We start from the raw sequence: 114,525 nt of genomic DNA, 5'->3' as shown, positions 1-114,525 counted from the left end.
ATGTTGCGGTGTCCAATAAACCTGCTTAAAGCTATCACAGTGAGTGCCTGAGATTTTTTTCTTTTATACTAGGGGACACAGACACTACGGGCACAGAGACACTACGGGCACAGAGACACTATGGGCACAGAGACACTACGGGCACAGAGACACTACGGGCACATAGAGACATGGGGCACTGAGACACTGACATAGGGGACACTGATACATAGGGGACATTGGAGACTTGATAAAGACCTGGGTACAGGTCGAAACGTTGCGGTGTCCAATAAACCTGCCTAAATCTATCACAGTGAGTGCCTGAGATTTTTTCTTTTATACTAGGGGACACTGAGACACTAGGAGACATGGGGACACAGAGACATTGGGAGACTAGGGGACTTTGGGAGTCTAGGGAACACTGAGACACTAGGGACACTGGCACACTACAGACACTGAGAGACACCAGGGACACATGGGGATACTGAGATACTAGGGACACTGGCTGGGAGACATGGGGACACTGCCATGTCTCCTATGTCTCAAAGTCGCCCAGTGTCCCCATGTCTCCCTGTGTCTCCATGCCTTTCAGTGTCCCCATGTCGCCCAGTGTCCCCTAGTGTTTGTATCCCCATGTCTCCCAGTGTCCCTTAGAGTCTGTGTCCTCATGTCTCCCAGTGTCCTGATGTCACTAGGACACTAGGGGACACTTAGAGACATGGGGACACTGGGAGACATGGGGCCACTGAGCCACTAGGGACAGTGGCTGGGAGACATGGGGACACAGACTAGGGGCCACTGGGAGACATGGGGCCACTGTGTCCCTAGTGTCTCAGGGTCATGGGCGTCCGAATGGGGGGGTAAAGGGGGGTACTTGCCCCCCCCCCCGGATTTTTCAGCTTGTGCTGCTATTTTTCATTTTAGTGTGAGAATACAGTGCAATACCAGCGCTGGCCAGTAGGTGGCGCTGTGAATTGAGAAAGGCAGAAAGCTACAGCTAATCCCTGCCTCTCTCTCATGACTGAAACCGCAGGGGAGCAGCACAAAGGCAGCCTACAGAGCAGGTAAGTGAGGGATGGGGGGGTGGGGGAGACCGCATAGAGGAAGGTAAAGTAGAAGGAGCAGAAAGGTTCTGCAAGGGGCAGGAGGGGTCAGCAAGGAATAGAAAGGGCAGCAAGAAGCAATAAGGGGTCGAAAGGTTTTCATGGAGCAGGAGGGTAAAGTAGAAGGAGCAGCAAGGAGCAGGAGGGGTCAGCAAGGAGCAGGAGGGGTCAGCAAGGAGTAGAAAGGGTCTGCAAGAGGCAGGAGGGGTCAGCAAGGAATAGGAAGGGTATGCAGGAAGGGGTAGGGACAGTCTGCAAGGAGCAGGAGGGGTCACCAAGGAGTAGGAAGAGGCAGCAAGGAGTAGGAAGAGGCAGCAAGGAGTAGGAAGAGGCAGCAAGGAGTAGGAAGAGGCAGCATGGAGCAGGAAGGGGCAGCAAGGAGTAGGAAGGGGCAGCAAGGAGTAGGAAGAGGCAGCAAGGAGTAGGAAGAGGCAGCATGGAGCAGGTAGGGGCAGCAAGGAGTAGGAAGGGGCAGCAAGGAGTAGGAAGAGGCAGCAAGGAGTAGGAAGAGGGAACAGGAAACAGGAAACAATATCAGTGTTAATGTGTTCACTTTTATTTACTGAGTGTCAGGAAACACAGAGGGCCGCTGGGCAGGGGTGCCGCTGATTGGCTAAAACATTGTTGGCTAAAACATTTTTATGAATCGGGAACTAGCGATTGGCTTAGAGTGTCAGCTGACCACTCTAGCCAATCAGCGGCACCCATGCCCAACGTCAATCTGCACTTCCTGACACTCTGTTTCAGAAGTCGAATACCACTGAGCGACCTGGAGATCTGGAGCTGAAGGAAGCCTTTGGGGGTAAACCATTTGAGAGCAGTTTCACCCCTTCAAAGAAAGAGCACGCAGGGGCCTCTTTGCATCACAGAATTTTCATTTAGATAAAGTTGTTATGGTGACCAGAATGTTCCTGTAATTTGATGAAAGGAACACTATAGTGTCAGGAATACAAACATATATTCCTGACACCATAGTTGTGAAAACGCTATTCATCCTTGCTTTATGTGAAAATGACTATGCTCCTTCCCTTTCATGACATGTCAAAAAGGGGCCAAGCATGGATGTCATTACAATTATGCCCCCCCCCCCCCACGGAAAAATTCCTGCGGACGTCCATGCTCAGGGTCCCCATGTTCCCCAGTGTCCCAATGTATCAGCGTCCCCATGTCTCGGAGCTGCTGTCTGGACACTCTGTGCAGAGCTGCTCCCCCGCGGATCAGTGAGTAGAGAGAGGCAGGGAGGGAGATGCCGTAACTTCTTATCACTGCCTCTCTCCACACAAACAGCGACCCCTACTGGCCGGCGCTGGTATTGCAGAATAATCTATGTTTATACTGAGACAGACATTTGTGTTGCCGGTATTACTGCAATACCGGCACCAGCTAGGCAGCCTCAAATACCTGAGAAATACTTCTGAGAAATACCTGGAAACCCTAAGAAATACATGAGAAATATCTGGCAACCCTAAGAGTAGTGTGTAAAAAAAAAAAAAAAAATGTAACAAAAAAATTTTTTTTTTTTTTAACCCCTTAAGGACCAAACTTCTGGAATAAAAGGGGATCATGACGTGTCACACATGTCATGTGTCCTTAAGGGGTTAAACCAATGGGCCTATTCCATGGGCCTGGGCCTGGAGCTGCAGCTCCATTAGCCCCTATGTTAATCCGGCCCTGCCCATTACACGTGATTTTACACTGCAGTAGATACAGTACAATGTAAAGTAAGGGAACATGTAACTGGCAGAAAATAGATTATTTGGAAGAACAGTTTTGCATATATGTAATCTATTTAGAACGAGAGAAGCTTTGATTAAAAAAGACAAGATTCTAAGTCAGAGCTCAATTTAGTAGATCCTAGTAAAGGTATTACAATTTTTTAGCATTGAGGCAAACGTTAGACCAAAATGCTGTTTACTAATACCATCATGATATAAAAAGGCAGCCAGAGCAAAAGTGTTTCTTGGGAAACTATAAAACAGTTGTACATTTTTAAAAACTGTTTTAACTGTTTTCAGCAAGGCATTGTTTTTTTTTTTTTTTTTTTTGTAGATATACCACTATCAACTACAAATAAGAGGAAAGAACTGTGAGAAATATGACCTCTTGTTCAGTATTCCATTGGGTTTTGTATTTTGTCAAATCTCTTGAAAACAATTTGAAGATCCAAATAATCTGCAGCTGTTATGGTGCTTGAAGAGATCCTGTAAATTGTAAAATTTCAGAGTGTGGAATTAATTGATGTCAACTAACAAATCTGAATCTCACCCCTGTCACACTCATCACTCTAATCCTGTGAAACTCGCTATGCCTCACCCTTCAACACTCACCTACCCCCAACTATCATACACCCCCTAAAGCTGTCACACTTAGCACCCGACTCACCCTTTTGCACCAACCTCCCAAACTTTCACATTCACCTTCCTCATCCTGCACCCTTACCCTGCCAAACGTACCCCCACCATCACCCCCTTACTCACCGTACCAGTCACCCTCTGAAGATAGTCATCGACTTTTATAGACTTTGAACTTGAAACCACAGGTTCGAATCCCGGTCCGACCACTGCACCAGTAAGTGTCCCCCTGCAAGACACCTAATGATATATACCCTGCTCACCTCAATAATATGAGAGCAACATGAGCCAAGAGAATAATTTGGAATGATGACGTCACCCAGATTAAAAAGGTCTGCATCAGATGCTAGGGAACCATGGCAACCTGAATCCATACCCCAAGATGGTACAACAGATATAAGGGAAATTATCCTAGAAAAACTAGGACAAGACTACTGAAGATCACTGGAAAGCAACCACCAGACACCATACTAGCTGCAGTTACTGAAGCATTGTCCACAATCCCATCCTACACCATCACAGAAACGAACAGACTCATATATGCCACAGCATATATCCAGCTACTTGGCTACAAGATCAGGCTCAAAGAGAAGCAATGGCCACCATGGAGACTACGACTGGAAGCCAAGACAGGAAGGAAGTTAGTAAGCTGGATCAACTTAAAGGGAATCTCCAGTGCCAGGAAAACAATCCGTTTTCCTGGCACTGGAGGGTCCATCTCCCTCCCACCCACCAATCCCCGGTTACTGAAGGGGTGAAAACCCCTTCAGTCACTTACCTGAGGCAGCGGCGATGTCCCTCGTCGCTGTCTCCTCCTCCGCGCCGCTCCTCCTCTGCATTGCGTCGGCCGGTGGGCGAGACTGATCCCGCCCACCGGCCGAGGAGACCTAATTCGCATGCGCGGCAATGCCGCGCATGCGCATTAGTGCTCCCCATAGGAAAGCATTGAAAAATAATTTTCTATGAGAAAAAAATGCTTTCCTATGGGGAAATGAGCGACGCTGGAGGTCCTCACACAGTGTGAGGATGTCCAGCGACGCTTTAGCACAGGTTTCCTGTGCTATGAAGGAGGAAGTTCCCTCTAGTGGCTGTATAGTAGACAGCCACTAGAGGTGGAGTTAACCCTGCAAGGTAATTATTGCAGTTTATAAAAAACTGCAATCATTACACTTGCAGGGTTAAGGGTAGTGGGAGTTGGCACCCAGACCACTCCAATGGGCAGAAGTGGTCTGGGTGCCTGGAGAGTCCCTTTAACAGAGGTGGAAAGATCAAAAATAGATCTTGGCTGCTGCTGCGAAAGTACAAGGATATGCCCATACTGGTGGCGCTGGAAACAACTAAGCAAAGACTGGCTCTCTTTACCAAAGAACCATTCCAAGGTACATGTACTGGGTAACCACCAAGACCCACCCAGAGCTGAGACTGAACAACAACTGGAAGAATATCTGGGAGCAAGCAGCATAGAAACGTAGAATGTGACGGCAGATAAGAACCATTTGGCCCATCTAGTCTGCCCAATTTTCTAAATACTTTTATTAGGCCTGAAGAGCTGACATGATCCACAACTACTGGATACTGGATAAAGAAGTTAACAGTGCTACATTAACGCCTAGCAGCACAAATGAACCAGCTACTAGCAACAGGCTCCCACCCTGAGTGGCTAACACAAGGCAAAACAATACCCTCACAAGGGAACAGTACCGACCAATAACCTGCCTCCCTACAACATGGAAACTCCTGTCAGGCATCATAGCCTCCAAGATCATGGCATATGAGTCAATATATGAGCAATACTCAGAAGGGGATTGGAAACAAAACCAGAGGATCAAAACACCAACTATTGGTAGACCAAGCAGTCACAAGATTCTAAGAACAATCTGTGTACGGCCTGGATTGACTAAAGGAAAGCCTATGACATAGGGGTTTCCACACTGGATCCCTCTCTCACTGAGCACTCACCCGGCACTATGCACGAGGGATTCCGTTTTTGATTCATCACCTATTCTTTTATTATTTTTTCCTCTTTTCGTTGCTTAGATTGACGTTCATGTACCTGTTCAAATATGCAGCACTAGTGCAGTTACGGCTGTGCTTATGGGACAGAGCTTAGCAACAGAATAAGGATAGAACACCCACGAAGGTGTTGGGGGGAGTGTATAGGAAAGATTAGAAACAGTGTTTATTTGTGGGGATTTTTACCCCTTACCCTACTATTAATCTAACCTTTCACCTATCATCAGTATCCTGCTGACCCTCCATATATATATATATACACATTATATATATATTTTCTATATACTCTATCCTATTTTTTCCTGATAAGCTTAGAGCCTATCCTTCAGACATTTATTTATGGACACTTTTATGTCCCTTTCTATACTGTGCAAAGTCTGTCTCTGTCCCACCTGCTGAACCTCTTTAAGATTTAAAGGTATCACCCCCGACTTTTTTGTTTTTTCTCTGTGGATTGTCCAAAAGGCACACTTGGTGTTTCCAGTGTTCAATATGCCTTATGGTTTAGCTGGACATTAAGATATATCCACAGGAAATTCTGTCAGTAACTAAGCATCTCCTGGGAATTGAGATTTTGTATCCTTTGTTCAGTTGATTTAATAAAGTTACAGTGTTTTCACTGTGTTTGCCAGGATACATTTCTCACTATTTTCCTCATACGAGTATGCTTTATTTTTGATACCTTTATTCTTATTTGGACACATCTATAGGTATAGCACCATAACTGTCCTTTTTTACTCTATACCAGGTTGACTGGGAGCTTTTCCCCCCCTTTTTTTAGTTTCTAAGGGGGAAACGCTACCCAATCTATTCATTTCTCTATAAAATATGACATAGCTACTAGCCTCACACAGGCTACACAGCTACTAGCCTCACATGGGCCTCAACCCCCTTAGCCAGATCATTAAGAAGAGTGGATACGGATACAGGTTCAAGAGTGGAGCTACCATGAGCCACCTACGCTACATGGACGACATCAAGCTGTATGCCAAGAATGAGCGCAGAATGAACTAGGCACTGATCTACCTAACTATAATATACAGCAAGGAGAAGTGCGGGTGGATGATAGCAAAAAGAGGGAAGATGATCATGACAGAAGAAGTTGAAGTTCCAGAAGGCCAAATAGAAGATGAAGAGAACAGCTACAAGTACCACAAATGCATTGCAACTATGAGGAAGAGGCAAGAACAAGACCTACCGGTCATCAGGTACCCAGCTGAAATAATAACCTGGCCAACAGAAGAACTGGTGACCATGGATGTCAAGACCAGGCAACTACTCACTATGAATGGAGGATTCCACCCGAAAACCAGAGACTGTACACCTGCTGGAAGGAAGGAGGTTGGGGTCTGATGAGTGTCAAGGTCACAGTCCTGGATGAAACATAGAGCATTCACAAGTACATCACGAAGATGGCTCCCAAAGATTAACTGCTAAGGCAATGCCTGAGACTTCCACAGATCAAGGATGCAGAAAAAGAGGAGGTTCCTTGGCAAGACAAACCTCTCCATGGCATGTACCGGCAGATAGTGGATGTGGCTCACATTACAAAATCCTACCAGTGGTTGGAAAAGGCAGGACTGAAAGACAGCACTGAGGCACTAATCCTAGCAGCACAATAGCAGGCACTCAGCACCAGTTCAATAGAAGCTGGAGTCTACCACACCAGGCAAGACCCAAGGTGCAGACTGTGCAAAGAGGCCTCAGAGACAGTCCAGAACTTAGTAGCATGATGTTAGCAGTAACAGCATACACGGAGAGACACAACCAAGTTGCTGGGATTGTGTACCAAAACATCTGCACAGAATATGGATTGGACCTGCCTAAGTCCAGATGGGAGATACCACAAAGAGTAGTTGAGAAGTAGTAGTTGAGAACAGGGCTAAGATCCTGTTGGACTTCAAGATCCAGACAGACAAGCAAGTGCTGGCCAACCAACCAGACATCGTGGTGGTAGACAAGGATGTGGCAATACCCAGTGACAATAACATCAGGAAGAAGGAACATGAGAAGGTGAACAAATACCAAGGACTGAAAGAAGAACTAGAAAGGATGTGGAAAGTGAAGGCAGTAGTAGTCCCAGTTGTGATAGGAGCACTCGTGGTTGTGACTTCCAAGTTGGGGGAGTGGCTTCAACAGATTCCAGGTGGGACATCTGAGATCGCTGTCCAGAAGAGTGCAGTTCTAGGAACAGCTAAGATACTGCACAGAAACTCTCAGGAGGACCCGCGAATGAGGAATAAACATACCACCCAGGAGGGCTGAGAAAATCAATTTGTATGATATAAATATATATATATATATATTACACACAATACATGGCACAATGACTTATGGGTCTGGCATAGATTTTTAAATGCTTTGTATCCCCAGTCCGGCCCTGCTCTCAAATATCCATTACATTCCAAAATAGACCTTACTTTGCTGTTCCTTTAACAATCTGACTGCATTTTTCTACCGCAAATCTACTCACACAGTGTATGCGCCTAAAATTCTTTCTGCAGTAATTAATTTAATGAATGACCTTATGTTCTGCCATCGTTCAATTGATCATTCATTTTCTCAATCTCCTGCCAAATGCAATGTAGTATAAGTTCTGCCAGCACAGGCGGATTGAAGTGACTGTAAAAGGTACATATTTTATAAATGGCCAAAATGCCACACACATCAGGCTCAATTTATGCTTGTTAACTGGCAGGACCAGGATTAGCAGGCTAATAGTTATTAGCGTAAGGGACTAGCCCAGTGTAACGTCCAATTACAAAAATGTCTCAAATATATCATTGGCTAGCACAGTATTTACATTGATGGGGTTATGTTCATTACCTCAGATATACTCTCTTCATGCTCATGCCTCAATCCAGACATTGCTTTGTAACTCTGGTGCCTAGTGCCTGAAGCCTAGCCAACAATTTGCCTGCACGTAGGATGCTTTGGGCATTTCTGTACCTGATTTGTATCTATCCTGTTGCTGAATTTGCTCTCAGTTTATCAGACCCCTGGCTATCTATATTGACAATGAATATGCATTGCTTGCTGGCACATAGTAAAACCCCATATTTATATCTGCTACCCTATATCAGTGGTGGAAAAAATGTAGTGAAGGCCTTGGTGCAAGGATTTTTGGTGGGCTCCCTACTATCGCAAGGGTGTCAAAAAGGTAGATCCATGTCTGTTGTACAACTCCCATGTCAACTGGGGATCTATCGTTTGCCCATCTTTGCAGGGTTGTATTTGTGAGCAGTGTTTGTGCATTTCAATGTAATCATGTTTTTGTAAAGAGTATGCGTGTGCATGTAGGGGTGTATTTGTATGTACTGTTGCCATTGGAAAGCACTTGTGTGTAGTGCTTGCGTTTGAATGCAGGTGTGTGTTTGTATGTAGCATTAGCTTTTAAGTGCAGGTGTACCTTTGTGTGTAGTGTTGGTGTTTGAATGAAGGGGTGTTTGTACATAATATTTGCATTTTAATGTAGGGGAATGTTTGTTTGTAATGTTTGCATTTTTAATGCATTGGTGAGTTTTTGTATGTAGTGTTGGCTTTTAAATGTTGGTAAACATTTGTGTGTAGTACTGGTGTTTGAATGAAGGGTTGTGAAAGGGTCTTTCCAGAAGCTTTGAGGAGAAAGGGAGCAGGGATATGGGACGATAGTTAGAGGAAGAGGACGGGTCAAGAGATGTTTTTTTCAGGATAGGTACTACAGTGGCATGTATATGCGCTGGAATGTTATAATGAGAGTTCAAGTGTAAGTGCTGGCATATATGTGTGTATGGGGACATATCAGGGTTTGTTAGATGCGTCATGCCTGCATAGTCATGAGGGACCCTATCGGTGGGAGGGTTAGTGGGTAGAAACACGCTAAACTGCACCATCTACCACTGTAAATGAGAGAGTGTGTGGTCTAGTTCTATGCAGTGAGGAGAAGTACCCCTAACCTATGGGAATGGAGGGGGGGTTAAAGGTATGCGCCATTCTTCTATTAAAGTGGGTCTATCTGCACAATAGTGTTACAACATGCTAGGTTTGATGACCCAAGGTGTTAATGCTGTTATGACCAAACATTGATTGAATGTGTTATGGCTGAAAGTAGTATGGAACAAATAAAGAAAAGAAAAACTAAATTTTGATGTAAGGAAACAGAACATATTTATGACTTTCAAACTTTCAAGCCTGATGCCTGGGCGGAATGTATACTTCTAACAGTTTAGTATACATATGTATTAAGATAATACACAAAACAAGACAAAACTGTCTTTTGTCTTGTTTTGTGTATTACGTTTGTCTATAGGGCTTAGAGGAAGTCCTATCCCAAGGTTTGCTGCCTTCAACTTTCAATATTTATAGTATTGGTTTATTTTAGCGCTGTTCCCTTTGTCTTGTACATTCCCATATGTATTAAGATACACTGGCCCTTTTTACACAGTCATGGTGCAACTGCCTGAGTACTTCGAGCTCGCGGGACAAAGGGGGTGATTTAGTCGGGGTCCCAAGTCTCTGTGGTTTCTAAGTCTCTGAAGTTTAAGGTCCTCTGCCCCAGCGCTGCGAGAAAGGTAGGAGCTTTTCCATGGATGAGATGATGTGTGTGGCTCAGTGGTGTATCCTGGTTTTGTGCTGACCGTCAGGCACCTTAGTATAACGTCCCAAGCCATATTGGGTGGCAATTTGGCTTTGCCTGGTAGGTGATATATCCAATACATGGACAGCTTTTTGGCCACGGCGTGTGGCAGTATGGTTGCCAGTAAGCGTCTTATGTAGTGAGGTAATTCCTCCACTGAGATTGTCGCAGGGATTCCCCATATTTTAATATGTGTACGGTGTTGACGATCTTCCATGGCTGTCACCTGGGCCGTCAGGGCTGTTTGGTGAGTCCAGACCCGCTGTACCAAATCCTGTAAAGCAGCCAGGTGACCCTGTATGTCAGAGATGTTCTCCTCTGATGCTGTCACCTGGTCCTTGATGGCTTTGATCTCCGTTTTAATGGGAGCAAGTTCCTCTGCCAGCGTTTTTTGTATGTCCGCCAATAAGATCTTCAAGTCATGTTTGGTGGTCGGGGTCGAGTCTATAGAGGGGTCCTGATAACTGATGCAACTAATGCTGTCGGTGGGTCCGGTGGGGTCTCTGGTCCGAGCTGCTCAGGTGGGAGGGCATGCAGAGTGTTGAGTGGGGCCCTTCGCGGGAGCGGGTTTTGGCTGCATAGGCCTCTGTAGCATGGCTCCTATGTCTTTGGATTCTGCCGCCGTGGTAGGCTTTTGGGAGCGGCGACCCATAGCTGGCATGCGCGCTGGAGGGAAGGACTTTGTAGGGAAGGATGTTGTAGGAGCAGGATCCGTTCCCGCTCTCCCCTCTGCGGGTCGAGCCAGAAGTGCCTCCAGGCCTGGGTTTTTCGCCTCCATATGGCTGGTTGGGTGCTAGAAAAAATGGCATCGGGTGTTGCAGAAAATGCTTTTTAATCCTGCTGTCACCTTCTGATGGCTAGATGGGCTAAGGTTAGGGAGATATTCGATGGATTTGGTAGTTTTTTGAGGAGCTGGCCAGATTGGCGTCTGTTCAGTTCAGTGCTCAGGCTCCGCCCCCCGTCCTTCATTTTTTTTAAATGACTTTCATCAAAATTATTTTACACGTATCATATATCTGTATCTCTACCCATAACCTTGAGGGTGGGCCTGATGTCACAATTTAAGTACATAAAAGATGCAACAAAAAAGCTGGCAGTGTCTATACGTATGCATAGAAGAAACAGCAAGCTTAGATTTCAACCTGCGCAAACCAGCAAAGGGAGCTGTTTGCGGTGCCGAATGTGGAGCGTTCGGGCTGAGTGAACTGAGGAAGGGACCAATGCGGCCGTGCGAAGCATTCTGCGGCCCAGCGAAGGAAGAAGCGCAGGTGCCTGGTGCAGGTAAGTTTGTGACACCCTGCCAGTTTCACCTCTTATATTGGCATCATATTTTATAATATTGGCCTGGGGTGCAGTTGGCACACTGCCCCTAGCCCAATGGACCCAGGACTTGATTAAAATCACAAGCAGTCAGAAAAAAAATACCAGCATTTGCATTGCCAGTATTTTTGCAACTACTGGTTGTGCTGGTAAAATGCTTGCTAAGCCAGCCTAGGGTTAGTTGGCACCCTGCCACCCATCTTATTCCACTCAAAGCCATATTTATATTACACGCAGCTGTAGGCCAAGAATTCTCAAATGCTCTATCATCATTTATCTACCTTGTTTAATTGTTTTAAATATGTTTAAAATGTTTAAGTATAATAAAAAAAAGTTACACATGTATGTGTGTATGCGTATATCTGTTTGTACCACTGTGTATGTTTTGTAGTGTGTGTATACTGTGTTTGTGCATACTATATAACCGTGTGTCTACTAGGTCAGATTGTGTGTAGTACTCTGTATGTGTTGCAGTGTGTGTACACTCTTTCTGATTGTGTGCTTAGTAGTGTATGTATACCATGTCTGAGTGTGTGAGTATAGTCATATGTGTTAGTGTGTGTAGAGTGTATACTTGGAGTTATGTTATTAAGCTTGGTAACACCTCTTTCTTTTCCAGTCTCACTTTTGTAATCTTTTAGGTTAGGTTACCTGTTGTTCCCAGCTAGAATATATTTAATTTTAACATAATTTGCATTGGGACCATATCACTAATCTGTCCTAATTTGTATTTGTAAACCCATATTTATAGTAAAATTGGAAACGTAATATTAATCAATAAATGTGAACGCTTACAGGAATGGCATGTGCTTGCTGTTTTTAAATGTGATAGGAAATGTTATAGTTAAGCCTGATATACATATATCAACCAAGGAAGAAGATTATACACTAGTGTCCCTTTTAAGAAATTGGCTGATATCAATAAAGGGGAACTGTCACATCTCGGAATTTATACCATTGAATTAAATACAGAAAATCCCATGTACCTTGTGTTTTCATGACCTTCTTCATTTTCGTTTACATTTATATTAAATAATCCAGTTCAGACAAGGCAAAGTCAGGGCAAACATTGAACGGAATAGAAACAGAAATATTGTTTCTTCACCTTCTCTGTATGTTTTCTGTACTCTGACTGTGAGGTGCAACAGACATAACTTATAATAATGATTGTCAGGAAGCTAAGGACCCCATTTATAGAATAAAGGGGTATCGATTTCTACATTTAATCTATTTTTTCATACAGATATATGCATATTTGTTAACCCCTGTCATGATACCTGTCCCTTGCAGCGCAGTGCGATCACATAAGTGTTGTCTCTTCTGTGTTCCTATGAACACGACGTTCCCCACTCCTTCCAACCATTCCATTGGTCTCCTTTTTTTACTGTCAGTCTGTGTGGCGCTTTTTGATGATGTGTACACACATGTGACATCACAGCCCTCCTTAACCAATCACAACCCTGTATAGGGTATATACCTGCTGGTTGTTTAGTTTGTTTATATTGTATATTGGATTCATTGTTTTTTTAACTCAACTTTTTTGACCATTTTTATTGTTCTATCATGACCTTGGCCTGACTATCGTTTATGTTCTGTCTGCTTACAGATATTTTATTTATCTATCTTGGGCACTAGCTTGGCCACTCTAAGGACCAGTATGTTTTCTTTCCTCTGCTGTTTCCTTCAGATCTGTGTGTTAGGGTATCTCCATTTCTGACAACCTCTTAACAACGCATGACAGGATTATTACGTCATGAATGTACTTCCCTTGAGGACCCATAATGGAATAATTCTGTCATGCAGTATTTTACCAGCAGGAACCAGTTAATCTAGGAGCACTTGATGTGAGTGCTGCACTTAGCTCTTCAACTAAGGATTTCAATCCCCCAATGCTACAACTTGGTGTGAGCGGGATTACATTTTAGCTGGGGCCATATTTAGTGGCCCCAGACTAGCAGATGAGCTACATGCAGTGCTCAAAGTGTGTACGTCATTCAGCTCTTAAAATACTGCGATGCGGTGTGCTCAGAGTTAAATTCCTGCTCACACCAGGGAGAACCAGGTATGAACAAATACTTAGAGATCCCCTCTGTCAGTTGTGGACCACAATTAGTGACCCATGATCTGTATACAGCTCTCAAAGGTAGTACGGCATACATTACTGTAATTCAATGAAAATCACAGCAGCTGAGCCATCGCGCTAAGCCCTGGTGAAGCTTGGCTTACAGCTTGTCTGTGGGACACCCCCTGTCAGCGTTCCTGTGTTATATTACCAAGCTGGGGACCTCTTACATATGGATGGGGACCATCCTCAAGGTCCTCCCTCTCTCATCAGCGGTTCTGATGCTGGCTGCTGTAGCTCCTCCCCTTTTTATAAAGCGGCGCAGGCGCGCCGATGTCATGACGTCAATAACATCACGACCCACCAAAACATTCAAATTGAAGCATTTGGGGTGCATGGCTATCACCTTAAAGATCCACAATATAAAAAGGGCACATTGGGCTTGGATTATTGCCCTGTTGTGGTTCAAAGTTTCTTTGTTTCCTATAGCGCGTTATTTGTTTGCTTTCCTGGCTATTGACTATGGTTGTGTTCTAACTATTCTCCTTTCTTCCAACTCGGTTTGTGCTTTCTTGCCTTTTCTGACTTCTGGCTTCCTTGACCGCGGCTTGTCCCTGACTATTCTCGTCCTTGCTAACATTAGCCCGGCACCCTTTAAGGTCCGATAGACCAGTGTTAATTTTGGCGGCAAATTTCTATTTAGTTTTAAACATAGTCTTTTGACTAAAAAGCCATTTTAGTTTTAGTCGTATTTTAGTAATCAGAATTGTTTTAGTTTAAGTATAGTTTTAGTCAACTAATTCTACAGTAGATTTTAGTTGACACGACTCAAAATGGGTTTAAAGCCTCTATCTGTCTCTTTTACCTCTTACCCAGCCCATCTGAGTCTCTTTGTGTCTTCTCAGCCCCCATAGGTGCCTCTCTCCCAAGCCCTGGTCTGTCTCTTTTGCCCCTTCCACAGCTCCTCTGTCCAGTGTTAATTTTGGCAGCAAATTTCAATTCAGTCTTAGTCACAGTCTTTTGACTAAAAATCAAAAGTTAATACAGAGAATTTAGTTTTGAAAAACAGCACAGCAGAAAACATCTTGCTGTTAAACAGAAGGAATGCATATTTATTTGCTCATTGCAATCAATACAGGACACAGCTAGATCCAATATAATTGACTTTAATAATAACAAATCCACTTAGAAACTAGTGGTGCTAGGGTATGTACAATTCAACAATATTTTACAGTGTGACTCTGCAGTTTAAATATGTGCAGAGGGTTTTTTGCATCTTCTATTTCACTAAATAAAATCTGTAACAAGAGTTTACCTTCTACCTACTCTTTACACAGGAATACCCCAAAACAGCACAATATTGTATATATAAATTCAGAAATCCATAATATGTCTGATAAGGAATTTCTATATCTTTCATGGCCATTATCAATATTAACCATAGGTCAAGGCGGGGGTAGAATTCCCTGGATCATGCTTCCAACAAATATAATGAGTTTAGAAAGTATGTAATGTGTCATGTCACTGTTAGGACTCCTACCTGGTACACTGGTACCCAGAGGCACAACAGATATAAAGCACCATTTTATAAGGCTCCTTTTATATGACTTCATATTCAAAAATTGTCAAATTGAAAAAATAATTGTGTTTGACTTTCACTTTGAATTTCACTTTGAATAATCCTGAAGGGCTCAGAAGTAGGACCCTGTTTGGGTTTTATCCATATTTCTATTCCAGTCGTGCTTAGACCGTCTGACAGGAAAATAGATCCACAGGAAACTTCCATAAGTACAGGATTATGACTGCTATGCCCTGTCCAGTAATCTGATTGAATCATTATGGTATCAAAATATCCTAGGAGGCCCATGCAATTTTATTGGCATGACTGACACCCTAATCAATACTAATATCAGTCTTGCATCTCCAAGAAAAAGTGCTTTGGATAATGAACCACACAACCTGTGGAATATGATAAACTTAATATTTAGCCAAATTGCTCATGCCTTGGCTTCAGACTTACACTGAGACCCCCCAATTCGCCCACTATAGCACATGCCTGTATTGACCTTTTGTGGCTTTGTGGAAAAGCTAACAGTTTTAACCTCTGTTTATCTCATGGTTAAATATATAACAAACTAACTGGCTTGGACCTGAAAGTACTGAAAACATAACTAAAATATCTACAAAACATAGTAGTCAACTAAAACAGGACCCATTTTTTAAATCTGTCTTTAAGGGCTCTTTAAGGGGTGTGCATGGCATGCTTCTGTTTAAATGATTCAAAGAAAGCCATTACTCCTCTTCTTTTACTTGTTCCCATATTCTTCTGAAGACTGTGACCACTGGAGCTGAATGTGGAAATTGGAGAGTCCACACTAGCTGTCCTCTTCATTTTCAAGAGTGATTTCCCGTGGGATGTTTTTGGTTTAATTCTTGAGGACGAGGCCACCACACATTTCTGATACTGAACCTATAAGGAACGAGACAAGTTATCTAGACCTTGTTTTATAAATAAATTGTTGACCAATTCAGTATTCAGTATTAAATGTTGTATTTTTTTTTTTTTGAAAGGGTGTAGTGAGTGTAATATATTTATATATTATCAACCCCAAAATGGAGCAGTTGGGGAGGAGATGCCAGATTTGAAAAACCATTTCTCCTGGATTCTGGTGCAAACACTCATTATTTAATATATTTCAAAAAATAGCATTTTTGTTTTTGCCTTCATATAATATTTATTAAAATGTGTTTTATTTTGTTATTTTTTTCAGTGTGGTTACATTTAATTTTATATTTCCACAAGCTGAAACCTCAGGTTTAACAAAACTGCAATGATGTGCAGTGTGCCAGTAAAATGTTTGAAACTGGTATTTGGCTTCATAGACATGCACACCACACTATTGCCTTGATTTAATACACTTTCCAAATGATTAAATACTGTTAGAAAAACATTCCACATTATTTATCTAGAAGAAAATACTTTTTTTTTTATATAAATTCTTTATTTTTGGTGCATGTTGCATGACACATAACATAACCATCGTAGGTGCCACTTCCATGTGGTCAAAGAATAACAGTTAAACATCTGATATGGCATACAGTATAATTGCACATTTTTGAGGTGGTGGTCTGTGTGGTTATAACGCGGTGACCTAAGTGTTCGAATTTTACCTCCAAGTCAGTGTAGATCTATTGTGAACTCGGGGTGGAACTTTTCTGTGGTCATTCGTTGTATTTGTTCGAGTTATGTCATGGAGGAGCTGCTCCATTACGTTGTCTTATGTTACAGCTGTGCGAGCTGTCTGTCCTGGGAGCAAGTAATGAGTCGTATGTCGTTGGCTAAGGTAGTGTGGGGTTGTCAGGTGCCACGTGGGTTATGTCGAATGTTACGGGCGTCTAGAGGTCATGTGGTATCCTGTTTGTGCCCCTTTGGTTTCTACCCCTTTACCCTGGAGCGTAAGGGGGGGGGGGATGCGGTGATGAGTGTGGAATCAGAGGGCGCATTCTGTGCCCAACCTGTACGTCGGAATTTTAGGGCGTTTAAGGTTATGTCCCCTCTCTTGTGCGTTTGTGTGAGTAGGTCGTACCAGTAAATGTGTTATTTCACCGTACGTGTGACAGATTAATACATAAATGAGAAAAGAAAAGAAATATAAAAAATAACCTGAAAGGGAAAGGAAAAGGTAGTGAAATCATGCGTATCAATAGTAATAAAAGGCGGCCTTGTAAGGCCCATTAGTCCCAGCAATAGCTGTAGGTTTCTCTCCCTCTTTTCTCCCATCTTTCGTTTCGCTTGGGGGGGACATACGGTCGTTAATGTCCCTTCAAGTAGTGGGGTCCCTGTTATTCCTTGGTTCAGGTGTGGCTGCCTTGGGTTGGGAGCGAGGTGTTCCCAGCGCGTGGCTTCCGTCTGTGGGTAGGCCCAGTGTTGTTAGCAGTGCTGGTGTATCCGTCGGGGCTGTGGCTTTATAGGATTGTCCGTCCTTCATGACCCACAGGGTGTTTGGGGTTGCCCATCTGTACATTAGGTTTTCCGCTTGCAGTGCCCTTGTGAGAGGTTGCATGCTCTTCCGCCACAGCAGGGTGGCTCTGCTTAAGTCCTGGAAAAAGGATATATGGCTATTTTCAAAGTTGTACGGAGTTTTCCCCTTTAGCGCTGCTGTTAATCCTAGTTTGTCGGCCACTGTTTGGCATCTGAGGATTATGTCTCTCGGTACTGCGGCAGGGGCCCTGGGGGATTTGGCTATTCTGTATACCCCGTCAAACGTAAAGTACTTAGCTTGTTTCGCCGGCAGAAGGGATGCCACCAGCCGTCTCACGTAGTGTGGTAGTTCCTCTAGAGGGATGGTTTCTGGAACTCCCCTGATCTTTATATTTTTTCTTCTGCCTCTGTCATCTAGGGTGCTCACTTGTCTGTTGGTGTCAAGTTGGGCTTTTTGTAGTTGAAGCACTTTGTCGCTTAGTGTCTGGAATTCCTGTTTCAGGGTTAGTACCTCCGTTTCTGTGGCGTTTGTGCGTACAGTGACAGCCTGCACCTCAGTGGATAATGTTGCCAGATCAGCTTCCCACATTTTCTTGAGGTTAGACTGGAGGCTTATAAGCATCTCCTGTATGTCCTGTTTTGTGGCAGGGGTCATAAGTCCTGATGTGCTGGCTGTGTCGTGGGTGGCCCGGTGTGAGCTCTGGGGTAAGTACTCACTGTCAGACTGTTGAGGTATCAGGTCTCTCGTGGGAGAGGGCTCCCTTGAATCTCGTGATGGCGTTGAGGCCGTCCACATCTGGCCTATGTCGCGCTGCGTTTTAGCAGCGGTCGCTGGAGGTTTTTGGGATCTTCTCCCTATGTCTCTGCTCGTCTGGCGGGGTGGCAGCGGGTCTATCAGGTCCGGGTCCCCCCAGAGAAAGTGCTCCACTGCGGTCGCGTGCGTCCTGCCGGCCGCGCGGTAGGCCCCAAAGCCCCGATTGCGGTATTTTTTGCCCGGTGTTGAAAAGAAAGGCATCGGCCGTTCCCGGTCGGTGCCCTGAGTGCAGCTCTGGTGCCAGGTAAGTCGTGGCTAGTAGGATTCCGGCGATATTTAGCCCTAATGAGTGGTGCACACAGGAGCTGTACGAAATGGCGACCGCTCCTGTGCGCTGCTTGGCTCCGCCCCCAGAAGAAAATACTTTTGATGCTCCTTCTGTAGATAAATCATTTGGGAAGTTTTTCCAAGAGTGCTGAATCATTTGGAAAGCTTATAAATCAAGACTAACATTAGGGTGCACACACACATGTAAAAACAAACTCTCATTTATGTTCCCATCGGGACATCATAACCCCTAGTCATACCACTCACACCCCTAAAATTAAAGTGCATCCATCTCTTTGTCCATTTAAAATATTGGGAGGTTTTGGAACATTAGCCTGAATCAGCTATGCCCAGGCACCCATGAGTTTTAATGTCAACCTTCTTCTCTACATTTCAGCATCTCATTCATCTACATAGCTTAATACATTTATGATTTTTTTTACAAAGCCTGATAGCATTAATGAGTATCTGCTATTTGAACAATGCTGTAGGCAGTTGTAGTCGTCACACATCAGATTGTCAGACCATGGGGCAAACAGGGCTATGCTGGGCGCAAATTGCTAAATATTGAGAGACATTCTATTGCTTTCTATGACAATTGCTCTTTGATGCAGGAGAGTACATGATAAATCTCCGCCACGAGTGTCAATTGAATATTTCTGAATAAGCATTTCAAATGATTTAATATTTTTGCAAAAACTATTATCAAAATATTAAAATATAAAAAAGCATATCTATATATTTGACTCATTATAGGGCAATACCAGTATACTCCTGTTAATACCTGTTGATATTTACATGATAATGTACATTATTTCTGTACCCACCTATACCAAGCCTTTATCCTTTCAGATATGATGGATATACCAGAAACATTGTATTTCTTGTTGGCTTAACGTATTTCTCCTTCCCTCATTTTTATTTCTGTACATTCCTCACTTTGTTGCACATATAATATTTGTGGAACATGTCAGCATCTCAAATTGTGCTGCTAAGATGTGTCAACTTGGTTTATCTTTGTAAAACTCAGTAAAAATTTATCTATATTTTAAAGAATATTAAAATATTTTTCAAAATCTGAAATCATTCTAAACATTTATCCAAAAACATTAACTCGTTTGAAAAGCTTAGCCAAAATATTAAACCAAGGCCATAATGAGGGCCAATTTGAACAAAATATGACCTCTTGGATTCCTGTACATTTCAACAACAACTTCATAAAAACATATCCAACAAGACTAAAATCTGTCTGGAGACTAGCTCTGCCTTGGACGTATTACAGACATTCCAATAGGAATAAGAGTAATAGGGGCCAGACAAAGAATAATGATGAAAATAACTTTGCTGTGATGGATAATGTATATTTTAACCTCTGCAGCCAATGACATAATGCTCACTGCATTCTCAATATTAGGTAAGGGAAGAGAATTTAATGTTTCAAAATTAACTCACCATACAGGCGGCCTGGACAGCTTCAGAGACATTCCCAGCATCTGGTTTACACCAGAACACCGTGCATTGAAAACACTGTTTCCCCACGTCCACAATCAAGGCAAAAGTATGCGGGTCTTTCCCGATCCCAATGAATGTCACGAAGCGAACCTCGCATTGCCAGACGAGATTTTCTTCACAACCCTCCAAAAAACATATTACTTATTAAAATGAATTAATCTGAGTGTCTATTCAAATGCAACAATAAAACATTAGCAGGGTTATTCACTAAACTGAGAATTTAAAACATTTAAAATTCAAGACCAAACTAACCAAATTGGAAGCAAAGCAGACTTCGACCAGAAATCCACTTCAGCTATTTTGGCCTTAAATTCACTTTGAATTCCTACCAATGCTCACTTTAGTAAATTATACTATAGGTTAATACACGGGCGAGGACTCAATCTGTATATATTTTTTTATCTTTATCTAAGATCAGACAGATAGATATACAGAGCAAGTAGTCACTTATCATAGTGGAAGGGACCTCTGGTCTGGAACTCTGACCAGAGGTCACACATGTTAAGAAATACATAAGTAAACTATAATTCTATAATTCTATAATACAAAAATAAATGTTTTTCAAAAGAAAACCTTTTTGTTAACAGAAAACATGTGGTGAGTGAAAAAGTCCTGGACAGATGAGAAAAAAAGTGATGTACATATTGATGGTATACAATTCAGAATGCAACAACAGTAATACAAAACATGGGACAAAAACCTACACAGTGAATGATACCAATCATTCCAATACAGTAAATAAATGTAATACACACAGTAGAACTATACATACTGTGCCCACTTTGGTACTTAAAACAAGAATATTGTCTCTTTTTTTCTCTTTCTCCTTCACAAATAATATTCTTTTCGTGCACTTATGCATACAACTTGTTGCTTAATATAAAAGCTGATCTATGGTGCTACAACCTGCAATATGAAGTGCTGCAGACAGAGGCGGAGCTAGAAACCACAGGGCCCTGGTGCGAAAATTGCCCTGCCCCCCCCCATATATCTACCCCCCAACACGTCTACCCCTCACCCCACCCCCATACATCTACCCCCCTCCCATACATCCCCCGCACTCATGCAGACAAACAGATACACATGCAGACACACATGACACACACAGGCACACATACATACAGACATACATAGATACACACACATACATACACACATACAAACACACACACACACACACATACATACAAACACACATACAGACACACATGCTCACACATATACAGAGAAACATAGATACAGGCACATATACACAAACACACACATACATACAAACACACACATACAGAGACACATACACTAACACACACATGCAAAATGTTTTAGTCACCCTCCTGTTTCCTACCTTTTAGGTGCAGGAGGGTGACTTTCCCTAAGGTCCAGTGGCTCAAGCTAATGGGAGTCAGAGATCCCACTCTGACTTCCTTCTCTCCTTCCTCCCACGGTGACTGCTGGGAGGAAGTGACTGGGGCAGTCACAACCTCCCAGCTCTGACATCATCATCTGGAAATTCCTTGCCATCGGGCGGCCCTAACAGCATGAGCCACCCAATGGGCCTCTAAACGTGCGGCCCCGGAGCTTAATGAAGCACTGATCTTTATTTTTGTAATAGTCAGCTGCTTTGAAATTCATTATAAAAAACCCAACAATCTGTGGTTTAGCTTTGACCCATACCTAAGAACATTTCAAATGGACAAGAGGGAGGGAGGGAGAACTTTTTTTTTAATATTGATGTATTTTTTTAATTTATGGATATTTTCTTTTTATATTGTAGCTTAGTTCAGACAAAGAACTTCTGCTTTTCATTAGGCTGTAGTGGAGTTGGGGAACAGCACCTATTGGATCAAATGGAAGAAGTCAAACTATTCTAAAATTATTAGACTACTTACACTGGGGCAGCGCCAAGGCAATCCTGACTCCATGACCACTACAGAGCGTTGTATTGTTTATAGTGCTTGGAGTCTTTCATTAAAGTCCATAAACTCCATACTTCACTGCAGTTATCAGTGAAGGATTTTTTTTTATTTCTAGATGTCTATTGACACTGTACCTAAATCCATACTAACCCTGAACTCCTGCTAACACTGACTCTGGATTCCAATTAACCCTAACCCTCTATCCTCACTAGCCATAGCCCTGGCTTTCTGCCAACCCTAAACCTGAATCTCTGTTAACCCTAACCCTGTACACGTGGCTAACCCTAACCATGGATTCCTGCTAAGCCTGTATCCTCACTAACCCTAAATAGATTGATATGATGGGGTGTGAGGAGTAATACTTGCCATCTACTCCCCCATCTCCTGGGATATGGAACCAGGGCAAATAATTAAATTGGGGTTATGTATAAAAAATGTTGTGCTCTGAAAAGTGCTCTAGAGTACTGAAAGTAGAAAGGTCACCATGGAAACAAGCAGGCACATTGCGTTGGTGACGCTTTCTTTTTTCGATGTTTGACCACTTTTCAGAACAGACACTTTTCATACATAACCCCATCGTGCCTATCTCATTCTAATCCTAAGGAATGGGAAGTAATGTTTAAATAAATTCCACTCTACTACGAACTCAGCAGCAGAGGCTGTGTGCTGTTTATGGTTATGAGGTGTTTAGGGTTTAGAGGTGGCCATTGTAATGTTAGGGGCTACTAGGTGGTGTTAAGGGATTAGGAGTTTCCTGCCTTCAAGGTGTGTACTGCACGTCCTATTACTCTCATGGTGTGCAATGCTGAAAGGTATTACGGGGACATCACTGAAGTCAGAAGAAAGGGACACTCTAATAGATCATTATAACAGGCTGACTTTCATAATTTACCTCTTTGAGACGCACAGTGAGGACAGTATCAGTAACTTCAATGACAGATGGTTTCCACTGTTCTCTAAGTGTAGTCCTGGTTATATTTTCAATTGTGTCATTCAACACATCCATACCTATATGGATATACATAAGGAAACTGTGTTAATGTACTAATCCAGCTAGATGGAGGATATACTGTATATGGCTTTTTTGGGCATAGCATGTACAAGTTTGTGGCATGTTTAAAACCAAAGACAGGAATTTCAGTACTGTAATGATGTTTGTAACAGATCACCACAAGGTTTGTTGGATGAATTTTGGTTTCTACAGAAATTAAGCAGGGACTGTTTTTTCCCTCTTTTGTTTATCAAAATCTAGTAAAGAAAGGAATACTATATGGTGAAATGGTTGAGGGAATGAAGGGGCTAATGTAGATCATTCTTGCCTACTCAGTTTGCGGTGTGTTTTATATTCAATGCTAATGATACCAGGCAATTACATCATACTCCCTGTCTGTTATGGCAAAACACATGATACAGAGCAGGGGAACAGGTCTGAGCCATCATGGACACAGATCTTTAGCTCATCTTTATTATTATTATTATTATTATTATTATTGTGGTATTTATATAGCACCATCAAATTCCGCAGCGCTTTACAATGGGTGGACGAACAGACATGTAGTTGTAACCAGACAAGTTGGACACACAGGAACCGAGGGGTTGAGGGCCCTGCTCAATGAGCTTATATGCTAGAGGGAGTGGGGTAAAATGACACAAAAAGGTAAGCATAGTATTAGACTAGTGACAGTTGCAGAAGAGGAATCAGTCAGGAGCTATTAACAGTTTAATTGATACGCTTTTATGAAGAAGTGGGTTTTTAACGATTTTTTGAAGGAGTGGAGACTGGGTGAGCATCTAACGGAGGAGGGAAGCGAGTTCCACAGGAACGGTGCAGCCCTCGAGAAATCTTGAAGGCGAGCATCAGAGGTGGGAGTACGGACAGAAAATAGATGTAAGTCTTCAGAAGATCGTAAGGGCCTAGACGGGACATACTTGTGCATAAGGGAGGATAGATAGGTGGGAACAGCATTATGTAGCGATTTGAAAGCAAGAACCAGAATTTTAAATTGAGCTCTATATTTTATAGGAAGCCAATGTAGGGACTGACATAAGGGTGAGGCATGGGAGGTGCGGGCGGACAGGAAGATGAACCTCGCTGCTGCATTCATTATGGACTGTAACGGCGCAAGTTGGGAGCACGTAAGACCACTGAGAAGTGGATTACAGTAGTCAAGGCGAGAAAGGACAGTGGAATGGACCAACACCTTAGTCGCATCTGGCATTAAGTAGGGGCGGATGCGTGCAATGTTTTTGAGATGGAAATGACAGGATTTGGCGATAGATTGAACATGAGGCTTGAAGGAGAGGTTGGAGTCAAAGAGAACACCTAGGCAGCAAGCCTGCGTGGTGGAGCTGATGGTAGCACCGTTGACTTGGAGGAAGACAGACACAGGAGTAACAACACTTGAGGGAGGAAAGACCAGAATTTCAGTTTTGGTCAAGTTTAGTTTAAGGAAGTAGGCAGCCATCCAGTTAGAAATAGCAGAGAGGTAGTCAGAGACACTAGTCAAGAGGGACGGGGAGAGATCAGGAGAGGACAGGTAGATTTGCGTGTCATCTGCTTAGAAATGATATTGGAAGCCAAAGGAGCTAATGAGTTTACCAAGGGAGGCAGTATAGATGGAGAACAGTAGGGGACAAAGGACTGAACCTTGGGGGACACCAACAGAGAGGAGTTGGGGAGAAGAAGCAGAGCCAGAGAAACAAACACTGAAAGAGAGCTGGGAGAGGTAGGAGGAGCACCAGGAGAGAGCAATATCTTGTAGACTGATATTGCGGTGGATGAGAAGAAGCTGTTGATGATTGACAGTGTCAAAAGCCGCAGAAAGGTCAAGGAGAATTAGGATAGAATAGTGACCACGAGATTTTGCAGCGAGTAGATCATTGGATACTTTGGTCAGTGCCATTTCCACAGAGTGCTTAGCGCGGAAACCAGACTGAAGCGGGTCTAGCAGAGAGTTAGACTCGAGGAAGTCTGTCAATCTCGCATACACAATTCTTGCAAGGATCTTGGATGCAAAAGGCAGTAGCGAGATAGTATGATAGTTTGATGGGGAGTTTGGGTCAAGGTTGGGCTTCTTTAGAATTGGGGTTACAGTTGCATGTTTGAAGGGTGATGGAAATATACCAGAGGAGAGATAGAGATTGAGAATTTTAGTGAGAAGTGGAGAAAGATAAGAAGACAGAGTACGGATGAGATGCAAGGGAATTGGATCTAGGGAGCAGGTGGTGGGGCGGGAGGACTGGAGCAGAGCAGAAACCTCTTCCAATGTAGCAGGTGCAAATGAACATAGAACAGCAGAGGGAGTGAAGTTAGGGGAAGTATTGTAAGGGGAAGAAGAAAGATGAGAGATCTCTTCTCTGATTGTAGAGATCTTGTCAGTGAAGTGAGTTGTAAAGTCTGAGGCGGTCAAGTTAGTAGGTGGAGGAGGAACAGCAGGGCGAAGAAGAGAGTTAAATGTCTGAAATAGTCGTTGGGTTCTTGCGAAACTGCCAAGTACAGCAGCCCCCTAGCCCGCATTATGAAAGCTGAATTGGGCTAAATTATATTGTTATCATCTGATAATGATTCTTTGTTTATTAAATTATATTTTAAGAGCTAAACAGTAACACAATTCTGGAAATATTGGAAAATACCTGTAGTAATAAATGTAGGGCTTGAATTGTAGTAATCTCATGCTTAATACGTGTTCATAATTTTCTAGGTTTATTACATCATCTAGCTGCTAGCCATTACTTCCTAACTGTAGAATTTATAGAAAAAAATCGAAATGTATGTATTCAGTACTACAACTCACCCATTGGTTTTGACACAGGCAGGCTGCCAAGGTATAGGATATCATATTTCTGGATGGATTGCCGAACAGTGTCAAGAATTCCAACTAGAAAGAAAGCATACACGAACGAGTTCTTAGGTGACAAAATAACATCAAATGATTAACACAGACAGACTAAAAACATATAAACAAATTCTATGTCTGCACTGATGTAAATAATGACCCACATAGTCAAATAGCAGCTAGAACTGCCAGTGGTCAAATAATTCAGATTTTTTTTAAATCAGGCCTGGATTGGAAGCATCCGGACCTGGATTTCAGCCATCCGGCAGTGTTGGCTAAAATTTGGACCTAATTCAGCCCGTTTAGTGACAGAATTACAAAATCCAGACATTGTTAAATAGCGTGAACAATGTCCTGATTTTGAAGATCAGGTTAGTGAATAAACCTGTAAGATTTCAGTGGGTAGACAGTATTAGTGACAAAATAACTCAGTGGTAAGTTGAGCCTGATAAGTTTTTGAGGTTTACATCATGATAGTGTAGACTATGCTATTTATTCTTCCAAGTTTAATAAGTTACAGAGACACTACAGGCATCCAGACCACTTCATCTTATTGAAGTGTCTGGGTGCAGCGCCACTGCACTGTATAATTCTGCAATGTAAAACATTTTAGTTTCTGAGAAACCTCTGTCTGCCAGACAGCCACTGGAGACGCTTTTAGCTCTCTAACAGGGTTTTACTGCACAACATTGGACGTCCTCATTCTGATGTCTAGAGTTTGAAATTCCCAATTTCCCATAGAAAAGCATTGATTAAATGCTTTTCTATGGAAAAGCTTTAACCCCTTAAGGACCAAACTTCTGGAATAAAAGGAAATCATGACATGTCAGACATATCACGTGTCCTTAAGGGGTTAAAACATGTGCGGCAAGTGCAGCGCATGCATATTAGGTCACACAATCCCTGTGACATCACAAGAGGAGAAGACCTAGCTAGCAAAAGGTAAGTGAAAAAAGGGTTTTAACCCTTTTGCACTGAAGCCGGGAGGGACGGAACTGTTAGATTAGGGATAGGGGCACTATAGGTATACAAAATTTATAGTGTTACTTTAATAGAAAGCTCTAATAACACTATGGCAATTGGTTAAAATACATGAATATCCATTCGTAAGACAGCTCTCTCTAAAAAAAATAAAAAAAATTGCATGTTATTATTATAATTTATTTTCTCCTAATTTAATTTTTGAGGGTCGGTGATGCATAAAAACTGGTGCTGACATGCATTAGCCTGAATTTAATATACAGTATGTTCATCTGCTGGATAATGTGTCAGAGAGCTCTGACATGCACAGGAACCCCCTGAATATATCAGAATTGTGTTTTTATTATTTGTCAGTGATTTCCACTGATGTCCCCTGGTAACTGGAGCACTAGAGATATACATTTGTACTCTTGGATACTGGTCAGGAAAACGTAACTTACCAATTAGCAATATAATAAACTTGGTAAACGTGTAAACATATTACCGGTAATAAGCTCACTGACATACTTAGGGTCATCAGTGAGCAAATTAAGCAAATATTACTTCAAAGATGCAGGCAATAGTGGGTAAATTTTATAACAGGACAGGAGGCTTCATATTTTGCATAATCTTTCTTTACTAAAACTCCAGCAGCACAGGTTTAACAATAAAGTTTAGTGAAAAAAACATTGTCATAGGGTATAAAAGGCCCTTCCTCTTGCATCATTTCCTCTTTCTTTGCTGCTCCAGTCAGACAGGTCAGAGTATTTTATTCTCTGCTATTGAATTTACATTTACTCTGTCAGTGTCCTTTCTCTGCTCATACTTACTGTTGAATTTACATTTACACTGTCAGAGCTTCTTTTCTCTGCTCATTCTTACTACTGAATTTACATTTACACTGTCAGAGTTTCTATTCTCTGCTCATTCTTACTACTGAATTTACATTTACTCTCAGAGTTTCTTTTCTCTGCTCATTCTTACTACTGAATCTACATTTACACTGTCAGAGCTTCCTTTCTCTGCTCATTCTTACTATGGAATTTACATTTACACTGTCAGAGCTTCTTTTCTCTGCTTATTCTTACTATGGCATTTACATTTACTCTGTCAGAATCTTGTATTCTCTGCCCATTCTTACTATGGTTTTACATTCACACTGGGTTTGATGGATTGTCTCTATATTTGATTATCACTATTTATTTTCTTAAATTTTTCCCTTTCTCCCCTATATCCCCACCTGTACTACCTTTGCTTCCCTCTCACTATCTCCCTGTCATTTCATTTCGCGATCGCGGCAAGTTACCAAGATCGCGCTTATCAAACCAGGGACTGGGGCATTGGTTAGGGTCAGCGGGAGGGGGAGTGTGGGAATCCGCGTTACCGGCATTAAGATTTGCACGCGAACGGCGGCCATTTTGTGTATCGCAGACCGCGAGATCCAGGGCGGCCAGCCACCTTCCCAGACCGTGATTCACACGGTCTGGAATGCTCTCATTTCTCCTACAGGGTTTTTCAATGCCTGTCAGGAGCTGTGATATACATAGCACCATGTGTGTGTATATATATATATATATATATATATATATATATATATATATGTATGTATGTATTTATGTATGCTCAATGTATGTATTTATGTAAGCTCAATGGGCTAATACACTAGCAGTACACTGTCCATATCTTATGGTTCACAGACTCTATTCCCACTGAAGTAGATAAAATAGGAATCACCTATTTGGGTAACCAGAGAATGGGTTCCCGATTTTATATCTTGTGATCTATTAATTTCTGTGTATTTTTCGTATCCACGCTGGCGGGCCGCAACTGCTAGCCGCGCTGTCGTTTTGGCGCGAATGGCGGCCATCTTAGATCTCGCACCTGCGAGACCCACGACCATTTGCGCCCCTAGCGGTTATGACTCACACGTTGGATATGTATAGTTAAGTATTTCCATTAAACAATAATTTACTGTGGAACATTGCTGATAACAAACTGCACTGTACATTAACCATTACACTGCTGCAGAGTGTCTATACAGAGGTGACCCTTCTCAGTTGGGGGTGAACCCCACTCACGCTCCTGCCAATACCATAACAGGAGTGACCCCCTATGCTGGGTGGACCCCCAAGCGGAGCCATACAGCACTTGGTGCAGGATTTATTCAGGGGTGACCCCCCTTTCAGATGGGGTGACCCCCCACAGGCTCAAAGAGACACAGTGCACGCAGGTTCAACATCCTGCCATACACTAACAAGATGACTCTATGCAGTGAATATCGGACACCCACACTACGACTGGGGTGATCCACGCACCTCCTTACCAAGGAGTGAGGAAATTGCAAATGTACAGGCTCCACAATTCATATATTGTTGGGTGAACCCCAAACAAACAGGCCCTCCACCCTTGACGGGTGCGGCCCACTTATACGACCGCTCATCCCGGTCGCACAGAGGGTGACCCCCTCTTCAGGCCACTCGACCCCTTGCGACCTGAGGGTCTCGGGTCAGATAACACTGGTCAGGCCAGTCATTAGTGGAAGCCGACTGTACTACTACTCATGTACTTCAGTACCTGACATTCTCCTGTCTTTCACAGAGAGGAATACTCCACTACTTCATGTTGAGTGACTCACCACAATCACCACCATCTGACTTCCAGTCAATGATAAAGTCGGCGGTGGCTGCCTCAGTGGAGAAGGCTATTGCCACTGGTGCAGATCCCGAAAACAGACACCGACACCGCAACGGCCACTGAAACGGAAGACACTGACTTCCTTAGAGAAGTCCCCAGAATAAAACTATCCAAACATTATTTTCTGTGCACTTTATTATTGGGGCGACCCCCCTTACTACTGGGGTGACCCCCACACTCAAAGATGTGCATTCACCAATGGATTACTGTGCACTTTTTTATTGGGGTGACCCCTTTATAGGAGGCGACCCCCACAGGCTCAAGTGTCAAAGTGCAAGCAGGCTCATCCCCTGCTATACAATTAAGAGTCACAGTACAAGCAGGCTCATCCCCTGCTATATCATTAAGAGTCACAGTGCAAGCAGGCTTATCTCCTGCTACATCATTAAGAGTCACAGTGCAAGCAGGCTCATCCCCTGCTATACAATTAAGAGTCACAGTGCAAGCAGGCTCATCCCCTGCTATACAATTAAGAGTCACAGTACAAGCAGGCTCATCCCCTGCTATATCATTAAGAGTCACAGTGCAAGCAGGCTCATCCCCTGCTATATCATTAAGAGTCACAGTACAAGCAGGCTCATCCCCTGCTATATCATTAAGAGTCACAGTGCAAGCAGGCTCATCCCCTGCTATATCATTAAGAGTTGCAGTGCACGCAGGCTCACCCCCTGCTATATCATTATATGTATATATGACTCTATGCATGGTACCAACAATACGACTGGGGTGATCTACATACTCCTCACTGAGGAAGGGGAAAAATTTTGCAGTAATCAGGCTCCAACACTCGTCTGCGGACTTCTGTGCTCTTTATTATTGGGATGAACCCCTTTACTACTGGGGTTATTCCCCCACTCGCAGATGCGCATCCCACATGGAACTATGGCCGGAGGTGCTCTAGGTGTCCTAACACATTTACACATGTACCTAGTCCATATATATAGATATATATACTCAACAGTCGGAAAGGTCAACAGACGACCTCTCACTCAAGACTTTCAGCCTAGGTTAATTGCAGTGGCAACCTCAATGCAGACAACAATCCCCAATAGGCTGGGTCAGGGTCTTGCAGAGACTGTGAACCATGGTACCCCACCTGCCTATGAATTCATGAGCTACTAGGCCCGGGGCCAAGCACCCATATACAAAGGACAAGTGCAAGTATTCCATCACGGACCCTCCAAATAATTACATCAAGCCTGGGAACAGAACCTCGATGTGCCGGAAAGTTATCCAAACAACATATTAAGGAAATCTCCGGAGACTCCACGGATTTGACCGCTGCACGGTCAGTCAACACACAGAGATCGACGAAATGGGGGTTGCCAGGCCTTCATCCACGATCCATACAATTGTAGCCACAAGGAGACTGTGTGTTCGACTCCGGGTCGCACGCCCTCACTCACTTCACCCCAACAACAGAATATTACTGAGAAACAGCTATACTCTTACATTTCTCCGGTTTCAACGCTCTCATGGTGTAACCATGGGCAGCGGTCTACCTTGTAATGAAATAAGGAAGCTACCTCTACTCGAGTAGGTAGGTTAGATTACTCCGGATGGCCAAAGGATAGGACATAGGATTCCTCTATACTCCTGGGCTGAACGTCCCAGTAGGGTAACTTAGCTCCATGAACTAATGCTTAATCTGGATACCTGGTCGACCATTGGGGGTCGAAGTCCACATCTTCCAATACCACCCCTCTACGGGTACTGGAGGACCACAAATCTCACATATGAGGAAACTTACTTATTTCCAAGAAGCGCTGGGCATTCGCTCCAGACGTCACTGATTAACTCGGGGATAATTTTATGCTCACAGTAGTCGGGAGACTACCATTCTGGCACCATCCTACAGCTTCCCCACACCTAGGTGGGTTCAATAATTAGGATTGGACGGACACATACCCGTCCAGGATAGTCACACCAGGGACCCATTTGTCCATTTTGTTTTTTCATCGACGGGACCAAACAAATCAATTCACATGTCTATCATTAAGGTACGACCCATGGTACCCAAGAAACTTTTATAACCGGTCATGGCGCCCTTTGCCATAAGGGAATCCACTACCTCACCTATCTAGACTACAAGACGTTACTTACTACACACGTAATCGACAATCAGTCTCTAGGGCTGGAAGGCTCGCTGCACATACCCCTACCAGAGAACCATGATCTGGAGAAGAGACGGCCGGCGTCGAGATTACCGACAAACTACAGCTAGCCTGGGACAGATCCGATAGTTGTATTCTCCTATATTTGGACAATATCTCGGCAACCGACTACACAAAACACCTGGACGGAGTCTGGTATCGGACTCTAATAATATCGGAGGACATTTACCATTTCTAAATTACACGCAAGGTTACCCTACGACTAGGGTTCCCTCAGAAGATATATATCATGAACTGGGTTTCGTGACAACGGGACTCCTTGGTCACCATCGCATCACGGAGATCTGGGTGACACGCACCTCGCCACTACAGCAGAATCGAAGGGGCTCCCGATCCTATTGACTCCATTCTGGGCTATCCACTGCCCTTCCGCTGTCTCCCATTTTACGGACAACCCACAAGATACCATCGGAGACTTTGGCGGCTCATACTCCACGACAGGACTTTTCGTATGCTGCGAGGCGTCATACGCTCCAGAACCAGTATCGGAATACACTCGGTTATGGGTCTTAGTTGTGGTTCTCTCTATTCCTACGGGTTTGTCCTATGGATTTGGATACTCACTCCAACTAACCCTCGAGGACTCTCACAATCGAGACAGCCTCTCTCTCTCCCTTTGTATACTATACCTTTCACACCAGTTATGGCCACCACCTTACCGAGTGGGCACGTTGACCATTGCTCATATGGTTGCGGTGATCGATTGGTTATCAGTCATTCGAGTCATGGATGCTTCTTAGACATCCACGACGCATCTTCCTTCGCCGATGTTCATTGGCCGGGTCACGAGAAGAGAATTTCAGGGTGTTCTACTTCCTCAGACTCTTCACACATCCTGTGTTGTTCCATAGCGTTAAAAATGCAAAATATGAAGCCTCCTGTCCTGTTATAAAATTGTAGATTATGCTAGCGCAGTGTACCTATAATCTTAATTTTATTAAGGACAGGAGGCGAGTATTTTCCCACCCTGCTTTTTCCCTCCCTAATTATCATTCCTTGGGTTGTACTTCAATAAAAGATTTGAATTCAGGGTGTGTGGTTATCTCTTTATTATGTGGTTTATTTCATATCACATCTTGAAATTACGACTGCTATCTGTTATGATTTCCTAATACATACAATTTGACTATATTAATGTCTCTCATAGCTACCTATTTCGGTTAAAATATTCTTGTCTCATCTGATAAATTCCTTTTACGTAAAGTACTACGGAATAAACTGGCGTTTTATAAACAGTAATATTGATTATGCTAATAATAATAATAATGAGGACAAACAGTTCATTTCCAAATCCCTTTCACGTCTTTTGTTTCTTTTCAGTTTGATTCTTCTTCATGGATCAATACATGGGATCGTCTTTGAACTCTACGACAATCTTCCAGTCGGGATTTGGATCATTTACAGTCTGATTCTTCGTCGTTATCATTATTTATTGTAATAGCAGGATATGTTTATGATTATCTCGCACCAAAGAAAGAGGAAATGATGCAAGAGGAAGGGCCTTTTATACCCTATGACAATGTTTTTTTCACTAAACTTTATTGTTAAACCTGTGCTGCTGGAGTTTTAGTAAAGAAAGATTATGCAAAATACTCGCCTCCTGTCCTTAATAAAATTAAGATTATAGGTACACTGCGCTAGCATAATCTACAATTGTAAGTTGTGATACACGTTTCAGGTTGTTCCATAACCTGCACTTTATAAATCATTGATGGAGCAATAGAGATTATTGAAAACAAATATCTACTTTGTAGATTGTTACATAAGTGTTTCTTTTTATAAGGCGTACAAATCTTTTTGAATTTTTTCCCCAATATTCTTAAAAGGACACCGTAAGCACCTAAACCACTACAACTTAATGTAGTGGTTTTGGTGTGGAGAGACTGTCTATGCAGTCAGACATTGCCTATGCTGTTCACTAAGGACACTTCTAGCAGCTGTCACATTCTATTCCTTCTTACTATGGCAATGCAATCATTGCAGGATTTACATTCGGCGTCTGCAAGAAGACACTGAGCGCTCTCCATAGATATACATCAGTATAATATATCTCTATGATGAGATGCTGACTGGCACAGTGTGGTGATTGACGTATATGCACAATAGGACCTCCAATGCTTCTCTATAGAAGCATTGGAGGTAATGATGATCTCAACCAGGGGAGGAGTTGGTCTATGGTATTGAAGGTGAAGAAGAACTTCTTTATTTCAGGCTTACAGGGGGAACCTCAGCATCTAAACATGCAGGAGAATATGGTAATGTTAGAAATCCTTTTTATTTATTTGTAACATCTTGAGATGTTTCTTCTTGTATGTATCAGGAGTGCTCGATAAACCATTTTAAATAAAGAAATCATGTTAATAAACTATCTATACCTTGGATTGGTAGATCCTCTGGTGAGATTGTCTCCAGGGTAACAGATCGAGTGATGGTATTATTGGCCACTGCTTTTTCGGCCATAATCTGAAAGCAGAAAAGCATTAGTTTTTTTTTTTTTTATATTTATATTTTATTAGAAATATTTCCACATTATACAACTGGTTCATAGTATGATAACTGGTATGTTGTCAACAGACATCTTACATTACATCTATTATAGCATGGCAAATACAATATTGGTAAGATTTGTACTTATCGGTCTCTGTGAGGGGACTGCGGTCATTGCTTGCTATCGGGGGTTTGTAGTCACATGGTGGCCTAAATGTGTCAGTTAGATTGTCGTCTTGTGTGTCACTAGTGTGTCTGTGTGTCCTATTCTTGCATATTAGTGCTGTTAGGGATTAGGTGCTCGGCGCGGTGTTGCCGTCGCCTATGATCATGTGGGTAGGCAGCTATCTAACCTGTGTAAGTGAGGACTCTCTTTAGCGTCAGGGAGACCAAGTGTGCACAGGGCCTATCTGTCCAGGTCGTCTCTGTCACGGATGTGGAGTAGCTCGTGTCCCTGTGTCCTTTGGCATACGGGTAGGTCCTGACTCTTTTGAGTTGGCAGCTCCGAGGTTCAGCTTCTGCAGGAAGACTCTTGGATCATCTGCTGGGGTTAGTATGAAAGTCTCGGGTCCCCGCGATACTACCAGTGATCCGTCGTCTCCCCAACGGTACCGGATCATGGCGTCTCTCAGTTGCCTTGCAGTGGGGGCTAGGTGTCTTTTTGCTGCCAACACTCCAAATGGTAAGTCTCCGTATATGGACACTGCTCCGCCTTCATAGGTGACCGTTCCAAGGATTCTAGACCTAGACATGATGGCGGTTCTCACCGTGATGTCCCTGGTGGTGGCTATAACATCTCTTGGTGCTTGGGAGGGGGCAGTCGCGGCTTTTCGGATCCTGAAGGCCGTTGTTATCAGGTCTTTGGTGTCGTTTCTGGCGAGGAGTGAAGCTACTACCCCACGTATATATGGGAGCAGGGCCTCCTCCCCAACACCTTCTGGCACCCCTCTTACCCGTATATTCCTCCTTCTGTGTCTCGTCTCTAGGGTGGTCACTGATCGTGAGAGGTCTCTGACTTGCTGTGCCAGGTCTTCCACTTGTCTCTGAGTGGTTGTTATTTGCTTTTCACGGGTGCAGTCTTTCTGTTGTACTTCCACGATTTTGTGCCTGAGTTCCCCTATTTCAGTTTGAGCCTCTTTGAGGTCTGCCTTCCAGACCCTGCGTATCTCTTGGATTAGGTCCTTCATGTCTCCCTTAGTGACTGGAGCAGAATCATCCTCAGACTCCACTTCTGAAATGCGGTCTTCCGACTCTGGGGATGTGAGCTGCTCCCTATCTTCTTGGGATGCCTCCGAGTCCTCTTCCGCACAGTTTGCTGCGGGCGCCATCTTGGTTGGGGCCGCAGCCGCTGGCCTCTCAAATGATAGCCTGATATCAGGCTGTTTTTGAGCCTCTGGAGGGCGAAAACGTTTGCCTTTGCGCCCCATATTTGTCTCTGGTGTGTGCTGTTTGGGCTCCGTACAGGGAATTATTTGAGGTTTCTGTCTGTTTGGGTCCGGAGCTCCTAAGACACGCGTCCGCTCTCTCGCGTTGCCGGCCACGCCCCCCGCAGAAAAGCATTAATATGACTTGAAATATAGCCAAGACTTTCATATAACGATGGCAAAACTTTGTCAGTCCAGATGCGTGCCAAAGGAATCAATTTGAGATTATTCTGGAATATTTTAATTTGAAGAATTTGAGAATTCATGCCATTATTTTGTTTGAATAGGTTACCGTCATACTATATGTAGTATGTGTCCACTTGTGTATGCAAGTTTTTAACATTCATTTCAATGACTAGATGCTTTTATGTGATTGGCTTCTAGTCTGTAGTAAACCTTTCAAGACCATGGTTCAGCAAAAACCATCTTACTGAATGAAGGTATGCAATGGGGGGTGCAGTGTGAGTGTGTGTATGTGTGGTGCAGTGTGTGTGTGTGTGTGTGTGGTGCAGTGTATGTGTGTGGGGGGTGCAGTGTGTGTGTGTGTGTGTGTATGTAAATAGCATTGCTGTACGAGCTAAAACAGGCAAGTGTGCTCTAGTATTTAATAATATATTATAATTCTAATGCCTTGCTCTTTTTTACTTTTTTTATTACCTTGATGTTGTGAGAAAACCTGATAAAGTCACTACACAATGTCAAACCTTTAGCTTCATATAAAGTGATTTAATGAGGTTTTAGTGTTGAATGGTGTATATAGAACAATAACTGAGTAAGCAATTTCAGGATTTAGACGTCATATTGATCTGAGAAAGAAGTAATTAATCATATTCATACCTTGGAGCACATGTCATGTAAAGCACTAGCAATAGCTTTTGCTGGGACATCACAACGAAAAACATGGCACTTCAGCATGCAGGTATCTTTGTCATTAGCTACGAAAGCAAAATCTCTACAACACAGAAAAAGCAGGTTATCATAATCTGTTATTGATGGAAAAGGACATTTGTTTTATGCTTGAAGTTGTGTTATTAGTTGTGTACACAAGAACTGTGGAACATTTTGCTTGACAAATTATAGTCCCAGTGCCTTATGCATATACTTTATTTTCCTTTTAATAGTGAAACAATATGCCCAATCTTTCCATATTTATTTTTTAAACACACTACAGTCCTGCCGCACAGCTAGCAAATCACAGAATGTTTGCAAAGAACTGTATCTCTGTATATGTATATTTTTAATTCATTTATTTGATCTAACAGCATTTATTGGTACATGAGAAAAAAAAAAAAAAAAACAAAAAAAAAACAAATATATTCTATTCATATATCTATAGATTGTCCTGAAAAATATTATTTACCTGTCCCTTTAAACATCATGGATGGAAAGCACAAAAAAAGGAAATAAAAGAAAATAACTTTAGTTTACGAAAGACTGGTTTTAGAAAATGTACATTGATAATAATATTGTGTCATGTATTTAAATGCTAGATATTCTACATTATAATTCTATTAACTCTGTCTGAAACTACTTTCCTTTATGGTGAGAATGTGTCCTTTTAAGTAGCATTGTCAGTCATCTCTCATATCTGACATACTGCTAAATGGCAAATAACTTAACATTAATAACTTTTGTAGCTCCAAATATTTAGAATTGGGATTTAGTTACTTTAAAAGGTCAGATCCTTTTTATACAGGTTTTTGCTATTTAGTCCACCCCTGTAAACACTATAAAAAATATGCACTAACCATGTTTCTCCCATGGGAAAAATGTTATTCCACATGAAACATGTTGCAGAGTGCTCTGGAATGTCAAGTAATTGTGATTAAACATAACTGTCATTCTATGCATTCCTCGATAGCTTTAAACACATGAAGAAAAACCTACATTACATTCTAGCTATTTCCTTCTAGCAGATATGCTGTATAAGTGCATTGATAGATGAAAATGCTGTATAGTAAGTCCGCACAGCAGAATATGATGTACCATTAGAAGTCAAAATAATACAATAAATAATACAAACAGCTTTATCCATGGTCAATTTGATTGTGTGCAAAACAGCCATCTAGCAGTGAAATCTCCAAGTCAGCAATTCACTAAAAGCAAGCCATTTATAAAGTTGTCTATTGCAACAGACTCAAACAGTCCAGGTTAGTTATAGCTAGATACGGCTATAAAACAAAATGCTGACTTCCTCTAAAAATAAAGCAAAATGCCTTTTTTTTTTTTTTTTACAAAGCACTGACTTATACTCAACTCAGAACTAATCTGGGTCTTTTGTTGGAACTGGATATATTCCAAGCAGAGTGCTCCTAATGTACCAACTTTGATTTGCAAAAAACGTGCAATAAAAATAACTAAATACAAATAATAGACCAGGAGGCAAATGCATGACTAGCACATTATATATATATATATATATATATATATATATATATATATATATATATATATATATATATAGTTGGAGGGAGGCCATATTTGCATGTTTGTGGAACCGATTGATTAGGGTGTGTATGTTTGAATGGGGCTCTTTGTGGTGTCACTGACTGTGTGTACTACAAATAAAATATTATTTACTGACATATTAACATCACTGTGGTAACATGGAGACAATGCTCTGATACATTCAGGGCCGGTGCAAGGATTTTTGGCTACACAGGCGAATATGCATTTTTCCCTCCCCTTCTCCCCCTCACCCCCTAAAAAAAAAATGTATCTTCACCTGTGTGCCTCGTAACTCCTTTTTTTTAAATTTTCTTACTCCCTTTAGTATCCCCTCTTGAATGTGTTATCCCTGTGTGTGTTACACCCCCTTTAGTGTCTTACACCCACCCTGTGTCTCTAACAAAGTGTGTACAGCTGACAACATACAAAGAATACAGTATTCTATATACTGTATATATCCTACATTCACATGCATACACTGAATGACATTGCAAAGTGTGTACAGCAGCCAACATACACATACATACTATACAGTGGTTAATATATACTGCATGCCATAACAAAGTGTGCACTGCAGTCTCCATACACATCATGCAAAGCAGACTATACACTATTCCACATAGTGCATGTCATAAAGTATGTACAGCTACCCTATGAGAGTCTTTGATCTCTTGTACAGGCAATCTTTTGTGTGTTGAATGTAAAGAATATTTATGTTATAGTAATTATATACATTTGGTTAAGGAGACCACTAGGTAACAAATGCAGTAAGATGCCCTACACAGCTGGCAATGAACGAAATACTGTTTATAATTAGGAAACTTTATTCAGTTTCTGTCATAAAGACATTTAGTAAAAAAAAAAAAAAGTATGTGTTTCATTGTTCACACAATATTTATATTTGTGTTAAATTTCTTGCACTGCAGTTAAATCGTTAAGTACCTTATATTGCAGTTGCTTAAATCTATACATTAAAAAAATTATACTTAAATAGCCATTATTACAAGTAAACTTTTATTTTCTGTTAATAGCAAAAAAAAGGTAACCGTTTTTCTTTCATTCCCAATCCATTTAGCATTAAACTAAACCGATGTTTATCAAAATCAGTGTCACTCTGCTTCTTTTATGACACACTATCAACACCACTACAAGAAACAGAACATGTGCATTTCCTGGGCTGATGTAAATCCAAGCATTAGTACTCAACACTGCATACATAACATAGGTGTCATATCCATTGCTATATAAAATATTTATAGAGTATAATGTGCCAAGACAGTACTCCATTGTTACAAAGTAACCATTATTTATCCTGCTGCACTCTTACTACTCTACGAACTACGAACAAAAAACTCAGTCTCTCACATTCACCAAATTCCTTCCATCCAGTATCAGTAGAAGTCCCCTTTCATTTGCAAGAATGGATGGATCAACAGTGGCTGTTAAGTGAAACATCTCCATACAGAAAACAACAAACGATCATCATGAGAGGGATTGGGGGACACACAGAAATAAAGTAACTAAATTCCTAAATAAACACAGACACAATCCCTACCTTCTGGGGTCCACTGGGCTGCTGCACTGCTCCGAGGAGGGAGCTCCGTTCCAGATCTGCATTTCCTGTAGAGGTCCTGGGAGCTGGAATATGACGTCACATTTCAGCTCCCAGGACCTCTACAGGGCGCGCGAGGGAGCTATACATACAGGAGATGCGGAACTTGATCAGTTCCCTCGCGCGCCCTCTCCTTCTGCGTCGCACCGGACTGTGGAGACAGTGGAGGTACTGGCGCTCAGCCACGCTACAGGAAATGACAGGCAGGAGAGGAGTGCTGTGCACTTCTCTCCTGCCTGTCAACTGGATATTTGCACCCCCCCCCCGGCCGGTGCGCCCTAAGGCGGCCGGCTGTGCCGCCTTATGGTAGCGCCGGCCCTGGATACATTCAGAGGTGCCAGAGCTCACGGGAGCAATACACATTGTGTGCACCCATTAGATGTGCTAGACACATGCTCTCTGGGCACTGGGCACTTGGCATGCCAGGAAGATCTTTGACCGCCTCATTCTCCACAACTCTATAGGGTAGTGTCTACCCCTCCCCCTCTGAACCTATAGGAAAACATTGTGATTGGCTGAGATCATCACTTCTGATGATGTCAGCCATGAAGGTGGATTGGGAGTAGAGCCAGCACCAGCAGACCTGCATGGCACTGGAAATAAGGCAAGATTTTAGTATATTTAAGTTGGAAAGAGGAGACAAGGGGGGCAACACGTTTGTATTCCTGACCTTATAGTGCTCCTTTAAATACCTTTATTTCTAAAAAAAAAATATTTTACATTTATGATGTCTTTTCCACACAATGCATTATTTTAAATGGGAATAACTCGTGCTCAGAGTGTCATTTAATGTTATCTAATTGGATAACACGTTATCTCATCTTACCTGCCATTATTGCAGCCAACACCCCACACTCGAATGTTGATGATGGGTTGAGAGTGTATCAAACTGTGATCAAGTGGGTCCACTAAGCTCATAGTATCTTTCTTTAAAATCATCACCATGTTCTGTCCCTAATAAACAATATTATCCGAAATAAATATATTTATGAGACATTAACAGGGTTATTTACTTTAATGAGAATTCAAAGTGAATTCAAATTTAACTATCAGGGTTACTCACTAAAGTGAGAATTCTAAGTGACTACCAAAGTAGCCGAAACAAGAAGCATAGCTAAATTGGAGAATTTTTCCAGTTTGGAAATGTTGGCCTTAAATTTAAAGCTCACTTTTAATTCTCACTCTAGTGAACAACTGTGAAAGAGTTAAGGTGGGTTGATAACTGCCTTGAAAAATGTATACCAAATTAGCATAACTATAGAAAATATTTCATAATCAGCTGTGTTGGATTGTCTTTTTTTCCCCAAATATAGCTATTTAGGATGAAAATTATGACTATTCTCTAAACTGTGCATTGTTCAGAATTGAGCAGAAAACGCAAATTTTACAGTGCTCTCTGAATGGTGAAAAAAATGGCATGTACCATGCGTGGAACGTGCATGCTGACTGATGTTACCTAATGCATATTACGCTACAAACTGAGAGAGGCCATTATTATTGATAACTGATACAAGCGATCCAAATTAGGCTCCCTATGCCATTTACCTGTGACAACCAGCATTTCTCACGGCAATAGGAGAGAAAATGTTCTGCTAATAGACCAAACACCTCCAGTCTCTGCTAATTGGCTAGAAGTGTACTAAAACTGCGTGCATCTTAGGATACAGATGCCATGATTACATCATTTGGACTTCATACTAACATATTTTCCTTATATTAAAGAAGTTAAAGTTATTTGTAAATTTTAAAATCATTTTAACATGACTTAAATTCAATTTAAATATTCAGATAACCAGATAACTGGACTTAATTCATATTCATTGTTCAAGACATCGCAAAATTACAAAAAACATATCACTTTTCGCATTTCTATGAGTAGATCAAATCTTAGATACCACATCCACTAACCACTTACTTTTGAGGCTTCTTCAATATGAATTAAATCATCATTCATTGCATAGATTCACTGATTTTACCAAAAAGTATAGCAGGTAATATTTACTCTACCATACTAGCTTGTCACGTTAACCTATTCAACACACACCATGCCAACATATTGCCTTCTGTACTCTAGTGTACAAGTACTTGGTAACATCTTTGCAATGAGGGATGCAAATATATCAAAACCCATGACTGATTAAAGGTTTGACTTGTAATTCATTTGTAGGTCTCTCATATTCTATAATGTCTAAACAGTGACATTTACACATAGTATCATTAAAGACTTAATTTCTGTCTACTGGGCTAAATATGTCTATTCTGTCTGTTCTGAATAAACAAAATTTGCTTTGATCTATTATCACTATTCTTTATGATACTGCTCATTGTTTATAGTATTTTTTACCATAGCATTTAGGAGTGCTGGGATATAAATTCCCAACTAATGATCTCACTAAAATCAATTAATCTTTTTGAATAATCTGATATAGTATGATCAAGGTCCTTAAGTAGAGTTTACTCACTTCATTTCCTGAGCCTATTATATCTGGCCCATCACATGTAGTATGAGCAAGTTGCTGGATGCAGTTATTAACCGTAATACTGCTTTTCCCTGGAGCAAGGTCTTCTTCTGGAATTTCAACCCACCCAAGACAATGAACAGCAAAACTCTAATGAAACACAGAATATACTGTTAATTCTTTGCAATAAAATAAATCAATTAAAACAAACAATGCAAAAACTCCACTAAATGAATTAGAAATCACATTTTGAATTATTTACTCGGAGAGATGAGTTGGGGAATTTGTACATTTCAGCTATTTTGGTTCAGCACCTCAAGAGTGTGGAAAGTATAAGAGAGTTTGTCTTCTGCTTTCCCTATTGTTGTGTGCCCTTTGCCACTTTCTATTATTACAATAACATTTACGGTAATCAAAATGGAAAGTATCGGAAGCCCCCAGAAAGCTTTTTTCAGAATCCCCAGTTGCCTTCTCGTGAATTAAACCATGGGGTAAATTATAATCTAGCAGCTATGTTTGATCAATAACATTAATGTCTGCTCTTTATTAATTATAAGATTGCTTCTCCAAAATCCTGAGTTTAGCAGCAAACAAAATGGATGCATAGATCCAAACCATAGGATTAACGAGGTTGTGACTATATTAACGGCGTGGACGCTGTGAAAAAGTGCATACAATTAAAAAGGTAGATTTTATTCACCCGAGAAAACATAATACAGACAAATGATTTTATTAGTTTGGAGATAGCAGAACTAGAACCCAAATATATTATATATTTCAAACATGTAATCACTCCTGACAGGTTTGGATGATATTTCTACTTCAATGTTCCAATGTGTATGAAATATTTAACCAGTGATGGGTCATAGTTGACTATCTTAATGACGTCTAACAGTGTGCTTTAGCTCATTTAGTAGATGAAAGCACACCGCTTATGAGACAAGATGAGTAGTTTAGAAAGACTTGTGCACTAATATTAATTTGGTAATGAGACACCAGCTACTGAATGATCTCATCCACTCCCTGTTTCTCCCACCAGTTTATGCACCACACTCCAGCATGTAGAACGAAGCAGTCACCAAATTTTTATTTAAAAAATAAAAGTAGGTAGACCGCTACTCTGTCTATTCAGAAATCTAAGTCCAATGGATGCCATGTAACGCTATTAAGGTTATTGCTAGGGCAAACAAATGAGGGGGCTCCACTCAAGAGTAAATGTCATGTCTCCTCTCAACCCCCAACCGCCTCCAAATATAACTGGTACCTGTTCAATTACCCAGTAACTTGCAGTATTCCACCAGCATCCACTGAATTCAAATCTGTATCCATAATTATACCCCCTAACTAGACTACCCCCCAAAATCAGCATCCTGTATAGTGATGGATGGGTATAAAAGGGATAGATCAGTGATATGAATTGCATCCCTGTGACCACTCAAAGGGGATGCAGCCAACCAGAATGGAGATGGGTCCGTTTGAAGAATTGGCAGGTGAGCTTGGAGTAAATGCATTGCCAGGTTGCCCGCTAATTAAGCAGTCTAGCCCACCAGGGTTTCAGTGCTCTCTGCACGTGCTAGTTCCTTGAGTGTAGCACAAGCATGTATACTGATGAGGGCTGGACTGGCCTACCGGGATACGGGGAGAATTCCCAGTAGGCAGTCTGCCCTGGGGCCACTTTGTGCTGCAGCTGCAATCAGCCGCAAGATAGGAAAGACTGCCTTTCCTATCTGTGCGGCCGATCTCGTGCTCCTGCGACTGCCAGCGTCCCCAGGATCTTAAAGTATTGGTTCTTGCTGGCCACCGGATAGGAGCATGCAGCGTATGTATTTGGGGGAGGGGGCGCAACTTATTCAATTGGGGAAAGGGGTTGTGTATTACATTGGGGAGGGGGGAGAGCAATGTATCAAATTGGGGGTAGTGATGGGGAGGGAACTGTGTATTAAATTAGAGGGAGGGGGGAGAGCAATATATTAAATTGGGGGTAGTGATGGGGAGGGTAGTGTATTAAATTAGGGGGAGGTCAGTGTATTTAATTGGGGAAATAAGGGGGAAGGCAGTGTATTACATTGGAGGAGGGCAGTGTATTTAATTGGGGAATGGGGGAGAGCAGTATATTAATTTGGGGGAGGAAGGGGGAGGGCAGTGTAATAAATTGGGGGGAAGGCAGTGTTTAAAATTGGGGGAGTGGGGGCAGTGTATTAAATTGGTAGGGTGGCTGTGTATAAAATTTAAATGTGTGGGGGCAGTGTATTGGTGGGAGGGGGGCTGTGTATTAAATTAGGGAGAGGGAGCGGAGGCAGTATTTTAGATTGGGGGAGAGGGCAGAGTATTAAATTGGGGGAAGGTAGTAGTGGCAGTGTATTGAATTGGGGGGGGAGGGAAGGACGGAGGGGAGCAGTGTATTAGAGTGGAGGGATGGGGGAGAGGGGGCAGGAGGGCCGGTGCAAGGATTTTTGCTGCCCTAGACAAAAGAAAGATTTGTTGCCCCCCCCATGTGACATCACAATGCCCCACCCATATTATCTGCCATATGAACTAATGCCAGTGCTGCACACAGTGTGTGTTTACATTTACAAGCCAGCAGGGAAAGGCTATAGACACGGGAACCATTAAATTAAGCTGCAGTGGTTCTGGGGACTATAGTGTCCCTTTAATGTTTAGGTAAATTAGAGATTAGTGCCACGAATAATATACTAGATTGCCTACTTACAACCAGATGAGGATGGTGCTGGGCTCTGGCTGCAGTCTGGCTCCACTGGTCTGGTGGTCACAAAATTCAATGTTCTGGGAGAACGGGAAGCAGCTCCATTTTTTGGGGCCCCTTACACAGCTCAAGGTCTGGGCCCCAGGGTATGCCCATAAGGTCCACCCATAAGTCCACCTACAAGTTCCGCCCATGAGTTCGCTCACAGGGAGTGGAGTGTGTAGGGGATGTGCTACGTGTTAGTGTAGAGGATCTAAAGTGTATGCTTATGGAATGTAGTGTATTGTCATACCACTATATAAGATTATTAGTTATATTACCTTACAGCCTGGCTCATCAATATTGTAGAATAAGTCCTCATCATGCCAAGGAATGGAATGCCTTTAAAACAAAGTAAAGTCAACAAATTATCAGAAGCGACTATTGCAGAATTTTGCTCATAAACTGTCCAGAGGGTAAATTTTGAATGACAGGTTCACATAGGTATTAAATATTCATAAACTTCCCACAACAACAAACACACCTCCAAATAAAAAATGAAAAAAAAGGTGATGACCTGAATACTTGCCAGCTTGCATTCACAAGCATCCAATGTCCTAGGGAAGTATCTAGAACTCCTTAAATGAATTAGTGGTATTGCTGTAGGGGTTCCAGTTGGAGATTGTCAGAGTTATTTGCTACATTGAGAATTCAAAGTGAATTTTAAATTTAAAGGAACACTATAGTCACCCAAATTTCTTTAGCTAAATAAAGCAGTTTTAGTGTATAGATCATTCCCCTGCAATTTCACTGCTCAATTATTTGTCATTTAGGAGTTAAATCACTTTGTTTCTGTTTATGCTGCCCTAGCCACACCTCCCCTGGCTATGATTGACAGAGCCTGCATGAAAAAAAAAACTGGTTTCACTTTCAAACAGATGTAATTTACCTTAAATAATTGTATCTCAACCTCTTAATTAAACATTAATCACATACAGGAGGCTCTTGCAGGGTCTAGCAAGCTATTAACATAGCAGGGGATAAGAAAATCTTAATTAAACAGAACTTGCAATAAAGAAAGCCTAAATAGGGCTCTCTTTCCAGGAAGTGTTTATGGAAGGCTGTGCAAGTCACACGCAGGGAGGTGTGACTAGGGTTCGTAAACAAAGGGATTTAACTCCTAAATGGCAGAGGATTGAGCAGTGAGGCTGCAGGGGCATGTTCTATACACCAAAACTGCTTCATTAAGCTAAAGTTGTTCAGGTGACTATAGTGTCCCTTTAATCCAAATAGGCAATCTGGAAAAAGTCTCTAAGTCAGCTATGATTTCAGTTTGGCTACCATGGCCTAAAGGACCACCACAGCTTAATGTAGTGGTTCTGGTTCTGGGGCATAGAGCCTATCAGCAGTGTAAAAGCACTGATTTTTATGAAAGAGGGTACTGTTTTCACTGCTGCCTAACACCACCTCGACAGGCACTAGAGGGGCTTCCTGGGTTCAGTGTCTAGACACTCCGCATGAAAACACTGAACGCTCCCTGTAGGGATGCATTGATTCAATACATTCCTATGAGGAGATACTGATTGGCACAGCATGGCGATTTGCTGTGCATGCGCATTAGACTCCCAATGATTCCCTATGAAGAAGCACTGGATTGGCTGAGATTGTCAGGATTGGTGATCTAAGCCAGGGAGACAGGCACACGGGAGGAGTAAAGGTGAGTTAATCAATTTATTTTAGGGAGGGCCTGGTAATCTAAATAGTTACTAGAACACTGTAGCCTTAGGAGTACATATTTGTATTCCTATTGCTATAGTGTTCCTTAAAATTTTTAATTTACTTAGAGTTCGCACTTTAGTAAAAAAAAACAAAAAAAAACCCTGACATATTGTGAGTTACTGTATGTATAATATAGTACCTGACTACATGGGAAATACATTATTATCAACATTTGTAGAATAGTGCAAGAATAGCATCACCTGTATGCATTGAATAAACCCCAAGATGAAAAGAAGAATAAAATAAATCCTACTAATGTGCCTACATAAACATTCATGTTAGGCCATTCAGTAATGGAAATTCGTATTGTTTGTAATTAACTTTTGAATCTTGGGAATAGCAATTTTGTATAAGGTGTTTGCTTTTTAAATTGCATTTTTCATTTTACTCCAAAGGGGAAATCGAAACACCAGCAGGGAGGCTGATGGAGCCCACATTGACCTTGATTACACCAAACATGCATAAGTCAGCAGGGAGGTATACTATCAGCATGTATGGGAATTAAGGGAGATAGAACAGGCATTTTACTCCCGCCTCAGGTTATAGCAGTTTGCAGTAAACGCCAACATATTCTCATCCCCCTCCTGGAGCCTTGGTAGATTTTTATTATTTTTTTTTTAAAAAAAATTTATATCAGATATATTGAAAGTTATCCTATGCAAAACTGAAAACTTTATTTAGAAAATTATTTTCTAGAGAAATTCTAGCAGTTTGCCATATTTGCTTATAGCAAATGTAAATGGTTTTTTTTTTCAAAACATCATGTTTTGATACCTTTAACAGGACAAAAATTCCTATCAAGAAATAACTATAAGCACCGTGACCATCTATAATGTGGCTATATAGAAGGATTATGGATTTGTGTAATAGCATAGATAATTAGAAGACTCTGGCCGTTATGGTTATACACTAGATCTGCTCGTATGACACCGGGCTAACAAAACCTGGCTATTTTGGTGTGCAGGTTCCTTGTTATGTTTATCATCATACCATGCATCTGAGCTGCCTCCATTGGTACAGTCCTGATTTTGGACCTGTACTCTGCTATCCTGGATTATTGATTAAGTGTCCCAGAACTTAGACAAGGGATAACGGGGATCCACTGAACCCCCTCATTAATAATTATGCCAGACATGATTGAGGAAATGGGGATGCTATTATGTAGGCAACCTTTGCATATAGGGAGCCATCAGACTGGGGGCACAGAGCAAATAATACAATTTTAGAGGGTCTTTATTATGTAACACAAATTCAAGAAGTGGATGGGCAGTCTTAGTTTCACCCACCCAAGAATATGAAACACTCCCTCTCTGCATATGGATTAGTGGGGACATCAACAGAGAACATACCTGCTCGTTTCATTAATTTGCACACCACCAATAGAATTGCCATGGCCAAATCACAAACTAATTAGTTACTTTACAGGGAGTGCAGAATTATTAGGCAAATTAGTATTTTGACCACATCATCCTCTTTATGCCTGTTGTCTTACTCCAAGCTGTATAGGCTCGAAAGCCTACTACCAATTAAGCATATTAGGTGATGTGCATCTCTGTAATGAGAAGGGGTGTGGTCTAATGACATCAACACCCTATATCAGGTGTGCATAATTATTAGGCAACTTCCTTTCCTTTGGCAAAATGGGTCAAAAGAAGGACTTGACAGGCTCAGAAAAGTCAAAAATAGTGAGATATCTTGCAGAGGGATGCAGCACTCTTAAAATTGCAAAGCTTCTGAAGCGTGATCATCGAACAATCAAGCGTTTCATTCAAAATAGTCAACAGGGTCGCAAGAAGCGTGTGGAGAAACCAAGGCGCAAAATAACTGCCCATGAACTGAGAAAAGTCAAGCGTGCAGCTGCCAAGATGCCACTTGCCACCAGTTTGGCCATATTTCAGAGCTGCAACATCACTGGAGTGCCCGAAAGCACAAGGTGTGCAATACTCAGAGACATGGCCAAGGTAAGAAAGGCTGAAAGACGACCACCACTGAACAAGACACACAAGCTGAAACGTCAAGACTGGGCCAAGAAATATCTCAAGACTGATTTTTCTAAGGTTTTATGGACTGATGAAATGAGAGTGAGTCTTGATGGGCCAGATGGATGGGCCCCGTGGCTGGATTGGTAAAGGGCAGAGAGCTCCAGTCCGACTCAGACGCCAGCAAGGTGGAGGTGGAGTACTGGTTTGGGCTGGTATCATCAAAGATGAGCTTGTGGGGCCTTTTCGGGTTGAGGATGGAGTCAAGCTCAACTCCCAGTCCTACTGCTAGTTTCTGGAAGACACCTTTTTCAAGCAGTGGTACAGGAATAAGTCTGCATCCTTCAAGAAAAACATGATTTTCATGCAGGACAATGCTCCATCACACGCGTCCAAGTACTCCACAGCGTGGCTGGCAAGAAAGGGTATAAAAGAAGAAAATCTAATGACATGGCCTCCTTGTTCACCTTATCTGAACCCCATTGAGAACCTGTGGTCCATCATCAAATGTGAGATTTACAAGGAGGGAAAACAGTACACCTCTCTGAACAGTGTCTGGGAGGCTGTGGTTGCTTCTGCACGCAATGTTGATGGTGAACAGATCAAAACACTGACAGAATCCATGGATGGCAGGCTTTTGGGTGTCCTTGCAAAAAAGGTGGCTATATTGGTCACTGATTTGTTTTTGTTTTGTTTTTGAATGTCAGAAATGTATATTTGGAATGTTGAGATGTTATATTGGTTTCACTGGTGAAAATTAAATAATTGAAATGGGTATATATTTGTTTTTTGTTAAGTTGCCTAATAATTATGCACAGTAATAGTCACCTGCACACACAGATATCCCCCTAAAATAGCTAAAACTAAAAACAAACTAAAAACTACTTCCAAAAATATTCAGCTTTGATATTAATGAGTTTTTTGGGTTCATTGAGAACATGGTTGTTGTTCAATAATAAAATTAATCCTCAAAAATACAACTTGCCTAATAATTCTGCACTCCCTGTAGTTATTTAATTATATGAAATGATTTAAGAACTTCACAATTCACTTTACACATTTCTTGCGAATTCAGTCATGATTAATAATATACACAGTTGGCTGCATGTCTGCATTTTGAGGGGACTTCAAACTCATTGTAGATGGATTTGGTAGACCTCCTTCTCATCCCTATCAATTTCTTCTGAATTTAATTAAATAAACGTGAATTTGTTCTCCTAAACTAGCATGTATCTTCAAGCTATGTACTATACAGTGATCTGATCGATAAAATGCTTTATAAAAGTATAAGAGCTGAGTGAATAACTTAGGATAATTATTATGTTTTAAAATTGCTTCAGAGAATCGCACGTGAGCATTAAGTTAAATATTAGCCTTTATTTTCCTGTCATTCTTTGTGGTCCACAAACCCCAATGTTGTTAGTGATTTATTTATATATTGGGAACAGATGTCTGGACCTACTTTGAAATGCTAGACCTGCACTCCCTGTGACTTATCATTGTTTAACTGTTAAAGACTCGAGCTCTGTGAAGACTATCACAAAAGGAAAGAATTTGACTAAACCTTTCCCTCAAGAGGTTAAAGAACATCTCCCTTTACTATCTTACACTGAGCTGGGAATGACCTGCTGGAACCTCCTTGTGTGATGACTCATATGATGACCTCAAGCAACATGTCAAAACCAATCACAATCTACAATACCCCAGGCAATATCTGATCTGACTCATTCACTTGTTTATCTGAAAATATATGCGTACACATGTTCACATTTAGAGTTATATCATCACACATCATGTGTTAGTGACATTACAGAATTTATCTTTATTTAATGCATTCAAGCAGCCTTTTGAAGGCAGAACTGGATTAAAACTAAAATTTCACTCTTATTTACTAAATCATCATTTGCCATTCGGTCCGACACCACGCACAATCAATTATATTGAAAGCTCACATTTTAAATTAATTAACCAGCCGCCTTATTCATGCTTTTGTCATTCACTTGGAATGACTGAAAAATATGACTTGACTGCAGTTTTTCTTCTAAGCATACTTTTAAACAGCCCAGAAAATTAAAGGAACACTATAGTATAAAGGAATGCAAACATCTATTCCTAACAATATAGTCCTGAAGTGGCTATTTAGGTCTCCGCCCCCCCTCTGATCTCAGTAAAAAGGGAATTTTAATCACCTTTTTTCCCATTTCCATAGGAAAGCAGTGTAAGGTTATTGCGCATGCAGAGCAAAACATTGAATCAATGTATCTCTATGAGGCACGTTCAGCACTTGCATGTAGAGCATGGAGACACTGGCCCAGGAAGCAACCCTACTACACAAGGTATGTTTTATTTCTTATATAAAAAAATGTAACTTAAAGGTAGGTGATTTACACCACCACCTACGAGTGCAGCGCTTTGAAAATTGACACACTTATTTCTTATAGATACAGGGGGTTAGATTTCATAAACATGAAATGGAACAAGATAAAACACAATATAGTGAAATATTGTTAATATATAAATAGTTGGTAGGTATTATATGTGTATACAACTCACATCTTATAGAGCCTTTTATAGGTATAGGCTCTAAACAGTGTGGCTTTCGTGCCTTAAATAGGTGGCCGCATTAACTTTTTCTTTCAACCAAGTTTGTGAGGATTGTTTTCACAGTAAATATATAAAATATAAAAAAGACAGAAGAGAAATCTGGGTGAAATCAGTATTTTCAGGTGAAAAATCACAAAGTGATGAAAACTTGCTCACCTGGTTAAGAGCCTGTTATATAAAAGGCTCAAAACTTCAAGCGTGGTGTCATATTTGAGGGTGACACTCCCGCAGGCTTTTTAATGTAAACACTGCCTTTTCAGAGGAAAGGCAGTGTTTACATTGCTGTCTATGAACACCCCTTGTGGCCGTCATCAGTGATACACATTGTGCAGCACTTACATTCAGCATCTCCACACTCTGCATAGAGGGGCTGAACATTCCTCATAGAGATGCATTGATTCAAATTAAATTTTACTTTTTTAATGGGGGCAAGGTGGGGCCGGCCACCTAAAAAAATTATTTTTTTAAATACTCTATTGTAATACTGTACTGGGTCAGGATTTCACTTTTATATTCCTAACACTATAGTGTTCCTTTAAGGTCAAGTTATATTTACCCTGTTTTCCCCAAAATAAAACATACCCCCAAAAATAAGCCATAGCTTATTTTCGGGGGTTGCTCGTAATAATAAGCCCTAACCCGAAAATAAGTTACCTTGTCTAGTTCGGGAATTTTTCCTAAACACAGATTTGCAGGATTCCATTCGCGAGTAAGCTAATCTATGTACGGGGAAGTTTCTCCGAACATTGAATTCCGTTCCCTTGTGAACTAGTCAATGTTTGGAAGAATTCCCTCGAATGTAGACCTGCTTTCTAGCACATGCTTGCTACCGTTTTTCCATGAAATAAGACATCCCCCGAAAATAAACCATAGCGTTGTTTATGCCGCTCTGCTGCTCTAGTCACACCACTCATGTCTCCCAACTGTCCTGCTTTTGGTGTCACTGTTCTGATTTTGGGGGGATCCTTCTGTCCCGCTCATTAGATGCACTCGCACTGTGCAGTGGGCAGTAGGACCATGCAGGCAGCGCTTCAGCAGTGCTCTGTGCATGGCCTGGTAGATGGGAGCCAACCATGCTTCCTGTCAAGTTGCAGGCCCTGACCTTTTTTGTGATGACCCATTCATTTTGAACAAGATTACCCCTTCTCTTGGTGGGCCCTCCCATTGTGGGCGTCAATAGTGGCACGGCTCGCATCACTGGCAATGCCCCCTCAGGACTCTGCTTACACATCCATACTTCCAGCAGAAACATATTAAGAGGTGAGACACAACCCATGTATGGTAAAAAGCAATCTGATGTTTACACTTTCTTTATTCACATTATGCTAAATTTAGAATGGCATATCTCCCGCTCTGCTATTAGCCTGCTAGAGCCTGCTGGGGCCTTCTATCTGTGTGATTAAAGTTCAATTAATAGGAGATAAAATTAAATAATTTATTCATGTTGTAGAGAAAAAGACAAAGAACACTGTGTATTGAAGGTGCTTGAAGATTAAGAGATATTGAAACAATAAATAGTATAGATGCTACAACACTCTTGTGGGGGTCCCTCACACCCACCTCAAATTGTAGAAACCAAAAAAAAGGCAGAAGAGCCAGAGGCAGTTCACCTATATGAGTGGAGCATGCAGTGATATTGTTGGACACCTACCCTATGAAAAGGGTCGTCTAGTCCTGGTATTACAGCGGTATTACTTTAAATTCAGCATATACATAAATGAAAAGAAAAACATATGCAAGAGGGTGATAGTGTAAATCTGTATGGTAATTAGTCGTTGTGCAGTAATCAAACGAAATGCCAACTCACATGGTATAGAGCCTAGGATGGGATAGGCTCAAATCACTTGCGCTTTAGTACCGTCTGGTGGTACTTGACCCCTTTAAAAATGTTGGTGGAATCCCTCAGAGATAGGAGATACAAGGATGATACAATGGAAGATAATATAGTGTAGTAACTTATAACATGAAGGTGAGTATACTGTAACTTTAAATAAGTGCTCACCTTATTCAGAGCCCAGGTACTCGGCTCTGAGTTTGTTAGCGTGGGTGTCAATAAGGGAGACACCTTCCCTCCTTGGAGCAGGTTTGATGAGGATCAGAAGGGACTTAGATAAAAATAATAAAATGTATTTCACCAGCAGGCAATAAAATACAAACAAATAATGGAAAGGAAACAAAATAGAGTAAAAAAATGTCCCACAAATGTCCTTTAGTTCCGAGACGCGTTTCACCCTACTTGAGGGCTTTCTCAATCGGTATTCACTGCTCCTCTGTTCTATCTTGTTTAAATATGGTAGTCTGGTTCCCCATTGGTGGATTCTGTTGTTAATTAGCCAATCCAGTCCCTCGTTTAAGGGGAGTGTGCTGTGGCTTATTGTATTCAGTTTTACTGATTACGTCCGTGACCGGAAGTGGCGTCAGGCACGTTGCCGTGTCACTTCCGGTAATGCGATAGCCATTTTACTTATGGGAAACAGATAGGGAGAATGGCAGAGCACCATATATTCGTGCCTGTCACTCCCATTATGCCCATCAACATATATTCATTGGACAATATGTTTTGGCCAATATACAAAATGTACACAGATATCTCATATCTTGTGTGTTAGAAGGCATCCTCATTTGCATAGAATGGACAGGAAAAGTGTTGGAGACAAAAACGAAACTACATATGTCAATACACAGTAAAATTTTGATGATTTAAATGATCAAATTGGAGAGCAATTACAGTCGTCAGTCCGTCAATTTTGTGGACCTCCAAATATACATAGATGAAGGAATGATTAAAACTAAGACACGGGCGGGGCCTGGACGCAGAGCCGAGCGGGCGCAGGTCAGAGCTGCTCCCGCTCCAAATGCCAAATCTGCTGGTTAAAAAGCCTCAAAACGACTCCAAATCTCATCAAATGGGCCACCAACGAAGAGCTGCTGACAAGGGCTACGCGTTGGTGCCAAATACCAGGCACCGACTGCAGAACACCCAGCAACGCAACCCGAGGCCTACAAGCATGGCCGGCGTGGAGGAGGCGGCCGCTCCCCCGCCGCCAGCGACGGCTTACAGAAAGAGACTGGGCCCACGTTCCCCCCCCTATGGACCGGCGGGGGTTATCCCGGTCCCAGCTGCCCATTACCTGCTGCCAAGCGACGACGGGGTAACCCGAAAACGACTGACACTCTGTGCAGCCGTGGACAAGATGGCGGACTCTGCACGGACCCCCACCACACCGGACCTACTGGAGCCGCTAGAGGTCCGCCTTGACAAGCTATTCACAGCCTTCTGGAAGAGGCTCGAGAGCAGACCACGAACCGCGAAACCGCCACCTGACCCACCTTGCCCTCCCCACTACGCACCAAGCTTGATCAGCCGGCAGGCTCATGAGACACACTCCGACGAGAGGCGGAGGAGACGGGTGAAGCCCAGGGCACGTGGGCCATGCAAGCAGAGGAACAGGGGCTGCCACCAAGCACCCACCCGCAGACCTGGGGGCACTACCTGCCTTCCCCTAAAAGGAATCCGCTGGGCTACAACGGGACCACCGAAGCGAGACACCGTGAAACAGGCACCGGAACAGAATGCTGGCAGGAGGAACGCCTTACCGCCGCATGGCAACTGGGTTCCTGCACGCAACACCGGCCTCTATGCAACACTGGCTGCTCTATCCACCGACTGCCTCGTCTGCCCTCACTCCCAGCGCACATGTCCAGCCTCCAGGGAAGGGGTTGGGTGACCGAGACGGACTCTAGTCTCCAGCTGGCTAAGGACAGTGTCCCCCCCTCTGCGGGCATAGGCTGAGTAAACTGTCGACCACTCTATAACAAAGCATATCTGTATTTTGTTCTTTTTTGTTTCTTCACAAAGTTAGACATAAGCCTGCTATCCTAATACTGCGGTTATTGTATATGCTATACTGTATCCTAATTACCATCTTATACCCTATACTCTATGTTACAGTATACTACTTTCTATTATAATGAGTACTCCCTCGCAAGTTAGACATATTTTTGCCATTATGAAACCGCAGTTGTCACATTAACATGACCCAGTGGCACTTTTATTTGATTTTATTTTATTACTCTACCTATGTGTAACTGCCCATTAAGGGAAGCCTGGACCGTAATTACTTACTAAGCAAGTCTGTCTACAGCCTCACTTAGGTAATGTACAACTAGACCTAATCAACAGGGCTTTCTTGAACTCCACGCTTAGTTCCACGAAGGTTTGGCAGACCTATCAGTAGAGGCAATATCGGTTAGACAAGCCACACTATTACATGTTTAAGTATCCTGGGTAATATAGCGGTAATTGCTTGCGATTAAATGGCTACCACCCTACACGCAACCTAACTGAATGTTCCTATTATAAACTTGTTAATATATAAAAATGTGCTCATTATACTACTGCTCCTAATGTAATGCTTGAAAAATGCTTGAGGATTGCTGTTGGGGCACCACAAGCTTGTATGTCTTAATCACTATGCACACCAAAAATAAAGAATTAAAAAAAAAAAAAAAAAAAAAACTAAGACACATTTCAAAAAAGTAAATGTCAATAGTTATATTGAGGAGACTAGTTGCCACTTTTCACCTTGTCTCACTAACGCACCCAAAGCACAACTGATGAGGATCAGGCGAAATTGCACTGATAATGAAGTTTTCAACATCCAATCCTGCTAAATTCTTAATGATTTTAAACAAAAAGGCTATAATGCCCAATTATTGGACAAAGCTCAAAACGTGAAGTTGCTTTAAAAGATAGAGAGTTACTCCTACAATATAAAACACCGCCCATTGAGACAGAGAAACGTAACTTAGCATTCATTTGCGATTTCAGCTACCAAAGTTATAAATTAAAAAGAATTTTCCAAAAATACTGGCCAATTCTAAAGAATGATACGTTCTTGAACAAGGTCTTGCCAAACAAACCCGTCTTCACCTATAGAGGAGTCCCTAGTTTAAAGACGAATTTGGTACGCAACTATATAAAAGAACACACAACAATTAGAAATGTTTTTAACCAAAAAAATGGCTTCTATGGCTGTGGCACATTTGGTGCCTGCAGAAATAGCGGCCAAAAAAAGAGACATATAACTTAATTTCCTTCCCATGATTCTAAACTTCAAAGCAAACAGCATAATAATTATAAAATAAATCAACTTATAACCTGGTACTCCAAGCGAGTTATCTATCTTATCACATGTCATTGTGGTTTAAGTTATGTAGGTAGGACCACCAGAGCCCTCCATATAAGAGTACAGGAGCATATCCGTGATATTAGGAAGGGATTCGATAAACACAGTCTTTCAGCACATTTTAAACAAAGTCACAACTGTGATCCAACTCAGCTGTCATTTATGGGTATTCAAATTGTAAATATCAATTGGAGGGGCGAAGATACAGTAAGGAAGATGGGACAACATGAGATGAGATGGATTTTCAATCTCAATACCATGATTCCCACCGGCCTCAATGGTGACTTCGAAATGTGCCATTTTTTATAATAATTGGATACTTTTCCAATAAGCATGTATTAATTTTCCATTTTTATTATTCATTTGGATTAGAATAATTTATCTTTTCCCACAATATCTCTATTATATCTATCTATATTTAGTATAGGATTTTAAGTGATATTTTAATCACAGGTGATTCCTAAACAGAATCAGTATTTATAAACAATTAAGGTTAGATATTAATTGAATCCTACTCTATTATCCACTTTACATACATAGCCACTCTTCTGAACAGATTCAAGTTTCTTCAATATAATACAAACTACAATAATGGAGTTATATACATGCTATGGATATGTCATTTTTCACTTTGTTTAAAATCATCAACTTTTTACTGTGTATTGACATATGTATTTTCGTTTTTGTCTCCAACACTTTTCCTGTCCATTCTATGCAAATGAGGATGCCTTCTAACACACAAGATATGAGATATGTGTGTATATTTTGTATATTGGCCAAAACATATTGTCCAGTGAATATATGTTGATGGGCATAATGGGAGTGACAGGCACGAATATATGGTGCTCTGCCATTCTCCCTATCTGTTTCCCATAAGTAAAATGGCTATCGCATTACCGGAAGTGACGCAGCAACGTGCCTGACGTCACTTCGGGTCACGGACGTAATCAGTAAAACTGAATTCAATAAGCCACAGCGCACTCCCCCTAAACGAGGAACTGGATTGGCTAATTAACAACAGAATCCACCAATGGGGAACCAGACTACCATATTTAAACAAGATAGAACAGAGGAGCAGTGAATACCGATTGAGAAAGCCCTCAAGTAGGGTGAAACGCGTCTCGGAACTAAAGGACTGTTGTGGGACATTTTTTTACTCTATTTTGTTTCCTTTCCATTATTTGTTTGTATTTTATTGCCTGCTGGCGAAATACATTTTATTATTTTTATCTAAGTCCCTTCTGATCCTCATCAAACCTGCTCCAAGGAGGGAAGGTGTCCTCCTTATTGACACCCGCGCTAACAAACTCAGAGCCGAGTACCTGGGCTCTGAATAAGGTGAGCACTTATTTAAAGTTACAGTATACTCACCTTCATGTTATAAGTTACTACACTATATTATCTTCCATTGTATCATCCTTGTATCTCCTATCTCTGAGGGATTCCACCAACATATTTAAAGGGGACAAGTACCACCAGACGGTACTAAAGTGCAACTGATTTGAGCCTATTCATTATATATATTTTTTTTTTGTAATTCTTTATTTTTGGTGCAATGGTAACAATACAGACATTGGTAAGAATGCCACAACAGCATTTGCATAGGATAAGGTAACATTATGTACTGTCAGTGTGCTGGGCTGAGGTGAGCTCTGCACTTTTTAGTATAATGGGCTAGGTGGTTGTATCGAGAGTGTGAGCTGTGCCCTTGGTGTGGGTATTGTGAGAGGTTGACGCTACCCCTTAGGGTCTTTGGGCTATGGTTTAACCCCGGCACAAGGTGTGTGCTTGTGAGTTCCCATGCCCCATGCGTGGTGTTAGGTTATGTTTGCATTTTGTGGTAGCGTGAGGGCTGGGTTCTGTGTTTCGACTATGTGCAGGTTTATCTGGTTTGGGAGCTTGGCTATCTGAGCCTGACGGCTGTCGATAGGGGTATCTCTGCGCCCGTGTACCCGTCTAGTGGTGCCTGATGGAGCTCCATGATTTTACTATGCCCTGTAACCCCAGGGCATGAATGGGGGGGGGAGGGGTAGGAGTCCGTTATCTGTGTGCGGCTTCACTACATGGCCCCCTGGCCTCGTCTGGTTCATTAAATTTGGTTTTAGTTGGGAGTGTTATGTGTAATCTGGTGCAACAGTGCAAAAGAATCTCGAACAAACAAAATATAAAATATAAACGTGATTTGTGGCTTGTGGTCACTGCAGGCTTCAGGTCGTGGGTCCTGGATGCTCGGCGGGTGGGGCCGTGTCGTTGTCGGATATTCCCAGTGTGGCCAGGAGAGCTGTGCCTTCTCCTGGGTCAGTGAGCTTATAGTGAAGTTCATCTTTAGTCACCCACAACGTTTTTGGGGTTGCCCATCTGTATGGGATGCCCGCCGTTTGCAGCGTGGATGTGATGTGGTGCATGCTCTTGCGCCAGAGTAGAGTGTCTCTGCTCAGATCCTGGAAGAAGGTAAGTCGGTGTTTTTCAAATTCGTGTGGTGAGTTCCCTTTTATGGCCGACATTAGGGCTATTTTGTCCGTTAGCGACTGACATCTCAGTATAATGTCGCGTGGGGCCGTCTGTGGTGCCTGCCTTGGTTTCGCTATGCGGTATACGCCGTCGAAAGTGAATTGTTTCGCCTGCCTATTGGAAAGGAGTGAGGCCGCCAGACGCCGCACAAAATGGGGCAATTCCTCCAGTGGTACCGCTTCTGATACTCCTCTTATTTTGATATTTTTCCTCCTGCCCCTGTCGTCTAGGACATTGATTTGTCTATTAGTGTTAGCTTGCGCGGTTTGTATCTGGGTAACTGTCTCTTTTAGGGAGGTGAGGTCTTGGCGCAGGTCTCTCACCTCTTGTTCCGCGGCTTGGGTGCGGGCCGAGACCGTCTGCACCTCTGCTGCCAGCCCCTTCAGATCCGCCTGCCACATTTGCTGCAAGTTTCTTTGGAGTCCAGTCAGCATTGTTTGAATGTCCCCTTTGGTTGCTGGAATTGATTCCTCAGTCGTTTGTGTGCATGTGCTATTAATAGCTGCTGTGGCCGTGCTGTGTGTGGAGTCTGCATCCTCAGACCGCTCGGGTGAGACAGCCGTGGCATTTCGGCTCTTTATCAGTGAGGGGGTTTGTAGCATGCTGCCTATATCCCTGTGCGGTATGGATGTACCTGGGGCTGGTTTGTGGGATCTCCGTCCCATTTCTTCTGGGGTGTAGAAGTCCGCCTCAGTGCTGTATGGGCTTGCTCCGAGCCACGATGTCAGCTCCCTGGGAAAAGCCTGGTCGCGTGTGCGGTAGGCCCCTGTTCCTTTGGTGCGGCGTTTCGTGCCCGATTTCTGCACGAAAGGCATCTGCGTGGTCCGCCGGGTGTCGGGGGTAAGTGCCCGTTGCTTTTGACGACGGATGGGCTTTGACTTTTATTATTTTCGGCTTTTTTTGGCTCCGTTTTACCGGAGCTGCTGTAAATGGCGCCCTTCTCCTTGCGCTGCTAGCTCCGCCCCCCCATTATATTTTATTAATTGCTAAAACATCAGCAATTTCCTACCTTCTGTCTGCAATTGCTGTTGTTCCAGGAATTGGTCGAGCTGGAGAAACATTACTGGATGAGGCTTGGGTGGCTCTCTAAACAGAAAATAAAATTAGGTAAAAAATAAATACATTTTAAAAGTATTATTATTTTTTTTAATTATTTTTATTCTTACACTATAATGCAGTGTTGCATTTAATTAATTCCATTTAATTAATCAGCAAATATGCAAAAGCTATGTCATGTTAGCAGCATTTTAAAATGTTATGAGTGAGTCTCACAGTCGGTCTAGCAGTTATGCACAATCTGAGAATATGAGGATCTGTGATTTGATTACATTGGGAAAAAGTGCAATCTATTATAGTGAGAGGCTGAAAATAAAACATCGATATAAATACTATTTCTACCAACTGTCCTGGATCAGCAGAACTGATCCTATCCGAATGTAAAGACCTCCATTTCTCCGGGACAGTGAAGTAAATCAATGATAATGCATCAAACATGCATGTGCAAAAGCAGAATATAACACGCCACATGCATAGGAGCCTTCCAGTATGTTCCATTAATGTGTTTTACAATGCCCTGAGCATGTGCACAGGGGACAGACTTGAAACTTGTGTTTAGTGCAATCAGCTGACACAACCACTAATTATCCGGATTACATGTTTTTATTGTTAAGTAGGATATAGGCATGACTTTTTTATATTCTATCCTTTTGCTGCAGGTGAACCTGAATGTCACGCCGTCCGCCGGGTCCGCTCCTGCCAGAGTGCGGTATGGCACGTATCGTTGTGGCGGCATTCCCACATTGCAAGGGGAATGCCGCCGAATACTCACCTTATGTCAAGGAGCACACCGGGTCCACTCCTGCCCGAAAGTGGACTGGGACCCGGCGGGCGCATCGTGTTGCGGCGGCATTCCCACGTAGCAATGGGAATGCCGCCGATTACGCACCTCCTTCTGCGACACCCCCCGACCTCACTGACAGATACTCCTCACGGCCGGGTCTAAACATTATAGACGCCGGCTGCTGCAAGTGCGAACCTTTTGAGGTTCATAATTAACCCCTCTAGTGCCTAACCATTTGGAACGTGTGTGTGACGTCACACACACGTTCACTGTCACATGCTTCTCTGCAGCCAATCAAGGAGCACCTTAGGCTATTTATACCTTTTTTGGCCATTTCTCTGTGCCCTGTCGTGGTTTCCATTCTGGTTATCCGAGAGCGCATTTCTGGTATTGTTCTTGTGTATTTTGACCTTGGCTTTCCTGCTGACTATTCTGATCTCTGTATCCCTTGACTTTTGGCTTGCATACCATTTACGCTATATCTGTATTCTTGACCTCAGCCCGTCTTGTATTTTTCCTTTTATATGTTAAATCCGGCCATTCTAAGGCCCAGTAATACATCTTAGGGTTTCCTTTATTTATTACTTAAGTTCTGCGTGTTGGGCACATTAGTGTATCCTGACACTGAAACACTGACTCTTAAACGCTTACTTCATCTAAAAAATAAATATGAGGTAGGATGTGTTGAAACTTTGGGAAGTTGTATCCGTTTCTGAAGATCTGAAATTCCTAAGAGCTCAAAAACCCACTTGGAACAATTTTGTATTGTTAAAAGTGGTTTATTATACATCTAATGTTTAAGTTCTTGTAATCATTAAATGAGAGTATGAGTACTCATTAAAATACATACCCCTCAAACACCAGTGTTCCATAGAGCAGAACACCGGTGAGCATGGTAAAATGGTGTGGGCTAGTGATGCTAATTGCACACCATGCAGACTGGCAACCAAGCATGGGGGCCCACAAAGTGCAAACCATATAAAAAGCAATGTCTAATGATGCAATCAAGCTAAACTTTCTGGGAACAGTTCCCTGGTGCCTTCCCCCAGAAAGTGGGACACAAGAGAAAAAAGTTGAGATGGTATGAAAGGACCCTGAAATAAGGACTGTCCCACCAAAATTCGAAGAGTTAGGAGACCTGCAAATGTGATTTGGTAAATTCTAAATAAAATAAAAAAAATAAACAGTTTGGGTGGGTGTGGGGGGGACTAAATATGATATTGGCACCTAATATCTTCCCAAGTCATCCAATCGAGTTGTAAGGTGGTTAGGTGGTATTATATACATTTTTGTTTTTTGGGCAAGGAAAGCCCTGCGCTTGACTCTCACTTTGATATATTCAAAGAATACACCAGGCAGGGTAAGAATGATTGTATTTATTATTGTGAGTTATTGTTGTATTTATTTAATTACTTTTATATTTTATTCTTTATTATTTTACAGTACAGATTTTATGACTGTTGGCATTAATGGTGAAATCAGATTACAATATTCTAGGAAAGGGCTATTCTCTACACATTTTCTGTTATAATATTAATATTATTATAATATTATATGATTGTCTTTTTCCCCTCTTGCAATGTGTTTTTTTTACATGCATTTACAAGAACATATGCATTTCTAGATCATAGTATAATTAATTCAGAATGAATCATAATCTGCTACCATATGTTGTCCTGACCACAATTTATACAACTGCACTTAATTAAGGCCATTGTATTAAATACAAGGTCACAAACAGATGTTATATGCATGTAGCTGTACATTTTTACCTTTTCGTGAATAGTGCTCAAGCTGTGAGTTGAAGTGGAGTTATATGACGGATGCTGCCATTGAGTGGTTCCCGTTGGTACATGCCAGTAGTAGGTCCCAGATGTGTCACGGATAGTTCTCCATCCTGGAGGAAGATCGGTATCAGCTTCCAATGTCTGGTCACTCCAAAGGTTGTCTTTTTAAGAAAAGATGTAGTGTGTTTTGAATATAGTAACCAAATGGGATTATAAAAACTAATTTACAAAATATGTAAAATAAGCTATCACAGACATAATTTTAAAAATAGCATACAACTTAGAGGAACACTACAGTGTTAGGAATACAAAACTGTATACCTAACACAAAATTGCCCTTCTGCCAATAACTTAATGGTCTCCCCGCCTCCTTCCCCCCACCCCTCCCATTACTTTCCAGTTCCAAGATCCCCTGTCACGGTGATGGTGAAACCCAAATGCACATTGATTCAAAGTTTTTCTATGGTGATTTTAAAGATGCTAAACTACCTCATGCAACGCATGAGGACATCCAGTGTTGTTTCACAGACTTAAACTCAGTGAGAAGCCAGGAAGTATCTCTAGTGTTGTCTTAATCCTGCCATGTAGACATTGCGGTTTCTCTGAAAATGCAATGTTTTACATTCCACGGTTAAGGGGACAGGGGCACTGCACCCAGACCACTGTAAATGAGATGTACTGATCTGGATGCATATAGGTTTCCTTTAATACAAATGTTCCTGTTTTAACTTTGGTCTCAATTAAAAAATTTTGAATAAGCTTCTCAAATTAAATAATTATTAATATTTTTGGATAAACTTCCAATCTTTGCAAAAATAACGAGGATGCCAGTGAGTTTCACAATCTCATGTTTTCTTCAAGGACATCACAAATATTACGAAGAGACTTACAGGCATTTAGAAAGTCGCATTGAAATGCTAAGCACACTTTGAAAAATCCTTCTCAGGAGTGAGTTAGTTGTATCTATTATACCGTACTTTATTTCCCAATTAGCGATATGATAGCTATTGGCAGGGATTGTATCATTCAGGCAGTCTATACAGAGAACATGTGTAGCTTTTTTTTTTTTGTACTAGTTTGACATTTTTCTATACATTTTCCATGAAATACTACATCATTTTCTTTGTCTTTGTTTTTTTTTTGTGTCAATCATATTTATTGAAGAAATTTTAGTGAATTCCGTAAGCATACGGCCAATAAAACAGTATATGGTACAATACATTTATGGACAGCTTTACAAAGTCAGGTCTTTTCCGCCCTCAAGATCTAATGATTGCTTAGGTGCTGATATAGCCCTTCTCATGTGTGTCTTGTGGAAAGTTGGCTCTTTTCTAGCCGTCCTAGACAGTGAGCGTTGTCTATCGTCGTACCCAGTGTCAGTGTGTGTCCTTGTCAGTTTTTATGGGCAGGATATTGGTGCCGGCAGGCCTCTGTCATATTGAGGGCAGCCGTACATCCGATGGTGTCACCTAGGAGGGTGACCTCTTTAGTTGTGTAAGTGTGGTCTGTCCGCGTCAGACGTGTCGGCTGTGTGCTGCTAGGTAGAGCTGCAGTCTATAAGTGGTCCGGTCGGAGCCGGTCTATTGTCGAGTCGTCGTACTACGTATAAGTACAGAAGAAAAAGGAAACGTGGGGGAAGAGATAGTAGAAGAGAAAGAGGGGAGAAAAAAAAAAGGGGGGGGGTTAATGGGGGGCGCATTGAGCGTCTGGGCTCTGCGTATTGGGTCTCGACCACTGCAGCCCCGTCGTTCCGGTTAGTTCCAGGGCTCTGGTGATTTATGCTACTCCCCCTGAGACATATCGCCTCCAGGGGTACCATGTCAGGGCGCACTTATGTGAGCGCTCTCGCAAGGAGGCCGTCAGAATCTCCATATTGTAAATGGTCTCTACTTTGTCTATCCATTGTCTAAGAGTGGGGACTGACGGACTCTTCCAGTGCAGGGGGATAAGAGCTTTTGCTGCGTTTAGTAGGTGGATTGTCAGCAAATTTTTGTATGCTTGCGTGGGGCTGGTGGTATGGTGCAGGAGCATCGTCAGGGGTTGCATGGGGATATCATCCCCCGTGATCTCTTTGATCTTTGCCCTGATCATCTGCCAGTATGGTGTGATATGTGGGCATGACCACCAGATGTGTAGGTTCGTGCCTCTCTCCAAGCCACATCTCCAACAATCGCCTGATTCCGTTGCATGTATGTGTCTAAGTGTGTCTGGTGTTCTGTACCACCGTGTTAATAATTTGTAGCCTGTTTCCTGGAACTTAGAGCTTATTGAACATTTATGGGTAAGGATGAATATTTTGTCCCATTCGTGAGCTGTCAGCTGTGTGCCCGTCTCCCCCTCCCATCTGCTCGTGTAGCCTAATGGGCAGCTGTCTCCTGTCCTCTGGAGCATAGCATATAGACAGGAGACCCCATGGTCTATATGTCGTCTTTCTGTGCATAATCGTTCGAATTCTGTAAGTGTACGGTGGAGGTGGGGTTTCCCTGGGAGTTTGGCGTAGTAGGACCTAATTTGGTGGTAATGGAATTTGTCAAGCAGGGTAGGTTGTCTGTCTGTTATTAAGTTGTCCAGCGGTTGTAGCGTTCCCCCCGGACTCCACTGGCGTATAAAGAACCAATCTGTCCTCTGGAAATTGCTTAGGGCGGCCGGGTGGAGGCCTCCTGCCACCCCCGGATTGTGTGTGATGGGCGTAAGCGGGCTTGGGGAGGTGGTAAGTTGGTGGGCATACCGTTGTCCACACCATACCCTGAGGGTGGCGTCAATCATCGGGTTCTTCGTGTGTAGGTCAGTGAAAGTGTACCCCCCGAGCCAGAGCTGTGATGGAACAATTCCCCGTGTCTGTTGTAGTTCCATGGATACCCAGCGTTTAGTGCTGGGGCTTGCATGCCAGTCTACTATTCTGTGGAGATGCGTCGCTCTATAGTATGCTATCACTGACGGTAGTCCCATACCTCCTGCTGTCTTTGGTCTCTCTAGGATCGATCTGCGGATGCGCGTCTGCCTGTGATTCCATACAAACCTACGAATAGCTGTTGTCACCGAGTTGAAAAACATCTGGGGGATCCTGGTGGGGAGTGTCGCAAAGAGGTACAGCAACCTGGGGAGTATATTCATTTTGACCGCACTAATGCGGCCAAACCACGATATGTACTTCTGCGTCCACCGCTGGAGGTCTTGTTGTATAGCTGAGAGGATGGGAAGGAAGTTCAGCCTGTATACCTGCGTCAAGTCCGCTGGTAGCCATGTGCCCAGGTACCGTAGTTTTGTTGCGCACCATGAGAAGGCGAACTGTGAGCTGAGCTGGCGGACCTGCTCCTCTCCCTGCATTATCGGCATTGCTTCAGATTTTTCTATGTTGAGTTTCAAATTGGACACCTGATGGTAGGTGCGAAACGCCTGTAGCAGGTTGGGCATAGAAATCCTGGGCTGCTCCAGGAAGAAGAGCATGTCGTCCGCATAGGCTGCCACTCTGTGCTCCTCCGCGCCCACCCTCACCCCCGTTATGCCCCCGTCCTGTCTGACCGCCTCCAGAATCGGCTCAAGAGAGAGGGCAAACAGGAGAGGGGACAGCCCTGGCGGGTCCCGTTACATATTGGGAAGGACTGCGTTAATGCTCCGTTGATACGGATCCTGGCCGTCGGGGAGGAGTACAGCGCCGACACCCATGATCGCATTATTGGTCCGAACCCCATATGTCGTAGGGTTTCGTCCAGATAGACCCAGTCCACCCTGTCGAACGCCTTTTCGGCGTCCGTGGAGAGTAGGACTGTGTCCCTGCCCGAGGTCCGCGCGCAGTGTATGACATTCAGGGCTCGTATCGTATCGTCCCTAGCTTCTCGACCCGGGATGAAGCCCACCTGATCTGGGTGTATAAGATCCGGCAGGATCCGTGAGACCCTCAGGGAGATGGCTTTGGTGAACAACTTCAGGTCGGCATTTAATAGTGATATCGGTCTATAGCTCGAGCAGTTTGACGGGTCTTTTCCCTCTTTAGGGATGACCGTGACTGTCGCTGCCAGGGAGTCCGTGGGAAACCGCCCCCCTCTTGTATGGAGTTCAGGCCCGCTAGAAGGCGAGGAAGTAGGGTGTCTTGGAATGTTCTTATGTATGTTAGGGGGAAGCCATCTGGGCCCGGGGCCCTGTGCGGTTTGGAGCCTTTCAAGGCCGCGGCCAGTTCCTCTAGGGTCAGGGGCGCATCTATTTCCTCCGTTAATTCCGGAGTGAGTTTGCGCGTCACATGTAGTGTCAAGTAGTCTGTGACTTTCTTGCGGTGTTCTTGGGCTACTGTCCCTTGCGTGGGCCTTGCTTGGTTGTAGAGGTCCATGTAATAGGCCCGAAATGCTTCCATAATGCCTTCAGGCATTCTGGTGGTCTGACCGTGTCTGTTGTGTATCTGGTGGATATGTTGGGCTTTACGCTTCTCCCTGAGCATTTGTGCTAGTAGTCTACCGCTCTTATTTGAATGTTCATAGAAGTGCCTAGCTGACTTCCGTATTGTGTGTAGTAGACCCTGAGAAAGGTGGTCTCTGAGTGTCCTGCGTGCCTCTGTGAGTCGCAGGTACGTGTCGTCATCTAAGGTCTGCTTGTGGGTATCCTCCAGGTCTGCTATCTGTGTCGTTAGGTCTAATATTTGGCGAGCTCTATCTTTCTTACATTGTGTGCTGATGGATATAAAGAGGCCCCTAACAACACATTTATGGGCTTCCCAGAGCGTCAGTGGGGGCATATCGGGAGTGTCGTTAATTTCAAAGTATTGTGTGAGCGTCTGTGATGCCTTGGTGCGTGTCTCTAGCTCTGTTAACAAGGTTTCGTTTAGTTTCCATTGGCGTTCGGCCGGTTTAAATAGTGGCGAGTTCATCACTACCATAATTGGGGCATGGTCGGACTGGTTGATGATCCCTATGGTTGCTTCTCGGAGGAGCGCTAGGCTCTCCTGGGGTAGGAATATATAGTCAATCCGACTATATTGCTTGTATACTGACGAGTAGTAGGAGAAGTCTTTATCGTCTGGATGGGCTACCCGCCAGCAGTCCACCAGCCCCATCCCGGTAAGCGTGCGCCTCATCATGCGCAGGCTGTGTTCCGGGACAGTGCTGGCCCCCCTGGTGGTGTCCATCCGTGGGTCTAAGGGAACGTTGAGGTCACCCGCAACTATCAGCAGACCGGCCTTGAATTTTTCTAGTTTGGCTAGGGTTTTGGTCAGGAAGATGTGTTGCCTGCGGTTGGGGCTATAGATGCTTGCAAATGTGTAGGTGTGATGGGCGATGGTGCCCTTCAGAAAGATAAATCTCCCGTCAGGGTCCGCCATCGTGTCTATGTGTTGAAACGGGACTGTTCGGGAGATCAGAATCGCCACCCCTGTCTTCTTAGACTCCGGGTGGTTGGCATAATACCCCTGTGGATAGCGGCTGTTCTCCACTTTCATGGAGTCCTGGCCCTTAAAGTGCGTTTCTTGCAGGAGCGCAATAGAGACCTTTTCCGCCCAGAGCTGGCGCAAGAGTTGGGAGCGTTTCTCCGGGAGGTTTAGGCCTCTCACATTATTAGACCACACCTTGATGTGTGCGGGGGCGAGGTTCGCCCCGTCCCTGCGGATTGGGCTTCTCCCGCCTGGTCGCAGTGCTGAAGGCATAGCCCAGACGTCCATACGTAGGGGATTCAGGGGAGGGTGAGGTGAGGGAGAGGAGAAGAAAGAGGGAGAGAAGAGAAAAAAAAAAAAAAAGAAGAAAAAAAAAAGAAAAAAGAAGGGAAGGGGGGAAAGTTGCTGGGTAGCAACTATGAACCTCGGTCGGTTGGAGACGTTTGGAAGCTGCTCGTCCGCAGTCCTACCAAACACCGACTAGTATGTACACTGTGGGTCAGTTGCGTGGGGTGCGAGAGAGGTCGCCAACGGTGCCTGTCACACTATTGTATGTGTCGTGATCGTGGCTGTCTCCAGGTGCTCCCAACCCGCCCATCACATCGTAAAAAGTCGTCCCCGTCTCGTGGCGTGTCCGAGGATGGAGGACCAGTTTTCCCGGGTTGTGTCCTCGTCCCCTCTTCTCCCTGTGTATATCCTTTTTAAGCCGTGTGTGCCCTCTGTCCCGTCTTTCCAGTCTATCGTCCCTAGTCTGCTCCTTGTTCCCCCCGTTCATGGAGTGTGAATGAACCGTTCCCTCGGCCAGTTACCCCTGGTCGCCCAATCTCCTCTTTCGGTCCCGTCCAGCCCTGTCCGGTTGTCAACCTCCATTCCCCTTGCAGACTTTTGGCTCGCTCAGTCCCCTCGCAGCTTAAAGATAACAATATTCAACTAACAATAAACATTTTAACAGTAACTGTGCCCCTGCATGCTTGCTTCGGTCGTACACCCCCCTTTCCAGCGCACTCCCTAGCGGGGGTCTGGTTGAAGATGGGTGGCCGTCAGGCCATGTGGGGGGATGCCGAGCGTGCTGCCAGTTTCTCTCCCACCCTTCTGGCTTCCAAATGGGATCAGGCACCTGAGTCCACCTTTCTCGTGCACTACCTGTAGCCCGGCCGAGTACGCTCGTTGGAGCCCCCTTTATCCCCCACCCGTCTGTGACCCCTCCGGGGCCAGGCCATCCCCGCTCTTCCACCTCCCCACCTGTAGGCCGGTCAAACACCTTCCCGCTTCTCTCGCCCCCGTGGGGAGGCCTCCCCTTCCTCTCATCCTTCCCCGGGTTTCCCAGACACTTTCTCCCGGGCTCCTCCTCCCCCCTCTCCAAATGAGGCTTTCCGCCCCCCGGGCATGACCGGCCGCATGAGCCAGGGTGTATGATCTCGGTAGTAGAAGTGGGCACAGTCAAATCCCCTGTGGTCCTGATAGCGTGTTCGTTTGCCCAGACCCCCCACCCAAACCTGTTCAGTTCTCTCCAGAGCTATGCGGGGTATTGGCAGTTGGTCCACCCAGTCCTCTCCCGCCCCCCCTGTACCCCACCCAAGCGCTGTTTCCCTGGGGAGATGGGATTTACAGGGTACCCCGGGGGAACATGGACCTAAGGGAAAGCAAAGTACATACCCCACGAGTTCAGTTTCAGCGTCTCTACACTCCCGTGTCTGCTGCAGGATATGCTGGTATTCAATCTGGAGTGGTAATCGTGGGGGTCTTGGTGTATCTAGCCTGTCTCCGGGGTTATTCCCGCACTCTATTCCTCCGAGGTGTTGGGTCCGCCTCGCTGCATCCAGGGGCTCGGCGGGGGGCCGGCCACCAAGTTCTCTGCCGGGCCTGTTGGGCCTGTGGGTCTGCTTGGTGGGTGGTCCAGGATCCAATTGGGGACTGGTATCTCCGGAAGGCCTGCAGCTCGCAGGAATCTGGGCACATCGTTAGGCCACCGAATCGTCAGCCAGCGGTTGTCTACTCTAGCTTGCAGGCTGAATGGAAATCCCCATTTATACGGGATCCTCTTCTGTTGCAGGAGGCCTGTGAGCGGTTTCAACGCTCTTCTGGCGTCAAGGGTGAGGGCAGACAGGTCGTGGAATAAAGATATATGGGAATCCATGTACGTGATATTGCGCAGTGCCCTAGCTGCCCTCATTACGGCCTCCTTCAGCTGGAACGATTGAAAACAGCAGACTAAATCCCTGGGGAGGCCATCCCTCCTTGGTGGTCGGAGCGCCCGGTGGGCTCGCTCCAATCCGAAGTCCAGTGGAGCCTCTTCCCCCAGTAAGTGTGTGAACAGGCCCTCCAGCAGTTCTTTGAGTGTTTCCCCTTCTGACTCCTGCATACCTCTAACGCGGATGTTATTGCGTCGGCTGCGGTTCTCCAGGTCCTCTACCTGGCGTCTGAGTTCCAGGATGATGTTGCCTTGCCGTGTAGTAGCGAGGTCTGTAGCCTGTTGATGCTGATCTGCCTGCAGCCGTCGGACCTCCAGGTCATCCACCCGGTGTTCCAGAGCAGAGAGGTCCTGTCTGACCGCAGCTATCTCCTCCCGGATTGCGGAGCGGAGTTCTGCCACCAGGTCCTTCTTGTCTTGCCTGGTGAGCATGTTTGTGGAGATTGCCGCTAGTTCTGCGGACATCTGGGAGAGGGCATCTCTCTTTGGGGAGTCCTGTGTGGAGCATGTTCTGTTGCTTGATCCCGGCGACCCGGGCGCCATTTTGTCTGGGCCTCGTGCGCCAGTCATGCAGTGCGGGGTTGAGAGGAATTCATCCATCGGCCCCGACTGCTGAGACATGTCGGTGTGTTGCGGGCCCGGGGTGGTCCCCCTCCTCGGTTTACCCATTCAATCGGGTATAACTGCGCTATTTACACGGGCTTTGGCGAGTTGGGGCCTAGGAGCTCACACTGCCAGCGTCCTACTCCATCGGCTGCCTGGCCACGCCCCCTTTGTCTTTGTTTTATGAGATTATCATTTTATGACCAAGCTACTCCCTAGATTATCTTTTACATGTGACAAATATAATCTCCAAGGATAAACGGATACAGCGGTATACCCATCTTGTTGTATCCCATTTATTTTAGCGTTTCTTTTCTTTATATGAGATCACCATAAGGGAACGTGAACTTGGGAAGCTGCATATAAAAGCTACGTTTTTACATAGCATTTCTCTATTTTGCACGTGTTTGGTGTAAATAGGGTTATATTTTGTATTTTTGACAAATATATATATTTTGACGTATGCATACTTCTATATATGCATATGCAACCCTAATGGTTAATTTCACTACATCACATACATTTTACCTACAGCAGACATAATACAGAACTAGACTAGGTCCTAGTTGCCTGAGCACTCCGTCTAGTCTATAGCGGTTATGTCAAATCTAAAGGGTACCTGTCATCACAAATAGAACTTAAAGAAAACAGATACATTTTATATACTTACCATAAAGCTAACATAAAGTGTTGGGGACTTTTAACCTGTTATGGGAAGTAAGTCTGTGCTTCCCAAACTGGGGTATGCAGGAGAGGTCTTACACAAAGTTATAGCCACTGAAACATGATTGATGGTCTCAGCAGGAGACAGGTGTAATGGAAATAAATTAAAATATGAGCTTTTTATAGCATTAAGGGAAGAAACATTTAATTGTATAACATGAATCAAGCCAGATGTTAGAAAACATCACAGGTTCACTTTCAAAGCATTCAATGAATAAGAATCCACAGGAAACCCCAGAACAGATTGGTTAGTTCAGGTGCAGATTAAAAGTCATTTGATTCGTTCATACCAACTGAAAAGCATTTGTGCACAAGTCTGCTAACAATTGATGAAATTAGTATATCTGATCATGTATACTTATAAATGTACTGAAAATGAATTAATAAAAACTTGCTTGGTGCTAGCATTGCTACATTTATTAAAGCGGCTCTGTCACCCTGTGGGGTCTTTGCATTTCTGACAGTGACAACGCAGCTCATAGTCCAGTGGCCGGGGGGGAAGGGAGAGGCAGGAAAAGTGGAGATTTACTTACCTGAATCATTCCCTTGCGAGCACCATCTTCTTCTTGTCCCTCCTTTTCAGTTCCTGGCACTTCAGCTGCCAGGAGTCGACATTAGAACTGTAGTCTCGCACATGAGCGAAAGTACATCATTAAGGTCTATGGAGGATCTCACAAGACCAAAGGATTCTCTATAGAAAATACTTAAAGGGACATTCCTATCACCATAACAACTTAATCTAAATAAAGTTGTTAATATGCCAGGAGACCCCTGAGGGCTCTTACCTTAAGGAGTTAAACTGGTCTCAATAGCTACACCCCAAAGTGTGCCTCCAGTGCCAATATGCAGGTCCCGCAGGCGGCATCTAGAATCTGAATCTCCGTTTCAGGAAGCGTAGAGTGTTGTGGGGCAGGAGCACTGCTGATTGGCTTACAGCAGTCAGCTGATGCTCTAAGCCAATTAGTAGCTCCCCATTGATAAAAAAAAAAGGTATGTGTATATTTCTGTGAGTGAATTTTCAATTATAGTGAATGTATGCCGCTGTGCAAACAAATGCAGGGTAAAAAATTATGTTATGAATGATTATGGTTAAAAGAGGGTTGTATAGGGTCATTGTCACGATGGAAAGTCCAAGAGGGTCCCATGCGCAGCCTTCATGCAAAGAATGTAAATTGTCTGCGAGTATTTTTCTGAAAACGTACTGCATTCATCTTGCCATCAATTTTCACAAGGTTCCCAATGCCTTTAGAGCTTTCACCTCCCCCTGTCCCCCCCCCAAAAAAAATATCAGTGATCCACCACCCTAGTGGGGATGGTATTCGTTCACGCCTCTCCAAACATAGCTCTATTTTGGTCTTGTCACTCCAAATTACAGTGTGCCAGAAGCTGAGGCATTTCAAGTTGTTGTCGAGCATATTGTAACCAGGCTTTTTTGTGACACTGGCATAATAAAGTCTTCTTTCTGACAAACTCGACCAGCAGCTAATTTTTGTTCAACCATACCGTCTTCTTCCAGAGTAGCCAGTATTTCTCCTGAGGTTACCTGTGAGTTTTTCTATGTATCCCGAACAATTCTTCTGACAGCTGTGGCTGAAATCTTTCTTGGTCTACCTGACCTTGGCTTGTTATCAAGAGATCCCCAAATTTTCCACTTCTTAATAAATGATTGAACAATACTGGCTGGCATTTTCAAGGCTTTGGCTATCTTTTTATATCCTTTTCCATCTTTATAAAGTTCTAATACCTTGTTACGCAGATCTGTTGACAGTTCTTTTCTGCTCCCCATGGCTCAGCATCTAGCCTGCTCAGTGCATCTATGTGAAAGCTAACAAACTCTTTGACTATTTATACACAGACACTAATTGCAATTTTGAAAAGCCATAGGTGTGGGAAATTAACCTTTAATTGCCATTTTAACCTGTGTGTCACTTTTTGTGTCTGTAACAAGGCCAAACATTCAAGGGTATGTAAACTTTTGATTAGGGCCATTTGGTCGATTTCTGTTAAAAGGAGCCAAACAACTATGTGATAATAAATGGCTTCATATAATCACTTTCCTTCTATAAAATATATATTTTTGCATGACCAGTCATATTTTAAAAATCAAATCCACAATTTCTGCCAGGGTGTGTAAACTTTTGAACACAAGTGTACATACAAATTTGGAGGTCCAATATTTTTACTAGTTTTATTTGAGATACTGCACTATATTGCTCTCGATTTCTTTCTATTTCCATATTATCGGGGGATACAGGGCTTACCTCCAGAAGAGGTTTTGCTGCTGCCAAAAGGGCACAGTCTTCAAAGCCATAACTATTTTGCACTATATTTAATATAGACAATATTGCACTATTGTGGGTTTTTTTGTGTTGCACTAAGGGTTAAGTCATAGTAGATTTTTGGTGCTGCACTCTCAAGCCAGTGTTTCGTATGTTTGGGGCACATTACCTAAACACTGAGGAAAATTTATTTTTTTTACTTATATTGCTGTTTTTCTGATAAATATAATAAATTGACATGGTGTATGTCTTAATACCTATATAAAGCTATGTGTGGGAATAATCAAATGCAATGCGTACCCCTTTTAATTGTACTGCAGAATACACAAGAATAATAAAATTACACAGTACATGCAATTATATCAAAGGGAGTAACATAGGCCCAGCACATGGTTCCTATAGAGCTTTTATAGCCACTGTGTTCAAAAATATATTGCATGTGACCTCCATATATTCAGGTATAGTTGTAAAAATATATATTTATACACACTTTATCTGCTCTTAGACATACAGACAGAAAATGACAGATTAAAATAAGCCATCGCCTGGTGATGGATAGGGGAAAGTGACATATGTAAGACAATTGCATGTACTGCATTTATACTGAAAGAGAGTGACATCTTAAATAACCAGCTGTGCAAGCTATGCCTTCATTTGCAGATACATTGAGGACGTGTTGATATAACAAAAGAAAGCATTCATCTATGCAAACAGTGACAGTACAAAACCGTACCTGACCTTACATGTATGTATGATGGCATCAAGCTGAAATGTCATAATTACTGATCAGCCACAACATTAAAACTACCAACAGCTGTAGTGTATAACATTGATTATATTGTTACAATGACACCTATCAAGGGGTGGGATATATTATGCAGCAAGTGAACAGTCAGTTCTTGAATTTCATGTGTCGGAATCAGGAAATATGGGCAAGCGAAAACATATGAATGACTTTGACAAAGGACAAGTAGTAATGGCTAGACAACTGGGTCAGAACATCTCCAAAACAGCAAGTCGTGACTCGTGTGGGGTGTTCCTGGTATGCAGTGGTTAGCACCTACCAGATATATTGTAAGCAAGAACAACCAGTGAACCGACGTCAGGGTCATGGGTGCCCAAGGCTCACTGATGCATGTGGGGTGCAGAGGCTAGCCTGCCTGGTCCAAATACACAGAAGAGCTACTGTAGCTAAAATTGCTGAAAAATGATAGAAAGGTGTCAAAACACACAGTGCATCACAGTTTGCTACGTATGGGTCTATCACCGAATGCGCCTTCAATGGGGACGTGGGCATCAGAAATGGACCATGGAGCAATGTAAGAAGGTTACTTGGTCTGATAAATCATGTTTTCTTTTAGATCAGGTGGATGGCCAGGTACGTGTGTGTCGTTTACCTGGGGAGGAGATGGAAGCAGGATGCACTACGGAAAGAAGGCAAGCCGGCAGAAGCAGTGTTATGCTATGTGCAATGTTCTGCTTGGAAACCTCCGGTCCCGGCATTCATGTGAATGTTACTTTAACACGTACCACCTACCTCAAGATTGCTGCCGACCACATAATCCCCTTCATGGCAAAGGTGTTCCCTGATGACAGTGGCCTCTTTCAGCAGTATAATGTACCCAGCCACACTTCAAAAATTGTTTAGGAATGGTTTGAGGAGTACAACAAAGAGTTCAAGGTTTTGTCTTGGTCTCCAGATTCCCCAGATCGCAATCCAATTGAGCATCTGTAGGATGCGCTGGAACAACACACCGCCTGATCCATGTAGGCCCTACTTCGCAACTTGCACGATTTAAAGGATCTGCTGCTAATGTATTGAAGCCAAATACCACAGAAAACATTCAGAGGTCTTTTGGAGTCCATTCCTCGTTTATCAGACCTGTTTTGGCAGCACGAGGGGGACCTACACGATATTAGGCAGTTGGTTTTAATATTGTGGCTGATCAGTGTATATGGCCAGTGAGAGACCTGTGAGATGATAACTGTGGACCGATATGTATGTATGGATCTATATGTATGTAAAGGACCCACTTCAACTGTGTAGCTGAGACCAGGGATTGTTATAATTAAATGGTCTGGGGGGGCGTGGCCAGCAGCTGAACTGAGCGGACGTCTCTCCACGGAGCTCCGCTCACCACAAGAGACACTAAGCCATAAACATCGGGAAAAATTAGAAAATCCACCCGAGACAAATAAAACCCCCAAGCAGAGACTATGGGGAAGAAAAACCGGAAGAATCTGAGCTCGGCATCGGTCCGGCAGCCCGACATCAGACTCTCCTTTGACCCTCCACGAAGGCCCAAGATGGCGCCTGAGGCATGTTACTCACCGGAAGCCTCGGCAGAAGAAATAGACTCCCTGCCCTCGTCCCGTTCAGAGACCAGAGACAGCTCGCCGGAGCATGAGGCAGACGAATCCCCTGCCACAAAAGGGGATATCAAAAGGCTCCTGCTCGACCTAAGGCAGATCTGGAAAAAAGACCTCCAGAAGGTCCAGACGGAAGTAGAGGACGTCAGCCGCAAGGTCCAAGACCTGGAGACAAGGGAGGTAACCAGAGACAACAAAATCTCTGCCACCGAGCACAACCTACAGGAGCTCAACCTACAGGTACGAGACCTGAGACGCTCAATGACAACTATGGAGGCAAGGCACAGACGGAAAAACCTGCGCCTTAGAGGAGTCCCAGAGCGCATAGAAGACGCTCAGCTCCTGCCCTATATACATGACATCATGATAGCCATGAACATTAAAGTTCCCACGGATAAGACACAAATCACCTCAGCTTTCAGAGTGCGGAAATCCGCAGCAGCTCCCGCAGAAGCGCCCAGAGACATCATCATGGTCACAAGGGACATCTCCATACGGGCCGCAATCATGACCCGATCAAGGGAACTAGGCACAGTGACCCACGAAGGCCATAAAGTAGCAGTATACCCTGATACGCCGTTTTCAGCGCTCACGGAAAAGAGGAAACTGGCACCTGTGGCTAAAAAACTGAGAGACGCTAACCTGAGGTACCGCTGGGGCATGGATGGCTCCCTCATCACCGACGTCGCAGGTGACAGCCATACACTCACCTCAGCAGATGACATAGACAGCTTCCTCAAACACACAGGACTGACCCCAAGGCAACGGCAAGAGACCCCCTTGACAGAAGCCACAGCAGCAAAGCAGGAACAACACCTCCACCATGAGCGCGAGCAACACCGAGCACCGAGCACCGTGGCAATAAAGAGGCTGACACCTGCAGGCATGAGAGAACCAGATCGCAGATTTGCTAAGTGACTCACAAACAGTACCGGGAATAGGTCTGTCACCCAGGACTGATGCTGCATAACGAGAGATCAACCCCCTACCTAAAACACCTATACAATATGTATATGTACACTAAGAGATCTACGTTACTATGATAAGCATACATACTAACTATACGCATAATTGATGTTTTGTTTTTTTTTTTTTTTTCTATTACTTGTCCCATATGAAACCTTGTAACACAAAAGAAAGATTACGATGTTTAAATATACATAACTTCAATAAAAATATAAATTGAAAAAAAAAAAAAAATAATAATTAAATGGTCTGAGTAGTCTGTAGTTTTATTTGAATAATATTCATGTCCACATTATCTTTAGCACCCTGATATAAATGGTTGGTGACCATATGAGACAAGTCTAAAGTCAACTGTAAAAAGTATAGACCAGTACTTAAAGTGAGAGAGCATCCTCATAAAAGTGGATGGTACTAGGCAGAGGACAACTGATAATATTCCCCTTATGAGAGCATGACATTAGCTTAGATACCATGTAAACACCTTCAGGGTTACCCACTGTAAATTCAAAATTAATTTTGATTCAAGGTTAAAACAGCCAACCTAGAAACTCTCTCAAATCTGAAATTCACTTCTTTGAATTATTTAACCAAGAAATGGCCTCTCTATGAGACAAAATAGATATAGTATTTCAAAATGTATATTACATCTTTATAGAGGGAAACATATGGTATGGCTAATTTTAAAATAATTTTATATCTTCCTACAATGGGAAATAGAATGGGCAGGCTGTAAAACCACAGGGTTCCTTTCATGAAAGATTTAGCCAAGCCCAGGAAGATATGCTGTTGGCGTGCACTGACACCATTAAGGGTGACCCACATGCAGACTATCCTGAAGATCTCTTTCTATGGGCTGAATGCCCCAAGAGCATTTGACCTTCAAAGCTATGTGCCACAGGCAGGTTACTCATCCTGTCTCTACTGATATAATTAAGGCACCTAAAATGCCCAACGATGCCTCTGGAAAGATGTCCATAGTCAACTAAATACCCCGAGGGTATTTCAGAGGTCACAGAAGAATCAGTTTCACACATGCTTACCAACATTTTAAAGAGAAAATAAAAAGGGTTAGACCACACCTCCTAGAATGCTTTAGTATTTTAAATTGATATCTTTATTTACTGCTACTGGAGCTGAATAATTTAATTTAAATTGGAATATAGGAACTGGTACAAGATATTGATAAGCCAAGCACAAAAATATGTTCCTGTAAAACATGTAGTCGTAACTGATATCGTATTGAATATATCTAAAAATATACAAAGGTCAGCCTTCCTCCCCTTGTACTCTCAATCACGGTGACATACTGCAGCTTACTTTTCAAATGCACAGATCCTTGTGTCAGCAACCCACTGCAAGTCTTTGTTCTGTAAATTACATGTAATTAGTGACAGTGAGTGTATTGCTCCTGTAATGATAAGTTGATTGTTAAAATGATGTAATTTCAGTGCAGTGAATATACAATAAATTAATGTATAAAGTGAAAACTTAATTCTGCAACTGTTAATTCCAGAGAGATAATAAGGTAAGTTTACAACATTATCTCTCAAATGGCATTGCACTCTTGTTGTTCATAATCATATGCATCTGAAAATGTTTGCATGACCAATGAGATACAGCAACCCTGGACGATCATTTCTGCTTTCTTTGGGCCTCATCAGTGAGGTGTAGCTGTTACCCCTCTAAGCACAGGGTCTACGTTTGGATTACCCCTTAACTTGGTGAGAGACAAGTTAATGCATTGCAACAAAAACAGTCTGACAAAAGCTTAGAGGAACTCAGTAGCTTGTCCTTCAGTAAAACCCTGCTCAGGTCTCCAAATAGTTTGCTCACTTGTACCATTACAGAGAGAACCTATTCCAAGGTATAGCAGACTGATCCCAAACATAAGGGCAGTCCAGAACCAATATGGCGGCAAGTTCTCTCTGCGCAAGAGATACAGCAACCTTGGGCGATTGTTTCGGCCTTCTTTGGGCTTCGTCACTGAAGGCAAGCTATTGACTTTTTGTCGATTCTCAGACTTCTCATATTCTCTGTTTTTGCTGCAATGCATTATCTTGTCTCTTCCCAAGTTAAAAGTGCAATCCAGATGTGAACCCCGTGCTCACTGTCCCTATAGGGATATCAGCTGCACCTCACTGACGAGGTCCCAAAGAAGGCCGAACCAATTGTCCGGGGTTGCTGTATCTGTGAGCAAACTGTTTCTCTAAGCTTTTGTCTGTTGTCAGAGTTCTCATATTCTGTATCTCTGAATGAAAACTAAACCTGTTAATTGGAACAGTAAGTATTTTTTCCTAATAACTTTTTAAATATCATCTTACTGTCTAATGGAAAAGCTAACAGATTGCAAACTCTCAGAGAACAGGTTGTAAGCTGTCAAACAATGTGCAATCTCTTATTTCTAAAAGCCTGTACAAACATTTGCAATCATGTACTGTTAGACCAAGACATTATTCCATCTTTATTCCGCCTGTTTTGCACGATTGTGAGTTCATTTATGCTGTAGTAATAAACTTTTCTTAAAACTCCTTTCCTATAGTCTATTTATTCACTATATATTTGTAATGTGTTTTTGTGTCTTATTCACATATTAATTAATATATAGCTTTTTATAAAGGGGCAGTATACCCATTTATCTAATTTGTAATAAAGGCCTAGTAAACATAGGGTTTGGGGTTTTGTTGTCCATACAACATAAACAAGAAATACATTTCAGAAACCTCTCACTGTGTAACAACATTTATATAACATTTTTCAAATCCAGCAGGTAAAGTCCCTCTGTGTTGGAACAAAACCATTAAGAAATAATGCAAACCATGATGTGGGTAAAAAAAAAAAAAACGTTATTTTTGCTCTTTTAAAAATGCTATAACTCCTGGGGTTTATTGACTCATTTCTGTTAGGTACTATACAAAAATCACTGTATTTAAGCAACATGAGTTGCTTGTGGGTTATTGGTTGTTTTAACAATAAGCAATCTCCCCTTGCCCATCCATAAAATATGTTAAAAAATAAATAAAAATACACCTCTCTATACCGTGATGATTTTTTCCCCCATGTTTAGAAAAGATTCCATCACAGTTCTAAGGTCACTGTAAGTCACAATTTACCAAATAGACACTATTAATAATACATTATCAGCATTGAAGTAAAAAACATACATGATCTCAATACTTATTCAATATGACTGCATTGGTAGTTGTTATTCCACTGGCTGCAACTATCCACATGTTCCAATAATCTCTAACACTTGGCTCACCCCTAAGGCTGGGCAGATGGCAAAGGATTTAAAGGGCTACGCGCAGTGCTCACTTTGACAGTCTGCACACAGGTCAAGTGTCAGTCTGGAGCCACTAATTATGACCCCAGTTGACAGAGGAGACTCTCGGTAAATCGTGTGACAGGACTGTAGAGTGGAAGGAGAGAAAGAGTTGAGTGGACTGTAAAAACATGGGTCCTGTGAGGGGGACTTTACCCAGTAAGATGGAAGGATTTCATAAAGAAGTGAATTTTTATTTATTTCTTGAAGGACTGGAGGATAGGTAAAAAAAAAAAACACAAATGGGTAGAGCACTCCACAGAAAGGGTGCAGCTCTTGAGAAGTCCTGTAGAGGACAGGAAAGGCCATTGGTCTGGTAAAATGAATAAGAAGGGGTATATTTGGGGATTGCTGTGGAAATCTACTGTGGATGGAGTGTATAAGAGCTATCTATTAGTTTTAGTGTCAGTAGCTTGAATTGGATTCGGAAAGATAAGAAAGCCAATGTAAAGACAGACAGAGGGATGAGGTGTGAGAGGACCGGTGGGTGAAATAAATAAGTCTGGCACCAGCATTCATAACAGATTGATGTATGGCTATATAGTTACGAGAAAGGCTAATAATGAACACTGCAGCTTTCAGGTATGGACTGACATTAAGAAGATACCTCACCGGATTCCTTCCATCTTTTTTAATTCATATTAACTTATAATAGTGCAAATGTTTAAATTGGACAAAAAATGGCTAGTCTGTTCAACCACTCCTCCCACTCACCCCCCTGACGTCCCCCCTTGCCACTTCTAGCTGTAAATTAATTTATATAACTGTGTATCTTTCTTCCTCAGGCCCAATTTAACTTCCATCCTTGAAACTAAGAAGCTTCATTTCTACTCCGCTCTAGTTAGAGATAGTAGAAAGAAAGTTGGTAACTTGTTTCAGGAGGTTTCGAGTAGAAAGATTAGGGGTGGAAAGGTAGATGTGAATGTAATCAGCACACAAGTGATATTGGAATCCAATGGAAGTAATAAGGTTTCCAAGAGATGTGTAAAGGCAAAAGAAACGGGAACCAAGCATTGGGGGACACCAACTAAAACAGATAGTGGGGAAGAGGTGGTGCCAGAAAATTACAAGTTAAATGAGTACTTAGAGACATAGGAAGAGACGCAGGAAAGGACAGAATGTCCAAGATTACAAAGCATTAGAAGTAGGAGCAAGTGGCACCAAAGGCAGCAGAGATGTCGAGGAGAACTAAGAGAGAATAGTGAGCTTTGGAGTTTTTGCAGTGTACAAATAATATCTCACTTTAATAAGGGCAGTTTAAGTAGAATGAAGAGAGCAGAAACCAGGTTGACGAGGGTCACAAACCACACTACAAGCTTAGAGGTGAATGGAAGAAGAAATACGGGACAGAAGTTAGAGGGAGAATTTGAATTCTTAGTGCTTCTTCAGGATAGGACAGAAAACAAAAATACTTGCAAAAAAAAAAGTTAAACATATACTTCAGCTAAATGTACCTATATCTTTAGGGGATGCATTCAGGTTCTATCTTTGCAGAAGACAGTTAATTAGCTGGATTGACGGATATTCTTCATATGGAAGAAAAAAACACCTCAATCCAAATATCGGTATGAATTGCCTTTAGCTGCATAGCAGCTCTGTGAAAGGTTTCTAAAGCATCTTGAGGACTCGATATGCACACCTCCCTCTTATCTGAAACATAGTAAATTCAATATAGCAATGGTCCGCCATCGACCTCTGATGAATTGTTATTGCTCACTGTAAATCACCTACAGCATCGGACCATACAGGTATGCAGGGGTCACCTTATTCAATTTAAGTAAATTGAAAAAAATGCCATACTTGACCCATATCATGATTAAAATGGAAATCATGGGTCTGCATATATTTCCTGTGGTTACATTAAAAAAAAAAAAAGTTTGACAACAGAGGAATTAATAATATGTAAGTAGCCCCCCAGTAAGGTCAAAATGATGAGGATGTGATCACGGTGTGAAACTGAATGAACATCCATAGATACAGTTACTATACAGGAGCATGTCTTCATGTGTGGTGGAGAACAAACAGAAGTCTGTCATTGATTATTATTGGACTCCAGGTTTTAAAGACCCATCAATGACAGCACTATATTCTATACATTACAATATAGAATTCTACCTGCACTATACAGCACAGGTTTCACCAAGCATACCCTGTTTCCGAAGGAACTAACAGATATTAGGCTGGTTGGGACAAGACTAATGAAAATATAAAGCATGCAAGATCGTGTTGTATTAGCACTATTTAGGTCTTAGCAGGATCAAAAACTATGCACCTTTGTAATCCTTAGTAACTGGAGACACCACATTATCCCAGAATATCGACACCACATTATCCCAGAATATCATTCCACCCAACCTAACAACAAAACAAGGAAAATGATTTACCAGTCTACCAATGCCAAAGAGGTAACTAGATAAGCAAGCAACTGTGATGGGTAAAGTGCAAACGGAATAATACAAATATTCATGATCTAGTCAACTTTGTATCTAAGAATGGTTTGCTGGAATCCTGATGATATCAACCAATCCATTGCTTCCCCATAGGGAAGCATTGGGAGTCTAGTGCACATGCACAGCAAACACTACATTGTGGCAATTAGTATCTCCTTATAGAGATGTATTGACTTGAAAGCATTCAGTTTCTTTCAATCTTTGCATGACCGAAACAATGACAGCACCTAGAGGTGGCGTTAGGCAGCAGTGTAAGCAGGGCCGCCATCAGGGGGTGACAACCATAACGGTTGTCACGGGCCCGGCGGCCCTGGGGGGCCCGGCCGCCCGGGCCCCACGTGTAGCGCATGCTGATAGGGCCCATCGGGTGGCCCACTCACTTAGAGCCACCCGATGGGCCCTGTATCTTCAGGGGCCCGGTCAGCGCTGCGGCCGTGCAATAGCGCGACCGGGCCCCTTTAAAAAAATCCCAGCCGCAAAGTACTGCTGGGAGGAAGTGGCCGTCACTTCCTCCCAGCTCCCTCCCCTCCCCTCAGTGCCGCGCGGGAGGGAGGAAAGAAAACCGCCGCTGGAGCCACGCCGACTCCCATCAGCATCAGCCTTCCACCTGCAAAAAAAGGTAAGAAAAATTAGCTGTATTTGTGTATGTATGTCTGTGTGTACACTGCGTGCAGAATTATTAGGCAAATGAGTATTTTGACCACATCATCCTCTTTATGCATGTTGTCTTACTCCAAGCTGTATAGGCTCGAAAGCCTACTACCAATTAAGCATATTAGGTGATGTGCATCTCTGTAATGAGAAGGGGTGTGGTCTAAAGACATCAACACCCCATATCAGGTGTGCATAATTATTAGGCAACCTCCTTTCCTTTGGCAAAATGGGTCAAAAGAAGGACTTGACAGGCTCAGAAAAGTTAAAAATAGTGAGATATCTTGCAGAGGGATGCAGCACTCTTAAAATTGCAAAGCTTCTGAAGCGTGATCATCGAACAATCAAGCGTTTCATTCAAAATAGTCAACAGGGTCGCAAGAAGCGTGTGGAGAAACCAAGGCGCAAAATAACTGCCCATGAACTGAGAAAAGTCAAGCGTGCAGCTGCCAAGATGCCACTTGCCACCAGTTTGGCCATATTTCAGAGCTGCAACATCACTGGAGTGCCCGAAAGCACAAGGTGTGCAATACTCAGAGACATGACCAAGGTAAGAAAGGCTGAAAGACGACCACCACTGAACAAGACACACAAGCTGAAACGTCAAGACTGGGCCAAGAAATATCTCAAGACTGATTTTTCTAAGGTTTTATGGACTGATGAAATGAGAGTGAGTCTTGATGGGCCAGATGGATGGATTGGTAAAGGGCAGAGAGCTCTAGTCCGACTCAGACGCCAGCAAGGTGGAGGTGTTTGGGCTGGTTTGGGCTGGTATCATCAAAGATGAGCTTGTGGGGCCTTTTCGGGTTGAGGATGGAGTCAAGCTCAACTCCCAGTTTCTGGAAGACACCTTCTTCAAGCAGTGGTACAGGAAGAATTCTGCATCCTTCAAGAAAAACATGATTTTCATGCAGGACAATGCTCCATCACACGCGTCCAAGTACTCCACAGCGTGGCTGGCAAGAAAGGGTATAAAAGAAGAAAATCTAATGACATGGCCTCCTTGTTCACCTGATCTGAACCCCATTGAGAACCTGTGGTCCATCATCAAATGTGAGATTTACAAAGAGGGAAAACAGTACACCTCTCTGAACAGTGTCTGGGAGGCTGTGGTTGCTGCTGCACGCAATGTTGATGGTGAACAGATCAAAACACTGACAGAATCCATGGATGGCAGGCTTTTGAGTGTCCTTGCAAAGAAAGGTGGCTATATTGGTCACTGATTTGTTTTTGTTATGTTTTTGAATGTCAGAAATGTATATTTGTGAATGTTGAGATGTTATATTGGTTTCACTTGTAAAAATAAATAATTGAAATGGGTATATATTTGTTTTTTGTTAAGTTGCCTAATAATTATGCACAGTAATAGTCACCTGTACACACAGATATCCCCCTAAAATAGCTATAACTAAAAACAAACTAAAAACTACTTCCAAAAATATTCAGCTTTGATATTAATGAGTTTTTTGGGTTCATTGAGAACATGGTTGTTGTTCAATGATAAAATGAATCCTCAAAAATACAACTTGCCTAATAATTCTGCACTCCCTGTATGTCAGAATGTCTGTGTGTATGTATGTCTGTGTGTATGTTAGAATGTCTGTGTGTATGTCAGTATGTCTGTGTGTATGTCAGAATGTCTGTGTGTATGTATGTCTGTGTGTATGTCAGAATGTCTGTGTGTATGTATGTCTGTGTGTATGTTATAATGTCTGTGTGTATGTCAGTATGTCTGTGTGTATGTTAGAATGTCTGTGTGTATGTCAGTATGTCTGTGTGTATGTCAGAATGTCTGTGTGTATGTATGTCTGTGTGTATGTTAGAATGTCTGTGTGTATGTATGTCTGTGTGTATGTATGTCTGTGTGTATGTTATAATGTCTGTGTGTATGTCAGTATGTCTGTGTGTATGTTAGAATGTCTGTGTGTATGTCAGAATGTCTGTGTGTGTGTCAGTATGTCTGTGTGTGTGTTAGAATGTCTGTGTGTATGTCAGAATGTCTGTGTGTATGTCAGTATGTCTGTGTGTATGTCAGTATGTCTGTATGTATGTCTGTGTGTATGTCAGAATGTCTGTGTGTATGTCTGTGTGTATGTCAGTATGTCAGTATGTCTGTGTGTATGTCAGTATGTCTGTGTGTATGTATGTATGCCTATATGCGTGTATTTCTGTTTCAGTATGTGTGTCTGTTAATATGTATTTTTGTGTGTGTGTGTGTGTCCTTATGTATCAGTGTGTGTTTTTGTGTCTGTGTGTATTCCTGTGGGCGGGATTTGGAGGCGGACCCTGTGGGCGGGATTGGAGGCGGGCCCCAGGGGGCCCAGACCCTGAGCTGAGTTAGGGGACCCAAAATTTCTGGTGGCGGCCCTGAGTGTAAGCACTGCCTATTCTCATAAAAGGCAGAGTTTACACTACTCAGCATGCAGGGACAGGCTTTATGCCCTAAAACCACTACATTCAACTGTAGTGGTTCTGGTGCTTATAGAGTACCTTTAAAACTCAGATAACAGTCATTTGCACAATGCAAGCTTTATGGAACTGGGATGTGGTGGGATCTTGGCAGGAATCTCATTGTAGAAGTAGGCAGATGTGTGTCAGCAGAGACTTCATATTAACAGCCTTCTTCTTCTACAGATTGAGCCCTTAGTTACTGCAATAATGTTGTTAATGACAGTAAAACCAATTGCTCTTGGCCATAAGGATGGAAACATTGATAGAGATTGGAGTCTGGCAGAAAAAAAAAATCATTTTAAAACTTGTATTCAAGAATATTAAACAGCTTGGAAAGTTTATCCAACAATATTAAATCGAGGCCTTGGTCAGCAGTTTGTAACAATGGCTTCGAATTTATATTGTTGAAAAAGCTTTCCAAGTGATTTAATATTTTTGGATAAACATTTTAGATTATTAAATATCATGAAAAATATTATTATTATTATTTTTTAATTTCATATATTAATATATTCTTTACATATGATTATTGTTGTTGTTGATATTTTAACATGTTGAAAAAAATAATTGAAAAAGTCTACCCATAAAGATTAAATTATTTAAAAAAATATATCCAAAAATATAACAGGTAATGCTCACAGACAAAATGATCTTGGCAGACTGTTCCTGCAATCGCATTTTATTGCCTATCGCGTACTCAGGAACAGGCAGTCCATCAACTAATATAACATGAACTGGAACACACAATGCTCATATCCAGGAAAAGGCCGGTTCAGCTGTTTGTAATATAGACAGTAATAGTCATTGCTCAGTCAGAACAGGCACGATCAACAACTGAAAGGACAGGACTGGCATAAAGCAAACAGATGCCAACTGCACCGGAGCAAGTCAACTTCTGAAGCTATCTTCCCAATGAACAGGCACAACGCTGTACACAGCTAGACAGGCTGAGAGCAAAATAAGAAGATAATTGTGGAAATTCCAGAATAAGGGACTTTTAGGCCTCAATAAGCTTTCCAAATAGTTTAATATTTTTTGCTAAACGTTTAAAAAATTATTTTTTTTAACATATTAAAGTATAAAAAAAAACGTCATATATCATAAAAAAATATATCACTATATAAAAAAATAACGCAATATTAAAAGATATTTTTCATAATATTAATTCATTTGAAAAGCTTGTCTAAAAATATTAAATCGAGGTCCTTGCGTCTTGGCATAATTATATTAATGCATTTCACTTGTAGTTTATCAAAATAGTAACATTCATAGGGGTTAGAAAAAAATAGAACCCTGCATCTGTATTATACCCTTTTCTAAAATAAGCATAAAATTGGTTTAAGTCAAATGATAGATTTTCTAATATAAAGTAACAATTTAAATGATTTTAGCATAACACTTTGAGGAGGGTATAAATCTCCCCTGTGTTGCTGACAGGCTGGCTGTGTAGAGGATTTAATCAAGAAAATGTAGGCTATTAGTTGCAGGATTATAGTCAATATACAGAGTGTTTCAGGGTTTAGTACTGCACTTGTGTGCTAGAGCGCACGTTTCCAGGGGTAAGCTGATTGGTGACTCAAAAAAAAAAAAGATACTCAGCTGCAAAGAAAGAACTGTGTTTTACTGTAAAAACTAATTTAACCCATGTACATCTTAATAATTCATTGTACCAAACTGGCTCTACCAGTATTGGCCAGTGGATAGGAGACATATTGAAAAAGGCACAAAGAGAAAACAACTGTTAAAGCAAATATAACCAATGAAATTAAAATACAGGCTTGTATAGAATATGTTGTTTTTTTTCACAATTTGACAATTAATCATAGAAAACATAACATGGTATAGAGCATGGTTCGTCAACCTGGTCCCTACCGCCCACTAGTGGGCGTTTCAGGATTCCAGGTGGGCGGTAGGGATTTCCAGGTTGATCGGGCGGGTGCGAGCCGGCGGTACCCGTGCGACTGGGTACCGCCGTGACCATTTGCGGCTCCGGCCCGCCCGGTAAACCGCCGGGGCCGCCTTCCAAAGTGTCCATCGGGTGGCCCATGCTGTCAGGGCCACCCGATGGATGCGGATTGTAAGGGGGCCCGGTCAGCGCTGGGCGCTTTAACAGCGCGACCGGGCCCCCTGTGATGACATCACAGAGCTGGGAGGAAGTGATTCCCCGGTCACTCCTCCCAGCTAAAACTGAGAGCCGCGCGGAAGGAACACCAGGGAGTCAGAGTGGGAACTCTGACTCCCATCCACCTGAGCCACCACTGGACCCCAGGGAAAGTCACCCTCCTGCACCTTAAAGGTAGGAAACAGGAGGGTGACTTAAATATAATGTGTGTGTGTGTGTCTTTGTAGGTATGTCTTGTGTGTGTCTGTCTGTATGTGTCTTTGTATGTATGTCTTGTGTGTGTATGTGTCTGTCTGTGTATATGTGTGTGTGTGTGTCTGTATGTGTCTTTGTATGTATGTCTTGTGTGTGTGTATGTGTCTGTCTGTGTATATATGTGTGTGTGTGTGTCTCTGTATGTATGTGTGTCTTGTCTGTGTATATATGTGTGTGTGTGTCTGTATGTGTCTTTGTATGTATGTCTTGTGTGTGTGTATGTGTCTGTCTGTGTATATATTTGTGTGTGTGTCTGTATGTATGTGTGTCTTGTCTTTGTATGTATGTGTCATTGTATGTGTGTCTTGTGTCTGCATGTGTGTGTGTCTATGTATGTCTGCATGTGTGTGTGCATGTCTGTGTGTCTGTTTGTATGTATGTGTCTTGTGTGTATGTGTGCCTGTCTGTGTCTTTGTGTGTGTATGTATGTGTGTCTTGTGTGTCTGTATATGTGCCTGTCTGTGTCTGTATGTATGTCTTGTGTGTGTCGTATGTGTGTCTGTATGTGTCTTGTGTGTGTGTATGTGTCTGTCTGTATGTATGTGTGTCTTGTCTTTGTATGTATGTGTCATTGTTTGTGTGTCTGCATGTGTGTGTGTCTATGTATGTCTTATGTGTGTGTGCATGTCTGTTTGTATGTGTGCCTGTTAGTTTGTATGTATATGCTGCGAGACTAAATATTTGATATCTGGTTCGATTTTCGTAAGGAACAAACGAAGGTCTCTTTCAGTGATATTCAGACGACTTCTCTGTTTGCGCATAATATGATTTCTCATTTGTGCGTCAGCTCATCTCCTCTCCCTCCTCAATTCCCCTCCCCACCTTTTTTCCCCTTTTTTCTATTTTTTAACCATCCTTATAGCAATGCCCAGTAGGAAGGCTGAGCTAGGTAGCCCACTTACTATAGTCCACTATAACATACAGACACACACATACAGACACACACACAGGACACACACACACAAGACACACACACACAAGACACACACACAAGACACACACACAAGACACACACAGGACACACACACACAGGACACACACACACAGGACACACACACACAGGACAGACATACAAAGACATAGACAGGCACACATACGTGTGTGTGTGTGTATGTGTGCCTGTCTGTGTCTTTGTATGTGTGCCTGTCTGTGTCTTTGTGTGTGTGTCCTGTGTGTGTGTCTGTATGTTATAGTGGACTATAGTAAGTGGGCTACCTAGCTCAGCCTTCCTACTGGGCATTGCTATAAGGACGGTTAAAAAATAGAAAAAAAGGGGAATAAAAGGTGGGGAGGGGAATTGAGGAGGGAGAGGAGATGAGCTGACGCACAAATGAGAAATCATATTATGCGCAAACAGAGAAGTCGTCTGAATATCACTGAAAGAGACCTTTGTTTGTTCCTTACGAAAATCGAACCAGATATCAAATATTTAGTCTTGCAGCATCAACCTCAAGGATCTCATTAATCACTAGTAAAGGTAATTTCAATTTACTTTATTGTTTTCTCATTAAACGTTATAAAGTTAAAAACCTTATAAACCTGCATTAAGTAGAAATAAAAAGATAAATGTACGTACATTTATTTTTTTTAAAAACACCCCCCTTTCTTAAAAATATTCTGCATTTGCGCGAAAACTGGTGGGCGGTAAGGAAATTTTTTCAACCAAAAAGATGCATTAGTGGGCGGTAGGTAGAAAAAGGTTGACTACCACTGGTATAGAGTAATGGATCTTTCAAGCCAGCAGCTCTATGATGGGTATATTTTGTGGCACCCCTAATGTATGCATCTCATCCCCTTTCCTTTAGATGGGAAGGTCTTCGTCATGTATTCGTCAGGCACTACAATGCCTAGTGGCCTGGCTAGAGGGAGTTTTCCCTGCTCCCCAACACTGCACTTGACGTAATGATGGAAGATACTAGATATGATATCACACCTGGTGATTTTATTTATTATTACTGCAGTGCAGAACGCAAGGTAAGAAGGTTATTTGCACTCTTTTTAAATCACAGATGAAATTAGCTGCAGAAGGTATATAGCCCCTGCGCCAAATGGATATAATTGACCTCACTGTGGCCACTGTCAGGGGTGTGTGATGTGCGCTACAGAGAGGAGGTAGGCACAGTGGCGTAGCGTGGGTTGTCAGCACCCGGGGAAAGGCAAGTAATTTGCGCCCCCTAACCCGTGGATTTTAGCACTCGAGTCTCTTCCACTAGATTAGTTAAAGAAACCCTTACCCCCCCAAGCACATGTATTGTTTGTTATGAAAATACTTATGTAATTAAAGTAAAATGCATCTAAATACAAGTTTATTTTCCAACACTTTATTGAGTGCTAACATGCATTACACATTCTCCACATTTTCAGCAGGTCTATGAATACAAATATACAAATGTAGTAACCTAGCATGGGCCATGCTATTATAAGTCGTCTGACAACCATCGTAAACGACAAAAAATATCAAGAACAAAAACTAAACATCAAAATGGAACCATACCCTGGAGATGATCCAAGACTGGGCTAGATGGAGACAACTTCCTTAATCCTGTACCTCTAATTGTAATTCTTTAAAAGAAGTGCAAGATATCAATCTGTATATAATATACAGATTAATTTAAATTCGCCTGCTTTTAATTAGCGCAAATTTTTCAACAACGGAATTGAAATCTACATTAAAGTCTCTCTCAATGGACAGTATTACTCAGTCTTTCTTGGCTCATTGTAGATCTCTGATATGTTTTAATTAGTTTAAGTTTTGAGAAACTTCTTTCACAACTCGCTGTAGAAACAGTCCTACCTTTTTTTTCACCTGCTGTCCCGGACCCGATCACAGCAGTCAGCAGGCTAGGTTTTCTCCTCCAGGTCCTCCTAGGTTTTCCTCCTGCAGCGTCTGTCACCACTGGCTCCCTCTCTCCTCTCTGGCCTGTGTCACCTGCCGCCGCTGCCAGCTTCTTCTTGCTGCTGCCTGGGCTGGTCTGGTGTGGTTCTCTCCCGCGCTCAGCGCTGCGCTGGGCGGCCGCTGCACTGTCCCTCCCCCAGATAGTCCCTCGCTCTCTCTTCGCAACCACCGCACCGCACGCCTGGCACCCCCCCCCCCCTCCACAGTGGACGGCGACCCAGCGGCTCGGATCGGATTCACACAGCCAGCACTGCAGAGAGAGTGAGTGAGCCAGGCAGGGGCAGAGAGCTGCGAGTGCGAGCGCGCCCCCCCAGATGTTACGCCCGGTGCGGCCGGCCCCCCCTGTACCCCCCACGCTACGCCTCTGGGTAGGCAACATGTGTTGTTCAGAAAACTCTGTAACAAACTCACAACCAGGATGTGACCAGGCTGGCTGCCCACAGAATTTTTTATAGTGTGTCCATTGGTGAGTTCCCCGTGGCAGCACTGTGACTTCCTTCTCAGCCTTAGAATTCTACAATGATGGCAGCAGTATAGCGATGAGAGTGTGGATTTTACTTTATGTCATGTCCCTTCCTTTTCCACTAAAAGAAAGAACAGTTCTGCCCTAGGCACTCATCGCTATGCCATGACAGACTATGCAATAGAAAATCAACCTTCAGACCATACCAAAGAGACAGCTCGCATGTTCACAGTGTGACTTGGGGGAGGATAAGCTGGCTGACAGCAGCTGTGATATGTACAATACTACTTGTGATCTTGTAAGCTTTTTTAATCAGTACAGAATATTATAAATTATAAAGTGCTACAGAATAAGTTTCTCCTACATAAATGCCAATAATAATAATAATAATAATAAATGTGATCCTGCGTATGTCAACCTTTCTCATGTTCATTCCCAATACAACAGCCGACTGAGAAGATCCCATAAGTATGAGACATGGAGTAACTGGATGAAAGCTGGCACACCTCTTGATGCATGGTGCATTGCAACGATGCGGAGCACAGCATTAATTAGCCTGTACTAGACAAAATATCTTAAAGGGACACTATAAGCACCAAAACAACTTTAGCTAAATAAAGCAGTTTTGATGTATAGATCAAGCCCCCACAGTCTCACTGCTTAGTTCTCTGCTATTTAGGAGTTAATTCACTTTGTTTATGCAGTCCTAGTCACACCTCCCTGCATAAAAACTATACAGTCTCCCTGCACATTTCCTGTAAAAAGAGATCTAATGTTCAAACTTCCTTTATTGCACTTTCTGTCTGTATAATTAAGAATTTCATATATTTTGCTCTGTTAATAGTCTTTTACAGAAGATAAAACTTCTAAAGTAAACATACTATACTGATTGAATTAAACAATTTTTTCATGTTGGCTGTGTGAACCACAGCCAGAGAAGGTGTGGCTAGGGCTGCATAAACAGAAACAAATGTGATTGCACTCCTAAGCTGGGCATGCTGCATATACGCAATGATTACATGCTCAGGGTTAAGGGTGATGGGAGTTTGCACCCAGACCACTTCAATGGGCTGAAGTGGTCTGGGTGCCTACGGTGTTGTTTTGGTGCTTAGAGTATCCCTTAAAGTAGAAGAAAGTAGAAGGAAAAGGAAGGTGCAGGTCATATGAAAATTAAAAACTGAGTTATAGATTTTAGGTTGTTACATGCAAAAATAACAGCTCATTTTATCTATCTAGGAATTGCTTGTAGTGGATTTTATAGCATTTATAATGACAATGATTGTGTGCCTGTAAGTTTTGATATTACTATTGATACATCATTGCTTTAAACATGATTACAGCATTAGAAAACATACTACATAACAAGAATTTGTGGTTTGGATTCTTTGCAACTATTTTGTATTTTTACCTAACATTTCATGTTTTCCTTGACTCCAAAAGTGTCCAAAAGATAACTTGTCCTTGGTTAGTCCCCACTCAGGTCTCATAAGTTTTAGCTCACCTACGGCTACGCCATTACCAAGAATAGCTACACAGTCATATTTTAGAATGAACTCATCCATTAGGGCAGTCCAGTTTCAAAATGCCAGCAGGTTTCCTTTTGCACAAAGATGCTGCAACCTTAGACAGTTGTTTTGGCCTTCTTTGGATTTCATCAGTGAAGTGTATCTTTGAATCGTTTAGGCAGAGTGAGCATGGGTTCTGCATTTGGAATACTATATTGTCTTAGGAAGACCCTAATAATATGCACATAAGCCAAAACAAAGTTTATAAGAACACTGAGAACAGGCATTAATGTAAGAGATTAACTTTCAATTAATCCCTGATCTTATAGTTTTTTTAGCTCACTTGTGTCATTATAGAGAGAGTCTATACCAAAAACTTGTCTGAGACCTGAGTGGTGACTAATTATTAGCATATATAGCTATCTTATACTGCATATAACAATTTTCCCTATATTCTGATGTACCAATTTTGATATTGCATACGTAGGATTCTTGTTGTTAACAATATCATTAATTTTGATCATTATTTGCCAGCATGATAGCATTACAACAGTAGCACAGTCTATCTATTTGTACCTATGCTGTATTGATAAAAAGGCAAAAATATTCAAAGTGAACACAGATTTGGCATGGAAATTTTTTCAAAATTAGATATTTTGGCCTGAATTTAGAAATCCACTGAATTCTCACTTTAGTAAATATCACTGCAAGTGGCATTACATATATATAGATCATGTATTCATAATTGTTGAGTTCCGTAGTTGATGTATTTTAAATTTAGAGACTCTCGTAAAAAGTGAAATAACAGTTTGGACAAATAATAATGTTCTTGGTTCCGTGTTAATCACTACACTTATTTTGTACACTGTTATCCCTGTTTTATCCTGCATCACATATTACTAATCTGATTCCTTTTCCTGGAGAATATGTTTGGATGTCTTATATTATAATATTTTATATGATATATTTTGTACATTCTTTCATGGTGTTAACAAGCAGCGGCATCACTAGTGTTGGTGTCACCCAGTGTGGTAGGTCATAATGTCAGCTTGTGCCAGATCATAAAGAATCCTAAACAAACACCATCATTGGCATATTCACATAATGTCACTTACACACTCTCACACCAGTTCACACAAAGTCACAATTTATTCACAAGCACACAAATGTACATACACAACATAACAAACACCACCATTATCTTTCAGCATTTCTGTACCAGCTGTGCAGAAATAGAATGGGATCAGTCTATGGAAGCAGGATACCAAGTCACCTCCCAGCAAACCGTGCCTGCAACGAGGATTGGTTCATGCTCATGCGTTGGACTTACAGCAGCTGGTTGGAAGCGCAGAGGCATAGGGACCCCAGCAGGACCAGCCAGCACACAGGCCCAAGACAGAGTGGCCGACAAGGAATTTTTCCAGTTTTCCGGCCCTGGTTTCACCCCCCTCTGATGGTGAGACTTGATAAAGGCTCAGAGAGGAGCTGAAACATTGTCTCCAGTTTCTTGTTCCAAATAAAAAGACTGCCTTTTAGAAGAAACCTCAGGTGTGCCTGGATATTTATTTTCTTCCATTTGATGTCTCCTTTTCTGGTGCACCCTGCAGGAAGTATCCCCCCTCTTTTAGTGTGTGCATTATACTCTTGTTTTTTTTTTTTTTTGCAAACCCTTTCTGACGGTGTCACCAGGTGTGGACCGCATTCCCAGCACTCCCTAGTGATGCCACTGGAACTGACACCTTTTAATTGGTAAAATATACTAAATCGTTCTAAATACCAGTCAGTACCAAGAGTGATTCTGCCATAACATAAATAACTCAAAGTTTCTACTCTGTGTGGCTTAAACAAATAACACATTACATCATTCAAAGTCATATTTCCTCTAATTACATATTACCAAAATGAATTCTGGGTTAGTAAGGGGAACAGTTGTAACTAATACCCTGAGATCATGGGGGAGAAGGAAAAGTGTGGCCCGGTTGATGTTATATCCTATCTTGTACTAAAAGTAAGCAATCTTCAACACTCCAGATGCTGTGTACTACATCTCCCTTAATGCTATTACAGCCATAATGCTGGCAAAGCACCAGGGAAGAGTTGTCCACAAAATTTGGAGTGCCAAAAGTTGCCTTCTTATGTCCTACACCATCTTTTTCTCATATAGCAAAATACCTAATAAGAGTACATAACTGATAAGTTTGTTTTTCGTGCTAGACCACCGGGGACACCACAAGGCTGCCTTCTCCTTTGAAGGTAAGTAACAGGCGGTTGGTAGCCAAGGGCAGCAAACAAAATGTATTTACAAGCCCCAACAGTAAAATGATCACCTTTGTGGGTATATTACAGAAGCAACACTTGAAAAATTATTACAGCTAGTTTTTCATTTAAACCAATTTTCACTCTGAAATAATTTACAGAATTGAAGCTCAGTAGTTGAATTTTTAATATGACTCATTCACACTCCTTCCCAAGAGTGTTAGTTTATGGAGGTGTTCAACAGGTTGCTAAGGTCTTCAGAGCTATATTATGCCTACTAAAAGTTATTATTTTACAGCGCATTAACCCTTTCAGATTTTATTTATAAATATATATATATATATATATATATATATATATATACATATAACACTACTGCTGTATACCTCAGAATTTCTCACTGCCTGTCTTACCTTAAAGGGTCTCTCTAAGAAACATAACTCATTTGCTGTAAGTGCTTCAAATAAATAAGCCTACCTCTTGGACCTGATCAGCAAAACCTTTCAAGTTTTGTTTTCCCTTTTCGGTTTTGGATCAGTCACAGTTGTGCATGTAGTGTACTAGAACAACTTGAGTGTGTGGTTGTGGGTTCAGACTAAACTCTAAAGTGGGCTGCACTGTCAGTATACAAGATATTAGCTAATAAAGCAGTTCTGCTTATCCTGTATGATGAGTGGACATGCACCTGGAAATGATCTACTTACCCCATATACTCCAGCTGGGCAGAAGTATATGGGACAAGATCAGACCCTACAGACTCGAATTAAGGACTTTTAATAGGTGGAACTTCTATCTGGTCTGCCAGCTAGAACACTGCAAATTAAAAAACAAAATTGTATCATTAATTTATTACATTAAAAATTAGGGGATACAGAGTAAATTGAATAAAAACAATAAATATGGGGGAGGGGGAATTAAGGGTCAATTCCAGGCTATTTTGTTTCATTAAGCTATAATTTAATATGCAAGCAATTTGTCCAGATAAAGGAGGCGTATCTCTTTAACTTTGAAGATGACTTAACATGAAAGAACAAACATGATGTATAATTGTTTAAAATGTCAGCAACATCGAACAAGATCTAATATTATGCGAAGAGCCCAGTGACGCACATACAAATATGTACACAAACGTTTTAAAATTCATGTGTTACAACTTTGTAAGAATATGTGATATTTAACATAAAGCATATAATGAGCTGATGTGCACTGAGACAAAATAAAATAATATTATAGGCCAAACAGAGATCAAAGCTGTACGCTTTAGGTGTTCTGAGAATATCAAAATCTATTTAGAATTGAAAACACAGTAACGTGAACAGAAACTATACAGATAACAATAATGGCTGCTTCCTGATGACTATTAAATGCCACTTTATTGGGCAAAAAAAAATAGGCATGCATCATGACTTTTAAACATATAGTGGAGAGATAACACTGTTGCGGCTTATATCAGAAGATGAGAAAAGCTTGTAAATAATGTAATAATACTTTGCTTATTTTCAGGTGTGGCTTTAATACATATGGTATATTAACCCCTTCGAGTACACATGCATCTAATGTAAAGTACATTAAATTATTAGCAGCACAGGACTGTCTAAGATGAAGACTTGGCAGCAACCCAGAATCTCATTAGTCCGTAAGGTGCCATTCTGACTGCCTATTGCCCTAGCCAAGTGCACTGAGCTGTGATGTGACCAGATGCAAAGCCCATTCAACAGGAGCCTGTACAGTCAATAGGTAATTCAGCACAATAAAACTTATTGGGAACATTGCAAAGACTACCTATAAAACAAGTGGACTTAGAGAGATAGATATTAGAGCTGCATTCAATTGCAATCTATTTCTAAATGTACCCCTATACATTTTTGCACCAGACATGAGTACCACTCTGTCACATTAAATACTTTCCTTACTTTCTGTTTCTGTATAGAACGAATTATGCAGAATCTCTAAATCAAATATTTTGTAAGATTAGTGCAAATTCATTTTTTGAAACAAAGTCACCTCACTGGGGGCCTGTGGTAAACACCAAACTGATGCTATGATCACTTGCTTTAAATAAAAGGGGAAATACATTTTACGCAGCAAGGCAAACTCTAATTCACATCCAGAACTGCTTTACAAACCCAAACACAATGATCCTGTTGTTTGGCATGGAGTTATCAGTGCTAATCTGCTCTAATGAATTATTGATTCACTCTTTAACTGTACATAAGAGTAGAGTATCAGTATACTGATGTCTGTAAATGGGTTACCTGGTTTAGACAGGCTTAAACGTGGTTGATAGTGACAACATTGTTTCTATATATTTCTATACACTGTGGGGTTCTTTTTCCATGTTACCTTGGGAATCAGGAAGCCATCATGTAATGATTTATTAATATAAAGAAACTGCTAACTTATAATGCTACCATGCCTTTAATGCCTTAAAGTAAGATGTAACTCAAACCCCCTGCAGGTCCCCAGTCCTCTAGGGGATTCAAATGGAAAAACATGTAAAGAAATCACCTCACTGCAGAATAAAATCCACTTACCGTCATAATTAACGATAATAATTGCTAGCATGTAATCCTTCCCCAACATCTTCCCAGAGGTAGCAATGTAATGACAACCAGCAAGGGGGGGATATTAGTCAGAGACCACTGGTCCTGACCTCCACGAACCATTCAAAGAATAGCAAATGGAGATGCAGGGACGGACGATGGCAGTCACGGAGATTGTTTCTGCTTTAAATTAACCAGCAAAAAGAACAGAGAAGTCAGCTCCCATTTGTGTAGATGTGTTGCAGCCATCCACAGGAATCTGGACAGTGGGAAGCAGGGATGTAAAGGGAAGGCAGCAGACAGAGCAGGAATAGGAGGCAAGATTGTATGGGCTGAGGGTGGGAGCTGGAATGTAGGAGGAGCTGTCCAATTGCTGATGAATGGTCCTTGGTCCTGCTTGTAGCTCAGTGTAACATATACAGTTATACAGAGAGTTCTATCTAACAGGGTATATGATGCAAGATAGGTGGGTTACACCAGATGGACTAAATTCATGTACGTTTCATTCTTAGAACTGTCAGATCCTTACTTTTTACATGATTCTCTTGCTGCTAAGATTCTATAGATAATACCTGAAAGGCTAATATCTCTTATCTTTATTTGTATTGTGCTTAGGGGTGGTACAAACATGATTGTTGAGCCATAACAACAGAAACAAGCCAATTTAAGCATTTCAAAATAAGCATAGTCATGACATATGAGGAATCTGCACAATTTGTTTTGTAAGAGAATTATGTTCAGGTGAAATATGTCAGTGGATGAGTAATAGTACAGTACAGTGAGTATGCAGGCTGTGCAAACTGACAGATTGGGTAGTGCCAAGGTAACACATTGAAAAAATAGGTAAATTACACCAGGTTAAACCTGTTGGGCTATCTAATTATGGAGTCAGAGATACCTACTAACATGGTTGTATAACGTGAGATATTCCCCATGGGGTGTGATCGGCGGGACTAGCCTTTATTTGGTCATGAATGTGTGGCAGCAGTGGAGGGAGAAGTAAACAAGAGATAAAATAAAAACATAAGACAGTTAAACTCCCCTTGGCATCATCACATAATCAACCTATGCCCAGTTGTGCATTGGGACTGTAACTGCATGTATCAGGAACAGCGTGAGTCCCCAGATTAGCCCACATAAATAGGCCGATTCCCAGCTTAGAAATTATGTGTACAGGCCTGGAATGGTAGTAATTTTACCAAGTGGAGTGACAAGTTATGTTAAGTGTGGATGTCCTCACAGGTACTATCGTGAGTGGGCCTGGGTATAGAGTATCCTTGGTCACTTAAGATGTAGGTTTGCCTCTAACCAAGGGAGCAGCAGGGGGGGGGGGGTGGTCACAGAGGGGAGAATCGTTACTCAACAATATGGATGCAGAGCTGCCAAACTTCATTATTTAGCTGAGGACCTATTATTTAGTGTTGCGTCCGCATGTACCCAAAAGCATTTGAGTGCGTGTTGGTTCTGGTACCAGAAACAGGCGTGCAAAAAACATGTAACGTAAAGGTAACAGTAAAAGGAAAACAAAAGTATATTTTGCTTGTGCAGTTGTTGGTGCTGATTTTTGCATAGAGTCCTCGAGGACCTTGTGAGAGTCAGCTTTTGCCATTGCTAGTCAAGCGTTTGGGCCTGCTGGCTCCATCTTTCGCAGGATGAATGGCAAAGAGTTGGCGGGGTCCCATGTCCGAGATGGGTTTCTTGTGTTGGTGGTCATATCTGGGAGTCCAAACTTAGCTAGCAATGCAGGTACTTCGGTGCCTGATGAGATCTTGTAAATTGTCCCGTTGTGGGTGATCATTAGAAATTGCGGCATTCCCCATCGATAAGGCACGCCAGCGGTGCGCAGTTGGCTTGTGAGGTAGTTCAGAGAACGGCGCCATTATTATTATTATATTATTTATATAGCGCCATCACATTCCGTAGTGCTGTACAATGGGAGCGTGGCCCTAGTTAGGTCCTGGAAGAATTGTATGTTCTCAAACGCCAAGGGTGTTTTGCCACGAATCGCTGACATGATGTGTTTTTTATCCTGAGAGGTGGCGCAGCATAGGATGACATCCCTGGTGGCTGTGTTAGGCAAGTTAGGTAAGGATGGGAGTCGATGCAACCCATCAAGGGTGAATTTTCTGGCAGTCATTGGTGGCAAGATGGTAGCAAAGAGTCTCCTCACATAGTGTGTGAGGTGAGATGTCGGAGGGTACCCCACGTATTTTGATGTTGTTGCGACGGGCATGGTCTTCATAGGCTGACATTTGACAACAAGGGAAAGCCCTTGTTGGGTGGTCTGCAGTTGCTGTACTACATCTTTCACATGTGTCATTTCAGTTTGAATTTCCATGATGTTCTCCTCTGTCACCCGCACCCGGTCGGTTACGTTTTGCAAGTCCATTTTAAGTAATCCCACATCTGTGGCCAGCATTTTCTTGATGTCTTGCACCCAATTTTGCAGGTCTTGTTTAGTAGCAAGCGCGTTGTTGTCTGGTGCAGCATGGGCTGGTAGCGGCACGCTTTCTATGTCTGGTTCCAATAGTATTTGTGTGTGGAGCACCAGTTGAAATTTTTTAAACAAATCGTGCCATTAAATATTTTGACCACAGATATTAGTTTTCAGGCTGTAGGTTTGAAATCCGTGGAAACATTATAGATAGTATAATTATAAAATTTCCCAAGCATATTTTTTAAAATCAGTATTCCTTATTACTCCATAGGAAATGTATGCAGTGCTGCAGCAGATTTTATCATTGTAAACTGGCATGCCCAAGGAAGATTAATCAACTCTTGTTCCTCTCTGTATAATGGCACCAGTTTTAGTTGCACTATGTTTGTAAATTTCTCTTTCTGCTTTTATAATTTAAGGCCAGAATAGCTGCAAAGAAATCATTTCCATTTATAAATTGAGAGGTTTCCGATTGGATGTATTTTCTTGGTTAGGAAGGAGACTGGCAGTAGCACAGGCAGACCCACTAAACAGTGGGGTGCAAATTAAAATCATGCCACAATGCAAGTAGTAGATTCACATCATTAAATAATCATACCTTAAAATGTCTAGGTAATAGAGTTTGTGAGCTGAAGTCCATATCTCTGCAGGTAAGGTAAGGTATAAAACCAGACTTAATTAGAAATGACATTAAAAAGTACTGTACAACATACTTAGGAGAAGGTGGGAAGTGGACTGGAAGCATTGCATGCTTTACAGAGTTTTATCAGCAGATCAACCGTTACAGAGAGATCAGGATTCCAGCTCATATTGTGAATTGTCTGTTACCAAATTGTACAGCTAAAGGGTACTGTAAGGGTAGTATCTTTTTTTATTCTCTTTTTTAGTTTTTAATGATAATTTAAATAATACATTAGAAAATAAGTGGGTCGTTCATACCCAGTAGTTTTGCATTCATATGTTGAATTTCATGACATTTCCTGTATTTATTGTCTGTAATCTGTACACATCTATTTTACAAACTGTAGATAAAAAAAGCAATCCTCCATAAATAATGGGAAAATATATATCCTCTTAAAGGAGACATAAAATGTGTAACTATTAATGCACTGTGGGTCTTCTACCCAATTAGATGTCATAAACTTTCCAGGAATTATTAGCCATACCGTGAGTTTATTACAATCATTAATTGAACTACAAAATCATTATATTCAGTGACACAACCTCATTGGCCAGCTTAATAAAATAAGTATTTAGTATAAGAATGCCCTTTCTCCATTCACTACATCATAATATTGAATGGATTTTTTGTATTTTGTATTGTATTGTATTTTGTATTTTGTATTTTTGTATTTTGTTTAGAACACACATTTTTGCATAAACCACAATCAACCGCTAATACACTGTTTTACCAGGCTTTATAAAAACTCAAAGTGAATTATAAGCCCATTACCTTTATAAAGCCAGCAGATAGGTTTGGGTCATTGGTTGTGATGAAGTCTGTTGATTAGGATAAAACTGTAACATGAGAGCATCTAATATCCAAGTCCATTAAAAGATTTAAGCATTACTAAAAAATAAATCACTGGATCGTTCCTCAAAACAGCATAATATGCATACATTCCTAAATATATCTGCCACCAATTTATTCTATAGTGGAGATCATACCACTTCACGCTATCACACAAGAGACGTTTAGAGGCTCTATTTCATGTGAGTGCAATTCCATTTTCTACTTGCAAATTTATACCATCCAAACATACTACACTATGTAGTCTTCATTTCTGTTTGTATTACATACTCCTGGGACTACCAATTCGGACCAAGAGATATACTGAACATCCTTCAGTGGGGGTTGTACAATTTAAGCACACAAAAGTAGAGCTAACTGGGAGCTCTAAGAGTTGTAAGTGTATGTCTTTCTCCATATTCTATTTCTCAGGAAGTGCTACACCGTATACTTCTCCATGGTCCTATTTTCTTATCGTTCCGTATGCCAGCTGAGAAACTTTCAAGGCACTACTCCCATTTTCTACTGCATAAAACATAATTGGTTTGAGCAACAAAACAATCACAGTAGCTTTGCAGATCCATCAGGAAATAAAGGGTGCATTGTTCCTTTAATATTTTAGAGTATGAAAATATTCCATTACGTAACAAATATTAGTGTGTGCATTATTTACTGTGTTTCAGTTTAGGTTTGTTAGTGATGTGTGTTATTTTCACATTACAAGGTCTTCATATGAAAGCTTTTTATTTATCCTACGTAGGAGAAATTCAATATCTATTTTTCTGCAGAGGTTATTCATCAAAACACCACCTACAGCACATGCATAGCTCCTATTTACATGAGCTGTCTTAGTCATTTAACACTTCTCATGTCAGCCAGTAATGAGTGGAGTTAGTCATGCAGCTTTGTTACATCTCTCCAAACATACTGTGCAGAGACCGCCTGCTACATACTGAATGGGTCAATATATATATATATATATATATATATATAAAAACAAATGAATCCTTGCACTCACGCTTGAATGTCCTACTGTTATACAGTGGTATGGTTTGCCGGGTGCCCGTCCATTAGGGGTTCTTCGATAAATACCAATATAGAAATGTAGACTGCACTCACGGACTTCAAATATCAAAAAAGGTGTTTATTCCATTGAACAAATAAATGGACGTTTCGGTCCGCACAGTGACTTTCCTCAGGATGAAGTGACACCAAGGTCCGCACAGGGACCTTCCTCAGGATGAAGTGTTACTTCATCCTGAGGAAGGTCCCTGTGCGGACCGAAACGTCGATTTATTTGTTCAACACCTTTTTTGATATTTGAGGTCCGCGAGTGCAGTCTACATTTCTATATTGGTATATATATATATATATATATATATATATATATAATAGAATAAATAAGGCTTGGCTGCACTCACGTGTCTTGTAAATGGGCGATTCCCTTTATTGAATATTCACAGTTCCCGGTAAGTTAAGATCGGAATTTTAGTCCCTAACAGGGACTTTCACCAGGATCACCTGAATGCAAGGACTTTACCCATTATATATATATATATATATATATACACACAAATACATGCAGATCCTTTGAAAAAACAGTGGTATTTCTGCTATTATGAAACTCTGTCCATCATGCAGTCCACACTCCAATATTATGGCAGAGTTCCCAAACTCAAGTTCACAAGAAACATTGCGTTTTTTTTTCCCAGTAGGATGTAATGCATTGCTTCCCAGAGGCTTTTCTCAGGTAGAACTGTTACCCTCGTGCAGTGGCTCCCAACCAGTCCGTATGGCCCAGCAACAGTCCAGGATTTATGTAGTATAGTAACTGTGTTATGCTTCGGTTTCCAAACGCTGTTGTGGCGAGGAAAGCTGTCTGTTATCTTTCATGCACGCAAAAATAAAGAATTAAAAAAAAAAAAAAAACCTGCACCACTCGCCCGCAAAACAGGTTGGTAGCTCCCATCCAAGTGCCAAGTTTCCTTGTCTTTTATAACTTTTACAAGGGTGGGGAGATTCTCTTATCAGTGCAGCCCAACATAGACCTGTCACGAGCGTTGGATGGGACTGGCAGCTGGCCAGGCTGTTCAGGACCACCAGTGACATCATGTCATGTCTGTTTGGTTGGCCTCTTATCTATCTTTTACCACTCTACCATCTTATGTTCTCTTTGGGCATATTCCAGGTCCTCCACCTAGCCTGACACTGTCAACTCATGCTGTGTCATCTTATGGCTTATGCCTGAATTCATCTGCGACAGATCCATGCCTGTGTTTTGTGACCTGCCTAGACATGTTGTGAGGCTAACACCAATTTCAATATCAATTAGTGTTACTAACTAACAATTAATATCAGGTTTGCACACCAATCAACAATTAGTAATATCAGGTTTGCTCAGGAGTGATCAATCAATTATCATCAATATAACTTCAACCTCTTTTTCCACACTCTAGTTCTTTGAGGACTACGCCCCTCCTCATAAAAGCCATGGTAAGGCTGCTGTATCTTACACCATAAAGTAGTGCTGTACACAGGTTTAAAGGGACACTATAGTCACCTGAACAACTTTAGCTTAATGAAGCAGTTTTGGTGTATAGAACATGCCCCTGCAGCCTCACTGCTCAATCATCTGCCATTTAGGAGTTAAATCCCTTTGTTTATGAACCCTAGTCACACCTCCCTGCATGTGACTTGCACAGCCTTCCATAAACACTTCCTGGAAAGAGAGCCCTATTTAGGCTTTCTTTATTGCAAGTTCTGTTTAATTAAGATTTTCCTATCCCCTGCTATGTTAATAGCTTGCTAGACCCTGCAAGAGCCTCCTGTATGTGATTAAAGTTCAATTTAGAGATTGAGATACAATTATTTAAGGTAAATTACATCTGTTTGAAAGTGAAACCCGTTTTTTTTCATGCAGACTCTGTCAATCATAGCCAGGGGGGGTGTGGCTAGGGCAGCATAATCAGAAACAAAGTGATTTAACACCTAAATGGCAGTGAATTGAGCAGTGAAATTGCTGGGGAATGATCTATACACTAAATCTAGTTTATTTAGCTAAAGTAATTTTGGTGACTATAGTGTTCCTTTAAGGGATAAGAAAAAAAAACCTCCAGATCAGAATGAACATCTTGCGATTAATGGAGTCATTTAGTGGTCCAGAAGTATTGTGTCAGCACTTGCCTGTACACTTTACCTGGTAGCTGAACTACTCTTACCAAACACGCTTTTTGGAAAACTTAACTGATATCTCAACAAATTTGTACAAACTGAATTTTGTACCATGCACAAGTCTAATTTGTACCTTGTTACCACTGCAAATGTACTATTTGTTTTCAGTTCACCAGAGTCGGATTAACCATAAGGCAGCATAGGTGGCAGCCTAGGGCATGGGCCCAGACAGGAACCCACCAGGCAACGGTTTGGGCCTGGAGCTGTGAGTTTATCTGTTAGGGGGCCCAGCATGAGCTGGCAGAGAGATCTGGAAAACCAATCCTCATGGCCCAGGAACAGTCTAGGTTGTTTCAATATCTCCATGGTAATAGAAAACAGTAAAGTCATGGCAATAAAACAGTGCACATTTTTTTTTTTTTAGTGAAAACAAGCTTATACGTTGTGAGGCAATATATGATCAGGATGTTGGTAAAGACATGCAGATTGCTGATTGTTTAAGCTAGGGATATGCAGAAGTTAACAGATTAATAGATATCGACTAAAATAACATACAAGTAGGCCTAAAGGTTAGAGCTTTAGTTTCAGGCTTAGAGTGCTAACATTGCTTGGGTGGGTAGACACTATAGTATGGTATCATATTACATAAGTATTCTAGGATGCATAGCTGCATCGTTATTACAGGCACCTTTCCCTGCTCAGTTAACAGGACAGGTGGGGTACCCGACTAGATAGTGCAATGTGTCACAAAACAACAGTTGGTTTGCGCTATTAGCCACGGTCATGGTGCGGTAGCACGATTATAAGGAGGCTCCTATATAGAATTGTTTGCTAAATAAATGAACACACCGTATTGCGTAGCTCAGCGCGTATAACACCACATATTATTCAACAAGGTTAAGTAATAAGCTTATAGACTTATAGCAGGAAAACAGGGTCATAGAGCACGTAAAATATATTACTGGTAGCTACTTTCAACTTTAACACGGTTTAACTGGTTTGAGAGTTCAGCGAGTACAGAAAGTGTTGCTGCTAAAATATAATGGTCAGCACAGTGTGGCAGGTAGTCAGTGATGGTCAAAAGGGTCACAGCCTGATGCTGCTGGAGACCAGATCTGCAATGTTAGTCCTTTGACTGTTGCAGAATTATAAACGCTGCTTGGCCAAAGGACTAACTACTAATGTGCCGGGCTAAACAATGCAGTGGGGTCTAAAACACTAAGGAGAGTTAGCAAGGTAACATTGCTGTCTAGAGTCTTAGATATCAAATATTAACCCCAGGCTGGATCGGTACTGGTAGGGTTCGTTGGAGATTTGTCTCGGGTCAGACCGTGTACCGTGCGGCAGGAGAGACGCAGAGGGAATCGGAGGTCTTCAGCCAATACCACGTACAAGCCATCGAGGACAGTTCATCCACTGTTCGGGTGAGGCTAGTGTCCTTGAGTCTGCCGGAGGTGCTGCTGAGCGCTGACCCCTTGTATCCCAGGAGTGTAGTCTACGAGACTGGTTAGCGTCGTGAGGGTTACCTCTGTGATGATTCGGTGCTGTTTGCTCTGCTGGGCGGAAGGTTGGACGGGTGAATCGTCGGGTCCTGCTTTGGGGCTTGAGGTCGCTAGCGTTGCTGTGTGTGGGCCTCTGTTCTTTTTCCCATCCTGCTGAGCGGAGTTTCTTCCGTCTGGAGTCTGCTCGTGGCTTACAAGGTGGGTTATTTGGTAGATGGCGCCGGGTGGCCGGGCGTATCCACGCCTTTACCGCTCTCATCGCTAGTTTGTAGTTTTGTGCCTGGGTTTTGAATTGCGCCCAGAGATTGTTGCTTAGCTGGAACACAAAGTCTATTGTGTGCTTAGGTGGCTTGATGGGTGGTGTCAGACCTTCCGGCATTCGCTAACCGTGGACTTCCGGGTTCTCGGAGCGCGGCCACTCCCCCTCCTATGACGTGGTCGTTCCCAGGGTTCATAGAGAGTCCGCGTCAACACCACAGTGCTGGATCAACTCGAAAGCTCCCGCGAACTTCAAACTGAATATTTACTTCTACTGTGTATCGGACCCGGACTGTTTAATCATTTACCCTCCTTCTCCTCTCCTACGACCTCGGACTGTTTTTTGGATATTCTCTTGCCTGCTGCAACCTCGATTCTCTGTGGAATCTCCATCACCAATTTGGATTATCACTCCTTCATAAGTTAAGTAAACCAGATTGGCTCAAACTTAATATATAACCATCCTAAATCTAAGTGGTTCGCTATCTGCTCCACATCAACTCATAATCTTGTTTCCAACACCTACTTATTAATTATCTGCATCCTAATTTGGAACTTCTCGCTGGTTGTGTTAAATTTACCTTATCCTAAAACAACTTCAAACACCGCTGCTGGTTATAACCTGCCAGGAATTAAAGAGACAGTTCAATTTGATTATCTTTTTTTATTTAAAGTAATAAACATTATCAACCTCAGAAATCTGCAGTTGTTTCCATCTTATCAACAATTGAGCGTTACAGATTGATCCAGCCTAATTAATGGATACAGCAGATCTCACTTCTGAAATCACCAGATTAAACCAAAGGGTGGATACTCTCACTCAAGGCATGCAAGATCTACAGATCACCAATGAAAGAATCCTTACTTATGTAAGGGACTTGCAAACCCATACTCCTCACACAGTTACACACTCGGCTAGTGACCCTGCTGTCTCCAACCCCGAAAAATTCTCTGGAGACAGGTCCCAATACCGAGAGTTCATCAATTCCTGCAAGTTGTTGATTGCATTAAAACCCCGATCATATCCCACAGAAAGATCTAAAGTTTGTTCTGTTATTTCATTTTTGAGAGGTGAACCCATGGCCTGGGCTCATTCCTTTCTTGAGAATGATGATCCCATATTGGATTCTCTGGATGAATTCTTTGAAGCCATGTCTCTCCTTTACGAAGACCCAAACAAACAAGCGACTGCTGATTTAACCATTAGAACACTGCAGCAAAGAAACCGGCCTGTTGAAGATTACATTGCTGAATTCAAACGATGGGCACCTGAAACTCAGTGGAATGACATAACTCTACGTAACCAGTTCCGTATTGGGTTATCTGAAGCTGTCAAAGATGAGCTCTCCAGAACTGAACTACCTACTACACTAAATACACTTATTCAACTGTCAATCAGTATCGACAGAAGACTTAGGGAAAGAAAAGCTGAGAAATCACTCACTAGCTCTCTATGGAAAAAACCCTTCACCTCTTCAAAGGCACCGGAGAAACCTATAACTCCCGCTGAACCTATGGAAATAGGGGTTGTGAGAAGTCCTCTTACTCCAGAAGAGAGAACCAGAAGAAGACAACTGAACCTCTGCATGTACTGTGCTTCGCAAGAACATGTGGTCCCAGACTGTCCCCTATTGAAACGTCCAAGAGGCGGTAAGCATGGTTCTACCACGACTATAATGAGTGTACTTCCTTCTAAACCAACCTCTCATTTCTCCTCTGTCTCTCTCATATTACAATGGGACAAAGAAAGAATTACGACTAAGGCCATTATTGATTCCGGTGCTAATGGGGTGTTCCTGGACTCATCCTTTGTTACAAAAAATAAAATTCCTTGTGTTCAAAAACGTAATTCCGTCTCTGTCAGAGTTATTGATGGCTCCTTAATCTCCTCGGGGCCCATTCGCCTTGAAACTGTCCCTTTAAGGACTACTACTAATTATGTCCATTCTGAATTTCTTGTTTTTGATGTCATAAATTCTCCTCTTTATCCTATAATATTAGGGATAGACTGGTTACGGACTCACAACCCACTTATTACCTGGGCTCCTTTCTCTCTCACGTTTAACTCTGCATATTGCCAGAAAACATGTCTACAACACATCCCCATTTTGCATGTTACTAGGGAATCCACTATACCTTCCAGCTATTCGGAGTTCGCTGATGTGTTCAGTAAAAAGGAAGCAGAGACACTTCCTCCTCATCGACCCTATGATTCCCCTCTGGCTGGTCATCCTGGTACAAGAAAAACACTGGAGCTGTCTAAAAGATATTACTGGTGGCCTCGCCAGGACAGAACCATAGAATCTTATGTCAAAAACTGCCCAACCTGTCTGAGATCAAAATCTGACCATCATCCACCATTCGGTCAATTACTGAGCCTACCTGTTCCAGAAAGACCTTGGCAGTCCATCTCAATGGATTTCTTGGTAGAACTCCCTCCTTCGCAACATCATACCACCATTCTGGTGGTGGTAGACCGTTTCACCAAGATGTCCCATTTTATTCCTTTAAAGAAATTACCCTCTTCATCTGAACTTGCAAAAGTATTCATCAACAACATCGTGAAACTCCATGGTCTTCCTCAAGAAATCATATCAGACAGAGGAACACAGTTCACCTCCAAATTCTGGAATGAGATGTGTTCCTCCCTCAACATTCAACGTAAATTATCTTCAGCCTATCATCCTCAAACCAACGGACAAACAGAGAGAGTTAACCAATGTCTTGAACAATACTTGCGGTGTTATTGCTCTCATTTACAAGATGATTGGATCACGTGGTTACCAATGGCAGAGTTCTCATACAACAACTCGGTACACACTAGTAGCAAAATGACTCCATTTTTCTCAAATTTTGGATTCCATCCTTCTTCATTCCCCGATCAAGGACTTCCTTCTTCTAATCCATACGTCTCCAACCATAACTCGTTCATGTCTGCCCTCTTCCTCAGGTTACGTGATAACCTTAAAAATGCATCATCTGCTCAGAAAAAGTTCTTCGATACTGGTAGACGACCTTCCCCTACTTACAAGGTTGGTGATCTAGTATGGCTCTCTTCAAAAAACATTGTTACCAACCGTCCCTCAAAGAAACTAAGTTCACTCTTCCTTGGCCCTTTTCGTATATTGTCACTCATCAACGAAAACGTGGTTAGATTGAAACTTCCACCTACCATGAAACTGCATCCAGTCTTCCATGTGTCGTTGCTTAAACCACACCACTCCGACCCTTTCATGAGGGATGTTCATACCACTCCTGATCCCATTCTGGTACAAGGTGAAGAGGAATACGAGGTTCAGAGGATTCTCGACTCACGAATCCATCGTGGTTCCTTACAATATCTTGTCCGGTGGAAGGGCTACGGAGTTGACGAAGACTCATGGGTGTCGTCCTCCGCGGTGCATGCTCGTCGACTTATCAACGCGTACCATGCTCGCTACCCATCCAGACCTCGTTGACAGCATCCGGTGGCTGCTTCTTATGAGGGGGGTTCTGTCAGACCTTCCGGCATTCGCTAACCGTGGACTTCCGGGTTCTCGGAGCGCGGCCACTCCCCCTCCTATGACGTGGTCGTTCCCAGGGTTCATAGAGAGTCCGCGTCAACACCACAGTGCTGGATCAACTCGAAAGCTCCCGCGAACTTCAAACTGAATATTTACTTCTACTGTGTATCGGACCCGGACTGTTTAATCATTTACCCTCCTTCTCCTCTCCTACGACCTCGGACTGTTTTTTGGATATTCTCTTGCCTGCTGCAACCTCGATTCTCTGTGGAATCTCCATCACCAATTTGGATTATCACTCCTTCATAAGTTAAGTAAACCAGATTGGCTCAAACTTAATATATAACCATCCTAAATCTAAGTGGTTCGCTATCTGCTCCACATCAACTCATAATCTTGTTTCCAACACCTACTTATTAATTATCTGCATCCTAATTTGGAACTTCTCGCTGGTTGTGTTAAATTTACCTTATCCTAAAACAACTTCAAACACCGCTGCTGGTTATAACCTGCCAGGAATTAAAGAGACAGTTCAATTTGATTATCTTTTTTTATTTAAAGTAATAAACATTATCAACCTCAGAAATCTGCAGTTGTTTCCATCTTATCAACAATTGAGCGTTACAGGTGGTCGCTTGGTAGTTGATTGCTCCTGAGCCGCCTCTTTGGCCGGGCTCGATTTGTTTTGCTGTGTCTCTCGCTTAGAGCCTTCGCCATGCGGTTTCAAGAGGGAAAGCCCCGCCATTTTGGATCCCCAATCAGGGTCGCGTGGCTCGGTGCAGTGGGGATGTGCGGATCAGGTCTGTAGGTCGCTTGGGAGGGACCGGGATAACCCCCGCCGGTCCAGAGGGGGGGGGGGGGTAGGAGTGCTACAGGCTCCATTTCCAGAGTGCGAGTGGATCGGTCGCTTCCACTCAGCTCCCCTCCGGGTAGGCCACAGCAGGGTTCCCAGGTACTCAAGAAGGGGTACACCCGAGTTTGGTGCCTATCCGTTTGTCTGGGAGCCCCCGTCCTGAGGTGGGTATTGGGCTTAAATATCCGTTGTTTTTGCCTTGTTTAAGTCGTTATTTTAGCCCGTTAGCCAGGAGCTCCGGCTTGCTGCGTCCAGCTCGCTCGGCGTTCAGGCTCCGCCCCCGTGGTGCAGGTTTTTGTTTGTTTTCCCGGCGCAGAGGATCCCTCCAGCCTAACTGCCAGAGTTCCCCCAGTCGTGTGCAGCGGAGTGACAACGAACTTCTCTTATGGTTATGTATTTTAGGCTGATATCGATATACTTAAGCTGTTTGATCATTTAAGCTGGAATGCATGCACAATTATTAATCATTAGATGCATCTTAAGACGAATTTGGATACCTGTGTATTCAATAAAGTGTGATGTGAATTTCTATGTCCAACTCGGTCTCTGTGTGATTTAATTTGCCTATTTCTCAACCTACTCATCCCGAACATGGCAGTGTGCCCGTCAGTATCGCTATAAACCTTATTAGGTGATTGTTATTCATTTTTGGGTACTGATGCTTAATGAATTTAATGATTAGGCACAACAGAGGACCATTTAGGTCACACATACAGTGCCTTGCAAAAGTATTCCCCCCCCTTGGCATTTTTCGTGTTTTGTTGCCTCACAACTTGGAATTAACATTGATTGTTTGAGGATTTCCATCATTTAATTTACAGAACATGCACACAACTTTGAAGATGTTTTTGTTTTATTGTGAAGCAAACAACAAATAGGACAAAATAACAGAAAAAGTCAATGTGCATATTATTCAACCCCCTAAAGTCAATACTTTGTAGAGTCACCTTTTGCGGCAATCACAGCTCCAAGTCACTTTGCATAAGTCTCTATGAGCTATCCCTGTATTTAGAACCATCCATCTTTCCCTCAACTGTGACCAGTTTCCCAGTCCTGGCTACTGAAAAACATCCCCACAGCATGATGCTGCCACCACCATGTTTCACTGTGGGGATGGTGTTCTTTGGGTGATGTATTATGTTGGGTTTGTGCCAGACATAGAGTTTTCTTTGATGGCCAAAAAGTTAAATTTTAGTCTCATCAGACCTGAGTACCTTCCTCTATACATTTTGGGAGTCTCCCACATGCCTTTTCGCATACTCAAAAGGTCCCATTTTGTTTTTTGCTGAAAGTAATGGCTTTCTTCTGGCCACTCTGCCATAAAGCCCAACTCTATGGAGCGTACGGCTTATTGTCATCCTATGTACAGATACTCCAGTCTCTGCTGTGGAACTCTGCAGCTTCTCCAGGGTTACCTTAGGTCTCTGTGCTGCCTCTCTGATTAATGCCCTCCTTGCCCGGTCCGTGAGTTTTGGTGAGCGGCTGTCTCTTGGCAGGTTTGCTGTTGTGCCATGTTTTTTCAATTTGGTTATGATAGATTTGATGGTGCTCCTGGGGTTTATCAAAGATATGTATATTATTTTATAACCTAACTTTGACTTGTACTTCTCAACAACATTGTCCCTTACTTGTTTGGAGAGTTCCTTGGTCTTCATGGCAGTGTTTGGTTAGTGGTACCTTGTGCTTAGGTGTTGTAGCCTCTGGGGCCTTTCAAAAAAGGTGTGTATATGTAATGACAGATCATGTGACACTTAGATTGCACACAGGTGGACATCATTTCACGAATTATGTGACTTCTGAAGGCAATTGGTTGCACCAGAGCTTTTTATGGGCTTCATAACCAAGAGGGTGAATACATACGCACATGCCAATTTTCTGTTTTCTATTTCTAAAAAAAATAGTTTTATGTATATATTTTTCTCATTTCACTTCACCAACTTAGACTATTGTGTTCTGATCCATCACATAAAATTCAGATTAATAAAACATTGAACTTAAGGCTGTAATGTAACAAAATAGGTCAAAAGTCAAGGGGAGTGAATACTTTTGCAAGGCACTGTACAAGTTGGATGAACCCTGGACATAAAATAATATATATATAATTGTCCCTTTTATGTCACTGACCCAGAAAGCAGTCTTATAGCTGCAGAGATTTTTGCAAATTATAAGATACTTTAAACTGAAAGACGCAGAGTGGGGCAACTCTTTACACCATAATATTTCTAATTAATCATTGTCTCATTATGATGTTTAGAGCAAGCCTGTAATAACTCACAAATAGACAAACTATTAAAAGTATAGGAAAACACCATCTCTGAAATCCAGATTAGAATCTCGGTAGAATCTATAAATGTGTAAATGCAGGACTGTAGGCGAGTAAAGGGTAAATGAGTGGACGATCAATGTGTTAAAGCAGGTCTATATGTGTATGGAAAGTCATTGTTAGAATGCAGGACTGTGCACGCAGGGGCAACTGAGAGATATCCACTCAACATTTTCCAAGAAAGGGCAAACCCATTATATTTATTGGCACTCTCAATATTAGGCCCCTGTTAAATTAAAGGCAAATTCTGTGGGGTGGAGGGGAAGGGGGGCATGGGCACTTGCCGCCTTTTGTTCTATGTTGCAGATGTTTTATGGATTCAGTGATAAAATTGGCTTGGAAGAGGTACGTAACTTTCCAAGCCAGTTTTGTGAATGGGGATTGGTTAAGGGGGTCAGCTGATCGCTCTCAGCCAGTCAGCGGCACCCCTGCCTGGCGGCACTCCGCTCTTCCTGAAACTGAAATTTCAGAAGCCAGACGCCGCCTGGGAGGAGTTGACATCGGTGCTGTAGTCATATTTGGAGTTAAACCATTCATTAACAGTTTAACTGCTTGAGGAATGAGTGCGCCCGGGGGCCTCCTGGCACCATGACAACTTCATTTAGATTAAGTTGCTATGGTGCCTGGAGAATTCCTTTAATCCTTCTCTTGCTATGTTATTCAGTAAACAACAATTTCACATGAATTGAAAAAAACTATTGAGAAAATCTGGCACAAATAGCCAATATGAAAACATTTTTCCTACTACAGTCACACTGTGTTTATTTTAAACTAATTCATTACATTTATTCCAAGTTTTAATAGATAGACCCCTCAGAATAGAACTTAGTGCCAGTCTATGGCTGGTGATGTGGTATAAAGACAAGTGCCAAAAAAAGAGTTTATTCACTAAGCAATGAATTGGGGCGAAGTGATACCTAGCCTGCAGATTGCTAGGATGTATCCTTTCCAGCAGTAGACACTGGGAGTGCTGGGCTCAGGCTGCCCATGTTGCACACCATGTGACCTGACAGCTGGGCTCCACTCCGCCTTATGGCAATCGATCACCGACTCATCGCTCAAACCACGTGACTGGAGACACAGAGCGCATCGAACAGCCGGCAGTGTGGCTGCGTGTTAGTGCGGTTGCGTTGCCGGACAAGATGGCGGATGACAAGGTGAGTGCGAGA

At 42.3% G+C, this 114,525-nt stretch overlaps 2 protein-coding genes across 2 annotated transcripts in view; one reads left to right on the top strand and one right to left on the bottom strand.

Annotated features, from left to right (window-relative positions):
• Nucleotides 1-14,528: 14,528 nt before the first annotated feature.
• APBB3 (amyloid beta precursor protein binding family B member 3) lies at nucleotides 14,529-98,262 on the bottom strand. The gene is made up of 12 exons (XM_063448060.1): nucleotides 97,791-98,262; nucleotides 62,386-62,561; nucleotides 59,783-59,859; nucleotides 45,053-45,113; nucleotides 42,032-42,178; nucleotides 40,396-40,523; nucleotides 36,347-36,461; nucleotides 33,974-34,061; nucleotides 25,729-25,812; nucleotides 22,827-22,942; nucleotides 19,959-20,141; nucleotides 14,529-15,913 (listed from the first exon to the last, which is right to left on the bottom strand). The coding sequence occupies exons 1-12, from the start codon at nucleotides 97,837-97,839 to the stop codon at nucleotides 15,686-15,688; spliced, it is 1,452 nt and encodes a 483-aa protein (XP_063304130.1). The 5' UTR covers nucleotides 97,840-98,262; the 3' UTR covers nucleotides 14,529-15,685.
• Nucleotides 98,263-114,428: 16,166 nt separating this feature from the next.
• LOC134602761 (SLC35A4 upstream open reading frame protein) overlaps nucleotides 114,429-114,525 on the top strand; it is a 13,766-nt gene continuing 13,669 nt past the window's right edge. Inside the window, exon 1 of the mRNA XM_063448059.1 lies at nucleotides 114,429-114,513. Coding sequence (XP_063304129.1) covers nucleotides 114,499-114,513 — 15 coding nt within the window. The 5' untranslated portion in view covers nucleotides 114,429-114,498. The remainder of the gene's footprint in view (nucleotides 114,514-114,525) is intronic.

This window comes from Pelobates fuscus, chromosome 3, assembly GCF_036172605.1.
Source record: "Pelobates fuscus isolate aPelFus1 chromosome 3, aPelFus1.pri, whole genome shotgun sequence".
NCBI lineage: Eukaryota > Metazoa > Chordata > Amphibia > Anura > Pelobatidae > Pelobates > Pelobates fuscus.
The sequence above is the reverse complement of the archived record's forward strand: the minus strand, read 5'-3'. Positions and strand labels throughout refer to the sequence as shown.

Excerpts from the sequence above, each read along its gene's own strand:
- APBB3 (XM_063448060.1), bottom strand. The coding sequence starts at position 97,839 with ATGTTGGGGAAGGATTACATGCTAGCAATTATTATCGTTAATTATGAC. Across the intron at positions 62,562-97,790 it reads TATTATCGTTAATTATGACG|ACAACCTTTGGAGTGACCAG; the intron begins GTAAGTGGATTT and ends TTTCTTAAAAAG. Across the intron at positions 25,813-33,973 it reads AGAGGATCTACCAATCCAAG|TTGGAATTCTTGACACTGTT; the intron begins GTATAGATAGTT and ends CTTTCTTTCTAG.